At 43.1% G+C, this 112,613-nt stretch overlaps 1 protein-coding gene and 2 long non-coding RNA genes across 5 annotated transcripts; 1 reads left to right on the forward strand and 2 right to left on the reverse strand.

Moving 5' to 3' along the window:
- Nucleotides 1-2,674: 2,674 nt before the first annotated feature.
- Nucleotides 2,675-6,664, reverse strand: LOC141795559 (uncharacterized). The gene is made up of 4 exons (XR_012598616.1): nucleotides 6,602-6,664; nucleotides 3,878-4,020; nucleotides 3,242-3,397; nucleotides 2,675-2,844 (listed from the first exon to the last, which is right to left on the reverse strand). It is a non-coding gene; the product is annotated as an uncharacterized LOC141795559 (long non-coding RNA).
- A 110-nt stretch (nucleotides 6,665-6,774) lies between these two features.
- On the forward strand, nucleotides 6,775-18,067 carry LOC141795516 (uncharacterized). Its single transcript, XR_012598611.1, has 4 exons — nucleotides 6,775-7,092; nucleotides 9,345-9,442; nucleotides 17,066-17,254; nucleotides 17,361-18,067. It is a non-coding gene; the product is annotated as an uncharacterized LOC141795516 (long non-coding RNA).
- A 44,438-nt stretch (nucleotides 18,068-62,505) lies between these two features.
- On the reverse strand, nucleotides 62,506-106,095 carry fgfr2 (fibroblast growth factor receptor 2). Of its 3 annotated transcripts, none has more exons than XM_074675131.1 (18): nucleotides 105,418-106,095; nucleotides 103,201-103,456; nucleotides 94,342-94,599; nucleotides 94,039-94,113; nucleotides 87,690-87,859; nucleotides 85,430-85,553; nucleotides 80,109-80,299; nucleotides 79,781-79,919; nucleotides 77,497-77,690; nucleotides 76,816-76,955; nucleotides 73,315-73,436; nucleotides 72,663-72,773; nucleotides 71,982-72,172; nucleotides 71,451-71,573; nucleotides 70,480-70,550; nucleotides 66,374-66,511; nucleotides 64,893-64,998; nucleotides 62,506-63,892 (listed from the first exon to the last, which is right to left on the reverse strand). In XM_074675131.1, exons 2-18 carry the CDS (start codon nucleotides 103,379-103,381, stop codon nucleotides 63,728-63,730), a joined length of 2,499 nt encoding a protein of 832 aa, XP_074531232.1. In that variant the 5' UTR covers nucleotides 103,382-103,456; nucleotides 105,418-106,095; the 3' UTR covers nucleotides 62,506-63,727. The 3 variants fall into 3 exon arrangements, with proteins under 3 accessions (XP_074531232.1, XP_074531231.1, XP_074531230.1); XM_074675130.1 differs by lacking the exon at nucleotides 79,781-79,919 and adding an exon at nucleotides 79,043-79,187 and having other exon boundaries at nucleotides 62,507-63,892; nucleotides 105,418-106,090; XM_074675129.1 differs by lacking the exon at nucleotides 79,781-79,919 and adding an exon at nucleotides 79,043-79,187 and having other exon boundaries at nucleotides 62,508-63,892; nucleotides 76,816-76,954; nucleotides 77,490-77,690; nucleotides 105,418-106,088.
- Between the last annotated feature and the right edge of the window lie 6,518 nt (nucleotides 106,096-112,613).

Genomic DNA, 112,613 nt, shown 5'->3' on the forward strand with positions numbered 1-112,613 from the left:
TTAAAAGAACCTGGAAAAATATCCGGTACAGATATGTTATGCTGTAAACAAAGCCAAATCTCTTCGACTCTTGTTTAGTACTCTGGTAGACGTATGTTTGCAATACACCGCCCCCTGCAGATTGGGAATGGACACCAAAAGACGTCGCACAGGGTTTTCTCTTGCACAGATCTTGTGCGTCTGGCTTCACATTCACATTGTAAGCATAACACAGCCTTCACAGTCATACGTAAATACAACCTCTTCCTCATCATACTATCATCATCTTCTCAAAGGGATGAGGAGGTGGGTTGGCCGATGACCTCTGGTTTTTAACATGATACTGACAAAAGAGTGATGTGAACATAGGGTCTTGGGACAGAGCAGAGGGGATAAGCTTTGAGGCGGAGGGAGAGCAGTAAGACGGGGTGAGGGCGATAGAGAGTCAGAGTGATGGATGGAGCTGCGAGCTATCTGTCTGGTCATAAGTCTGTTTAACTCTCTCACTCAGACATGTGATATCAGCTCTGCCATGGCGCCATCGTGTTATCAGGCTCCCACTGAGCTGTGGGTTAGTGCATGTTAAGCTTATCATACATGTTCGTTACAACATATCTACTGTAAGACTCCATGGATTAGTTCACACTGTGAATCCATCTCTCTGCTCACTGCTGACGGATAAAAGCAAGACACAAGCTCCAGAATCTCATGACCTTTAGTTCCCTGAGTGTCCACTAGAGTCTGGCTCCAAAATCCCCTCAATCTTCATAAACACCCATACTAAAACAAACTCAAACTTTTAGTTTCATACTTCCATGTTCTTTTTTCCATTCCAACAACAGAAACATTAAAACTTTGGTGTCAAAAACTAATTTTCAGTCAAATCGACTCTTGAAATGTCAACAAGATCCCCGTCTCAACCAGACCGTCTCATTTCTGATCCCTCTAGGTCATCCACGCAACCTGTCCGCTGTAATCCATCCAACTTTACATCTTGTTAACTTTAGCACTCACCACCCTGTCATCAGACTATGGTCACTTCCTGTCCCAGTGAGCCAAATTGGTGAGCTTGAGTCTTAAAGAGGGCGTCAGGGAACCAGTGTGTGATGTCACCGCGTTGGTGTCCACTACTGTTAAGCTGATGGATGATGTACGGCGTAACCGCAGGCGAAGATGTTTGCACATATGAGGAATTTGGGTCAAGTGGTTCTGCACACACATGAATCTGTCCTTAAATATGTGGAGCACTAACAGAGACCTCCTGAGTCCAATGCTGCTCAAATAAACATCGGTCCAGATCCGTAAACGTGGGGAGAAACGCCATCCGTCAGCATCGCCTCCATTAGAGAGGACGGAGACAGAGAGGGGGTGTGTTAATGGATCCCAGGCGGTCACTTGATGGATCACAAATTTCACTACAGGGAGTAATGTGAGGCAGTCTGCAGATACACACACATGCACACACACACACACACACTGTCTCAGACATATACACTCTGCAGGTCTGACGCAGCAGACTCATCTTATGCAACAATTTTGGAGGATTTCTCTCTGTCACCTGGCATGTTGCAGCAGAATCAGCTCTACCTAATAATTAATGTTACTGTACTCTCCCTCCTCTCCTCCCTCGCCTTGGTAACATGATGTGTTGGTGAAATATTTATAGCAACGCTACAGAGCGATAGAAGCAGCTCATTGTTTACCGACATGCTGCTGGAACAGGTGAGGCCGCTCGGCGTGGAGCAACAGCACCGTGTGAACGTTGGTTTACTCCAGGGCTTCTGGACAAGAGAGGCTCTGTTGTGATTTCACACTCTGCTGCACAATGCCAATAAAATGAGCTGTAACAGATGTCTCTCTGGTTTGTTCTTCAGCTTTCAGCAGACACAAAACAGGAAGAAACATCAGACGTACATGTTTAACATCTTTACTGAAGATGTTTTACGCACATTTTCCTGTTAATGCATCATAAACCTGAAGTTCTTCCTGTTGTATGTTGATGCAGTGCTCAGAAATGCATGCTTCATCTGCATGCATGTATGCAGATTTAAAGTTTTAAGGAGTCTTTGGACCTCAACAGCTGCTTGTTGCATGCAGCCTGCAGACCTCGGCCTCCTCTCTTAGAGCTCCTTCTCCTTTTCCACGTCTCAATCAGTGTGTGGCTCTCATTGCAAACACACGGCCGATTAATCACAGCTAGAGTAAATACTTTGTGATGTGGGACTGTGCCGTCTCTGCGCCTGCTGGCAGCAGCTTCTGAGAGCCACATAAACACACACGATAAGACGGAGCAGCAGACAAACACGGCGGCTCCAGACGTGACCACTTCTCTGGATTCAGACCAACAAACATCTCTCCAGCGTGAAGCTGTGTCTGCTCTGAGCCGTTTGAAACCCCCTTTGTGCCAAAGCAGCGCTGACACACAAAGATGGATGTATCCTTACACCCTAAAAATGTTTGGTTGGAGGTAAACTCGTTAGCATGTGTGTTTTTGAAACCCACACCAGTGAGAACAGACTGAGCGTTCTGATGAACCGATGTGTTCCAGCAACTGCATAAATATTTAATCCTGCAAAGCAAGGCCACACCAAACACACGCTGAGAGTGCACAAAGAGCAGAAAGCACACGCAAACTCTGAGGACAGAGGAAATACATCAATGTGTATTATTATGATTCTGTTTCTTTAGATCGGCTTCAGAGATTTGGCTTCGTGTCCGAGCTTTGGAGAACAAAAGAGTTCCTGCATGGAGTCGACTCTGCTCTCGGTGGATCTGAACTCTGCTGCTCTGTCTCCTCTGCTCTCTGCTCCTGTTTGCTTTCTCTTGGCTCGCCTCAGCTCCTCACGTCATGGGCCAGTGATGCTCCTACACGACACACACACACACACACACACACACACACACACACACACACACACACACACACACACACACACACACACACACACACACACACACACACACACACACACACACACTCCTCTCTTGATTCTGAAGTGTGTGCTTGTTGTCTCTCACTGACCCTCCAAACAGGACGTGAACCTCTCACCTACCTGCAGCTCTACCTGAATGGTGCAGCATACTTTGGTTGTCTTTGTCACTTCTAAATATTTTTTACTAGCTGTGTGAGCATTTAAGAGTGTGTGAGTGTGTCTCTGTCTGTCAGAGTACTGAAGGTCTGCTTTTAATCAAGCCGACCTCTGCTCTGCCAGACGGCGCACACTGCTCCCATCTCTTCCTCTCTGCAGAGGAAATGACTCACCAGCTCCCTCCAGTGGTGAAGATAAAGAATGCTCTGTATCTTTATCTTTCTTCTGTTGGTTTGTATTTATCTGTTGTGATGAAGTCTTCTCTCTCCTCCTAGTGGCCAAAGGGAGCAGCACACCTGTGTGACATCATCAGGCTCCTGCTGAGAACACTGGAATAAGAAATGTTGAGATATGAGGAGGAGGTGAAGTATGAAACCTGAATATCTCCCAGAAAAGATCCAGTGAGGAGATGAGAGGGACTATTCTCTTAATGAAAATAAGATATGGATGTATTTATTTAAAGGGGCAGTGCATATTAATGAACAATTCGGTAGCCTGTTTCATACAAGTAAAAAGGCACACATTCAGGGCAGTAACAGAAGTATACACACACACAGAAGTGATTACAGAAGTGTTTTGATTCATTAATATAATCAACAAAAAAAAAAAATTAAACAAGACAAACTCAAGAGACCCTACAAATGTGAGTTATAGGGACTCTGAAGACTTTCTAAGTGATCTTGCAAAAGTTTCCCTTCTAGATATGCCCAGAGAGGTTAAAGTCTCCGATTTAAAAAAAAAAAAAAAAAAAAAAAAAGCAAAAAGACAAAAACAAAGAAAACATAAAGGTTGATTTGAAATGTTCTTACCCAGGACTTTGTTTTTTTTCTTCCTTACAGCTCATCGATTCTCTCCAGACCTCAGCAGCTTTATCTTCTGGTTCTTCTGACACACCTCTTTGGTGTGAGCTGAGTCTCTGGGACTCCCCTTGGCCATGACCAAGAATACAGCTCTGCTTAAACACCGACAGATGCATTTTAATGAATGATTCAATAAAAGTCACAAAGATGCCTTTCATGTTGAAAGGTCAGCTTCTTGTCCTCAAATTCTGTTCGTATCAAGTCTGTCAAGTTCCTGACAGCAGGAGCTCTCTGGGTTCAGGGGCTCACAGTTAACACACCTGCACCACCAGGCAACCTGGGATCTCTCTCCTAGTGGTGCAGAAGTTTCTCCACTTTTCCATTGATGCATTGAGTTTCTTTTTCCCTTGTATACTCTGTAAATCTTCATAAAGGTGTCTACGATGACCTCCCGTCTGGTGCTGCTCAAGTGTCTCTCAGGTGAGATAAGTGACAGGTGGATTGACAGGCTCATTAGGCTTCATTACACGGCTGCTTAGACAGGAGGAGGAGAGAGGCCTGAGAGAGGAGACCTGAAGCAGGAGAATGGACTCCAGGTGACCCCTCAGGGTGAAAAACACACCTGGTCAGTCTGAGTGCATGTTTGGAGGGAATCTGAATAATTTCTAACAGAGCTGAAGTCAGGAGTAGATACTCGTTTGTATAAATACCTGCTGGTAAGGCTTTACACACACACACACACACACACACACACACACACACACAGTCTGCCTAAGGTATCAGAGCAAGTTTAGACTTTTCATCAGACCCACTGAGCTAAAGAAAACAGACCAAAGCGTGAAATGGCTTTTCAGCGTCTGAATAATGAGAATGAAGAGCAGACGCAGGCTGGGACATGAGCTCTGCACCGTCGACGGTTCTGCCACTCCTGCAGGCAACCACGCCCCTCATCCTGTCAGCGCTCAAACCTGAAAAACCAAGCTGATTGTTTTGCAGCTGCTTTTAAAGATCAACGCCTGGCAACTAATGTCACTCACAGGTTTGTTTTCCTCTGGAGATGCTGAGAAACCAATCCGAGCTGCAGCTATTAAAGCATCAGGAGCCATTATGTATTTATGGATGTATTAAGAGGTTCAATAGAGACCAGGCAATCATGTGTTTGTGTAGTATTAGCAGAGATTAAAGGCTTGGATCAACCTGGGGGAGGACCTCCATCATACAGCGCTTACACATGACTCATAACGTTTTTTCCAATCAGAGTTTTAGCTGCATAGTCTGTAAATTTGAGGTGGTTAATTTGTAGATATTAAACCTTTTCTATTGTTATTGATGTGCTGCTGTATTGACGTCAGACATGCTGTGTTCTGTATCTGTCCTCATCATTAATATGTTGAAATGCTGATTGTGTACATTGGGAAATCCGGCTTTATTTCTTCTGTATATTTTTTGGGTTGTTACTTCTCCAGCAAATTTACACTGATTCTCACAGTTGAAATTTTAAAATGTTCAGCATTTTCAGGAGAACTGAGCAAGAAATGTTCACATTTCTAACCCTTGTTATTTGAAATATTCAATATTTTCCTATTTTTTTTGGCCCATTAAAATGAATGAGGATGACCCATCACCATGGAAACCACACAGGTGATGGTGTTGTGATGCACACTGCTGACAATGTCATAAGTGGTTTGACTTAGGGCTCAAAGTAGATGTTATAAACAATATTGGTGCTTAAGTTAAACTCTGTTAACCGTCATTGCACAGCTGATGATGTCACATAGTGGGCTGAGATGAGATAAGACATCTTATGTTGTCTTTTTTCTGTTAATAAAATATTTATATTTTATTTTATCATTAAAATAATTAATAATTATTATTTTAAATAATTATTAATAATTAATAACTATTTTAATTATTATTATTTTTTTTTATTAATATTTATTATTTTATTATATTTTATTATTTTATTTGTTATAATTTAGTGCTGCATAAATAAAGATTGATTGATTATAACTTCCTCTTAGCTTCATTAATACTACATCCTCTGTGCTGAACACTGACAGGACAATGTTTTGTGTCATAATAAAGGAAACTACATTACCAGGTTTCAGCATCTGTTCAGGGGTCTTATTGAAACACACAGAGCTCTGTGCAGGTGAAGTATATCTTAAAGAAGAGAGTGAGGGTCAACAACTGCTGTGAGAGAGCTTAAGTGTGAGTTTTGCATTAAAAACAGGTGTTAACGATATTTCCCTTCATTGTTGTTAATTTTAGAATTACGCAAAGCTAACTTGTGCACACAAAGCTACATGCATGTTAACTGGTGTTAAATGTGATCAAAACTAGTTACAATAGAGTGCTTATCCTGCTTTTTATATGGATTAAAGGTATCTTCAGTTATTCTTCCTGGTCAAAATTTAATTGGTTATCTTGAATTGGAATTAGGATATCTACATTTTTGCTGATATAATATTTTGCCATAATTCATATTTGGTTATTCGAAATTATGTTTTAGATAGGCTTATCTGTAATTAGACCCCCCATACATGCATGGCAAAAGTGACGTAATTTCGTCTTGTCAAATGACGCTGTAGATATCCGAAGTGAAAGTTGTGGATAAGCAGAATGTATTTGCGGCTATCTGTAATGTTCTGGGTAAAATTGAATTACAGATATCCGCAACACATATTCAGTCTAGCTTTTAAATTTTAAAACAGCGAGCCATGAAGTAATTACCCTTTCGCCCTCCTGCTGCCCTCCCTCTGTGATCTCTCGCCTCTCAAACTGCCCTTGCAGGTGTGTGCGCTCCGTAGACTGAGCGCACCGGTCTCCAATCAGATGATTAGGGGGTTACTTCAGGAGCAGTTGGAAATGTGAGTACACAACAACACACTTGATTACTACACAACATGAAATAAGCAGCTAAAAAACCGACCCTGTCACATGAGCACTGTGATAGCCACTGAACATGAAAGATTTTCGAACAGATTGTTTTCTAGCAACTACATGTGATTTTTCAACAAAGCAGATTAAGTTATTTTGTTGATAATTTAATAGTCGCCTGTTTATGGGGTTACCTTGATGACAGGAGTAGATTAGCCCGAAAGCTAGGCTATACTCACACATATGAGGATGCTATCTGCTAACTATAGAAGGAGGTGTAACGTTCACATGGACGAAGATTAGGATGATGAAGACAAACTGGCTTAACCAGCTCAATGCAAACCGTAAGTTAAAACCATCAATTGAAAGTAAGCTGCTTTTATCTTTAACTGTTATGGTCGAAGCTAGTGATCACTCAGCTATCACCGCTGCTACCATGTAAAAACACAATGACAATTGGCCGTTTTTAACATGGTAATTGTCTCAGAGTCTAACTCCGTTTAAGCCCATATAATGCCGTTTTTTTCTGACGTATTAGTCATTTCTTTTCTAAATCTGTAACTCTTTAATGTAGGGAAAATTATTTGGATTGTCTTTTTAGATATTGGAAATCACGATCCCACTCTAAAAACAATCATAACTACAATTCTCATTCCAATATTGTTGCTTAAACTGCACAATATTATAAAACCCAGATACAGTTCTGTAAAAACTGCAGAGATAACTTAGTACTGAAAGAACTGGATCAATAGAAACACTAACACAACAGAAGCAGCACTTTTCGGGCCGTACGCATAGACTGTACAAAAAAAAAACTTTGAGATTAATTACAGATTTTTGCATTGGAAACTCTGATAGAGTTTATAGCTAGCCACAGTGTTCTCTTTACTGTGTTCTCCTATATACTTGCAAGCTCAATTCGGTTTTATTGTGAAAATGCCTCCAACATGGTTGCTCTCAAGTTGATCATGTCGTCATATGACTCTATTAGTAGTAACATACTGGAAAGACACGTGTTAATTTTTCTTTATAATTTTGTAATAAAACAATACGAATATCAGTATTTGCAACAAAGATATAATATGTATCTGAGATTTTTTTTTTTTTTTTTAAGTCATGTTTAAATAATCTAGAGCAGAAAATTCCAATATTGTGTTACATTAGATTGGTTAATGCATTCATTTAAGCCGTAAATTAATCATATATTTCCAGAAGTTACAATTTATTTTTTCTTGCAGTTTGAGATGGAATGTGACATTTTCAATGTACCATTGAGCTCATTATGTATAATGTCAAAGCTATTATATTTTAACTTTTTTTTCCCTTTTTTATTTTTATTTATTTATTTTTTTTTGGTTTTGATGAATTATTTCTAATGTAAATCATCTTGACCTCTCTCTCCTCTGTGTTTCATATTGACTCCAATCTCAGAGAATTCCTACAGTGAACTGAAGGTTGTGAATATATCCTTCTGAAAAGGAGACTTTAGTTCCTCCAAAGAATTTACTGATTCAGATTTCAGCCATAAATCATTGAGGGAGTATGAACACACACAGAGTCTGAACCTCTTCGTACTCTCTCATCCTCTTCCTAACCGCTGCTCGTCTTTCATTTCACTCTGGAGAACAGATCCAGTCTGTGCCGCTCTTTCTTTAAGCCCTTCTTTTGGCCGTGGTTTTTTCCCACTCATGCTCAGATGTGACCTTTAAACCCTGGCAGCTCTCTGACTCTCAGTAGTCGACATGCTGGTGTCTGATGCTCCCCACTCCGTGGTCGCCATCATCTCCGACCGTCACTGTGGCTGAGAAAGAGCGGACGGATAAAGATGGAGGGTGGATGTGAGCTAAATGTGATCTATTGTTGACTTAATTTTTCTGGAGACTCACAGACGCCTCGTCTCTTACCGCTCATCACTCTCCCTCTCTTTATGTTTCTCTCTGTGTGGACGGGCTGTGGTCAAACAAGAGCAGCCAGATGTGTGAGAGGAAAAGGATTAAGTGTTTGACATTTTAAATGCTTTAGTTGATTCTAATTATGTCTTTCTGTTTCTCACTTTAGAGAGTGACTCATGCATCTCTCTCAGAGGATACTCAGGCAACAGTATAAAGATGTATGGAGGCCTATGATGCCAAAAGAGCTGAAACTGACCAACAGATTTTTCTTCAAGAGAAGCAGGAATAATATTAAATAAACAACAGAAATGTGCTGCAAGAGAGCAAGTTGCTGCAGAAAGCTTAAACGAAACTAACTTGAAAAAATACAATATTGTATTCAAAATTGCATTGCATTGTGTTTTTTTCTGTATGCATGGTTTGGCTTTGTGCAGCACATTTTTATTCTTTGCATCTTGTTTCATCTCTCTTTGTCCCAAGGTCTGTGTTTGAGCTTCTAGATTTACAGATTGTTTCTCCCCATGCACATTTTTTGGACACAAAATTCAAAACAGACTGCCAAATACGAAACGATCAAACTGACATTCAAACCAGTGTGAGCACAATCACTGGATACCTTCTCTGTATCTGCTGAAATGATAATTATGATAATAGTTCTGAACTGCTGCAGTGTGGGGTAGTAATCGTCTCTCTGCCCTCAACAGGAACTACTGAGATCTCTGCAGCAGCTTCGCCAAAACCACAGAGCTTACCCAGCCCAGAGGACGACAGGACAGAGAGAGGAGGAGAGGGGAGGAGAGGGGTGAGTGAAAGAGAGAGTGAGGCCTCCTATAGGGTCCCATAAAGACTTTCATATGTAGCATGTTTGATTTTTAAGCTGCGGCATGGCTTGGCTGCCTATCAATGCGATCCAAGAATAATTCCATGAGTGGAGTAGATCCATGACTCCATGACGCTCTGTTCTTCATATGTGTCTCATTGAGTCAGATCTTTTCTCCTGTCAATCCAGAGCTCTCACTGAAGGGGTCAGTGACACGGCAGAGAGTGTCCTGTGTGTGCAAACCCTGTCAGTCAGAAATTTTAATGATTAAAGGTAAAAAGCTGGCGTCATCAAAGTCATTTTCATTCCAAACCAAAGTCTATCTCTTAACGTTTCACTAAACTCCATATGGCTGCTTGTATGAGGCTAAAGCTCTGTACATTCTGCAGAAACTCACTCAACTCAATCTTACAGCTCATGTCTTTGTAAGAGTTCAAAAAGCACATTGGACACAAGATGACATTAAAGTTATGAAATGGAACAGAAAAGACAAAAACGTGTGCATCAGAAAGAAGAAATCAGGGTCTAAATATGTTGTTTGAGATTAAAACAGTCCAAATATGAAAAACAATCCTGATAAAATCCAGAGCCCATGTGCATGTCCAGCCGTTAGTGAAGAAAACAGGCTGTTTGTACTGATTGGGAAAAAATAATCAATTAGTGGTATACATGAGCCAGGTTAACGCCCCAACAGAGCATTAAATGGAGGTAGACACCACCGTCACAGGTGCTAACAGTAGAGTTACTGCACCTGTTTGGCTGTTTAAAGGTGCGGACGTTGTGCTCATGTGTTACCATTTAAGGTGAAATATGCAAAGACAGCAGATATGTAGGGATCAAATGCATCCTTTGGGGAAGTATGATGATATGGAGCTATACAGCAAACTCAGGAGACAACACTTTGCAGTTAACAGATGAGATCTTCCTTGAACAGAAGGGGATTTGCTGATGTCTACACAGCATGTTACACTGCAGAAAACTGACCAGTTTTCATCTAACATCAAGAGACACCTGAGGGACAGGTGAGGTTTGATTTTATCAGTCTGTAATGATGACACAAGGATGTTTGAGCATTAGTGACTGAATTTTAGAAATGGAAACAAATGGACCATTTATGTTACTTTACAGTTAATAAATATGCCAGAAAGAGCCGCTAGGTTATTTTCAATAAATCTAATCTGACTAAAGGTATGCTAAAGTCAGAAAAATATGTTAAAAAAAGACAGTGAAAACTTTTTTTTTCTTTTACATAAATTTTAGTGGGATCTGTGTGTCTGCACAGAGGTCCTCTTCTTCTGCAAACTCCTCATTTTTAAACACTTCATTTCTGCTGATGGGAAGATTCCTCTCCTTCTGGCTCACTCTGCCAAGGACAAAGATGAATCTCTCGCTGGAAAATATCATTTCCTCTCCCCTGGTGAGCTGATATTTACCACAATGATGATTACAGTGTGTCCAGAAGTGGTCCAACGAAGTCATAAGTCTGCATGATTAATGTCCCCTGAGCTGGCACACTCTGAGCTCCTCCTGGGGCTGGAGTTTGGAGCTTTAAACGCACGGTTTGATGACAAGATGAACCACCGGACCACGTTAGAGTCATTAGAAACACACCGTTGATTGAGATTTATATCTTCTAATTTCGCCTACGGGTCGCTATATTAGAAAATAAAGTCAGGGCATGAAACGCTTTCCCATTAAGTTGTTCTTTCTTGAACAAAAACTCCAGTAATGTGACCTTTTCTGCTTGTTTTACATTTTATTTTGTAGGTTTGAATCTTCACAAGTCATTAGTCGAGCAGTTTCTTCTCTTAGACTTACTATGAGGTTTGCATGATATGCTCCAGATAATACAATCTCAGTTTTTGTTGTTTTATTTTGTAGTATTTGTGCTTTAAAACCATCCTTGATGTCTTAAAACAGGAATATCCTGTGCTTTTTCACACACAGTCTGTCATTATCAGGACTGAGATAGACCTCTCTTTAATCCCCTCTTCATGTCCAGTGTCCTCTCTGGTTCTGGCACTTGTCTGGTTTTTCCAGAACTTTCTGTTAGCTCTCTGAGCTGTTAGTGATGAGGCTGCACAGATCCCCTGAGGACAGATCTCTTAAAACATCTCAGTGATGTATAGGTGCAGTTATACAGCAGGAAGCAGTGTCTAAATTTATTTCCTCTGTAGGAGTTTAAGGAGGTAGTTAATGTATTTAAGCATCAGGATTCAGGATCTAATAAAGTCCCAGGAACCTAACATAAGGTGCAGATCAACAGCAGGAACTTTAAAAAAGCTTCAGTTTTCCACATCAGGTGCATAGACTGTATAAAACATGGACGTAGCCTCCGCGACGTCACCTGTTTGTTCCTGAAACCATGAAATGAAGCCAATCCTCAGACGCACACCTTTGCACCTTTGCTATGACGCCAGCTTTGAGCTTTGACTTTTTTCTTCGAGCAACTACAGGCTGTCTGCTGGTCACCTGACCTGGGCTGTGCCTCTGATTGGAAAGTCGAACGAGCCTAATAATTTCTGAACCGCAAAGATAGAAAAAAAATCACTCACCGTACAGTGTGTGCTGATAGTGAAATCAGCGTTTTAGACCCAAGCTGTTTTTGAACCAGGCTGTAAATGTGCTTTTCAATACCGTAAAAATCTGTTTCTATGGCTAGGTGTGTACGTGACTTCCAGTCTTTCTGCAGCCAGCCTCAAGCGGTTTCTCAATGAACGGCAACTTTTAGCACTTCCGTATAGGCTTCATTTTTACTAACCGGATGTTGCCCCTCGTTCAGGAGCCAGGGTCAAATTATAGTTCCTGAGTGGTGGTTCCCCCTCTCTCTTTTTGTCCACAATAAGATGACCCTCAGCCAGGGTTAACTTATTTTAATGACTCTTAAACAATGGTCTTTTTTTAACCTGACAGTGCAAATGTGTCTCTGTCAGCCTCCAGTGTTCCAGTGTAAAGAGAGACACTGTAGACTGGAGACCTTCAGTTGAACGTGTCAGTGGATATCCAGTTTACAACAACTGTTGAAACAGAAGAAGTCCTCAGAAATGAATCCTAGTTTAGTAGTATTAGTGTCATAATCTCCTCATCAGATACATATTTAATGATGATCTAAAGCTTCCTGAGAAGGATGCATCCCTCTTAAAGTTAACGTTCCTTCAATTGTCCCACATAAAGACGATGTCACAACATTCCAGACTCTCTGCCTCTATCTCTCTCTCACTGCCACCTGCTGGTCTGGAGGTGTAGTACAGATGCTTTTATTGCTCCTCCATAAATCACAGGTCTGATTCCCTGTGGTCCCTGGTACTTGTGGTGTAATGTTATGTAAGGTGTGTGTTGAGCATGTCAGCAGAGTACAATGGACTCAGTTAAAGCAGGAATTATTAACCTGACTCCCTGAACTCTGCCCACTTTGCTATTTTCAGACACTCTTTGGATTCACACACTCACACACACACACACACACTGATCGGGGTCCATGCTGGCGTCACACTCTCAGCTCCCAGGCACGAAAAGTTTCTATTTTCTGATCCAGTTGGGATGTGTGTTTTCACCGTGCATGTTTCCAGGTGTGTGTCAGCGTTTCCAGACCTCTCACTGTGTTAATGGCTGAATCGTCTCCATGACGCTGGTCTGACACAGCCAGACTAGTGATGTATGATTAGAGAGACCATCCAAGAGAAACAGAAAATGTGTGTGTGCTTTTTTTTTTATGTGTGTTCCCCTCCACCTCCTCCCTCGTCTCTGCATCCTGATGTCGCTGTCTCGCTGCAGTCCAGCGTGACGGCATCATTTGGTCATTGTATGGCTGTGTTTTGGGGGATCTCAGCTAGAGCATTTGAGGCAGCATGGCCTTCTGGATGACTCTGAGGCTCAGAGGCTGGAAGTTCAGCCTGTAAATGAGCAGGAAGAAGATGGAAAAATATTGTGACCTGTTTAGCTGCAGCTTTACGATAAGGTTTACAGCCTCTCTCTTCTGCAACATCCACATGCGTGATGTGAAGTCTCATGTTTGCTTGAATTTTAGCTCCCCTTAGGCCTGCAGTGGTCTCTGTGTGGTCCAGGATCTGCAGCAGCCGTGCAGCGAGGACGCAGGGCTCCTAATTGTCCTGAATGGCTGCAATCAGAGCCAATAAGAGATAAGCTGTGCATCGCTCTGCAGATCATATGATAGCTTTGTGCCGTGTGACCCAGCTACAACTGACCAAACAGAGAACAGGTGTGCTGCTCTCTGTGGCTCAGGTGAACTTGGCCTCACACACCCTGAGCAAACACCCTGAACTCTTCGTACATTTTCTACTGGAGAACAAATCAGCAGTCTGAAGGAACGCTAAACAAAGACTGTGAGCGACCTCCTTTACGCTTACTCAAGACGTGTTGACTCTAGCAGGAGGAGTTGAACTGAGTACACTTTAATTTATAACGTCTTAATTTCAACAACCACAGACTGGGAGCTGTTTCCTTCTTCCTGTGAGCGCTCTGAATGCTAACTCTAGCCTCTGATTTCACAAACAATATCTCCTGTAAATGTTTGGCTCTCATGGATCATTCTGTGTTTTGATTCGGAGCCATAACTGTATAAATATGTCCATAAGATTCTTGGCAGAGAAACCCCTCTCTGTGTAATGACTTCCAGACGGTAAAAGGACCCAAGAAGGAATGTTAACAAATTCACATTAACTGATGTAAACAGAGGAAGAGATGACGAAAAGAAGCAGACAACAAGTATTCTTTTACTGCAGAATTATTCCAAAGAATGAAGACCGTTTGCTTTTATCTCTCTGGTTTGGAGACAGGTAGAAATACTGGTCACAAATGTTTGAAAGAAGTTAAGCTTCTGGTGTTCATGTTTAAATCTGCAGAGTGAGTTTTCAAAAATCAGTCAGCTTTGATTTTTATAAAACCTTTGGCACAAATAAAAAAAATAACCCTCAAATGCTAAACATGAATCTGATTTTTTCACTCAAATGTGACCCATATCTGCTTTGTTTCTGACAGTCTAAACAGCACATTTACAGATTCAGGCCACTTTCAAATGGACTGAATCAGATACATATCGATACGTTTTTTTGAAGGTGACCGCCAGGTCGAGGTGGTGAGGAGGGTCTCCTGAATGAGGTGTTGCGTCTAAAGTCGAAATTTTGGAAGAACTCCTGGCTCCATCTCTCTAAATATGAACATCATGTAAAAAAAAATTCTTCCTTCTCATCCACTCTTTTAACATAATAGGCTCACAAATTTGCCAGCTGCTGCCATGCACTGTTTTTAACATAAAACCATTAAGGAAACTACAGTCTGCTGCTATATTTGCTTCCATAAACACCATTCTGTGCATAACTGAGCAGGCTAATAATAATTACTATTTACTTGCTGTGTTCTTTGCACTCTTCAGGAATGAAAGTATCTTTTTTTACAAGTTGAAAGCTTACCGAAAGTTCTTATAAACTCTAATTCATTAGTTGAGCTTTGTAGACGTTCTCTGCTAAAAAATGCAATAACAATCCTTTAACTGAACTTTACATTTAAATTGGACATGAGACTGAAAATAAGCAAGTTTATGAATATGTCTATCTAGTGATTCAGTCATCTAACATAATCAATTTAGATTGAAAAATGTTGTTTCTCTTGTCTGTTTAAAATGTGATTAATCATGATAAATTAGATTCATTAATTCATTTAGTCCCAACACTAGTATAATATGTTGAATAAAATGATGGAAATATATGAAAATATTTTTTTCTCTTGCCCACATTGTTGAAGGTTACGAGAACAGCTTGCATCTATTACGGCCTGTGACTGGAGCGTTATTGCACGAGGATTCCTTTGAAGTACCGTAATACCCAGGATTTCACCAAGAAATGGTTTGAGTTTTCTTTCTACCTTAAATTTGGAGGAGTTACGGTAATTTAAAGAGCTCTGATGGGTTTTGAAAAGTTAAGATTTGAGGATAAGACTGGGAATTGTGTTCAGGCTTTTTTAACTAGTAATGAAATTAAACTATATTAAAACTGAGTTATTTTTTGATGTTTTTTAAAATGTTTTCATGTTAAATCTTGAACACTAAGAGGAGTCACAGTTTAATACTGTCTAACCTCAGCAGCGATGAAGCGCTGCGAGAGGTGTTGCATGTGTAGCTCAACAATCCTTCCAGGTTTAGACAGAATGCCTATTCTCTTTCTCCATCAGGAGGTCATGACGAAGTGAACAACTGACAAAACAACATGAAAGACAGATTTTTTAGCAGATTTGTCTCTCGCTCCTCTCCTTTCTGCATACAAACCTTCAGTAGAGAGAAGACTTGATGGTTTTCTAGGAAATAATCCCACAGACTCAAGCAGAAAGCAGCGGTATTAAAGTGATGGTTAGAGAAGAAAAACTTCCCCAGCCTGAATAAATCTAAATTTCCTGCAGAGAGTTAGCTTCCTCTTTGTGGTGCCTGTGATTCATGCACAAACATTCCCCGAATCCACCAGAAAACCTGTTCCAGTTTAGCAGGAACCAGCCCGCTCTGAGAGCAGAGGAGGCCTTCTTCCATGCAGGAGACCACAGAGCGCTCTGCAAACCAGCAGGAATCAAGCGCAGGAATCAGACGCAGAAATAAGATGCAGGAATCAGGCACAGGAATCAGACGCAGGCCGGAGAGCGTCAGACGGAGGGATGGAGCGCTCAGAAAGTCCCCAAAGAGCAGGAATGTTAAGCACATCTTTAAGCAGATTAAGTCTCCTCGGTGCAGCTCACAGTTTTCCCTCCATGTGCCAAAAGAGGCGAGTAGATCAAAGTGTCCTAGGCTTCCTCGCCATTAGCTGCAGCTTATCCCCGAACGCTTTCACCCTCTGATACGGACCCCTCTCATTATCACAGCGCTGTGGAAACAGAGAGCAGTGTCCGGCTCAGGATGTGACCCCTCTTAGAGACTGGCTCCCTCTCTTGATTCTTCAAACCTAAAGACTGATCTGTTCAGTTTTTTAAAACTCTTAACTTAAATGTTCTTTACTTTTCAATGTTTAATAATTAACTAAATTTTATTACGATTATTTTTTTAGTTTTTTTTATTTAATTTACAACTTTTACCCATACCTTTTTATTTCAACTGTAATCTTAATGCTAATTCTAATTACTGCAATTCTCTAGCTATTGAGGCAAGAGAAAAATTCAGATGCTTCCTGATAGAAGAGAAGATGAGCATTCTGGTAATAATCGTTGACTTTTTAAGGACAAAAAAAACAATAAAAAAGTCCAGGTTGCCTTATTGACACTTGGGGGATGAAGGGTTAAGGAACAAAGGATGTTAAATTAATACTGGTATCGATTCAAAACCCAGACTTGGGACTTAAAAAGCTGGAGTAAAGCTTCCGTATTTTAAATTTCTTCAAAGATCCTGATGGTTATGGGGAAAAAAAGTCAAGTTGACTCAAACACATTTCACTCATGCAGAGCAAGGACCCAATTGGCTGTCTGTGAAGACACAGGGTGATCCTTGTCTTAAATCAGGGCTGACTGCAGCCCAATAACTATCAGACGACTTTTGAGAGAGAGGGGCTGAAAAAAACAAAAAACAACTCCAAATGTCACGTCTCCTAACAGGACCCAAACTCTCCTGTTTAGACCAGCAGCACCAAACAGGGGACCTAGAAAGGGAACCTGATGGCCTGACAGTGACATGAAGCTTGACTCACTCAGTGTGTTGAGGAAGGACAGAGCTGGAAATGAAAGCGGCTGTGCCAGGCTGTTGCCCGCCTGAGAAAATCCCAGAAAGCAGAAACAAAGATGGAAAATATGCAGCTTGCCGTCTCTGTGAGTCATCGAACAACTGAGAGGAGTTCAGCTCAGTTTTCTGCAAACATCTCAGATTATTGTTTCTGTTCTCATCATCTGAAAAGTTTTGTTCTCATCATTTCAGACAAAAAGATGAGCAGAGAAGGTGTTAGGTGGTTTAACGTCTGAAGGAAAGTGATGGACTCGTGTTTGAAGCATTAACCAGCTGAGGCCTGCGTGTCTGCAGGGGCTTAGTCCTGCCTTCATCCTGCTCTCTGCAGCCAAGACCCACACCCCTCCAGGGCACGAGGAGTGAGAGACAGAGAGGAAAGAATTCACCCTCCACCCTCCTCTACTCTCTCCTCTCTCCTCTCCTCTCAGGAGGAGCCAGGATGGAGGCCTCTTCATGGAAACCAACCAGGACCAACTTAGGCTCCTGTACCTCCTCACGCTCTGCTCTTTTCCTCGCCTTTGTGCCGTCTGTTTGCGGTGCAGAGGGCCATGTTGAGGCTGACTGGGGCCCCCGATAAGGGCCGAGCCAGGCTGCTGTGAGGGCCATGAGAGCACAAACATTACACCACTGAGTAAACGGAGCTGGGGGCCCGCTGCTGAGCGCCTTTTGTTATTGTGGCTCTCATGCAGCGGGGTCAGGGCAGACAGAGAATGTGGCTCATATGGCCGGCTTATCGCTAAATCCATCCTGGACCCCAGTTCAGACTATTCCTGGAACGGAGACCAGGCTAACGCTCGGCTTGTTTTTGCTCCTTTCTTCACAGATCTGCTTCAAAGCTATTTATAAACCCAGTTCATGTTGGGATAGATAATATCTGAGCTGTTTGTTTGACGTTGCATATCCACATTAGGCTCTGTTCTGCATTATTATGTTTAATAAGAAAGAACGAGCTCCTCCTTCCTCCCTCTGCTCTGGGAACAATCAGCTCTGTGTCTGACTTTTTTTGGATTACTTGATTATTCTTCTTAAAGCAGAGGAAGTGACAGAAACATCATCTGGGTGTTTTTTTTTAATTTATTTACAGAGCGTTCAGAGATATCAGCTCCATCTAGTGACAGATCTCAGCCTCTCTGCCTCCCTCAGCATCCTCTGTCTGAGTCTGAGCTGCAGAGTGGAAGAGGAAGTACAAGGAGGAGGAGGAGGTGAGTTATAGCGGGAAACAGAGACTTATGCAGTTGTCCAAACACTGTCAGCGTGTTCCTGAGAGTCAGAGGAAGAGCTCCTGGTGTCAGCCCGGGCTCTGTCTGCGGTAAGAGTCTGGTTTCTGTCTGAGGGCTTGCCTCTGCTGCTGCACGCTCACAGAGGAAGAGACGCCTACTGAAACCAAAACAGAAATAGCATCATAACGCAGTATTTAGTGTGACAGTGTTGTGCGTGAACCATCAGTATAGAATGTCGCGCATTTTCAGTGAGGGTGTAATGGATGACAAAGTGGTTTCTGGGTTTAAAAGGGTTTAAAGATAATCTAAAAATTTTGAAAATAACAGCAGCAAACAAGAACGTGTATAGTGCAAACAAAATTACAATAGGAAAATATAAAAACAGATAAGTTTAATAAGTGTCACCTGGAAAAAAAATAAATCCAGAAGAAAGCTGTAAAAAAGCAATATACAAGTATGAAACTGACACATAACAGAGGTCGAATCTATATTTGGAACCATATGATGGTGACACAGTAATAACAGTATAAAAATATCTTTTAAAAACCTTGAAATATGTTAAATGTGACTTTATACCACTAAGGTTAAAATTAAAGGTCAGATAGGTAATTTATTGGTTTGGTCTCAGTTATGTGTGTTGTGTACTTCCAGTTCAAGCCAGTAGGGGAGCTTGTTAAATGCAGTGAACTCGTTCCCTTCCTAACCTACTGCTACCCCACAGGTAGGCATAGTGCCTTGAAATATTCATAATTTTAACATGAGTTGTGTAGGTTGAGATGAATTAATTAACTCAGACTTAGAGAAGAAAACTTGTGAAAAATCAAAGCTTTGAGGCTTTCAGATGCCAACCAATGTTACGTGGTTAGGAAGCTTTTTAGATTCAAACAAAAAGGTTTAGTAAAAGCATCAGACTGAAAACACTGTTTCTTTCTGAACAGCAGCCTTCAGATTTTCAAGAAAAGATCACTTCATAATAATTTGAAAGACAGTGTAACAGTAAGACACATGCAGACATGGTAAAAACATGTTGAGACTTAAAGTCTTAATGATTGAAACTCATTTAGCTTATGTTTGTTAACATCCTGCTCAAGCGCCACATCCTATAGATGTCTCTGACTCCATGAAGCGAGCTGTTTTCCTTCCAAACGATGTCTTTTCTGGAATTTGCCTCGAAGGACACCGCTTTCTGCTGCTTTAAAGTTTAACTCAGGTCAGTCTGAGTCTTTGAGACATGGCACTCTAAACCTGCTAAACACAGAGCACTTAATGAAAACTGATGACAGATCAGTCATTAGAGTCACACAGCAGCTATTTATGAGCCGACACACAGGTGACCTTGGCTCCGTGTGTGTTCATGCAGGTGAGCTTACATATGAGGATATGAATATGTGAGTCTGTGGTTGGGTCAAAGACAGAGTATTCAGATCATCTCTGTCTGACTTTGGTTGGCTGGAGCAGCAGCTTCAGCACTGCTCTGTAAACCAAAAACCTCCATAAAGTATAATGCAAAGCAGTCACAGGTCATGCTCTGATTTAAAGCTGACTGTCTCCCCCTGGAACGTCTCGTTCTCGATCTGTTTGCACGATAAGTTGACCTCCTGCAGACTCTGAGTCTAAACTGTTAAAGAATAAAACCAGCAGCAGAGGATCTGTTGGAGAGGACCAACTCTTGAAGCAGATTTCCAAACGTCGCTCACTGAGCAGAGATTGATGACTTTAAACTCAGAGATAGTCTGAAGGTGGAATTTTCCTCTGCGGCCCTGAGCATGTCTCTGTACATTCTCATACATCCTCACAGAGCTGAGAGCCTACCTGCCCCAACAGGTAATGTGAGCAGATGAAAGGTAAATCTTAGTCTTCAGTGAAGTATCTGAGAGGCTTGGGAAACTCGGCTACGCCTTCACTTTTATTTGTCATAAATTACACTTTAACAAGACATTCACATCGGGAAGACGTCCAACATAAACCCACTCCAGTCTTTCGAAACAATGGCCTCCTCAGCGAGTTTAAAGTCAACACGACACAGACTGAGCCGACTCTGTCCACGTGTTATTGTTTCCTGGTAAAAGAGGAGCCAGAGCTCTTTATAACCCACACACTCTGACTCCTCCAGGCTCATTATGGTGATTAATGAGCATCTGAAACGCTAATGGAAACCCGTCAGGTCCAAGCACAGCATAGATTTCCATTGCTGCTTTAATTCCTCATCTCTCATTAAAAGAAAGTCGTTAAGGTATCAGAAAAGGGATCAGATCAGGAGTCAGGGTGTGATTCTCTCAAAGGGAGAGACAACAGCCCAACAAGGTGACTGTTTTTACAGCTTTCAGGAGAGCAGACAAATCTTAGGCCAGACAGTATGAAGTCCATGAATTCAATGAAACCTGATAATGAACATACCTGTGGCTGTTTAACTGTTTACACCTCGAGCTGAGAGGAAAACGTGTCCATCTAATTATTGTTTTCATGCATTTTAGATCAAAAACTACATTTTTTAGCAAGCTGTATGTTGCGTTCATGCTAAAAATGCAAAATAAATCATTGGCATTAATGTATTTATGTAAATTTAAGGGAAAGAGGGAAAGACACCAGGAGACACGAAAACACAAATGACACAGTCTGCAAGAATGAATTGAATTATATAGGCCATTTTGTGACTTGAAAAATCAGATCTTTGGGCTCTCAGGAAAAATCAAAAGTTATGCGTGTGAAACGTGAGTAAATGAATATTATGGAGATTTGATGTAGCGGAAATGTTTTTCTCTACTTCAGTTAAAAAATTATTTAGTCTTTTTTTTTAAAGGAAAAAAATGAAAAGCAAAAGAAAATGCTGAAATGTTGGTCATATCTCTTTTTTTAAAATCTTATCATTTTGATAAAAGTTCAAATGTGAGCTGATATTCAGCCCCATGTTACATATCTAGCTCATTCTAGGATTCTAGCACAAGGGTCTGCAACTTTTACTTTCATAGGAGCCATTTTGCCTCAGCTCACCAGGATTAAAGTCATTCCAGAGCCACAAAATCTACTTTATCATCACAGGTAAGACTATAAAATGATTAAAATTCTGTACGCAGTTAAAATCTAGCGAATGATTATTAAAATAAGACGTTTTTTAAATTTATGAAATTCCACACGTGTGGTCTAAGTTTTTGTATTTTAAATAAGTTTACAAATAATTATTTTTTTTATTTAAAAAATTTAAAAGAAAATTTAAAAAGATTAGCAAATAATTCAAAAGTGTGTGAATGTGATAAATTTGCAAAAGTTTTGTTATTCCCAAAAAATTGCATAAATATTCCCCAAATAAATGTACTTGCAAAAATGTCAAAAAAAAATTACATAAAAAAAAAAAATAATTCAGCAATGTTCTAAAAAAAAAGTTGTTTTGAAAAAGAAAAAAAATCCTGTATTTAAAAAATGCAAAATCTTGAAATTCTTAAAAATTGTGCCTTTTTTTCCCAAATGGAAATGTAATAAATTTGAAAAATTAATAATAATTGAAAATTCAAAATAGTTAACGCATGTCTTTTATTTAGTGTCAGTGGTTTTAATAATTAATACTTTCTGCAAGATATATAAAAATTCTCTTTTTAATTTTATCTTTTTAAATCTCCAAGGAACCATTGCAAAGTACTCAAAGAGCCTCACGAGGCCCCAGGGCCGCAGGTTGCAGATCCCTGTTTTAGCAGGCTGATTGTGCTGAAACGTAGAACAGTGAACAACTCACCTGAAATACCTGAGAGGAGTGTAAGGAGTTATTTGTCACACTGGTGCTCATCAGGTTTTTTAACTATTTTGACCTCACTTGTGGACAAGTTCCAAACTTTGTCTCCCAGCAGCATTTTTTCAGTTTAACTTCTTGGTAAACTTGTTGATCCTTGATGCATCAGCGTCTCTCTGTTTCTGGGAATCAGAGGTCCCTGAGTCTCTGCCCCCCCTCGTCTCATACCACTGAAAGTATTACTAACCTTATCTCCCCCTGTGTTGCTCCTCTAATGGGGAATTTCATTTAGCGGGGAAGTGATCCGTTTTGTCTGAGCAGAAATTGCAGATAATTGTGCCGTTTGGCGTCCGGACAGCAGGGTCGCTCCACCAGCAGTCATGCTGGGTGAAAGTGGATGCCTGGGAGTTCACGGTTGACTGCAGATAAACGCACAGATACGTGTGTGTGTGTGTGTGTGTGTGTGTGTGTGTGTGTGTGTGTGTGTGTGTGTGTGTGTGTGTGTGTGTGTGTGTGTGTGTGTGTGTGTGTGTGTGTGTGTGTGTGTGTGTGTGTGTGTGTGTGTGTGTGTGTGTGTGTTTTCTCTGGGTGTATGTGTGTTCAGTGTGTGTTTTTAAAAACAGGAGTATTCTCTTTAACTGTGTGTAATCGTCCTCTACAAAAACAGCCACCATGTTTGCTCTGGCAGCACACAGCGCGCAGACTCTCTGTTAGAGCCATGTTTTATTTTCTTATGGTATCTCACTCAAACAGAGTCTGCCAAGATCTACGGGGGCACAGAGAGTGCACACAGATATCTGCAAGGCATGCTTTATCACTAAACACTTTCCCACTCTGACATCCAACTTTCTCTGTCAACAAACCTCAACAAAGACCCAAAGCTAACTCACAAAACCTTTGTTTTTTGCTCTCAGAGTTCAGTTCATGAGGAAAGAACCATACAAAACTATCAGCCAAGGCTCAAAGTTAACTGACAGAACACTCTTTCGCACACTCATTCGCTCCCTAAAAGATGCCATGATAAAATGCCACCAAACACAGAACCAAATGGACCCAAAGAAAACCAATCTAAAACAAACTAAACAACAGAAAACAGATGAGACAACAAACCTAACCCAACAAATCAAACAGAAACATTCAGAACCAATCCATGGGGGAAAAAAAAAAAAAAACAAGCCAACCACGCAAACCAAACCATCCCAGCCAGACTCCAAACCAACCAGACCACACCAAACAAAACCAATCCAAACTGACCACTCAAATCGAACCAACCAAACTAACCAAACCACCACAACTGAACCAAACCCAACCACCTAACAAAAGGACACAAACTCAACTAACCAAACCACCAAGACCAAACCAAACCAACTCAACCACACCAAACCAAACCAAACCAACCTCACCAATCCAATCAAACCAAACCAGCCATGAAACCAGCCAAACCAAGCCAAAACAAAAAAAAAAATTAGTCTCAATCATACCAAACCAAACCATTTACAACAGATAAAACCTTTACCCCAACAAACCAAACAGAAACAGTCAAACATAACCAAACCAAGGTTCAGGGTAAGCCGGTGCAGCATGTTTCCCCTGAGGGGTGGTTACGCCCCAACACAAGCTCAGTCGATAGTAGTTGTTAGATACACATGTGTGTATGAGTGAGTGACTGTTAGTGTGTAAGTGTGCGTGTGCGTGTGGTAAGTGGTGCCCGCAGCTAGCACACAGCAGCTTAAGCGTTTGACTGACAGCTCTTAAAGCAGAGGCCCTGGAGCCGGTCCAGGTGTGAGAGAGGCTGAGCTGATGAGGAGTTTCTTCTTCTTCAGGATGATTTATGTTAGACAGCCTGCTGACAGACAGAGTCATCATTCAACCTGCTGTCTGTTCTCTGAGCCACAGATCTACATGGACAGGTCTCTACTGATGAGATAGAGACATCAGACACTCACAAACCTTCATTACCATTAGGTAATCCATATACAGTTAGGCCTGAAACTCTGTGGGTGCGGGAGATCATCAGAGACATAGCATCACAGCTAAGTCAACCCAAGAGCTCAGAGAAACTTTGACTAAGAGATATCCTCTACTAGTCCTACAGAACCAAAACATTTGAGCTACATCTCTCTACATCAGATTTCTCTTGATTCTTCTGTGTCAAGCAACCCTCTTATCAAGACTCAGACCCTCTTTCTTTATGCTCCACAAGATCTGACTTTGAACACTCGCAATCCAAACATGTGAGGCAATATCTTGGTCTAAGGTCAAAAGTCAATTAAGCCTTCAATGAAGCAGTTTAGCTCTTAGCCCTGCAGAGAGACATGCTCAAAGAGTCTGAGGTGTATTCATCCAGAAAAACGACTTATGAAAGAAGAGCTGAGAGCAAGTTTTCACCTGCAGATAGCCCTGGAGTCCACGCCTGCTTCTGTTTGCTGCTTCTACACAAAACTCTATCCTCATCATGATTAAAAACATCAAATTCAAGCTGTTATTAGTGATTATGAATGATGATGGATTGCAGTAGTGTGAGTTTGTGTTGTGACATTTAGTTTCCAGAGCGTTCCTGCCTCTCACTCGCCGTCTGCTTCTCTCATTGTGGGTTTTATTTGGTTTTCCGGATGGAGGTCTTGTCCTTACATGCATGCATTAAATTACTGTAAACATTTATGTCCGCCTCTCCTGAAAGCAGGCTTACTATGTCGGAAGAGCACCCCGTAAACGGAGCAGTGTTTGGCCCGTTGCCGTGTTGGAATAATGCTCCATTAATCTCACCTCTCCTGTGTGTTTCCCATCACAAAGCGTCCCGTGTGGAGAGAGTGAGATAGTTAATCTTTACGGGTTAGCTGAGTTGCATATGGAAACTGCAGACGGCAGATTAAAAACGCTCAGGTTGTGACAAGCACAGCGAGGTTTGTCCTGCAGGATGCTCGTCACAGTCTTTGGATTCTGAGACTCTCTTTGTTGTGGTTTGTGGAAAAGGAACAGCACTAGCATGAGAAAAAACATCTCCAGGGGCCCTGACACTGAAAACAAACACAACAAGTAACTGGCGACAAATGGATCCCTCTTTCTTCCCCGCTTCTCTAAATGTTTGTGCAGAGCTTCAGGTTTTTATTAGCAGCTCTGTGGGGGAATGTGGGGTGCCAACCGGGCTGTCAGATGGTTCGAGCTCTGCAGGAGAGTGAGGGTTCAGTTTCCTCTCTAACCCTCAGACGCGCAAACACACAAACTCATGCCAGAGTCGACAAACGCAGCGTCTCTCTGCCTGCAGGGGGGGTCCATGTCATAACAGCCCGTCCTGCCAAAGGGAATCAGCGCTGTGTTTGTGTATGAGAGCAGCTCTGTTATTACAGGGCTGGTTTTCAGCAGCAGAAAACGGGTTAATGAAGGAGACTCAAACATTCCTTGGATGCAGCGGTTTCCCCGCTCAGCCCTCCCCCTGAAAACAATGAAACTCTGTCGTTAAAAACCTGTCGCAGCATTTTTCTCTTCCTTCACCTCTGTACCTCTTTTTTATTCTCTCCTTATTTGTCTTGGTATTTAAATGAGCTCATAGTGGAAGGGTCCCCCGGGGGAGGCAGTGGTAGCAGGTTTGGGTGTGTGTGTGAGTGTGTGTGACCCTGCAGCCACCCCTGCACAGAGCGCCTTTTGTGCACAGCCTTGCTTTGTAACACCTCCACTTTTCTCCTCTCTGCTCTCTCTATACCTCACTTGCTGCCAATCCTGCCCACTGACACTTTCATCCACACACACTCACACACACTCACACTCCTCCCCGTGTTTAATTGTAGGCAGGGATCACTCATTCTTTCCAGGGAGGAAAGTGTGTCGTGAACTCTGCGGCTCTGGCAGCAGCTCTGTGTGATTCAGGCCCCCCTCATCTGCTGCTGCTGCTGTTTCTCTCACCGAGACAGAATAACACCCAGATGTTTGGATTTAATGCTTTGGTGTACTTGCAGGTCCAAACCTGTATTCACACATGCACAAAACTCCTGATAGCATCCCCAAAGTTGAGCGGCATGTATGAACAAAAACAGCTGAAATCTTCCCCAGGAACCATTCCTGTCAGCCCAGATTTCTGCAAGTAGTCAGAGTGACCTGATGTGAAAAATCGGAAAGGGATACTCTGTAGAAATCCTCCAAGGTGAGGTGATGTTCATATTATGCAGCTGAAGCAAGCTTGGAGTGAGGACAGCCATTGAAGGTTGTAATGTAGTATCATTTTGACACTAAGGAACAAAGTAGACGCACATTTATTTATTTGTTTTTATGTAGCATTGTCATAAATGTTTAAAGTGTATCCACCTCGTCTCTGCTCCCTGTATGCTCGAGTCAAGTTGGGCAACTGTGCATTGAACCCTGCATGGCTTGGTTTGTAATATGCAATGTGTGGATCATTTAAGACGGTGTCACCATTTTCAAGACATGTGACTCATGGGGACTCAGCTGTGGTGATGTAACAGCATTTCACCAATTTTAGTGAAAGGAAAACTTGACTTATGTACAATAACACTTATAACTAATAGCTAACTAATTACTAAGTAATAACACCAATAACCATAACTTCCTGTACAAAGACCAAGTTTAATTATAATACAGGTCTTACTTATTTCAAATAGCTAGGAGAAATAAAAAATGCACACCAAACAAAAGCTTGGGGCTCAGAATGGATTCAGATTGGAGGCAGAGTATGTGTACCTGATGTTTCTGTAGCTGTGCTGAGTTAGCTTAGCATGCCTGTAAGGCTGGGTGTCAGCAGCAGGGTGTCAGATGTTTTATTTAGAACAACACGGTGAAGGACAGAGCAGGAATGTTGAGTAGAGGCTCACAGATTTATGAAGCTCCCCCTAAAGTCAATATGGGGCTCAGGTTTCAGCCCGGGCGCTGCTCAGATTTATGTTTAATAAGCTTCAGGTGTTTGGGCTGAAGGGGGGCTCACACAGACACACACACTCCGCTGTCAGGCTGACAGACACTGAAACACAGAGCTACCTTTGTTACCTTCGATGCTCAGACTGCATCATGTGAGGACGACACGCTGCCGTCAGGCTCCAGCAGAGACAAATGGAGGAGCTAATAAACGACTAATAAGCAAAGAAAGGAGGAATGTGAGGAGGTCAGAGTGTAGGTTTTAACTCCACCTCCACCTTCACCTCTAACTGTGTGTGTAAGTGACAGGTACTTTATTCAGGTATGAGTAGAAACAGAGGTCAGTCTGAAGAGCGAAGGAAGTTTATACACATACACACACAGCTCCTCCGTAAACTTAAGGAGGCAACATGAAGGATTTCAGAGTAAAGGTGTAGACGTGTGGGCGGGGTCAGCAGGACTGTTACCAGTATTTGCATGCTCTATGTCCTGAATTACATCGATGTACGACTGAGTCACAGACCCAGGCAGGTTCTGAAGGGCTTTTAATACCTTTATGTGTACTTTGATAAGAGACATATAGAAAATTTAACATTCGTCATCATCAGCAACAGCAGGTTCACAGGGAGCATTGTTGTTCACAGAGTGTGATTTGTGAAAAAAAACAGAGGGGGGATTTTCCCAGAAAACTGTAATGAATTCTTGTCGTCTTGAGAACAATATCTCATCCTTCTTCAGCGCAGTTGTGCTGAGACAACATGTCAGTTTCATTATTTAGTTTATTTATTTACTGGACAGTAAATATTACATGATAGCCTGACTGTGGGCTACCAGCGGGGTTACTGCACCTCTTTAGCTGTTTTAAAGATGGCTGACATCATCCTTATGTGTTACCATTCAAACTGAACTATGTAAATAGAACAGATATTTAGAGGTTGAATGAATCCTCTGGAAAAGTGTGACAATGTTAAGATATACAGCTAATTTACATGCAGGAGATGCAGAATTCATAAACACAATTTGCATCAGTTCGATTGGAGTGTCCCTGGACACATGACATTCTGCTCTTGCCTTTCTTTCATGATGCAATTAGTTAACTGGCCAATGTTTGGCAGTTATAGTATGCGGCAAAAATTGGGCCACCCCATAACAATAAGTTCTGACCACTGGTTGTGTAATAACTGGATGGGCATACAGGCCCTGATGTTACCAAACTTTTCAGACAGCAACCCTCAAAAATATCAGTCCCAAAGACTGGTGACCCCCTGCTGTGTGAAATAACTAAAAGGCCAACCCAAAAACAGACCAAAAAAAGGGTCTAGGATCCTCAATTTATCTGATGAGTATAAAATCAATCCACCAATGGTCACGTGTTGCCAAAATGAATCTGTCTCAAACCCATCCTGGTGTAGTCTTCAGCAAAAAAAAACAGATCAAGTGTTTACTGTTTGATATCCAATTTTACTTTTATTTCTATATGTTTATTATCTTTTTTTTAAGTGCTAATGTTGATAGTTTTTGATTTGGAAGACCTTTCAAGACCCACCATGGGAGCAGCTTCTAACTGTTGACTCGTGATGCTAGCTGCAGGTTGTCTTTAACGACACAATCTCTTCCAGACTCTGTTGATGAAAAAGCTGCTGAGCTGCTTTAAAATATCTTTCATTGAATCACTTCAGTTTTAGAATCAGGTATTTTAGACAGTGTTCTGGACCTTTGCTTTAAGATATTTCCTCTAGCAGTTAGGGTGAGTATGGTTAAGATTTTATGAATTATGGTGACGCATGGACTTAGTTTGTTTCCATAGATGTTTGTCCCTTTTTAAGATGCTTTAAATGCACCAACAGTGAGCCTACATCTGAAGTTTGATAAACTAGGGGTGTCTTTTTCCTCAGTCAGACAGTCTAAAACCAAAAAATATTTGCATTCGACACCAAAGTAAAGTGGCACCGTTCTGAATCTTTTGTGTTAGTAACTCTTGACATGGAATCCATACTGAGCTGGGGTCTCTGTTTCCCAGGCCACATGTTGTTTTGTGGAGAACAATAGTGTTTGGTGTCCATGTGTTCGCTGGGTGTTGTCTCACAGCGAGCAGAGGAAGGTTAGGAAGTGATAATTGCAGGTTTTGTACACCAGGTCACGGCTCAGGTGGGAAAGAAAAGCCTGTTGACTCGATCGGTTCCTCCTGAGCTGCTGTTTTTGTGTGTGGTGTAAAATGGCACAAGTGGTTCTCATTGAGCGGACACACGCTGCAGGGTTCTGCCTTTCTGCTCCGCACAATAACACACAATTCCCTGGGCAGTTCTCAGGTGGATCAGCTTTCCCAGAATGCCTCAGTGGCTCACCTGAGGAGTGGCCCGGCTGCTTTAACCTGCTCCAGTCACATGGAGGTGGTTACATTTACACACAGGCACAGATTCACAGATACAGGCTCATAAACATCCTCACAGAACACCTGAGAGTGACCCCGGTCTGCAGGTGAATCAGTGTTTATGCTGCAGACACAACTGGAAACCCCCAACAGGTGTGCACATGTTAGCAATTATATGATATTAGAAGTTCTCTCTGCTCAGCTCATGTTAGTAAAGAACAAACTGTGTATTAACTGTGTCAGAGGAGAACTGAACACCGTCACCAAACCTGCTGCTGAAGACTTCTATTATTCTCCAGCCAATCACGGCCTTTCCCTCCCGGCTGAGCGTCCACGTGCTGGCTGAGCCCAATGCTCGGATTCCTGCAGAAGATGGAAACACGACACATTCCCAAGACAACGCAGAAACCCAACACCATACACACACACACACACACACACACACACACACACACACACACACACACACACACACACACACACACACACACACACACACACACCAATATCATGTTACAGCACTGGTTTCTGCTACAACACACCTGCAGGGTATCAGAACACTGAAATATTGTCTCCAATCTGTTGTCCTGTTTTCAGCAGTTTTGACCCCAGTGGCAAGAAGATACGTCAAACTCCAAAACAGATGGAATGTCTCAAGTTTGTTGAGTGTTCTGCCTTCTTAAAGTAAATTTAACATGACAAGCACAATAAAAGTCCAGAGTTACACTTCCAAAAGCTGCAGTTCCCCGAATGTCCACTTGAGTCTGTCTCCAGCAGTGTGACAGTCCCCATTGAACTTCATGCTGGAATAAACTGCAGTTCCATAAGTGTCCACTAGAGTCTGTCTATCTGCTTCTACCTCTTTGAAAATCTTCAAAGCACTCAAGACCTCTGCATTCTGAATGCTAACATTTTGGAACAGAGTAGGGTGTTTCTGATTGGTTGGTTTTAGTTTATGATGCTCTTATAAAGACATTAATTGAGTCACTCTGGCGTGACTATTGAAGAAGTGTCTCATCCCGGGATTACTCTGATAAATGGTGACCTCACATTGTAAAACTCTGCCAACGTTTAGGATCATCATCCAACATCTGAACTTCCTGTTTGTCTCTGAAAGAGTCAGTTATGCTCACAGGTTGTAAAAGTGTGCCTTAGTGATGCCTCTCAGGTAGTCTAGTTTTTGTACTTCCTGCGTGCTCAGGTGATTTCCCCAGTACACTCAATCCTGATACACAAACCTCCTGGAGCTACAACAGCCTCCTTCATCAGCACATTCACACACATGCTAACAATTTAGTGAGTGTGGAGCTGTTAGTGGAAACTGAACACAGTCACCTGAGCTTCTTCTGCTCCAGAGTCTCAGGTTCTCTGGAAACCAGATGATAGTACAGTCTCACTCTGTTTTGATATTTTCCGTCTCATTTTACGTTTAAGAGATGAAAATTTACAGAAATATGATTGTTCTTTAGTTGAAGAAAAATTTGGTACTGTGTGAAAGTGGTGGTGAAAGATGCTGATAAAAGCTGAGGGATTACAGCTTTCTCTTACAGCACAGAGACACCAACATGTGGAGCAGTTTATAGAAGACAAGGGGATTTATTTCACACAGAGCTGATTTACAGTCGGACTGAACAGGCATAAAAATTAACAGACTGTGAGATACATAAAGTTTCTGATATCTGTGAGCATGTCTTCATGTTACTTTCTTTATTGCAAATAGTCTAGTCTACTTAGGATGGAGATGATTTTCTGAAGTGAAGTCATACATGAGTTCATAATTTTATTTACTGCATTGCTACAAAGAAAGCTTATAGAGCTGTCATAGGATTTCATCATGTTTTATTGTTGTTTTTGTTTTTTATTTTGGGGCACTTTTGCCCCATTTTTTGAGGGACAAGACAAAAAGTGGGGGGAGTCATTTAGCAAAGAGTCAAGAACCAACAGCTGCACAGACAAGGACTACAGCAACCGTACATGGGGTGCACCCTGAGCTGTATTGTAAGTGCGTTTTTCCCCCGTAATAATTGGATACCACAGAGCAAATAATTCATGACAGATCAGATTTTGCTGGTCTGGGAAATGTGCGTCTGTTTTGAGTTTAACAGATAAAGTTTAAGAGTTAGACAAAGAAAGATAGCAGGACATCAGAAAGATTTACTGTGTCTGAGCATTTTGGAGCGGTCTGAACGAACAGGGATTTGGGCTGATACCTGATTCTGTTTCTGAGCTCCAACCTACCTCATCACTCTGTCCCACTGCGCCAGACACAGGCTCACTTTTGACCTCGACAGAGCCGTCCTCAGAGACTTCAGAGGCTCACAGACACACGCTCCAAAACCACATCTTGCTGCAGTCAGAAATTCAGTATTGTGACTGTTGACAAACGTTAAGTGTCACCTTAAGTCTATCCAGACACATGGCGGAAGGAGAATGAGAGAGTGAGGAGGAAATAGATGAGAGGAAAGTGAAGGGGACTGTGCATTAGTCACAGAGAAACTTGAGCTCCTCTATGGCTGACCAGAGACAGAGTCCTCATCAGTGATTTGGCTTTAACGGAGACATCAGACGGTTGTCAGACAGTTGTTTATCAAGCTCTCCTCTGTCCCATTACTCTCTTTGTCTCCATGAACCATCTCTACAAGGTTATATTTGTGCCACCAGAAACTGAATTTAAATTAAAATTTAAATAGATGTCACTCCCAGTTCCTTCTTCCAAGTTCAGAGGTTAATGGAACGCATCACCACAGGAGTTCGCGGAGGTATAGAGGGTGTGTGTGAATCTGCTCGATTAGTCTTCCTTACGGGCACAAGATGACGTAATGTTTGTGCCGCTCTGAATTGAAATTGATTTGTCAAACTGAATCTGTCTACTGTGAATTGAAATTGATTTTTTTTTTTAAGTATAAAAAGAGTTCAATTTTCAAAGGTAAAATACAAGTTGAAATTCAATTACAAAGAATTAATTCAATCAATATTTTAATTCATATTCAGTTTCTGGTGGCACAAATATAACCTCATACATCTCCTCAGCAGAGCTCTAAAATACTGTTTCCTTGTAAATGCTAGGCCGAAATGCAACAATGCTTTTCACCCTAAAACCATTTTCGTGTAAACGGCCCCTTAATTCAAAGTGTTAGAAGATATTTTTCTGGTCTTGTCAGGTGAATGTGGCTCACATTAAGCCTAATGAGACAATATTCACCAACGGTAAGACACTTGACAAGACACTTGACAAAACACTTGACGAAACACTTGACAGGATTTCAGTTTTCGTGGTGTGAAATCTTGAAAACCAACTGTGATAGAGATCTAAATAAACATGCTTTTACTTGGAGTTGCGGTCTTCTCTTCAGCGTGTCCTCTGATTTGCTCTAAGATGGAGTAGAAAAGGAAGAAGGGTAGACAGTGTATTTCTTAAAATACAGAGACCATACCCAAAATCGGGCTTGGATTTTTGTTAACAGTTGGTGACTCTGCAAAACCCTCACTCCTTGCAAAATTTAATTGGCTGATCCAGAACTTTGTGACCTATTAACAGTCTCTTCAGGTGTGATATAGGGGTTTTAAAGTCTTCCAGTGTATGGATGGTAACCTCAGAGCTAGGATGTTTCATTCTGCTGAAGGATACCTGAATCTGTTACATCCTCAAGTAACTGATCAAACCTGAGTCCTCCTCAGGTTGTTGGAACATCTGACTCGTCAAAATCCAATGTTATCCCTGAGGACACAGCATGTTGACTGCCAATGAATAAAAAAGGAAATTCAGATAGTTTTGACCTCATATCATTGTCCTCCTGTGTGCGTTGGATATATCTTGTTGATTGACGCTCTCTGCAGACTTCAGTGTTGTCGTAATTCTTTGTTATGATTCAGATTCAGTTACTGTTTTGTCTTCAGTCTGGGTCTGCGGGGGTTTCTCCCTGTTTCTGTTTTCACGGTGAGGCTGCAGTCCACTGAGTGAACAGAGACTGTGTGTGCAGGCTGTTTGGTTCATTGTGTGTGTGTTTTAAGGTGTTTAAATGTGACCTCTTTAAATCAGTGTTTTCATCTCTCTCTGTTTCTCTCTGCGTCCTGGGTCCCCTCGGTCCAGTCTGTCACAATCTCAGGGTGTGAGATTGGTGTGAAATGTGTTTCATTGAGTGGAAGGTTGTTTGTGTGTGTGTGTGTGTGTGTGTGTGTGTGTGTGTGCGCGTGTGTGTGTGTGTGTGTGTGTGTGTGTGTGTGTGTGAGTGTGTGTGTGTCTGTCTGATTTGTGTGTATTTCTGTTGTAATCTTAGTTTTTCCCCCGTGACTCTATGGACCAGAGTAACTGACTGTCATCGCCTGGCTATAAAGTAGACGCCGGCCGGTCCAAACACTCACAGAGGTGATTCACTTGCTCACACACACACTGACACACACAGAAAGTCTCCTCAAGGTTGTCTCCTCCTACATTCAGACCAACATGAAGATGTAAACTTTACACGTTACTTTTTGAAGGAGTGTTAATGTGGTTTCTGCTGTTTTTGCAGCTAGCCTCTAGTGGATGCTTGGGGAACTGCAGTTTTGACTCTTCAGCATCAGCTTCAATTTTTAGAAAAAATTGTGGTTTCTGCTTGTGTAAGACGTTTCAGAATTTAAGCAGCTGAAAATTCTGTGAGCTGATTAGCTGAAACATGCTTAATGTACTAAAGCCAGCCAATGAGGGCTTAAAGAATTTATTTTGGGCTTAAGAGTGGAAAAGATAACTCCTTGAATTTGGTAAAAACAAATAGTTCAGAGTCAGTTGAAGACAAAGAGAAGTCTCCTCCTCCCTCAGCTCTCTTTATTCTTTGGGAAACAGAAAATCGGGCTCCTCTCCAGGTGAGGATACATGTGCCGTCTTGCAGGACTTCATGTCATCACCATGTTCCCATCATGTGGGTGCTGCTGAGCCCGTCGGGCCTCTGCAGACTGTCTCTGCTCGGGGAGTTTTTGGCACACTCCACACACACACAAACACACACACACACACTCATTCACACACGCTGCGGGGCAGAATTAGAGATAATAAATAAACCACTTGGAGCAGCTTCAGTCGGGATGTTCTTTTTTTAGCAGCGTCCTGTCCTGGGGATGTGAGCTGCAGCTATTCAGAGCTTTTCTGTTTGTCCTCAACAAGTCCCAACATTTACATCTGTGTTTGTCTGTAGGAGCTAATGTCAGCTGCTTTACGGAGCTTAGGAACAGAGGTTTTACCTCAACACAGCCCAGTCACTCTGCCTTTTTATCTTTTCTCTCTGTCCTCGGGCTGATGGTGTAAATCCTGACAATCATCTTACAGGTGTGAATATGTCCTGATGTTTATTAGTTTTCCAAGAATTGAATAGAAGATGCTTTCTGTTTAGCAGCTGGTGTTTTTATTACTGAAGGTGAGGTGAGCAGTGTCTTGGAAGAGAACGAAGCAGGGAAAGTTACCAAAAGCTATCAGATCTTGTTGTTTTAATAGAAATTTCCTTAATAAAACAACTTGGGGCTTTTTCAGGCTGATTTCTGATTTTGATTCTATGTTTTTGGAAAGTTAAACATGATAAATAATACAGAAAGAAAGGTTAACCTTCCTTCATGACTCTCAAATGTAAACCAATCCGCCTTGACATGGATTCCAGTGTAGGGGTGGGCAATATGGAAAAAAATTATATCATGATTTTATTTTTGCAAATCATGATCAAGATTTTATCCGGATTTTTTTATTTATATTATTCAGACTATTTTGTGTGTAATTTAACAGTATCAGAAAACAATTTACCTATTTAAAACCAAAGTTCTAAAAGGAAAAAAAATATTAAAGATCATTTAAGATGGTATTGTTCAAACCCTTTTTTTATTCATGTAAAGAATTTAGCAAACTTGTGCCAAGTAAAATTAAAATCAAATAAAAATGTAAAAGTGCAGAACATCAAGTTCTTATTTTTTAGTCAGTCTTAGTTTTAAGTTTAGTCTTTTGTTTTAACTCAAAATGAAAATCAAACTGAACACAACATTAGAGTAAGGTGCACACTTGCAACATGACAGCTAGCTTTTCAAGGCAGCATATCAGTTTAGTGACTTCAACTTGTTTTTTGAGTAGGGATTTAAACTCCAATAAATATTTTAAGTACAAGAAACAGAACCAGACACCAAGAAAATCAATTTTTAAACAACACCCCTATCAAATACAAATGTAACCTCTTGTTATAATGCGCTTCAACTGTGGAAACTCAACTTTACTTCAGCCAATTTTCATTTAAAGTTGTGGAAAAGATTTAAGTTTGACAAGGAAAAAAAAATCAGCCAACTGAAAAGCATGAAATAAAAATGTAAACTAAATTTACTGCTTTAAACACTTAAAGTGCAATGTAATCCAGAAGAAAAACAAAAATCTGGGTAAGACATATTTGGTCACTATAGAGAGCAAAATGAAGCAGTCTTTCTTGTTTAACTCATTTTTAGCCATATGGGGGCCACATCCTTTGCACGGTCAAACGTTACTGCTGCAGTAGCATCTTTACAGAACTTACTTGTTTTGTCATATAAAGTGCCCTTATCAAATACCTGTATCAAAGTTGTTTGTTTTGGCTGTGTGGTTGACAGTGTGGCTGCCAGTCTCCTCACATTTGTGTCGTGTTGCTTTGGGAGAACCCAAACCAGTTCCATATTACAGAGATATAGCTTTTCTTGGGGACAAACTCGTCACTTTCACGTTCGTTCACAGCCATGCCTTTAAAAGGGGAGGGAGATAAACAAACAAAGGCACTACCTACAGCCCACCCTGATTGGTTTATTGGTGTGTCTGTAGTGTTGACACTAAGCAGATTAGCAAATGATGTGATTCTGCAGGGGAAAAAATGCGGATGTATGGCGCAGACAGCATTGCGAGGAATAGAATGTACACTACAGCTGGCTCTATGATCTCTGTGCTTTGGCAGATCGTCATCACATTCTAATCCTTCACAATCTAACATCGTCATATCCCATGTCAATACCTTGAAGATTAAAAATGTATCCGTTTCTGAGCTCTCAATCCAAGTAGTCCAGTTCTCATGTGTCTAAACACATCTGCATATAAATCATTACCAATGAACATAATGCTCTCTCAGTATGTCTACATGCTGCGGACTTGACAGCAAACAAAGCGTGTCATCAGAACATAAGTGAATTTATTTCAGCATCATTTAAAAGTTAATCACAGAGACTTTAATTTGAAAGGTTTATTTGATTTCAAAATAAAGGAACATTAAAATGAACCAGATTTAATAAGAACAAAATCCTGAGTGTTGTCTCTGAGCTGATAGACAGCTGCTAACAGTTGAAGTGATGATCTGCTCTCAAACATCATAAACAGCAGTGTTATTAATTAGCGCAGCTGTTTTAGAGCAGTTTGACACAGACCACTGTAAATCATCTAATTGTGTGTGTGTGTGTGTGTGTGTGTGTGTGTGTGTGTGTGTGTGTGTGTGTGTGTGTGTGTGTGTGTGTGTGTGTGTGTGTGTGTGTGTGTGTGTGTGTGTGGGGGATCAGTAAAAGTGTTTCAGCCTTCATGTGGAAAGCCTCTTCGCTCAGTAAACCCAAGCTGCCGTCTGTCGATGAGAGACTCTCACTGTGGGCTAACTGAAAACATGAGGGCTCGGTCAGGGCAACGCAAGGAGTTGAGTGATGCATGCTGGGAAACAAAACCCAAACGTCCTGAAAGAGAAGCAGCATAAACTTTTGCGAAGGTGTGACTTCAATAAGATATTTGAGTAAACTGAACTGACTGAGCTTTAGCTCAGTTAACTCGCCCATCCTCCTCCTCTAGCCCCTCCCACCCTCAGTGTTTCTGTGAACAAGGTCAAAAACTTCAGGTTCAGCGAAAACACAAGGGGTGTGTGTGTGTATGTTTTTTTGGTGTGTCACTGAGCACTGAGAGGTTCCCCTTAGGCCTGAAGAACATAATGCAAAGGAATGCAGAGGGAGGCCACGCCATGACACACACACACACACACACACACACACACACACACACACACCCCACCCGGGGTGTCTCTCACACACACAGCGTCATAAGACTGACGGAGCTGTTGGCTGATCCAAGCACAACAGGGACCGGGCACGTCTTAAAGTCATGAATTCATCCTGATTATTCATGAGACGCAGACATGCAGAGTTATGTTTGGGAATGTGGGTGGCTGCAGGTGTTAGTGTTTTAGTGGCACACTCTGAACAGTGTTTGTGTGTGTGATGTGTGTGTGAGCTCACAGCATGAGGTCATGGGCACTGAGAGGTCAAAGTCAAATGAGAGCACTCAAAGAAGTGGAGTCAGTGAATAAGTCTGAAAGTATGTGTGCATCACTTTTCCACCGAGTGGTTTAACAAAGCTGGAACACGAACACAAACACAACAGGGACACCCTTTAGAAATACAACATCAAACTGATCTGATCATGTTTTTGACATGTTTTTGACTTGTTTAAAAAAAAAAAAGAAAAAAAAAGAACATTCAGAAATTTTAGACAAAGCAGTTGTTATTGGAAAACTCAACAGTCAGTCTCAATGTGCGTGTGATGTCGTTAAGTTTGTCAGCGATGTGTATCAGAACGATACAGCTTCTGATATCGACTTCGGAGCAACTTCCTAAAATCTTTGAGATTTATTTATTTACTCATCTATATTTATTGATCTATTCATTCATTTATTTTAGTTTCATGTAACCAGGTTTCTCCCTCTGAGATTAAAACCTCATTTTTCAGGGAGACCTGGCCAAGTCGGGCAGCAACAAAAAACACTAAGTCACAGACAGAAGATACTCAATGAGACTCCACACAAAGTGTGTCCCAATCCCTGGTCTGCGGTCTTCAAAGCCTGGAATCACAGAGCAGCAATCTCTGGTCTAAAATTATGAAGCCTATACGGATGTGCTAAAATCAGCAGTTCTTCAAATGTCCACTAGAGTCTGGCTGCAAAAGACTGAGAACCACATACATACCTATCCAAAAAGATTACTTTTATAGCATTAAGAAACATGTTTACAGCATGGTTCAAAAACAGCTAAGCAACTATCAGTGCACACCATACATGGGGCTAATTTTCTTCTAACTCAGTGGTTTGGACAATATTTAGATCACCAATTTGTCCAACCAGCGGTGCAGCGGCTTAGACAGACTGGTCTGGTGCCCTGTAGCTAACTTAAGAGGCTCAAAGCCAATCCCTTCAGTTAGCACTTGAAATATAACTCTGCCAATGATCTGCTTCCATACACTGTTTTTAGAAATAGATGGGTGATGTCATGGAGACTATGCCCATTTACTATAGTTAATTATACCAGCATCTCATAGCGCTGCTCCACTAACCCTTTTCTAAGCAATGACTAACTACCTGGCACTGCTAGTGTAACCCAGGTGAAATATTCTGCGTTGCTGCTCTCTCTCTCCCCCTATTTTGTACCTGAATGCAGTGGTATTGCGATATTCTCGCGGCTTTGCGGGCTACGGGTCACGTGGGCCGGTTGGCAAATGATAGCGTGAAATTCTGTGACGTCAGGGGGGGTTACGTGGGGTTGAGCAGCCTACCGGGTAACATATCAGTCAGTGCAGGAGTTGTAGGGACAGGGGATGTCCCTACACTCACTCTCTCCCATGAGACCAACCTAGATTCTGGTGACTAGCCTACATTATAGTTCATCTAACCAATCTTATTGTACAAGCGTTACACTAGACTCACAAAACTAATACAGCTATCAGCTTCATTTCCAGAATGTTCTCAAGGATCATCGTGTTTGTTTTTCTACAGATGCATTTGGTCTTCAAATGCAGCCTCCCTAAATCTAGACATGGCAGTAGACATATTTTCATCAGCGTTCGTCTTTAATTAGATAAGACAGTACGGTGCAGTCAGTAAATGTCCAGGTGTTCAGGGCGAGCATTTAATCTGCAGCTGATACATGGAGGACTCGGCCATGAATGCGTGACTCCCCTCTATCCCTCTTATTTGTTGTTTTGCCATGTTAACCCTGTGAACCCAAATTGTTGAACTTGTTTTGTCCTAAAATCTGAATTTAACTCATTCACTGTTACAAGTTAAACTGTCAGAGTTACAGAGCCAAGATGATGTCCTTCTTCTCCATCCTTCATTTCTGGCTCTGCCTGTATCAGCATTTGATCCATCAGCAATAACCTCAAACTCGGACTGACTTTCAAACACACACACACACACTCAGAGCCTGGACCTCATCCATCAGCTCGGTTATTTTCATGTTAATCACAGCGTCTTTATTGCCTCGGCTGCCCTCCTCACCTCTGACCGACCCTCCTGCTCACCTGACTGCTGCTCTGAAAAGCTCTGATTGTCTCTGAACCTTCAGGTGAGTCTGGACCGCTCTGTTTACCCTCATCTCCTGAGAGGGAATCCACCTGCCACCCACTCTGCTGCTTATCTGATGCAATGGACCATTGCTCCCCTTTTTACCCCACAAAGGATCCACTCTGTGAGCAGAGGGGAGGGTCGTCCAATCCGTAACTTTACACTGACCTCATATCACTACTGCAGGTTCACCTGACCTCTGACAGCTGGAGCAGACAGAGTTTAATGCACGGAGGACAAAACAGGAAGTTAGATGTTTTTCCCAGATTGATTTGATCCACATATGGAGATAACAATGTGATGCTCTCCAAACAGACCACTTTATTTCTAATTTTAGTTATGAAATCCCAACATCCTCTCTGATCCGGACCGTTGTAAACCTGATGAATGAGTTTTCATCTGAAAACCATAAATATTTATCAGTGCATAAATTCGAACCCTACTAGAGGAGCAAACACCAGCATGGCTCTTTCCTCAGCAGGCCAATATGAATCAAAGCATGAGAAAGCTAAGTGCCAACATATGGTCACCGAGTTTCATTGTTGGCTCTCTAAAATTTGTCCCAATGTGTTGCCGTTTATGTAAAACATCAGTGCGTAGAGATGATGGAGGGGTTGGTTTGTTGTGGGTGTCAGGGAGACAACAGATGGTTCACATGACGTCCGTGTCTTTTGGGCGTTGGGGGGGTCAAGAAATGGACTGAGGGTTCATTTGGCAGACAGATTGTTTCTCTCATTTAATGATGCACAACATCTCATGTTTATAAATCGCAGTTTTGCAACTCTGAGACTAATTTATGTGCCACAGCTGTGGATCAAGCTTTTCATGACACTTTGAAATCATTCATTTCAGTTTCAGGATGTCAGCTTTTTAAACGAAACTGATGTTCCCTGCAGTAATAAAAGAAAAGACTATAAACTAGAAGGCAGAAGACAGGTCCCATTGTTCTACAGTCGTCTTTTGTTGTGGTGCAAATTTGTGCATGTATAATGAAGTAAAGAAAGAGAGTTTAAGTCGTAAACTCTTCAGTGACGATGAAAACATCTTGAAATTACTAACTGGTTTTTCCGCTGATCATGTAGTTTCAGGTTCAGCTTTTTTCAGTCTTTAGGTTATTCATTTTTTTAGCTGTCAGTGACCAAAGTCTTACAAGTGGTTGGAACTGGAAAGGAGCTTAAGGTTGACTAATGTTTAGCAATCAGATTGAAACAGTCTTCTGAGTTCTCAAGTGCTTTGAAGGCTCTTAAAGAGACAGTAGCTGAAAAAAGACAGCCAGCAGCTCCCGGCTGTTAAAGAAAAATGTGAAACCCCTTAAATCTCTCTCTCTGGAGAAAGACTTTAGTGGACACTTAGGCAACTGCAGTTTATTTTTACATGAAGCTCTACGGGGACTGACTCACTGCGGGAACCAGCCTCTTGTGGACACTTAAAGAAGTTCAGGTTTCAGGTCTTGAGATCCTGTTTGTTGTTGGTTCACCTTGCTGAGCTCTGCAGTAGTAGTAAGGGGGATGTGACCTTCACCACAGTCTGTGATTTGTGTGTTTGGGAGCTCATTAGTCTCCACCCGGTCCATTACTGGTTCCGGACCTCGTGGCACCAATCTGTCTGCTTCTTAAGGGGCTGTGGGTGAAACTAGAAGTTGGTCCCCTGAGCTTCCCTGAGCCTGAGCAGATAGTATCAAGCCAGCAGTTAGACCCTGAAACCTAACCACCACCACCCCCCCTCCTCTGCTCCCCGACTTAATTGGGCCATAATTTTACAGTGTACCACAGTATGGAGACATGGGCCGTGTGGGGAAGCAGCAGGGTTTAGCAGTGGTTCCAAAAGTCCCATTAAAGGGTTCGGGTAGCTCTCCTGTGCTCACGCTGTCACTGAATGTCTCTGAACGTGATCAGCCGCTTTAGATCGATAACAGTTACAAAGAATCACTCTGATCTGCTGCTGGGAGGATGGAAATGTGGTTTCTTCATCAGCGTGCCGAAGTGTTTAATGGTTTCCCTCGTTCAGAGTGCTGAGGTAAGCCCCCCTCCCTTAAAGAATGTGAAATTGGGTAAATAGATTACCATCTCGTCCTCCATACTGTTTTCACTGGAGTCCATCCAGGAGGTTTATAACTGAACTAAACAATATGACCAGTGTGTGCGAATTACCTCTGAGTGTGAGCTGCAGGGTGAGACGTGTTTACACACACCCAGAATAAAATAAAACCATTCAATCACTCTCGGAACTTAAAATATACAGCAGTACACACTTCAGCACAGACTTACACTCAATTTTAGCAGCTCGAGTACTAAGCAGAGTGGAGCCAAACTCGTACTCAAACTGGAATCATTAAACCAATCAAATCAGAACAGAATGAAAATAATCAGTGTTCACTCTGTTCAAATCATTTTTCTTTTTAAGAAATGCTAATCTTGGGATTCTTCTTTTGAAGTAGTTTGGGCATGTGCCCCATATACAGAGACTACTATGGGGCTTGTTTTAGGGGTCGCTGGTTTGACTTCTGGCCTTGACCCTCTGTTCCCAGATTTCCTGTCCTTCAATGGTCCTATTAATGAAGACAGAAAAATCTAGAAAAGCACTCAGAGAGCGCTGACCTCTGCCAAGCATATTGTGATTGTCACGCAACACTGAAGTCCTACTTTAATGTTATACTCCCTTTCAGCAGACTGTCTGCTAGAATTTGGTGCTAGTTGCAGGTTTGTACGATAATTTGTTACCTGACAGTGTTGAAAGTTATCATGACTCAGTACATATTTCATATTCTGGATCTTAGTATCCAGAATATTGCCAGGATGTGGATCGTACTTTTACATCTGTCAGAAATTACTGTGACCTTGTCTTGTATTCTTTTGCAAAGCAATCAGACCATTTATGGTGGAGTTGTATACACATATGGTGTAAAATTGAAAATTTCATTAAAAAAAGCATTTGTTACTTCTTGAGGTATTTTGTTCACAGACAAACTGACAAACTCTCCCAAAAAACATAACCTTCTAAGTGGAGGTAAAAACAAAAAACAAAAACAAACCCTAATGAAACAAGTAAAGAAAAAACATCAATATAGGATTGTCCACAGGGGGCACCAAACTCAATTTTTTTTCATAGCTACTGTATAGTTACAAAGCATTTGCACTGCATTAATCCTGAGCTGCAACCTTCTGTCTTCAAGCTGCAGATCTGGGGCACAGATGGCCTAGCAGTCTAGGTCGCCCCCATGAGGCACACTCTTGAGCGGCCTGGGTTCAAATCCAGCGATTAGCCTGTTTTTTGCATGCCATTCCCAGCTCTCACCTTGTTTCCTGCTTTAAGTTCCATCTTAAAAGGGATAGAAGAAGAAGACTCAGTAACTAGGTAGCTAGATAGCATGGCAGTATGTAGACTTTACTCGAGCAGCAAGCTCCAGGTTTTAAGATATGAAGCTGATCTTTGCAGCAGAAATACACGTTTACAGCCTGGTACAAAAAAACATGAGTTTGGTCTGAAAGGATCATTTCTCTGAGAGGAGTTATTGCAACCAGTTATTAAACCGACTGATCTGCATAAGTGGGGGGTGTGACTCTGTAGCCATTAGCAGGAGGCTAAAGGCCTTCCTCTTTACCTCATCCCATCCAGAACAATGATTGGTTGAGTTCAGCTTTTCCAATGCGGCAATCACTGACAATAGTCTTCAAAACTCTGCCTAAACAGATGGGTGACGTCACAGAGACCACTCCTGTGTTTTCTGTAGTCATCACCTATTCCAGCATAAGATGCATGTTGGCAAGATTACACCTATAGTAGACAGTTTCTGAAACTTATATGTGTTATTTGACTGGATATATAAGTAGAGCTAGAAATTAAAGTCTTTGTGAGATGCATCAAGATTTTATTGATCCTATCAAATAAAAATGGAGTTGGTTAAAAGAGGTTCGTAGACACTGAGCTTTTCGAAAAGAGAACATCATTTAGTACTGTCTGAAAATAACTTTAAGTGAAGGAAAAGTGACTAAAAGTTCCACCTTTGTGCGGGAAAAGTGTTGCTGTACGCCTGTAGTCTCCGCACTGTGAGAGTATGATGAGTTTATTTCTTCTGCGTGTGGAAAAAAGCAGAGCCGCCGATGACTTGCAGAACCTAAACCCTCACACCTTCAGCAGGAATGTGTTTCTGAGTCGTGGAAACATTCAGCTTTATAATCCTGCAGACGTTGGTCTAACCTCAGTCAGCCTCCTGATGTTGGTCAGAGCGCTGTTTGTGAACGCAGTCTGATAATTAACAGGGCCGTAAACGATCCAGAGTAAATGAGCTGAGCTGTTGTTGGACTGACTCGGCTCTGGATGGATTCGTACTCTCAGATTCACTCCATTGGAAGGAATGTAACAGAGAGAGGAGGCTGCGCCAGGAATTACACCCAGCCCGAGCTCACCTCTCTGTGCTGCTCAGAATGCTCAATCACCCCATCAGTCATCCAGGTCCATCAGTCTTTGTCCTTTACTTTCAGTGTGTGTGTGTCTGTGTGTATGTGTGTGAAAGTATATGTGCTCCCTAAACACAACATGCTCTCTTTCTCTCTTTATTGCAAACACATATTTCACAACTTTTCCTGCCCTCCAGCCAGAGGAAGACCAAACATCCTCCGTCGTAAATTTTCCTCCAGAGCACAACCTGGAGAGCACGCCACACAGGAAACACACACACACACACACACACACACACACACACACACACACACACACACACACACACACACACACACACACACACACACACACACACACAATCTCACATGAATGGTATTTAATTTCTAACACCTCCTTGAATAGAAATCTTACGATAAACTTCAATGAAGTCTTTGTCTCTTTTATTTTTCTTGTCAGATGAAAAATCTCTTCTTGTCTCTTCTCTCCTGATCAAACATCTGATCCATCACGCTCTAAGTGCGTCTCCTCACTCCAGCGGACTAATGGGAAATCAGATCTGCAGAGCGTCTTTACCTCATTGCTCATCTTCAGGACGCCGCTTCAATTAAATGGCTTCATTCATCAGATATGATTCATCCTAACGTTAACTCATATTTACCTCGACGGTGATGGATGAGCGTCGTTACCATGATTAGATTTGGTCTGATTGAAGACAGAGAAGCTGAGTTATTACCTCTTTTCGTGCGTCCATGAGCGTTTGGACTCCATCGCTGCATTTTTGGTGGTGGTTTTGGTTTTGAGCTGACGGAGGCCCGGTCACTCTGGAGGGTTTGTGGTCGACTCTTTTGTTACACGAGCGCTTTCTCACACTGAGTCAGTGTTTCAGAGCCAGGCTGTGTGTTTGTGTTGTGTAGTGTTTGTTTGCTCTCTGTCAGAGATCTGTGATTATAATGCAGATTTTCCAGCCCAGCACAGTTTGCTTTTGTGTCGACATCGTTTCTCTGCTCTCTGTTTGCTCTCCACTCACTCTCTGCTCATCTTAAAGTGTTTATTTTTTTCTGAGAAAAGACTTGAAACTGGTCCGCCTGACGCCTTAGAGAGGAGACACACAGAGGGGGGACAGACAAAGACAATCTGGGGGTGTAAGTGAGATGTTAAAACACATTCACAAACACAGAACCAAACATTAAGTGTACTTACGACACAGATTGCCTCATTACTGCTGCTACTACTGTGAAACTTTTCTTCACACAGACTCACACAGCTGCCGTGTTCTCAGCTCGCTGCAATTTACAGATTAAGAAAAAGCTTTGTGAGCGACTGCGTAATGTGCTCTTTTAAAAGAACAACGGCTTTAACTGACATAAGATTATATAAACCAGAGACAAAAAGTTTCATCTGACAAAACATGACTAACATTTCAGATGTGGTATGTTTTCAGGCAGGTAAAACACTTAGAAAAAAAACTCCCTTTGATAAAGTTTAAGAACATTTTTGTGTGGTACACATGAAGAAACATTAAAGAACATTCTAGAGCTTCATGAAACATGAACTGAAAGATGATCTGTGACATATGGAGGAGAAATAAAAGTTACTGCACTACACCTCCAGACCAGCAGAGGGTGGTAAGAAAAAGACAAAAGCCATTCAACAAAGAGAATAAGCTCTAGAGACAAAGATGATTTAAAACTCCTGAACTGTTCCACTTTAGGCATGAGAAAGGCAGAGATGGAGCCGTGTTTGAGCTTCAAAAGGAGCCCATTGATTGGGCACTTTGAGCAGGGATGCATCCTTCTCGAAAAGCTTTAGATCATCATCATACTTAACTGATAAGGAGATTATGACATGTATAGAGGGATTATCAGTCTACGTCATCACAAGGTGCACACGCATCTTGACCGCAGAAGCAGTGTTTAGTTTCATTAATTCAGAGGAGTTTGTGTTTTTTAAACACTAAATTCAACCTGTTATTAGCATAGAAATGTACGGTTGTTCTTTGGTCTATTTTTAGAAACGATACTATACAACAGACGCAACGTCTATCAAGTTTTGACCATCACAGAGCAACTGGTGTTTTGGAGTTAATAGCGACCATGCTTACTGGTGCCTCTCAGCTAACAGTATCAGTGATTAGGGCTGCCATGTCTGCGGATGAATAATTAAATGTGCCCTCTGGACGTAGTTTCTAGTTCTTTTAATATGAACCAGGTCTCGGACTTAGCAGTCTGTGTGTGTTTTTTTTTTTTGGTTAGGGAGGGTTTCTGATTTATTGACACAAGTTTAGTTTAAAAATGCAATTTTTGGTGGTTTACTCCTCCACGTCAGTTAACAAACTTTTATACTCCGCACTGCTTCTGCACCCACGTTGCGTGCGCACCCGGCGTAGCTGATAAACAAATAATCCCTCTATACATATATATCTAAAACAAACTAGGATGCATTCCGGAACACTTCTTCTGTGTTTCAACAGCTGTTGTTAACTGCATATCCACTGCTACATTCAGTTGAAGGTCTCCAGTTTACAGGGTCACTCTCTAAACTGGAACACCGGGAGCTGACAGAAAACATTCCCATTATCAGGTTTAAAAAAGACCATTTTTCAGGTGGTATAGAACCAAGTCAATCACAGCTGGGGGTCATCTTATTGTAGACGGAGGAAGAATAAAAACACCAATCAGAAATGTTCTGCAGTCCCCCTGAGATTAACTACCCAGGAACTAAATTTAGACCTTACTTCCAGCTGTGGAAAGGCTCCAGAAGTATTTATAAAAAGGAAAAAGGAAACTCTGGATCAGGATCCTTTTACAGTAAAAGAAGTCAGGTTTCTCTCATTTCTGCAGATGCTTTCCTGTCACTCTCTCTAAGTGCTGGTCCTGGAGGAGTTCTTAAGCTCCCACGATGCACCTCTGCACACTCAGCGCCATGAGGCCAGAGAAGACCATAAAGCCTTTTTTACAAGGTGACATGACATAAAAACTCAGGGAGAGCAGGAGAGACAGGGTAATATCCAGGAAAGGAAGACAGAGCGCTGCCTCACATGTTCTCCTCTCTATTGTTTGGAGGAAGGCTTTCGGTGTGTGTGAGCAAGTTAATGTATGTGTTTCCACGGGTGTGTGTGAGGCTGGTTTGGTGGGCCAGAGAGCCGTTCCCTGTCTGCCATCACCCATGTCCACTTATCCAGAGTGAGGGCCTCTGAGGGACTGAAGAGGGGATTACAGCATCGACTGATCGTGGAGGGGCTCGCACTTAACACGGCTGTAAACAACAGGCCATCTGAGAGCTTCACACCCAGTCCACTGTAGAGGGCAGAGACCAGACTGCTCAGAGACCAACATTAGACTCTCAGGAACCAACTGATTCTAAAAAGTCTCATTTTCAGTTTCACTTCAAGAAATCTGAATGCAGTGACCCTGTCTCTGGGACTTTTATGGAAACACTTGACCATAATTAATCAAATCTACTCATTCAGTTATTTCACTTGATCAGATGTTTTTCAACTGAAGGAACTTTCCCCACACTTCACATCCATCAAACAGGAACAAAACACACAAAATCACAAAAAAATCAAGATCTTAAAATTCAACACAGGAACAGATTCCAGTGCTAACTTCTACACAGCAGCCCATCCTGGCTGACAAACACAATGTTTCTGTCATCTTTATCCGTCTAACTTTTTCCATTGTTTTCTGTTTCTGATCCATCTTTTTTTTTATTTTTTTTTTTAGCTATTTTTTTCTTTGTTTCTTTTTCTTTGTAACATTTTTTTGTATTTTCTTTACATCTTTTATTCATTTCTTTTTATTGTCTTTTTTTCAGTTATTCTTTTCTCTCTCTTCTCTCATGTCTTGTCTTTTCTTTAACCTTTTCTTTCCTTTACATTTTGTTTCATTTTGTCTGTTTTTTTCTGCTTCATTTCATCTTTCATTCCATTTTAATAACTTTTTCTGTCTTTCCTTTTCTTTCAATCTTCATTTCTTTTTTCTTTTTTTTCTGCTTACTATTCATTTAGTTATTATTTTTTCATTCTCTTTTTTTTCAGTGTTTGTCATTGTTCTGTTTTTCCATATTTCATTGTTTTGTCTTTTTTACTTTTTTGTAGTATGTCCTTTCTTGTAATATCTTTGCATGTTTTTTTAAATAATATTTTTTCTGTTTGTCTTTCTTTTTTGTTTCTTTTGTTTTTCCTAATTCTTTAAATTTTAGTTTTCTTTCAGTTTCAGTTTCCTTATTTTTTTCTACCTATTTTCCCTTTTTCATCCTTTTTTCATTCTTTTTTATTTGTATAACCTTTTTCTTATTTATTTATTTATTTATTTATTTATTTATTGTGTTTTGCATTACTCTATTCCTTTTTTTCTTTTTTTTCTTTTTTTTTTCTTTTGGAGTACCTTCGTTTATACACTCTCCTCAATCTCCTGATTTGAAATTTTGGACGACTGAAGAAAACCAGCAGCATTGTTCAAAAACTCCTCATCTGTACTTTATAGTTTTCAACCTTAAAAAGATCATATTCTGTAAATTGATCAGCAAAAACTCTCATCTAAAACATGTCCAGTGATCTTAATGTTGATGATCTTTGTCTGGTCTGACTCCTTATTTTAATGACATTGTCTCGTCAAAGTTCACAACATTAAACTTTGTAATTTGCATGCCAACAGTAACAACAACTTTCACTCAAACTCAGAGTTTTCCCGTTGGAGTGATTTCGGATCTTCCAGCTGGGCTTGGTCACCGAGGAGATGGTTTTCTGATATATTGATATTGTGGTCTCATGGTTCAGGCCTTCTCTGTGAATGTTTGTGTTTTATTTTGCACCAGAGTCTCTGAAGTGGTCTCTGCAGGACTTTTTCTCCTCTCTTTGTTTTCTCCTTGTTTCGATTATGAAAGCCTGGAGGATTCATCACGATGGCTGCGCTCTGAGGGCCGGGATAAAGCCAGGCTCATTCCAGCAGGAGGAGGGCTACAGACGGGGCTTAGCCATGTTTTTGCGTGACAGAGGTTCATATAAAAAGATTTTGCTCCATAATTTGCTTGGTTTGGGTCGGCTCCAGGAGGGGAGAGGAATGTTTTTGGGTTTGGGGGATGGGAGAGCTGCCCCACTAAAACACCCGGCACAATGTGGTTCACATTTCTCCCCCTCAGAGTAAATGTAGCATGAATTATCTCGCTCTCCAGCTGAAAGGGAAAACTTTGATTTCATCTCGTGTGGAGCTGAATGTGGCATTAAAACCTACAGTGTATGTGAAGTCCACAGAGCACATCTCTCTCTGATTCATACACAACAGACCTGTTAGAAACACGTCTGAGTCTTTACCTTAGTGATTGCAGCAGTGTAGGGTGTGTCCATGGTTCTTCTAACCTCTGATAATAACAGCCAGCGTACAAACATCATAACTCTTCTTTCTTTCTATCATACACTCAGCTCCAGCAGCCAAAGGCAACCAGAGCAGGTTTCAGAGTTCAGGCTCATTATGAAGATAATCATCTGGTACAATTATCAACAGGCCGTATCACGTTAACAGATTCAGAGGAGCTTTTTCAGAGCTGTTTGCTGCTCAGTGTGAGGCCGCTCTCTCCTGGGAACCGTCCTCAGAGCTGGAGCTCTGGAGCCAGAGGATTTCAGCACAGCACTGATGGTTTATTTTTGCAGCCCTCTGTGGTGCGTTACAGCTCAGCCTGGCTCTCTGCAGCTCACAGGGCAGCTCAGGAAGGGGCCCGTCAGTCCAGATGGTGGTGCGGTCCCTGCCAGAGAGGGTCTGAAGGCCTGGCTGACAGCCTACAACCACAACCTCTGACAGGCTGAGGCCTCGGGCCCGTCTGAACCAGCACAAAGCACCTTTTCAGGCCTCCCCCCTCTCACAGCTCAGCCAGGGGCTTCACCTCATGGAGGGAGTGTGTTTATGGGCCGAGGTTCAACCTGTGGTTCATACGTTCCCAGAAAATGGCAAAGTCTGAGCTAAGAGACAAAGGCAACCTTTAAGTGACAAAAGCTGCAGTTCCCTGAGTGTCCACTAGCGTCCGTGTCCTACAACTTACAACTTTGACTGAATCTATAAATGACTCACCTGTTCACAGCAGATTAAGGGTCAGAGTAGACTTTCAGAGTTCAATTTTAATATCAGTCTTTGCAATCGTGTTATTCCTCTACAGCTCCACCCTCTCATTTGAACATGGTCTCATTTTTCTCTAGACCTAAAAACCAACTGATCATATTTTGGTTCTTCAGACAGCAAACTGGTGACCTCAGATTGGCTCCACTTATTAATGAACAGTCGATGGTTCCAGCTTGGGATGGATGGAAAAGACCAGGAATCTTAAACTCTGAGACCTCCCAGAAGTCTCTGAGTGCTCCCTGAGTGTTCCCTGAGTGTTCCCTCAGGTTTGTGCAGTGTTCTCTTAGTGTTTCCTGGATGTTCCCTGAGTGCACCCTCAGTGTTCCCTGAGTGTTCCCTTAGTGATTGTGCAGTGCACCCTCAGTGTTCCCTGAGTGTTCCCTTAGTGATTGTGCAGTGTTCCCTCAGTGTTTGCCCAGTGTTTCTTTAATGTTCCCTCAGTGTTCCCTTATTGGTTTTACAGTGTTCCCCAAGTGTTACCCTAGTGTTCCCTCTGTGTCTTGGAGTGAGGACATGTTGAGCCTGCAGAGTGTGGCTTAAGATATATGGCATGTATAATTGATCAGTGTTGTATTGATTGAGGAGTCAGAGTTAGACTCTGCAGCTTGAACTCACCCAGGAACTCCAGGTCTTTGTGGAAAATGAGAGAAATGGATGAATGTGTCAGGCCTGGAGGAGAAGGATTCTAACCCGTAAGTGAACCCAAAACTCACACAAAGTCAGAGTTTAAGCCTGCAGCACATCGTGAACTGTTTGCCCTCCTCTGAGCATGTTTGAACCACCTCAACCACAGCGCTCCCCACACCCAGCATTGTCTCTGAGTGAAAAAAAAGAACTATCCATAATGTTGCAACACTTCTCTGTTGGCAGGTGGCGGCAAACCTGAAAAGAGGAGTGCTGCAGAGAGAAATAGGCTGTAGGAGGAGGCTTTGAGCTAAGTGATTAAGTCGGAGCTCTAATTATCCATCCTGTCTGAACAGGACAGAGCCGCTCTTGTTGTTTCGGAGCAGACAGGCAGGTATAGAAGCACGTCACTCACTACTCACTTTGATTTAATCACTTCCTGACTGTACAGAAAGGAGGAGAGAAGCTGCACATAACTCCAAACTTTCAGCAGCACACAATCACTCCAAGTTTTCAAGTCATAGGAGAGACAGAGAGGGGGAGAGGGGTGGGTGGGGGGTGAAAGAGGCAAACAGGCAGAGAAAGAACCAACCAAACTCTGAAAGCATATTTGAAGCTGACAAATTAAGTGGAGCTGCTGGCACACAGAGGAACAGAGGGGCTGTTGTTAGCTGACTGAGAGACTGATGCAGGTGAAGGAGGGTGGGGGGGGCATCTGAGGTGATTTATTTCCCCTGTGATTTATACCCCCTGTCTGTCACCATGGTCCTGTCAGGGTGATCATTCATCATGAGGTTGTGAAAACAGTTTCACCTGACAAAGGAAGGCGCTAACTTATGAAGCTTAGACGAGGAAACTTTCCTCCTGAACCCCAAAAATCCAGCAGACCTTAATTTGGGCTCAGCTTCATATCTTTGTTATACTTAAAGGCAGGGTCTGCAGGAATTTTCGTTACTTGTTCGTAAACACAACATTCAAACTGGGCTCCTTCTTCTTGGATCAGTGGCAGCGCACACCCACTGCCCCCAACTGTGACTGTATGAACACACTCACAAGCCCATCAACCACTTGGAGCATTGAGTTTCTACGTGGGAGAGACTCGAGAGCCGTGCACCTGATATGGCATGTTAGCACAAGCTAAGCACTGGTATTTGACACATACCTGGTTAGCAGTAAGCCAACTCGTGTCGCTCTTGGTCCCGAGCTGCTCTCAAAGTGTCCGAAAAAGAGTGAAAGTCTAGCCAAACTCAGCCCCCCACTAGCAACCCTCAGCGTAGCTGCTCTGATTAGCTTCCACTCACTATTATCAAAATACAAAGTCACTTGCCCACTGGGTGCTCTGTGATTGGCTGATGTCACTATGCTTACTCTGCCTAGAAATGTCCCAACACAACATCAACATACAGGCAGAGGATAGGATTAAGATAGGCAAACAGTGACATACATGTTCAGACGACTGAGCAAGATTATGCCTGTTAAAGTTGAAATGTTATTTTTTGAGAAAAATCCTGCAGATTCTACCTTAAAAAATATACAGAGGGGACCAAACTTTAAGAAGTGTCAGGTTTCTGTTTGTAGTCTAAGTAGTTTTAACCAATCAGGTGTCAGCTGGAGAAACAACAGGAGTTCAAGAATCTCAGACATTAATGACCTTGTAAAATTCAGAGAGTCAGTCCTAATGCTGCTTCTCTTCTGGAGACCTCAGTTCAACAAACATCTTTAAAAAAGTTTTCCTCCCCTCTTAAGGACAGACAATGTTGCCAGTTTTGCAACATTCTCTCTATATTTATCCACCTTTCAGACCCCTCAAGCGCCTTTTTTCCAAAAAGCGACAAGCAACAAATCTGGCAACTTTTCTGGACTTTGGAAAGTGATGTGACGTGACAGCGTGTATTGATCTCCAGCTCCTGATGCTTCTGAACAAGCAGCAGGTATTGCCATGGGCCACTCCCCTATCCAAAACACTGACAGACGGACAGGTCCTCCTTGTTCAGAGCAGATTGCATGCATGAGCATCACGCATATGCTTGTCTCTTTAGGTCACCTTTGCCAGTCCCAAGCTGGAATAAAGGAGGAGGGTTGATATTTTGATACAAAAAAAAAACAGAATCGACAGAAGTTTATTGATAGTTGTAAACATATTTACATTGCTTTGTATTCTTTACACTTTTTGTCTCTCCCACAGCGTTATTCCTCTCTCCTCCAGTGTCCATGACAATTCAATGCAAATTCATCATAATACAAATTCGGCAGTGACTTCCTTTAGTGACTTTTAGTAACCACAGACAATAGCAACTTTCATCACTGAGGAGTTAGCAACACTGAGGACAGACCTGACAAAGCTTGACTTTTGACTTTTTGACTAATTTTGCTAATCATTCTTTTCTCTTGACGAGAACATACGGTTGCTTCTCAAGTTGTTGAGCACTCAACAAGACTAGTTTTAACTGGAAGTCTTTTTTTTTTTTTTTTAATTATTACTGTTGGCCATTGTTCCCTGCATCTTTGTCACGTTTGATGATGTGTTCAGCCAATTTTAGCAGAGGACTAAAAGATAAAATAAAACCGTTTGGTCTAGATCTGTTTCTGTAAAGTGGTTCCATATATCATTTGTTATGACTTGGAACTACAAGCATAGCTAGACTTATTGAGTGATTACAGGCAAATATTTTTCTGCACTGAAGAGCTGGGTTTAGGTCATTTGAGTCTAAATAGGGAGCTTAGTTCAGTAATAACTTTGCAAAAGTTACCGCTACAGATCCATGACTCAGCATTGGTACATTGGAGAACAGCATCTTACATAGTGTGCCTGTGCTAACTGCTTCCTATGGCATGTCTCATTAAGCATTTAGTAACGTTAAAGCTTTGCAGAGTTGATTGTTGTGAGGGTCATTAAAGCCGGTGGAGCTGAACCCATGTATTTGGCCACGACCGCAATCTTGAAGAGTGTTTGTTGCATTTAAATTACTTTTTTAACCTATTGCCAGCATTTTTTCTGCCAGGTATGATAGGTTTATCTCTACCTGATTTCTGCTTATGTTACTGATACTTTAACCCTTTATCACCCACAAAGCATACAGGGAACTTAGACTTTTTTCACCTTCTCTTTATTCAAGAACTACTTCCAATTTTTCTCCAGCCCAAATTGTTGAAGTTGAGTTGAAGAGTCTGAATGTGTTGATGTGAAAACTTCTTTAGGAAACATCTTTAACTCTGAAGCTGACTATTCTTCTTCTCCTCTCAGTATAACAGCTAAAACAACCAGAGCTTGCCTTTTCAATCCTTACTTACCTCCATTTATACTCCTCCTTTTCCACTTCCATATGCTCGTGTGTGTGCATGCGTGTGTGTGTGTGTGTGTGTGTGTGTGTGTGTGTGTGTGTGTGTGTGTGTGTGTGTGTGTGTGTGTGTGTGTGTGTGTGTGTGTGTGTGTGTGTGTGTGTGTGTGTTTTCTCCAGAGAGCTGTAGCCCTGACTAACTGCCCTCCTGCACAGTTTCAATTAAACATCATTTATGGGCACTCTTTTTTACAAGTGTTTTTTACAGCCAGGGCCTGTGTTTACTCCTGACAGTAACAGTGCTGGAGTGTTTTACAGTCCTGTGTGTACATTTCCATAAATCTCCATCCATCCAGCCTGTGTGCTAACACATTGGACAGAGGAGCCACAGAGCACTCTGCAGACCCAGGAACAAATCCTGAACAGAGGAGGGGCTCCTCTTTGTCTCTAAACCTAACATTGGCTTTGACTTAAGGCTTTTTCAGCTTTATTCAGCTTTATTCAGACAACATAGTTACAGAGCATAGTCAGTGTGTGAAAACTGTATTATCTGGATTTTATTTTGGCTCTTGAAGCCTGGTTCATACCTCTGTGTCTGCATAGTCCTGTTCCTCACAGATGCGTTTGCGTGCAGCTTTACATGCATCCTCCAAAATGTAAGCCCTGTGATTGGTCCACTGGGTTGCATCATATTTATATCCTGCATTTACAACATTATATCTAATCAGTAGGCAGTGAACTGTTGGTTTTCGTTAATCAGCTTCATCCTGCCTCCTCTTCATCTTCAAACCTCTTTAAATCCTCCTCCAGCTCCTTCTTTCTGCTGTGTCTGATTTTATCAGGGTCATATGAATCTACACTGATGCTCGCTGTGTTCTGGACCCAAGGGCTCTTTGCTGATGCCCTCCTTTCTGCAGGTTTTTACTGTATGAAAGAGGAGGGAGGTGTGCTCTACCTGCCTCAGGCTTTGGCATTCCACGGTTCTTTTTGTACTAATACTTAAAATGTTTTGTACCCCGGGGGTTTTTGCTTCTGTTCTACCTGCTGCAGACTTTTCATGTGTGTACATGAAAGAGAGGAGAGGTGTGCTCTACAAGTCCCAGGCTTTGGCATTTCACATATGCATTCAGGAGCTCCCAGAACAGAATCATACTGCCAAATGTAACTTATAACATGCTTTAAAACTTAACAACATTAAAAATAAGACACATTGGCAAACAGGCACTAAGACACAGCAGAAAAAAATCTACACAACCCACCCCATGAGTCTGCCTGTACGAAAAAGCAGTGGGGCATTGTGGGAAATGTTGGCTGCTGTTAACCTTCAGTAGAGACTTAAATCAGGACACCTCCACCTGTCTGCTTTATTTCTGAGGATTTTCAGGACTCTGTGAACTCAGACTGTTCTTGGGTCGGACTCTAATAAACCTGGGCTTCATGAAGCTTTTTGTTTGTGCAGAGATTAAAAATCGTGGCCGTTGGAAAAGCGATGTTTGACACCTTGGCAGGACACCCGCAGCATGCGTCAGGGTTTATGACTTTTGGTGTCAGCGATGAAGTCATCAGTGAAGCTCGGGGGGGGGGGGTTGTGTTGTGTTGTGATTGGCATCAGCGGGCAGGGACCGTTATGAGTCAGCTCCTTTACTGAACACACCCTGAGCTGTAAAACATACACAAAAACACACATACACAAACACACACACACAAACACACATATGCACACATAGTGAGTCAGGGCTGGTTTAAAAAAGAGTGTGTTAACAGATCGGCGGTGGCTGAGTTCCTGTAGGTGTGTGTGTTTGTGTGTGTGATAATTAACCTGCTTAAATCTGACTTAACTCTTTGACAGAGGGTGCTTTATTCATCTGTCTGCAGCTCAGCCCACAAACAAAAGACGTCTCAGCTCAGAAGCTCAGAGAGTTCAGTGACTCTCCCGTTATCGTCCTCAGAACAAATCAGCTCCACTTTTTCACTATAGAGAGAAGAGTGTGTGAGGAACAGACACAACTGAGCCATTAGTGAATGTTTAGAAGTTCTCACCACACACACACACACTCGTGCACTCACCCACACACACATCCACCTTGTTTACCCGTCCATGCAGAACCAGACATGGAGCCCTACAAGCTCCTAATCAAACCCACGGCACCCCCTCCCTCATGAGCACTGACCTGGCGATGAACCATTCATTATCTGCAGCTCAATGCAAACGGTGGGCAGAGGAGACACACACACACACACAAACACACACAAAGATACACACCTAACATGCTCCACAAACACACACTCTGACCTCGTCCAACCATGGTGCTCAGGTTATTCAAATATTTGCCTCATATTAAAAGCAAAACCAGATTCTGGGAGGTTCTGCACGGCTGCACAGCTTCAGTCCATGTTCAGCTTCTGTTTTTTCACCACTTTGTTTGACTTTGGGACTTTGATTCAGTGAAAGACTTTTAAGATCAGAGTTGGTAAAAGTAAGGAGAGTTTGTCAACAAAGGGACCTTCCCAAGAAGTTAAATTCCTTAAAACATAAGATGTTGTCCAAACTGGATGTTAAAGGAGCAGCAGAGCAAGGAACACAAGTGGCTGATGGATGAGATGTCTGAAAGTGACAGGGAGGACTTTGGGCCTTGTGGATGAAAGCAAAGCATCCAAAACATCTCTGAAGACAAGCAGCAGATTCAGAGACGTGTACCATCTCACTGATTTGGACTTTGGAGAAAAATGGACTCTCATTCTTTGATTTGGAGTTAAAATGATTCCAGTTTAGTGGGAGGCTCAGTTATGGTAGCACTCACAGAGTGAGGAGTTTTGAAGGCAGAGTGGGTTGGGGTGAGGGGTGACATTCAAGATTAAGCAGCGGGCAAAGCGGTCACTTGGCAGCTTAGTTAAACTTTAAGTCACCCTCTGACTCCGCCCCCTCCTCCTCTTCTCCTCCGGGTTGGTGGGGTCTTATCTCCAGTGAATGTGGGCTCCCCTGGCTTCACACAAAGCCTGCTGTTGACATTCCAGAGGACCGAGCCTTGTGCAAACACACCAGGCCCCACCAGATGGCTGGGCGAGGGAGGACAGGGTGAGGACGAATGACATGAAGGAAGAGGAGGAAGGACAGGAAGAAAAACCGGATGAAATATGACTTTAAACACTTAAATGTCGAGATACCCCAAAGATCCATCCAACTGTCACCAGCAGACTCTCGTCTTCATACATCTCACTTTGAATTTTAATTCCCTGTGCTCCTTCCTGAAACACGTTGTGGTGTCCTGGAGCTGCATCACGTCCCCTGCAGACATCCAGAGCTAATATTTGAGGGTCAGAGGGTTAATCTTCAGGGCATTAGGAAACCATGGAGGAAAAGCCCTTTAAATGAAAAACTCATTTTAAGCTTTGACCGAGCGTGGTGGGTCGTGTTTATCAGTTTCAGGCTCCATGAGCCCCCAGGCCGTCAGGAAGGAGAGGAACACAGTTTTTAAATCTGGGCTGAGGAAAAACAGCAGACAGGCATGTCTATATATTTTTCCATTTTTTTTAAATATTTTCAAATTTAACTTCATCTTAAAAGGCACATGGGCAATTCTGCATGCCTTCATCTGGTCTCACCTTGATGACTGGTAAACTCTGAACCATTCTCAGTCCTTGTTGACTTATTTTTGTTTGAAGGGCATATTGCAGGTTGAAGATAAAAGTTAAGCAATTGATAGTAAAATAACCTTAAAGTAATATTTTGAAAGAAATTCTGAAATTAATAAGCCACAAGGTCTCCTGGAGACATTTTAATACCTTTGTTTTTACTTTCTCATTAAAAACTGTCACTTGAACATGATGTTAAAGAGGGGAGTCCCTCTGGTTCTGCCTCTGTTTAACATTAATAAACATGGATCCGACTGTCACTCCTATCAACTCAGAGGAAAAAAATCTGTATTCCTATCCATATAATGATCCTTAGGGTTAAAATTATGAACTTGTTAGGCAAGATGGAGACCGGGAACAGGGCAATGTCTGCCTGGAATGAAGAAAAGTCTCCTGTAAACGACACAAAGCCTACTTTCTTACAAAGACTGGTTATTCTTGGTGATATAAACCAGAAGCGACTGAAAGTAGGAACTTTTTCTGTTTGACAGAATCGAGATCTGTAATAAAAACACCAAAGATGGCAGGAGAAGTTTAAATAAATTATAAAGGCTTTATGAATGCGCACATTAAGCCTAGTTCTCATCGTGTCGTAAAACGGAGTGGGGTTGTGGTGTGAGGAGAAACAGAGGAGAAAGGAGCAGGTGTCCTGGTTAGTGAGCACTGTTAGCTAGGGATATGTAGCCTAAAGGTGTGTTCACATCAACGTATTTAAAGTTTGAAAACAGATGCACTGACTTAAAAAATAATTAGTTCATGTAAGTGCTGATCATAAAGCAAAAGCAAATTAGAGTTTTATGACTTGGCAGTTTACAAGATATTAGGATCACTAGTTCGCCCTGTCAGATCTGCAGCTCTGCTCACGTGACTGATGGGTTCCCTATGGCTGTTAGAAAGAGGCTTTAACTCTGCCTCTTGTATCAGCATTTCCAACATGACCCTGACCGATGGTCAACTCCTTTACTGGGCTGAATCATGTAAGAAATGGTGACTTATCCTAACTTCCATCATTTAGTGTTAAAAAGAAAAGCAGAGTTGAGAAACTCTGCCCTTAGGGCAACCCCAATTCTTCTCCTTAGCCCTTGGTTTTGGGCGTGCATGTCTAGGAAGGTGGTGTCCCAATTCTCCGTAAGATCAAGGGAAGGGCTACACAGCCCTTGAAATGAAGACAAACCACTTGAAACCAAGGGGTATGACAAATTTCCAGTGATATCTTTATTCTTATCAGATATTCTGTTGTTTTCTATTCAATATAAGTATTAGCTATGTTTTGAATTGTTGGTTGTCTTTTGAAATCACTCATTGAGGAGTTGCGGTTTATAAGACAATAGCTTCATGCAATTAAGCTGGCGGTTTCTCTTTGAGTCTTCACTTTCACTTACTGTAGGTACTCTGTGCTTGGAGCTCAGTGATCTAGAGAGGAAATAAGGCCCTATGAATTCTATAAGCACCTTTTTCTGCCAGTAACCTGTCTGTTTTTAAATTAACCCACCATTATAATGCTGATTATCATTAGCATTATAGTGCCTAAACAGACCCAATAGTGAAACTTCTGAAAAAGCTCTGCTAAAATCTGTGACAATTACATCATATAAACTTTATTCCACATTGAAAGTTCATGTCACTTTGGGAGAAAAGTCCTCTCTTGAATCTTTGATGTCCCTGATCCTGTTGTCATCTCTGGATTTTTAACTCTTTGAGCTGTAGCTGGCCTAAAACCTCTACAGCTCTCAGTAGTAAAGAGATATGAAGCTTTAGATAGAGAAAAAAAGATTCATCTGATACAAACAGGGCTCAGAGGACATAGTGGAACAAACTAATCCAGTATTTGGTCTCCCTGGAGTCTAACCCTCCTCCTGTGTGTGCCATCAGCCTGAAGCACAATAGACATCAGTCTGATAAAAGTCTGTAGTAGGCAGTGTGGATATCCGGCCTCTTTCTCTCTCCTCCCCCCTTTAATGAGGGTGTTAGTCTCTGTGGTTTATCCTGTCACTCTTTCTTTCCACCCCTCCCCATCCTCTGCCCACTTTCTTCCTCCTCTCGCTCTCATTCTATGGAAAAACAGGAATGTTTTCTGACTTTCCCTCCAATCCTTTACAGGAACCGGAGACGTGAAGAGACACGTCTCTGAAGTGTGTGTGTGGGGGGGGCATTCAGATCAAGTTCAGGCGTGTGATAGGAGGGATCCAGATATGTTAAAGAACATGTTTCTACTCTTTTCATAGACGCTTTCCTTTGAGTCTGAAGACATTTTTGGCCCGATGTGATTATTTGTCTGATATTGACATGAAGAAATCTCAAGAACAGCACAAACTCTCCTCCAAAGGTTAAAGAGGAGCTGTTTACTTTCTGTCTCTTTCACAAACAGGAAGTTCAAATGTTGGATGTTGATCTAAACGTGGGCAGAGTTTCAAACTGTGAGGTAACCATGTGTCAGAGTAAGTCCAGAATGAGACTCTTCTTCAAAAGTCACACCAGAATGGCTCAATCTGTGACATCATTGATTGGTGCATTCTTCATTAGAGCACCATAAGCGAACACCAACCAAAAAGACACATCCTGCTCTTTTCTTTGATGTTTGGAGAAACAATCTGGAATGTTAGCTTCCAGAGCACTGAGTTCCTGAGTGCTTTGAAGGCTCTTAAAGAGACAGTAGCAGTCAAAGAGGCCATGCCCCCTAAACTTCCCTCCCATTTACCCTTAATCTCCTGGACACAATTGAGTTGGTTATAAATTTAGATGGTTATACAGTTGTCATGAATAGAGAAATGCACTACAGAGACAAACTGGCTAACTTTTCATCCTGCTTGTTCACAAGGATCGGTGTCGACTCTGAGTGTACTATGTTAAATCGACCAATGAGAGGGCTAGCATTCTATGCTGTTTCAACATGTAATTTAATTTTTGAGTAGGTTTATGTCAGTTTACGTGTGTAGGCTTAAACATCAATTCGATGCAGAATTATAAACCAGGTGTATGTCAAGTATTGTAATACAGGGATGTTAAATCTGCCAACTGATGGTCCTTTCCTCTTTTGTAGCTTATGTAAAAGCAGTAGTATTAATTTCAGTCTGCTTTGTAGCCAGGTATGGAGATCATGACCTTTGATGACTCCGATTCTTGGTGGTCAAAAATCAACCAGCAGCTCCATGCTTGACCGTCTGTTTCAGTCCCACTGGTTAATAAATCATCTCTGATGAAGTTAGATCAGCTAAATTAACTCACTCAGTTAAATTTAATCTGTTCCGATAAGAGAAAAGGGAAATCAATCAAAGTAATCAGAGGTCTGTTAATCTAACAGACGGTCTGATCAAAGGGTCTGACTGAGACACAGAGACACACAGATAACACACCCCAGCTTTAACTCAATATCTGACTTGATCAAATTCAATCTTGTTCTGCTGAACTCTGCAGTTTTACAAAAGCCCTGCATTAACAGGACAACAGAGGGCAAGAAGGACAGTATACTGTCTACTGATTTTTGTTTTTCCGAGGCACCAATTTCTGATTTTTTTCCACTCAATTTCATTTTAATACATTCATTTTAAGACGTAAGCGATAATGCCAAGAATGCATCAGATGTGTCTCCGATCTGGCTCTTCTCTGTTGTGTGTTGACAGTACATCAACTCACAACAGCTTGTTCAGTCTGGCACGTATCAGTTCCTTCAGACAGGTGGAGTCACAGACCAAGGAGTTCCCAAACTTCCCACTCCATCAATGATCCTCTCCTGGTTCATGTTAGACCGTAAAATTTCAAACCTCCTGACTCCTGGTCCGGCTCCGCTCATTATGTCAGTTTGTCGTTATAGTCAAGATAAGTACTATCTGGTTTGAACACCCTTTGTTTTATTTTGGAAGTCACTGGGTGTTTTTAGGTGATTTCTGTGTGCAACTTCCTGTCCTGCTTGATCTGCTTTATGGTAAACTGGCACATCACAACTCCAGCAAAAATAGGATTCTTGCATATTTGCTGCGACCTGCTGCAGCTGGATCACAACACATCAGATCCAGTGTAAGTTGACACATTGACTTGAATAGTAACCTATCTGAACTGGTGCCATGATGGAGCACAGCTTGATGAGTGACGGCATGTATTTGTAAGAGTAGTTGAGTTTCTGCAGAACGTACAGAGCTTCTGCATCAGTCCAGTAGCCTATGCCTCGTTCAAACGTAGTTTAGTGAAACCTGAGAGATTGGCTTTGACAGAAGACAAAAATGTACTCTTAATTTAGAACATGATTCATTTTAGTGACATACAATTTACATTGTAAGATGAAAGCTGGGGCCGTTTGAAGATGGCCTGTTGGCCGCGATTGACTTTGGTCTGTGGTTGGCAGTCTCTGTGATGTCACCCATCTGTTTCTAAAGCAGACTTTTGTAGCCAAACATCTTCAGACACAATACTGAACTTTACTCAGCCTAAAATCAACTTTTGAAGCAGGGTGTAAACATGTTTATTTCTGCTGTAAGCATCAGCTTTTTGAGGGGGGTGTGAGTGATTTCTACCGTTTCTACAGATAGCCTCTAGTGAACACTCGAGGAACCATAAAGCTCCTGCCGTATTCATTTGTTTGCAGTGTTTGTAGACATGATGGAAAATCCCTTCTCTAAAGCATATAAGCTGATACTCTGACAGTTAAACTGTCTCCACCCATGTAAGATATGAAGAAAAGAAAGTGAGCTCAGATCATAAATATATAATTTGGCCAGTTTCAAGTTAAACCCATTGCCCCAAAAACTCAGAGAAAAGCTCATATTTTTCATCATTTATTTCACAAATGTATCGTGAACATCTGCAAAAAAAAAAAACATCTCAAAGTTGGTCCAGTAGAAAAAGACACAAAAACACTTGAATGATTAATACTTTGTGTTTCAGCTTTCTGTCCTGTCAGAGTCAATTTGGAGTCTAGAGTCTAACCCGGGAGTGGATTCTAGAAGATTCTGTCCTCACATATAAATATCCAGAAGTCTCTGTGCTCCTACAGCACAGGTAGAAAAATGGCATCGACTTCTACATAAGAAAAAAGGGATTAGCCGACTATAAAATGTACACTTTTTAAAATTTAACTTAATATTCACATTTTATATATAAAACTTAGAAAACTTGGATCTTTCAGAAAGCCTCTAAAAATATTTTTTTTTATCTGTTACGGCTGAAAGATGGATTAAATTACCCAACGTGTATTAAATGGATTATTACTGTTGTATCGTTAATGTCTCCTTTTTCCAGATTCATTTATAAAAACATACGTCAATAAATTAACATGCTACCTCAGTCCCTGAAAGCCAATACTCATCTGTGTTACTGAGTAAGACAGGTGTGTGTTTGTGTGTGAGTGTGAGTGTGTGTGCATGTGTGGAAATGTAGGACACAACCTGTTAGCGTACCTGCCTGAAGGGAGGGCGGGGTTATTTCCATACAAAAAATAATTCATGTAAATATATAATATATATTTATACATTTGGAATATATTTACAAATATACGCAGCACTTTACATCAGACTGTGTATTCATTTCCTCCAGAGTAACTTTGATCTTTACGAGAGTGAAAAAGAAATATTACAAAATAAAGAGTTTCTATACGAGCTCTCCTTCCACTCCTCTGTCTGTTAGCCCCCCTCTTCTCATCCCTCCTTTTCTGGAGTTTAAAGGTCCAAACATTCCTCCAGAAACAGTTTGGAATGCAGCCGCTGGAATGATTGCCGAAAGAGTCGACGACTGTAGAACAAAACCTCCGGAAGAGTCTGAGAGACAACACCGAAGAAGAGGAGGAGGAGGAGGAGGAATGTCAAAAAGTACAAACACGCTCTGCTCCTTTAAGACCTCAGGTGAGTGTGTGTGTATATGCATGTTTGTGTGTGTGGCAGTGAAAGTGTGTGACAGCAGCACTCCTCCAGGTCCATTAGTCCATCAGGCTCCAGAGAGGAGGTGTGTGGATGTGTCAGGGGTAAACTGGGACAGGTGAAGGCAGGGTTTAGGGGTGAAAGGGGGTGTGGCCTCATGTTTTGACATTTCCGTTGATGTGCTGGTACTTGGCGAGGCACGGCTCGTCTGGTAATGGGTCATGGGAAAACACGGAGTCGTCTCCTGAAGAGCAGGAGCTGCGGGTATCAGGGAAGCTGGGGGAGTACTGCTCTGTGGGGGCACAAAGGTCCAGGTACTCCTGCAGAAACACAGCAGGGAGAAAAACACTCAGATTACAACATCAGCATACACATCCAGCCGTCAACAAGGCGAGGGACTTTCCAAAGCGGGGCGAGGAGAGTATCACCTTCATGTTTCTCCAAACCTCAGAAAAATGTCTAACACTGGATCCTGAAAATGCAGAGGTTTAATCAAAGGTCATGGAGGGAGGCTAACTGGCTTGGGTTCTGGTTCATCAGTAATGGGTCATGAACACAGCGTTTAAAGTGGAAAGTGTCTCTGAATCTCTCTGATCTCTGCGGACATCAACACGAGACGTCTGGAAGAAATAAAGACGCTGGCACCCCCCATCCAAAAACAAACCCGGGATGAAACCCGCAGAAATCCTGTGGTTAATTTCTGACTCGTCCAGCGTTAGGAAGTTATTTTCCTTCTCATATCGGGCTGTGGGGACGAGGAGCTCTCAGGGTTTGTAGAAAATGAGCGCTGGCTTCCATTTTACAGTTCAGCAGAAGAAGGCTCACGTTACTAAAGACCTCCACATCTGCCAGCGGTTTGGGGCAAAGCAAGGGGAGGAGGGGGAAAACGGCGCTTTATTACATTTCAAAAGTTCAAGCTCAAAGTTTTCTCTCTGGCAAAAATTCACAAAGTTTCAGCTCCGAGCAGACGAGTCCTGACAGCTTTCCATCCTCGGCCTCCTCTCAGGGTGGTGTGCGGATATCTGAATAGACGGGGAGGAGGAGGGGTGGAAAGAGAGGCCGGATGTAATGATTGGTCGGCTGTGCTGGGCCTGGATCGAATCATTCAGACGTTTTCTGAGTCCTGGACTCAGCGACGTGGCTCTAATGCTCGGAAAGCTTTCAGCAGCATTCAGCTGAACCCTGCGTGCTACCGGAGCGTGATTAAGTTTGGACTCAAGAGCATGTTTCTGTGGAGGAATGTTTCCAGAATAAAAGTTTCCGGAATCAAAACTTCCGGAATAAAAGCATGCTTAAAGAAAGCAAGAGAGACGGTCTCACCTCGTTGGTGCTCAGGGTGAGAATCCTATCCAGATCCTCTACGAGCTGCTTGAAGGTCGGTCTCTGTGAGGAGATGGCGTGCCAGCAGTCCTTCATCATCATGTACCTGAGACAGAGAGAGTGAGGGTTACAACCTGTTACAAATGGAGAGTGTTGGTTTTTTGAGTCATTTAATCTTCAATCATCAGTCTCAGAGTCCCAGTAGCTGAAACCTGTTTGCATCTGGACTCAGGTGTCTCTGTATAAGAAGCTTTGGCTAGCTTGTTTTTTATCCTCCATCCTGAATAATTCCACATTGAGCATATCTCCTGGTGTTCTTAGTCACTGTCCAGAGCAGATGTTTGGTCTCCAGTTCATTTGTAAAGATAACTCATTTATTAATTTATTTTGACATGAGGTGGGTTAAAAACAAAAAAAGGTCATTAAGGCCACAGAAAGAAATCTGAATTCTGTGACAAACTGCAGATTTTATTCTAACTTTTGTTTCAAAATCAAGTCAGATATATTTAACTTAATCTCCTTGTTTTTTCAGTAGTCAATATTAAACATCCAGAAGGGTTCCTTTAACTTATAAAGCCTTGCTTAATGTAAGGAAATGATAAAGAGTGACACTAATATTTTTGTTTTTCTGTGTATAAAACATATAATGATCTAACCGTGTCTGTGAAGGATAAAAGTCGTGATAGGAAATCTGTTAATGTCTAATATTTACACTCTCGAGTCTCACAATTGTCTCGATAGGGTGTCATTCAGAGCAGCTTCAGATTTAAGCATTCGTGTTGTTTTTTAGAGTCTTAAAGAGGGGAGTGTTAATTGGGACTCTGTACCAAGCCAAAAATATTGAAGCTGTTTCCTGTAAAGATCCTGCATACGATCATTTTTTCGTAGTCGCATCATTTTGCCTAAACCATGCTTAGTTTTAGCTCAACACTGACACAAACACTGGCACCAGCACACAAACAACACTGTTACTGAATACAACAATTTAGGGCTGCAGTAACCAATTATTAAATTACATACTGATACTTTAACTTGGTTAAACTGTCTGAAGCACATTTACGTTGAAAATAAGCTCAAACTAGTCTAAATGTCTGGACACACCTCAGCGGTACACAGAATACTGACAGATGTATTAGTGGTATGATTTGTTCAATGAAGGCTTTAGAAAATATCCTAATTTAAATTTTTAAAGAATGAGCAGAAAAAAACACAAAGTTCAATATCTGTCACTAAACATAAAGATGTCCTCCAGAGAAGGATTAACTGTGAGTAGGATGCATCTAAAATGACCATCACAGATTTGCTTGTGTTTAGTGTCTGTCTTAAAGTTTACAGTCTGGGTGTTTCTCTACAACCCGATCATCGTCCTCTGACTCTGTGAATGAGGACACTGATAGGAGCCTGTTACAGCTGTGTAGGGGCCCCACAGAGGGGCCGCAGAGCCACAGAACTGATGGGAAGGTTAAAGGAAACTGTCTTACAGCTCGTTGGTGCAGTTTCCAGGCTTGTCCATGCGATGTCCCTCTTTCAGCAGCTTGAAGAGCTCCTCTACGGGGATGCCGGGGTACGGAGAGCCCCCTAGGGTGAAGATCTCCCACATCAGCACCCCAAACGACCAGCTGAAGAGACAGGAACAGAAACAAGTCAGAGACAAGGGAAAGAAAGTAATAAGAAGTCATGTTTAGTTTGAGATGCTTTGATGTAGACTTGTTCCCAGGGTCTAAACTCAGATCCCCAAACTGAGAGGATTCATGTGCGAGGTGTGAAATCTGTCTCATGTCGCTCTTGTTTGAGCACGAGCAGTGTCTCTGTCCTCTAACCTACAGATCGATTACACCGTCTCTCTCTCTGCCAGACTCCCACACAGCTCCCTCAGTGTTCCCGTTGGGGCTCGGGTCGGGTCAGGGTGTCAATGCCTTCTTTCTGCCGTCCGGTGGCTCGTGGTGCGAAGCCGCTCTCTGTGCCACTCGGCCCTGATCTCAATGACGCCTTTTGTGCTGCTGGACACTGACATAGACGCTGACAGTGGCGTCTTTGTCCCATCACACCAAAACAAACAGAGCCCACCCACAGCACACAGAGGAAAGGACGCTCAGAGATGTTCACAGCTATTAAAGATGAACTACTTCCTCCTCAGAGAGTATCAGAGACCTCGCAGATTCATATTAAAGCTGTGAGTCCCTCTGCTTCTGAACAAAGCCTGTATTCTAACAGGTTTGTGTTTGTGGTCGGAGCAGGTCGGAGGTCGTATCAGCTCCTCTGTCTGTTTACTCAGCAGCTCTGAGTTTGTCCTCTCCTCTATCAGGGCCCTGGATCTCTCCTCCTGTTGACTCTCTCGTCTCTTCTTTTGCTTCCACTTTGTAATGCCTGTCAGCGCTCAGAGACACACGGATGCCTGCAACCAACCACGACCCCGCAAATAAACAGGCAGAGCAACATGCTGCGGGTCACTTTACATGACCTGCAACCAGACGCAGCAGAGTTTGACCATCTGGATCCTTTGATTGGAAATTATCCAAAAGATAGAAACGACTTGATGGAGCCACCAAGGAAGCATCTTTTCTGACTTAATGTTCAAACATTTGGATTTGTTGGGAGTTATTCTTCCAGCACTGAAAGACCTAAGTCAAGATATTAAGGACATCTTCAGATGCTGAAGTGAAAAGCGCCTTCTAAAATTTCAAGGAGTTGGCAGGTCTCATCTCTAGTCCATCCTGTGTTAACTTCATGCTCTCACATCCATCAACTTACCCCGGCTGTGTGTTCAGTCCCACTCATATCAGGACCTCCAGACAGCCGGAGTCACAGACTGAGGAGTTCCCTGGATTCCCACCCCAATGATGATCCTCTCCTGGTTCATGTTGGGGTTGAAAATCCTCAGACCCGTTGACTCCTTGTGTCAGTTTGTTGTTGAAGTCCAGATAAATACCATCTGGTTTGGACACGCTTTGTTCTATTTTGAGAGTCACCAAGCTTGACTTGAATGGAAACCTATCAGATCCAGTGCTGTGATATTTGTATTCTGGCTTTTAGACATTGTAACTCAACCAGAACGCCATCATCTCGTCTCTGCGCTGACACATTGAACCCTCAAATCTGTGCAAGATATGAGCCTCAATGTGGGCTCAATCATTGTATTTGGGAGCCGTACATTTCACCAGATCCATGTCAGGTATGTCTCCGTCTCCACTCAGTCTCAGCTCTGTCACAGCTCCAACTATCCAGGGCCTTCCACCGCAGCTACTTGGACTTAATTTTTTGCTGTCTGTCAGAGGGACAATGCAGACAAGAACACATCCTGTTGATTTTCAGAATAAAACAGAATGTCAAAAATCTGTTATATGAAGCGCAGTGAGGCCTGGAGTCATCAGGTCAGAGGTTTTCAGAAGACGATGTGGGAAGTGCAGGAAGTCCTCAGTCACGTAGATGGAGAACATCTCCATCTCCCTCCAACTTCCTGCTTTGGCTTGTGTCTCTTTGTGTAACACCCATAGACTGTTTAAAATATGGACACAGTCTGTTCCTGATACAGGGTAATTAAGCCCATCGTAGGACGGGGCTATGTTGGATACGACACAGGCTTTGGGCTTCCCTTCTAACAGCCATACGGTGCCTATCAGTCACGTGGGCTGAGCTCTGCCTCTGATTGTACAAACTCGCAATCTTAGTATCTTCTAACAGCTGAGTTTGAAAAATATTCTACCCCCATACCATGTGTGCTGATAGTGAAATTAGCGTTTCAGACCCAAGCTGTGTTTTGAACCAGGCTGCAAATAGTGTTGTTTTAATGCTTTACAAACCTTTTTTTTGGCTTGGTCTGGATGTGGTTTCAAATCTTTTAGCAGCCAGCTTCATGCTGATTTTTTTTCAACCAAATGTTGCCCCTTGGGTGACACCGTAAAAACAGTTTGTTGAAAAAAACAACTTCTACTGATGATATCAGAAACTACTGATGTAAAAAAAAAAAAGTGGTGGAGATCAAACTGATGGGACTTGTACTTGTTTAAAGGCCTAAAACAGGACTCTATTGAGCATGAAAATACTGTAATGTGTATGATTATCTGACCGTATGAAATAAGATCACAGTCTAATCTGAACCGGGTCTGGTGACAGACACCAAAACATCGCCATCTTAGAAGATGCTCAGGGGAAGATTTTTTTCCCAAAACCAAGGTTTGGCATAAGTAACCCACCTTGAAATGGTAGCATGTAAGCGCCTAACATCTTTATCCTTGCATTGTTTGATCTATTTATTAATGTTTTTTGCATGAGCATGCTGAATATATCCAACCCAGTCATCAGGATGAGCAGCTGTCTGTTCAGTCCATCTCTGATCACTGCCTGAATATAAATTTCTGGAAACAAGTCGATGTAGAGTGGAAGCTCCTCTGGGGGGTATGAAGCTTCAGGAGAGCTTTAATTTCTGTCTTTCATTCAGTAAATGTGAGGTCGACCCTCATCTTGTCCTCACTGAGTCTCTCTCTCATTCCATCCAGTCGGAGTCCCTCGAGCCCGTCCGTCAAAACAACGAGTGGCGGCAGGGACTTTCATTGGAATTCATGTATTCATTAAATCTGATGTCATGTATGGATCGCCTCCGCTGCTGCTGCTGAGGTTTGAGCCCTCCCCACTTCTCCCTTCCTCTCTCCTCCTAATCTCCCCGTCGGAGAAAAAGCCAATTACTAAAAGTGAGTGATGAAACACAATTAGCAGCGAGCTGACAGAGCGCACGATGGCAGCTACGTCTTTCCCCACTTGGGTTATCGACTGCCACTGCAACAGGAATATGAAGGACGTCCTGCGCACACACACACACATACACACACTCTCACTCTCACACACTGCAGAGAGACTCCTCTCTGGGTCAGCATGCAAGCATTTATCTAATCGCCACACACACTTTCAGTCCACATCCAAACTTCAAACACCGCTGTCAGGACGGATGAGACTCAAACGCAGAAACAGAGACGCTCTGCCTTTGTTCTGTTTTTAGAACAAGAGCTCTGCACGTTCAAAACAAAGAGAGAGACGGAGACGGGTCAGCGGCTCACACACCGGATGAATGAAGGAGGAGGTGGGGGGAGTCGTATTGATCGAAGAACAGCTCCAAAACCAGGAGCCACGTGTTCAAAATGTTTCTAAATCAGGAGGAGGAGGAGGAGAGGCGAGTCCAGGAGGAAGAGGAGCAAGGAAGGAGGAGCTGCTGGGCTCCTTCAGGCCCTTTGAAGCCGCTCAGATTAGTAACACGGCATTGGCTTCAAGTCTAGCGTGAAATCCTCACTTCTGCTGCAGACCGGCCAGAGCTGGACACACACATACACACATAGGCTCAAACACACCTCACACACTCACAAAAAACAAGCCCCTGACCTGACATCTGTCCGTGACAACAAGGCTCAAAAACGAACCATAAAAGTGTTTTAGTGTCCGTTTCTGCTGGACGATGGGAGGATGCTTACATGGAAGTATAACCTCCAGCTTTAAACTATCCCATCATGTACTGAATAGTTTGTAAAAGTCATTTTGTTGAGTGTGTGATGAGGTGGAAAGATGTACAGGTGTGTGTTTGGTGAGATTATGTACTTACACATCACTCTGGTGTGTGTAGACCCGGTCAAACAGAGCCTCTGGAGCCATCCATTTCACCGGGAGTCGACCCTGAGGACACACACACAGACACATACATAAGTGAGAGGTCAGGAACACTTGCACACACCCTCCTCTGGATTTCTCTGCAGGAAGGACTCATTACGCATACAGGCCGACCTGTGAGGATCTCTTGAGAGAAGCTGATACAGACACTGAGTTGATATCAGGGTCACAGACGAAGAGTAAATCTCTGGAAGCTTAAGATGGTCAGTTTCTGAGAGGTAGACCTCAATAAGATCCCTGACAGACTGAATGTGAGACATTTACAGATCCAGTTATACCCTCAAACTCCTGTTCAGAGCAAAGACTCGTCGGACCACATTTAAAGTCTGGATCTTTTGAAAACTCTAATCGGTGAATGCTTGTAAATAAGAAGAAAGGGGAGAGAGGGGCAGAGCTTCTGACCATTTCTGCTCTGAGTAACAAAACATCTTCTTGTTGGTTTGCATGTTTCTCTGCAGTTTTAGATCCTGTTCAGACACTGGTATGATAGATGTTTAACAGGATTCAGTCTTCGCTCTCATTGTCTTAACCATCATCTTCATCATTATCATGTTGTTGCTGTTCTCGGTGTGATGTTGCATGCTATGGAGATCCATCCGTGCATACGAAATGAGAAAGTATTGATGCAGCCCCCCCTGAGCCCCTCCCTCCCCCTTTTCTCGCCCCTCTTTCTCTCTCTGTGGCTGATTGTTAAAGAGTCTTTGGAGCTAAAGCAACAAGAGGCTGAGGGATAAACAAGACTGAGTCTGCAGAGGCACGACATTCAGAGTCCGCCTGGGAACCTGCAGCTTCTGCCAACACAGAGCCCAGAGAGGAGATCTCACCCTGACCCTCAGAGAATCCCCCCACCCTCACCCCTCAGAGAAGGCCTCGCCATACGAGTGGCGAGCAGGTTTCTGGACTCACATTTGTCGTCTTTTTGTAGTAGTCGATGTTGTGGACGTCTCTGGCGAGGCCGAAGTCGGCGATCTTCATGACGTTGCTCTCTGTGACCAGAACGTTCCTGGCTGCCAGGTCTCTGTGTATGCACTGAGATGAGGTAAGGGGGCGGGGTCACAGAGGAGGAGAGGTTAGCTCAGCAGGTGAAACAGGTGTAAGCTTTACAGAGCAGGAACAACATGACGCCACGATGAGCTCCGACATGTCTGCAGACGCTCACATTCCTCACATACTCTAACACACATACGGTCAGAGTGTGTGTGTGTGTGTGTGTGTGTGTGTGTGTGTGTGTGTGTGTGTGTGTGTGTGTGTGTGTGTGAGAGAAGGATCTGTCACATTCCTGCAGTGAGAGGGAGTGTAAGGCTGCCAACATGGCAGGCCTCCCGGCTCTCCCGCACAGAGCAGCTTTGTGGTGTTTCAGTTGACAACATTCCCACAGTGATGGTCACACACACACTTTCAGGAGAATGACGTGAAAACAGGAAGTCGTCTTTGTACCTTTTGCGACGCTAAGTACTCCATCCCTCGAGCCACCTGGTAGGTACAGGACACCAGGTCTTTGAAGGTCAGCTGCTCGTCAGAGACTCGAGCAATGTCGTACGAGTACTCCATGCCAGGCGGCCGGCGAGCGCGCAGGTACTCCCTCAGGTTTCCTTTGGAGGCATACTCCACAATCACGTACAGGGGTCCTACAGCGAGGAAGAGTCAAAGGGTCTGACATTAGAGAGTTTCTCAGAGGGAACAAGAATCAGAAGCTTAAATTGGTCAAAGCCGAGGAAAGAAACTTCTTTAGATCTGAGCTTGGTCTGGAAAATGTTGGCCAGCTTGTTGGGTGCTGCACCAAGGAGACACTCATCTCAACAATTAGACGCAAAAAAGAGCAAACTGCACAGAGCTGCAGGATTTTGTGCTTTAATATCATTAAAACAGTTGAGAATCAGCTTTGGGTCCTGCAGAGCTTTATCTTCTCTTTGAGGGACATCAGACCTTTCCAACTGACCTGAACTTTGCTTACAGTGACGTCTAAAAGGGTCTCTATCTGGGGACAAAAGATTCATTCCTATACTCACACTAAAAGTCTCAAAACGCTCCCCACAAACAAAGTCTTTAAAATAACTTCATTTCTCCCTGAGCCTCCTCTAAAAGTGGTATTTAGAGTGATTTCTTTGTCCTACTCACCATCTTGCGTGCACGCCCCTAAAAGGTTGATGATGTTCTTGTGTTTGCCAATCATCTTCATCATCTCCATCTCTGACACCAGGTCAGACAGGTCCTTCTCCGTGGCGTCATCTGTGGAGACAGGAAGTGAGATTAACAAAAAAAAAAAACACTGAACTTAGGAGTCACAGAAAACAGATGAATGCTTAAACAAACAAGGGTGTTCATAAAAGGATCTCTGAGAGGATGAAAGGTCACAGATGAAGAGCAAATCTCATTTGAGATCCAAAAAGGTGAAGAAAATTGAAAGCCCCTTGTCCTGCTGCTGTGCCTGCTCTACATACCTGCCTTTAAGCCCCGCCCCCTTTCGTTAATCACTCTCCTCATCGTGTTGTGCTGATGGAGCTGCAGCCAGCTGCTGCTCTGAGGTCAGGAATGTTTCTGCCCCTCACCTGCCCTACCTGCCCCATCCCCATCATCACTCAGCAGCCACCAATAAGGACTCCTAAATGACGGCCTCAGGCTCCTCCTCACATCTCCTCTGAACTCTATCTGCAGCTTAAACCTTTCTCAGGTTGCTTATGAAGCAGTCTGTGTGACCCTCAGGAACATTAAGACCTGTGTGAGAGTGTGTGTGTGTGTGTGTGTGTAAGGGAGCCTGATACACACTCACCTTTCAGCATCTTGACGGCGACGGTCACGGCCTCCTTGGGTTTGTCCTTATCGATGCCCAGAGCCTCCGCCATCACCACCTGACCAAAGCAGCCCTCACCAAGCGGTTTCCCCAGAGTCAGCCTGTTGACATGGACAGAAAAAAACATACATTGAGACATAAGAGGACCTTAGAAACACTGACTAAAGGTGCTTTCAACCAGAAGGTCCAGGAACTACTTTTTTGGGAACTAAATGGTTCCTGTGGCTGGTTAATGTCTGTATTCCTAGGCCTTTTGACACATGAAAGTAGTCAAGCTCTGGTGACAAAGCTGGTCGAAGCCCTGAACAGACCTGTGGAAACAGCTTTGACTCCCAAAATACTGGTTGGTCTCTGCAAGTGCTCTGCCAATCAGAAATATTCAGCTTGCAGGCCCCGCCCCCAAAAGTTCCTGGACTTTCCAATGACACTACCCCCAGGGCCATATTTCAAGGAGTAGATTATGTACCCCAAAACTTAATTTAGACCCTGTTTACTGCAGTGTAAAAGCACATAGTTCCTTGAAAAACAGTTCTTAGCAAAAGTAAAGAAAAACACCTTTACTTGCCTGCCCCAAAACTCAGCTTTCTGCACACATGTAAATACTGGGTTAGTTTCAATCAGAGGTACGGTTTACTGTCTTTGTGTTAACATCACATCAACATGTATCTCATCCAGGACCTCAGACTGTAGTTTACCACATTCACCACCTCAACTTGCTGCGATTTACTGACTGGTTTGTCTGTTTGCAGCTCATGTGAAATTATAAAATGTTTAATTTCTACCAGGGGTACATGGGAAGAAAAGTCTTTACACCTCTGGTTAACTCAGCTCTGTGTCCTGGTGATTTCAGGCTGTCTGTAAACGTGTGAACGGTTGAGTCTTTAACCTGGAGTACCTGATGTGACGGTGACAGCAGTTTGATCCTGGAGCAGAAACAAAGACGGACTGTGAGAGTCAGAGAATGAAACCAGGCATGGAGCCAGATTCTCAGCCTCACCCTGAGCTTTCTCTCTACATCACTCTCTGTTTCCTCAGATCGTGTGTGTGTATGTGTGTGTGAAAGACGGCTTTATTGGCGCGGTGACTGTGGCCCTTGCCAGGGCAGTAGGTAGAAGGCTGACACGGCCGTGATAATCACCTGATTAAAGCAAACTGTTTATCTTGAGCTGGCGTACTGTGGTAAACACAGCCTGTAAGTCAGCGCAGAGGGCTCAGGTTAACCCACAAGCATCAGCCTGAGAGCGAGGGACACAGCCCTTTAACAGTTGACCATGCACTTATTTGACCCCTGACTCCTTTGATTGACAGGTGAAGCCCCGCCCCTCAGGCTTAGCGTCCTGACTGTGTAAACACTCATGCTGCATGCCACAAAGCCAAGAGCCTGAGGCCGGCGCCCTGCCGCTGTAACACAATCCCTTCTCTGTCCACACACACACACTGACACTCTTCACACTGAATGGCGTGTATTCTGTCAGTCCAGCCGCTCATAATCAATGTTATTTTTCCCTCTGCACAAACTGCTAACGTAAGCATTCCTCAGAGATTGGCTTCGCCAGCGTGATCCTTGAGGGACTCAGATGACAGTGGAGGAAACAGACACACAGATTCATTCAGAGCAGACCAAACATCTCAAATCAGACTTCAGCACATAGATTTCCTGAGAGGCTCAGCAGATGTGTTTCTTCATCAGAACGTCCGTCCTGTGGCGTTGTCGACCTGGCTTTGGTCTCAGACTCCCCCGACCTCTCTGCTGTGTTAAACCCTCCCTGCAGCTCGTCACTCTGTGACTAACTCAAACCTCAGCCGTGATAATTCCTCTGGTATGAGCTCGGGCCAGCACTGCTAGGCTGAGACATGCAGATAAAAGCTGCAAGCGCTAACTGATAATTAGCACGGCTTCATTCCATCAAACTGAGTGTGTATGTCTGTGTGTGTGTGAGTGTGTGGCGTAGCAGGAATGAATGAATCAGGGGCTTTTATCTCCCACAGTGAGTCTTCTTCAATGGATGATATCAGATCATTTAGCAGCATAGATACAATCACTGCTCTCGAGGTTTGGAGTTCAGAGAAAGTTGTCAGACATGAAGTCAAACAGTCTGTACATGCTGATCTCTGATCCTGAGCGTTTACGGTTTGTTTATTTTTTTCCTGGGTGCAGTTTGAGGCGATAAGGTGTTGTTGTTTTTTATGGATTAGACAGGACATGAAAATGAATTGGATATTGTATATTTATGTTAGATTAAAGCCTAGTTTATACTCCAGAGATGACTCTATCTATGCGATTGTTTATCATGTCAATTAATCCAGCAATTCTCCTTCTGAACACTAGTTGGCAGTGTGATCTCTATGCTAATCAGGTTAGTTGTTTCTTGTACCTTGCGCTAAGATTTCTGCGTTCCTTCTCACAAGGAAGGAGAAACAAGAAGTTGAAATGTTCCCTAAATCCAGAGCGATGCAAATACATGATGCTGTCTAGTGGACCAATCACAGGGCTTCTTAATTGGGTTGATTTAACCCTAGAGCTGCGTTTGGGCCACAGGGTCCAGGAACTATTAGTTCTTTAACTCTTCGTCTTTGTTTCTGCTTCAGAATTAGACCAGTGTAACCAGTTTTTTAAAAGTCGCTTTTACACGTTGCAGTTACCGAATAATGTCAGGACATTGACCTGATGCAATCATTTGACATCCCTTTTCAAGCCACGTCATTGCATAACCATAAAATGTCAGTATGTCACTGTATAGCCGTTCTGCATACAAAAAAAAAAAGACTTTTTTTCCATCTGTGTTTCTTGTGGTGGTTGTGAGGTGTGAGCTGCAGGTTAAACACTTTCTGTTTGCATGCTTTGATATCAAATTTAGATCCTACTTTTGTTTATGACTTTACAATAATGGATAAAATATGCAACTGGGAGTCAGTTATTATATTATATTTCACAGCATTTATGGTCCATAAACTTGTCCATTATGTGCTCAGTTAATCCCCCATTTTTAATAAATTACTTTATTTATTGAATTGCCCAAACTAACCCTGTTTTTAAAAAGGATTAATATCTTATCACTCTTTAAGATGAGCAGCTCTGCAGAGCAGAGTCTTCAAGGCCTAAACTTTATTCTGAGGCAGAGTCTTGCAGCATGTTTATGTATTTATAAAGATGTTAAGTCTTGAAATTAGATTTTGATGATTTGTTACAGGACTTAAAGTGCCCAGAGCTGTAAAGGGATTTAAAGGTTGTTGCTCATGTTTCCACCAACCCATAGAGGATGGTGAGTTTTAGAGTGATTGAGAAATTTTTTGCCTGCTTAAAGTCCTCAAATAAATCTAATGTTCAGCTGCAAGCCCCTTCTGGAAACAACTCTCTTCTTTAAAAGAGCTGAAAAAAAAAGTACTGTAAAGTTCCTGCAGCGGAACTTCTAAAAGTCCCTGTGTCAGAGAGCAGACTGGTGTCTCAGCTAGAGGTAGAAAAACACCCGTAGTCATCACCTGTCTCGGTCAAACTCCCAACGTGGATCCTGCGGCAGATCATACTCAGGGATCGGCTCATCATGTGCTGAGCTTCGTCGCGTCGTGATGCGCACTAGCGGCGTGCTAGAGTTCATGGATGAGCTTGAGTCGGCTGACACCTGCAGGACAAGAGAGATTGGCTGATCACCACAGTCTGGGTTCAAAGGTCAGAGAGAGCCCAACAGCATCACTAGAGGAGTCAGAGGTAACGTCTGAGTTTTATTTCATCATTTGATCGTTTAAAGTCAAAGCATGATTAAAGAGATGAAGAGAGGAGACTGTTCGAAGAAGAATGCGTAATCTTCTCCAACTCTTCTGTCCTCGCTGGCCTTACCTTCACACAGGACTCAGGACATCCACAGGCTGTCATCTCACTCTTTTTGTGTCTTTTATTTGTTTTTTTGTTTCTCTTCAGGGAAAAAAATGGAAAGAAATCCTGCAAAAGCTTTTAACTTTAAATGTGACATTGACGTCTAAATTCGAGCTAAAAGAGAAATTTATCTGTTGTCTCTTTGTGTAAATTCATGCAACTTCTATCCTCCCATTTTACCCAGCTATATGTTTTATTAAATCTGTGACCTCTGTCGTATTCCTGCAGTGTTTTTTCTCTCCTCTAGGGGTGTTAGATGCCATTGGAACTCTTTATCTACTTTCTGTTACCTGGCGACGCAGAGGGATCTGTTTGCTCAGTTTGTGAACAGCTGGTTGGCCCCCGAAGTCAGGCTTCTTGGCCGTGTTCCTCATGCGGCACACCACCACGATGCCCACCATACAGGCGATGAGGAAGACGCCGGCGCAGTAAATGGCAATCTCTACGTAGTCAGGGGAGAGTGGGCCGAGGGGTTTCTCTGGAGCTGGGGGGGGGAGGGAGTGAGGATGAGGACAGGCTTATTGACGGGTCACAGACAGAATGATCATCCAAACCGGCCTGAAAGAGTTTTGAACGTCTCATCAAGCTTTAAATCCTGACTCTTCCATTAACTCAGCATCCTCCAAACCACAAATCAGGCTCTCAGGAGCTGAAGCTCCATGGAGGAACTTTCTCCTGTCTGCCTCGTTTCTGCTGGTCCAGAAACCACATCTCACATGCGGACACACAGAGCCCAGCCTCAAAGGCGCCACTGGTGCACATCAGCAGCAATAAATATCACATATTACTCCCAGAGGAACAGATGGCCTGTGATCATGGAGCTGATATGTTTACAGACGAAACAGAAGCGTCTCTGGATACGTCATGAAGGGAGCGTTAATAACTCTGCAGACAGCCAGAGATCCTCACTCATCTCATGAAATGCTCAGCAGAAACTGGACCCAAACAATCTTTTTTTACTCTGGAAATGATTCATAACTTAACAGGATTCATCAGACATGATTCAGCCTCTGGATCTCTGGGAGCTACATGGATTAGAGATACAAATATTCAAGCAATGACTGTCTTCTCATCGTTATCGGAGCAAAGATATGAGCAGAGTGTGTTTGTTGCTCTTCTGATAATCCTGTGTCTGATCAATCTAATCACTACAAATCAGTCCCTGGGTTTTGTTTTGCACAATGGATTCTGCCTCCGTGATCAGCTTTTCTGCAAAAAAAATAAAGACGAGAAAATGCTGCAAACTTGCTGCCGTAAACCCTACCCTTTTTGAGATACAAGATATAATATGTAAGATACGTGTGCACATCCTGACGCCTTATGGCATCTTTTGGGTAGCATAATTACAGACCAGACAAACATGGATGATAAAAACAGATTAAACGAGTTGATAAATGAAAACATAGACATGCATGAGACATGCATGAGGAAAAGTATGGCCCTGATAATCCAGAAAGTCAAGCCAACTTTTAAAGTTGCTGAGCTTTAACTTTCTCTTTATTTCAAAGTGAAATAAAGATCTCAGGAGACGCCGATTATCAGAGCCAGGAGAGGAAATGTTTAACAAATGTATTCAGCAGAAATTAAAGGTAGGAGAGGAAAGAGGAGAATGAGGAACCCTCCCGTCATCGGCAATATGGAGCCAGAACCAGTGGTCAGAAAACCAGCATGTTATCTGCTCTGAGCTCTCTGATCCAGATTATTTTACAAAATATATGCTCACTGGTGCATCACAGCTGCCAGTGCCTCAAACTCTGAAGGGAGGATTCCTTTTTTAAAACTGCACAGGCTTAAAGACAGACTGAAGAGGACGAGGAGAGATTTGAGTGTGTATACCTGGAAGCACCGTCAACCAAGCAGTGTGAAAGGAGATCCCAATAGAATTACCCGCCAAGCACGTATACTCCCCAGCATCCTCAAATGTTACATTGGGCAAGTAGAGAACTTCAATCTCCTTATCTGTGGTGTTAACACCTGCAGTCTGTGGAGAGGAAGAGGAGGAAGAGGGGGCGAAGATAGGAGGAACGGAAACAGAGAAGGGGAGTCAGAGAGGAAGACGGGGGAGAACAGAGAGAAAGAAAATGAGACCCAAAACACCAAGAGGGGGATTCAGAGAGGCTGGATGACGTCCGTCGATGAGGTTCCTGTGAGGGCAAAGGATGCTGGGAGTTTCCACAGAGGAGGAAGAGACACAGAGAGATCCACCAGAACCAAACACCACCAATAAAAAAGGTCCCGACACCAACAGAACCTCTGTATATCTGAGGGAACACATGCACCAACACAGAGAACATGGAGAGCACCAGCCTGCAGGAACACACACCCTGAGCATGTGTGTGTGTGTTTGTGCAGGATGTGGCGTGCTTCCATGTCAGCAGCCCCTCTCAGCACCGCACGCAGCAGCTGGAACACAAAGGGTTAAATCTCAGGGAGGAGAAGGTGTGTGAACCCCAGGAGCACCAAGAGACCAGCACCAGGACCACCACAACACAGCAGGTCAGGGATGAGCCCAGGAAACCACAGGAGGAGGGGGAAGGGAGTGGAGTGGAGTGGGGTCAGGTGTCTCAGGGTTACCTGGGATAACAGTGAGCCAGCCCGACTGACTGGCCTCGCCTATATAATTGGAGACTTTACAGATATACTCTCCGGCATCATCCTCCGTCACGTTGGTGAGGGTGAGCATCTCCACGTCGGAGCTGTTAATGCCTGAGCGCTGAAACCCACACACACACGTTCAAAAACAGGATCAAACATGTTGATATCATGATGTGAGCTGCTGTTTGCTGAGAGATAGGGGTGGGAATCACTCCATACAACAGGAGAGATGATGGTTATCTCCTTTACCACTCTAAATTACATTCAGAAACAACAACAAGAAGAAGAGTAAAATACCAAACTGTACCTTTAAGACTCTGACGTAGGGATGTCCGTCGGGTCCGTAGCGGCTGCCGTTCTGTGTGATGTGCTTCAGCCACTGGATGTGAGGTTGTGCATCGCTGTAAACCTTGCAGACAAAGCGAGCATCCTCCCCGACATGCACCGAGGTGTTGGCAGGGAGGCCGGCCTGCAGGATGGGCCGATGAGGTGAGCGCTCTGAAGACAGGGAGGAAACCATAGGTCAGGGGATGGACCACAGACACTTTTGTCCATGTTTTTCACAGAATACAGAGAAAAAGTGTTAATGTGATGGATCTGCTTCTCCATGGCTGACAGTGGCCATATAATTGACCTCTTGTGCTGTTTTTATTATTGCTAACATTGAGCTGAGGTGACTCCATTCTGGAGCTTATCCAACACTTTGTATGAGACCAGTATAAACCACTGGATCACAAATTACAGGAATAATTTACAAAAGTGCCCAAACTGACAGAACACCTTTATTTAGATTAAAAAAGAGACAGACCTCAGCGGTTGAAACAGGCTGCATCGTGAGAGTGTGAGAGTTTTACGCTTGAATCTTAAAGTTCAGAGCTTGCATTGGTGTAAGAGTTTATATCTACAAAAGTGGAAGTCAACATACTGTGTGTTTCTCGGCAGCCCCCTGACAGGTAAAAGATCACGTCTGCTCTGCTTCTTTCTTATCTCAAACGCTTCAAACAAAACAAAGAAGGCGAGGAATTCAGCGTTTCCAGATAAAGAGCTGCAGAGGAGGAGGAGGCCTCACTGTGGGCGCTACACTCAAACCGCATGTGAGGAGAGGTGTCAGGATGGGATGGTAGGAATACACACACACACACACACACACACACACACACACACACACACTCACACACACACATACACTCACACACACACACACACACACACACACACACACACACACACACACACACACACACACACACACACACACACACACACACACACACACACACACACACACAAAAACACATCTCCAGCTATCTGCATTCTTCAACACGCAAACATTTGGTCTGAGAATCCAAACAGAGCGAGACCTGCTGAACAATGCCCCCTTTCAAACACCACCCGGCCTCCACGGCAGCTCCGAGGACCCCCAACCCCCATTCTGACACACACACATACACACACACACACACACACACACACACACACACACACTAATGCACACACAATGACATCATCAGCTTGTGGCCTGCAGAGCCTATACAAAACAATGCCACAAGGTAGATGGAGTGAGTGAATTTGGTCTTGCGCAAGTGAGCGTGTGTGTGTGTATGTGTTTTTGCCAGTGTGTGTGTCTATGTGTGTGTAAAGCCAGGGAGGGTCAGAGGGTGAGGCTGTGTGATGAAGGGTGGAGGCTTAAAGAGAACTTAAAGATGGAGGAAGAACTAACTAAGAGTGGACAAACTCTCCATCCGTCCATCTTTCAGATAATTCCTCTCCTCGATCCTCTCACCCTCCCCCCTCCTGCACATTCCTCGAGCTCGCCATGTTTATTGTCTGTCTCTCTCTTTCCCCCATTTTCCCTCCATCCATCCCCAACAGGCCTCCTCACCCTCTCCATCTCTGACAAACACAGAGCTCAGTTTGGTCTAACATGTCTGGGTAAGGACGACAGAGTCCCGTAAAGAGAGATAATTCAGCTCTCATTGCAGCTGATGTGAAAGTGAGCTGGAGCATTCAGAGGAAACAGGCCACATCATGATTATGGAGCGGACCCAAAACAATAAAAGTTTGTGGAGCTGTTCCTGCTTAAATTAGAAAAAGAAGCATCGCCTGAGCATGTGTGGGCTGAGCAGAGGATCAGAGGGAGAGTCAATGAGGAGTGAAGCATGAAATACATGGATAGCAGACGTTTTTAGGTACTTGTGTGGTTCCATTAAATGTCTATTAATGCTGAATACTCCAGGTCAGGGCTGACACTATTATCAAGGCCCAAAATTATACCAATGATAACACAATTGGGATATCTTTGCAAAACCAGTTGGAGCACTGGTACTCCCAATTTCCAAGTGCTCTGTAAATTACCGTAACTTTTCAACCATATGGGCCAGCAAGAAAATTAACACAGTGACAAGCTTTGATGATATCTGGGGTGTTACGGCACTGCATATGACAATCCAATCACAGGAAATAAATGATGGAAGCTGTTTTCATTACCGTAACTCTTCAACTATTTGGGTAAGAAAAAAGATTGTTCCCGAAAGAAAAACAGATGAGCTTTCAAGAAATATAACAAAAGAAAGTCCAGGTGACATGTATGATATTTCAGTCAAACCAAAGACAATATGCTTGCTGACTAACTCCCTTGCTGCTAACATCTCTGATAACTTTTCTTTGATAACGCTTTAACTTTGGTTTATGTCCACTGTTCATGCCTCTCTTTTTTTGTTGTTTTGTTCACTCTTTCTCTCTCCATGTTCCAGATTCTCTGGAATTATTCCACCACCATGTGTTTTTGTATGAAATCCAAAAAACATCAAAACTAACAAGGAAACTATTTTTGGAGTTAAGGTAAAGAACCTCAAATTGTTTTTCTCTACTGTAGAAACCAAACACCAGGGTCAAGGTTAGCTTGCTGGAAACTAAGTTGTCATTTTGTTTCTTCTTTGTCTGTCTTTTATAGTATGGCAAACAGCAGCCAGCGAAACTGCCTCCTACTGCCCCCTCCTGTGGACTAACTTACATGGTGTTACCAGATGATCACTATTAGCCCAATGTCAACATTTTATTTTGGCTATTGCAACAGTCCTTCAGCTTTTCTGGTCACTGAAGTTACCAGTTAACCCTACAAATCAGAGCTTAAAGATAAATCATCTTTAGATTGGTCATTTTATATTAACCAAAGACCAAAGTCTCTTAGTCTGTTGTGCGTGTCACACTCAAACACAAAGAAACACAACCCTAAAAAAGATTTAAACTCTTCAGATGTTTCCAATAAGTTCAGACGTCAGAGTTTGACCCAAAAGCAAACTAAAAACAGATCTGCGTGTCAAACTCTGTTTTCTCTTCCCTCTCTCTCATTCGTCTTCTCACGACCTCTTTAAGATTTATCTGCTGACCCTTTAGGGGGGTCCGACCTCATGTTGGGAATCACCTGATGGAGTGGTTTGGACTGTTTGCACTTCGAGGCGTTTTACTGGTGGAAAGACTGATAAGAACATTTTATAAAAAAAATAAGACGTCCGTCAAAGCGGACACCTGAGCAACATCCTGGAACTCCCTTGTTCCCTGTTCCCTAATCCTGTCATATTTGAGAAGTGTCCCTTGGAAAAGAGATGGCTGATCTCAGGGGGACTAATCTGAGTAAATGAATATTTTCAGGTTTTTGTTTCAAATCTTCTAAGTGAGGAAAAGTTTCTTTCAAACGCCGCCCCTGCATGTTTGCTGTAACCCGTCTCCAAATCATTTATCAGTTAATCCATTAGAGGAAGAATCTGACGGGTCACAGGCAGAGAAGTGTGAGGAGACAGACTGGGAGTATTCGATGGTGTCCCGGACAAAACCAGTGAACTTTGGGTAACCTGCCGGCTTGGCACACAGAGGGCCACCGTTCAGGGAGGGGCAGGGACAGAGGAAGAGCGCAGTGTGTCACAGGATGGCACGGGGCGGCAGCAAAGTGCCGACGTCTGCTGGGTGCCACAGCTCTGATTGAAAGAGCCGACTGTTGTGACTTGTTGTCCCGCTGAGAGCTTTTCTCCTGGGGCCAGTCTGAACCAGAAGAAGCCGGATCCTCTGAGCTGATCCAGTAGGTCATTTAGGCCAGAAAAAAGACTGATAAGAGCCATCTTTTCAGTCTCTGTTTCCCCCCGTCTCCTCCCCCATTTCTCCTCCATAATGGAGGAGAATGGAGCAAGAGGTTTGGGGGGGCAGAGGCTGCAGAGCCAGACGTGAGGGGGTTTACTGCTCAGCAATAAAATGAACAAAAAGCAGAAGTATGTAATCTGAAGGAGAGCAGAGCAAGGGGCCCGGGCTGGGGCCGTGTGCACGTGCCTATACGCTCATTGTGCAAAAACCCCCTCAGGTATTTAATCTCCATCTGATATAATGGAAGTAATACTCCTTATTACCATGGAGACACTCATCAAAACAGAAAGGTGTAATTACAGTAGAAGGATCCTCTGATTCACGGTGACCGGCGGCCCCTGAATGCTCCTCATGGACTTAAAGCTGCAGCGTTCAGGTCAGCGTGGGGTATTGATTCAGAGGGAACATGGTCATGTAAACTTTGATCTGCTGCACAGAGGTTTGAGTGAGGTCAAAGGAGAGTGAGTACGCTGCAAAATAAGGCCAAATCCTCTTTACTCAAACACATCGATCTTTATCACGCTCCCCTAGTTGTCCCTGCTGAGCATTGATCCTGTGAGCAGAAAACCTCTCTGTGCTTCAAAGGTCACAACAGAGGGTGAATGAGTTAGTCTCAACTCACTGCAGCAGTCTGAAAAGAGACACTATACGACTCTGCCACCAAACCTCAGTCGACCTTACAAAGACAAGTTTCTGCTTCCCCCTATCTTAAACAAGGGACAGCTACATATTCACAACCCCGAATCTATCTGATTAAAGCGCCCTGTTCTGAAAATAACATTGACAAAAAAAATAACACCAAACTTTCACTAGACTTGCTGAAATGATGAGGTAATCACATAAGGCTCTCCTAACTGGCCTCAAACACCAAGGTCTTCCCATAGCACCACCCCTTGGCAGGCCCCCGGAGGGCTCGCCTATCAGAGTGATGGGGGTTTGTGGAGTGAGGAGCCTTAAAGAGACAGCAGCTAAAACAAAGTGTTTTAGACAGAGGCTGGAATAAGGATTTTCTGTAACACCAGAAAGAGAAAAATAGGGATGTCAGGATACTACCGGAGTACCAGAGGTATAGAATAAGGACTGAGAAAAGCACAACACCCCCTCTTTAAGGATCCCATCCAGCTAAACGTCAAGCTGAAAGACTTTTAAACTGAGCCACTGGTTAAGCTACAACAAACACCAATCTGCTGCTGTGTCTCTTTAAAACTCACACTCCGTTGCCAAATGACCACATCAACTGATTTACTCATCAAAAACACAACATATAACCAAGATTAGCTGGGATTTAGCTGGATGCATCAGAGTAATAAAACTGAGCAGAAACCACTTTCAAACTTTAGCTTCCACACACTTGGCAGCCCTCAGTCTGCACCTGTATCCAGCAAGCACCTGGGAGATCTCACACATGTCCATACAGTATTCTCACTGTGAGAACTCCGTCCTCTGCAGTCTGAGTGTGAGTGTGTGTGCGTGAGTGTGTTATGTGGTACTGACCTACTACGTCCAGGGTGTAAGTGTGGTTGATGGACCCGAACTCGTTCTCCACCAGACAGGTGTAGTTCCCTTTATCTGATGGCACCACACTCTCCATGATCAGGGTCCAGTGCTGGCTGCGTACCTGAGGAGAAGAGGAGGGAGGTCTTTGTTAAGATTCAGACAGAAACACAGATACACTGTTCAATATATTACAGAAGAAAGAAGGAGAGTTTAGTGGATGTAAAGAGCTAAATACAGCTGTTGATTCCACCAGAATAAATCTATTTGTTATTCTTGCAGAAAACACCACGTTTGATCTGAATGGCCATCCCTCAGTGTTTGAGGCCCACCTCTCTAATGTGTCATGAAGAGATTTTCATAATGTTGATCTGATCATTTCAGCAAGATCTTTTGAAAAGCTTGGAGTGATTTGACTGGTTGTAATTTATTAAAGTTTCTCAGCAGTCAGGGTAAATATTCTCTCATTTTTGCAGCTCTGTTTACTTTATTGAAAATGGAACTGTGTTCTGTTTGGTTCTACTTTTTGTAGAGTCTCCAGTACTCCAATAATTTTTCAGTCAGCCCCTGTTCTCTGGGGTAGTAAACCCCTCTCCTCAGACACAGTTATTCCCAATATTTACAGCAATAGTTGGTGGTGTGGAATCCACAGGTGTGAGCTAACAATGGCGTTTCCGTCCTGGCACTGAACAGAGACTGTAGTTGCTGCTTGTTCAGGCCAACCTCTTCACACAAAGGAGAGATTAGAGCAGAGGGCTGGGCTCAGGTACGGCTCAGGTACGGCTTTGTCCAACAACTGTTGACAGAAAGAGAGCAATGATCTGCCCACAGCGCAGCTGACAGCTCCAGTGTATCATTTCCGCCACGTTCAGGCGGCTTTTTGTCTACGGCATGATGAGCTTGCTGAAAGCTGCTCCTAAACTTAATACAAGGAGCCTCAGCAGCCCTACATCTTCTTAAGTCCTTCTCCAATTCTGTTTTCTTCTGATACACAGAGGAATTTATGAGCCTCAGAACCAAACAGGGGTCCAAACAGACTCCGTCACAGTGAAGGAATTCTCTATAGTACGTCTACATGAAGAAGGAAATAAAACAACCACAGCAGCTTTTCTTTCCCATGACGTACAGAATCAGGTATTTTCTGCACATATAAATCAACTCAGGCTGTTTGTTTCCTGAAGCAGGGCGAGGGTGGGAGGCAGTTTCACAAGTTAGACAAAGCCTTACTGAAGAAACTGTGCTCGGAAAGCAAAGTCCACTGGATTTATCCTTCTCCAGAGGATGCATCAAAGATGACTTTATATTTTCAATTTGCTGAAGGTTTCTCTTCGTGCACAAGGAGTGAAAGCGCTGCAGCCCTCCGAGTCACTCTGGTTTAAACTTTAACCAGCTCAGCTCACAGTTTGTGAATCCCATTTCATAACAACAGAAGCACATCCCAATATCACAAGCCAGTCTCCAAGTGGAGCCAGTGAGACCTGTTCTCCCTGATTGAGTTACCTCTGCATTCTGAACTCATCTCAACCCTGACGCTGCTCTCTCTATACGTTACTGTCCAGGGGCAGTTAACCCTTCACTCCCAGGCTTAAGTTTCTAATTGTTGGGAGCAGAAAAGCATTTCGAGTTGGAGAGAGAGGCTCTGCAAAGAATCCTGGTGAGAGGAGGTGCACGGATGAGCAATTCCAATTTCACAGCAGAAACCCTGCCCTGGTTTGCTCTGCAGTAGAGGGTGGAAACGAGGTGAAAGGACAGCCGGGGAGTGAATGGGAAAAGTCCTGACAATGCTTATAAACATATTCACACATTTGACAGAAGAACTGTCCAAAAAAAGAACAAAAAAAATCTTTTCATTTCATCAATTCTTTTTCAGACCAAATTTTAACCCTTTCATATAAGTCAATAGCCCTGAAAGTGGAGAGATATCTGAGGTGTACCCCAGGGCTCAACTCTGGGCCCCTTGTCTTTCCCCTGCACATGAGCCTTTCACTTTCCATGGACTTCATGTTTCATCTGTTTACAGAGATAATAATACACCTGTATGTACCACAAACTCTCTAAGAAACTGTTTTAAGGAAATCAAATGCTCCTTGAGATCCCTGACTGCGGATTTTTGTATTTAGATGTAATTGTAAGATTTTTATCTTTTGGTAGATTTTTGTTTTATGGAGAGCACTTAGTGAATTCTTTTTCAAGCGTTTTACACAATAATTCCCTTGAAAAGATGATCTTTGTGAGTGTAATTAACACCCCTCTGTCCTACCTTGTACCCTCCCATACGGTCCTCCTGCCGGAACGGCCTGTGGTTTTTCAGCCAGCGGAGTTTGGGTCGGGGGTTTCCTCCAGCGGCACAGCGAAACTTCACCGTGTTGGCGGCCGGCACAGCATGCAGCTTCTTCTCCATCTTGGCTGAGGAGGTCCAATACGGAGCGCCTACAACCACAAAACAGTCAGGGTGAGATTTACTACATACATTTGATAAAGAGGGTTATGTATTTATTTTTAACACTGTTCATTTGTCATTCTAAAGATGAATACAGCTGACATTAGTGCTCCCTGTAGATCTGGAAGCTTTTAGAAACGTTTCAGATTTGTGTCATGGAAACTTAAGGATGTTAAAATCCTTGATGGAAAAATTATAAGTAGGACAGACTGAGCTCTTTTAAGGCATCTCAGTGTAGTTATGTTTCGTATTTTAGGGTTTTGAAAGGAGAACAATATACAGAGTGCATGTTATATGACAGTTGAGTTACGTTTTTAGTTGTACCATCTTAAGCTCCTTCGGTTCTGCAAATGCTTCATTTCATCACATTAGATGGTTTACTGCCAACCTGTGTAGGTGATATCTCATGAGTATGTGTCTGAGATTCCTTCATCAGAACATTTTGAGCATTAAAATCGTAATTTTCTGCATTTTGGTGAAGTCTTTGTAACAGGTTTCTGCATCATTAACTCATGCTGATGTACCCTCTTGTTGTCTGCTCTTGTTCAGGTTTTACATCATCCCCTTGATAGCTCTGTATCAATCAGCTTCACATGATTTATGGCTCAAACACTCTCTACTGATTTACTGACTCAGGCTGCTGTCTTTTAAAACATTTTTTCAGCTACTGTCTCTTTAAGAAACAGCAAGGGAGCTTAGAAATTGTCTCTTTGGGGCACATCAAGGGACAGTAGCACCCGACATTCTGAAACCCTTCATCACTATGGCCTTACTACAGACGTAGTCATATTGAGCTAATGGTGATTTCTCCATTTAAGAGACAGTCTGATGTTTTGGCACTTAAATTTGTTATGTATTCAACAAATTTGTTTATATCTGATAACTGTTTTTGGATCCTCAAGTACATCAATTAAAATGAATACTCCAAATATAAGACTATAAAAATGTATCTATAGCCTAAGTGGGGAGCACAGAAGCATCATAGCTTCACATCTAAAACAAGCCTAAAACACATCCCTGCTTAAAATATAAGCACTGGTATTATTTAGAGCAATAACTCGTGCAAAAATATGCAAATATGAGAAGTACAGTGTGAGACACTCATTCATTTTTCTATCTGATTGGTTTGGTTCAGTGATATCTGCTGTTAAACACGAACAAGTGTGCAGGTTATCCATATTAAAACTTCAGAACATTGTGATATTTCACCGCTGCATCATAAAAGATATTTTTTGTAAATACTGTCACTTTTTTTTAATTTTTTTTTTGCCTGTCATAGCTTCTTTAATGGATTATCCTCCTGAAATTGATTACCAATCCTGCACTTGCTTATTCTAATCAAATTATTCAGACAGAGATGAAGGGTTTGTCTTCAAGGTCTTGGACAGTCTGAGGCAGAAAAACAAAGCATGAATTACAGGAGCCAAACTCCTTCATCGTCCACCCTGACCCCACCCCTTGATCCTCCATCTTCATGCCATCACCCAGAGCCCCTCTCTGCCTAAGGGGGAATTACTAACTCTCTATCCTTGCAGCCTCAATGCTCCGGGGGTGTTACGAGGGGGAGAAGAGGGAAATGTGTTCGGTCGTTGCCAGGAGGGTAACTAGACCATCACATTCAATTTCATCTCATTCCACTTAGCAGCTTTTTTCGCTCTCCACTTCCTGCGATTAGCACAGCTCCTCTGTTTATCTGCTGGACACGGACAGCAGAGCCGGGAGCTTATCACGTCTGGAAAATCATTATGAGCCGTCAGGGGAGAAAATGAATGTCACGTTTATAGAAGGAGCTCTCAGCACGCTTTGGTTCCTCCTCCTAAAATCTGTCACCTTCCGCGTGGTTCGTTCGTTCTCCAGATTCCTCCCTCTCCGTCAGCTGGATCCCCCTCCCTCCACTCTGCACCTGGGAGTGATGGTCTGAGCAGATGGACTCAGAGGGGAAGAGGAACTCAAAGTCAAACAACAGCCCAAACAGTCCTTGCTCAATCTCTGCACTTAGAGCAGGAGAAAAAAACCCGCAGATAAGACTCCAGAATGACCCAAAGTTTAAGTTCATGTCCCAGGGGGCTGCTTGCTCAGAGCGCTCCCTCCAATCTGCATAGCTCTCTCAGGCTCCACCCACTCATTTCTCTGGCATGCTCAGCCGGACGTGTCGTTCATACTTGGATAGTAAAATCAGTAAACAGAGCTCTTCCTTCCTGATCCAAACTTTAAGACTCATTCTCTCTTCCTGTCGTCACCCTGACCGCTCAGACAGAGACAGATGAGCTGCAGACCGGCCCACTGTGAGGCCGTCTCTCCTGGTTGACCTCTGACCCCAAGCTGGCAGCGGGGTCGGAGGATGAGGTTGGGACATGAAAGGTGAGCAGAGCTGTTTCCCATGCTCTCCATCCGGAGGGGTAGCACTTCAAACAAGACGACCCCGAGACCTTGCCAGATGAAGATGGACTCTCACTGCCTCCCCCGTCTCTCCAAAAGACCCAAGCATCCGGATCCACACACGGCTGTTTATCCTGAGCTGACCGAGTCACATGAGGTTATCTAACTCCGGAGTTGGGACTTAAGATTTATTTCTTTTACGCTAAGTTCGTCCATCAGTGTCTGAAAGTTGCCCAAACTAATCTGATGCTGCAAGATCCAATTTTTTCAATACATCCATGACTTAAAAGGCACTTTGTAGTGTGTAATCTAGCTGATTTACAACTTGAAATTAATTCAAGTGTATCCAAATTTTCTTAAAATGCCACAAAACTCAAGAATAATACAAATTTTGTTTTTGACTTTCACGGACAAACAGGACATTGAAATGTCGGATGTTTCCACCAAGTTGTCCGGTTTGGTACAGTTTGGCTTGGCTTAGCTTGGTCCTGTTTGCGTTTCCACAGCAAACCGTGCCCCCTTGTGGTAGGCAGCATGCAAGCTGGATGCCGACAGCCGCATCAGTAACATAATAGTGTGACGCCATAGCCGCGTGACACAGTGTACCCCACTAATAAATCCAACGAAGAAGAAAAACGCAACACAGTTAAGAGCAATGATGAAAGACATCCAGCAATGTGTCTTCTTTGTGACTGACACATGGCTCTTTAATACAAGGTGCGATCCAGCTTTGTTTCAGAGAAGACTGTGTACCGTGTGGAGAAATACAGCTACTGTCACACTGTAAGTGACGATTCTTTCGATCAATCAACAGTCTGCTGTGTTGTAGCTCCACCTTCCAAGGTTGGATCGGTTTAGTCTGGCACCCCTACAGAAGGGTCCCAGAAACTGGGACAGCTCTTCTCAGTTATTTGGGGATATATCCCGGGATTAGTCAGTGGAAAAAAATGCGTAAAATGCATGCAATGCCGAGACGAACCAAACTGAACAGCTGAACGGGGTTCAAGTGTCAAAGAAATCCCAGGATGAGACACTTCTTCAAAAGCACACCAGAATGACTCAATCTGTGATGTCACTGATGGGTGAATGTCTTTATAAGAGCATTGTAATCTAACACCAACCAATCATAAACGTCCAGCTCTGTTCTTTAATTTTTTCAACCAACATTCAGGAATGTTGGCTTCCAGAACACTGTGTTCCTGAGTGCTTTGAAGGCTCTTGAAAGAAGCCACGCCCCCTAATCCTCCCTCACTGGGGACAGACTCTAGTGGACACCCAGGGAACTGCAGTTTATTTTAAGGAGCTCTCCTGTTCTCTAAAGACAGAGGGAGAAGAAGCTTGAAAAATATCTCAAAACTTTTTTCACCAAAACTTCAGCAGCGGTTTTTTGCATGCTTCCTTCTGAAGCTCACCCCCCTCTGCTGACCTGCTGATGACTAACTTTTGACCGACTCTGTCATCAATCTTCACTTAAATGTTCTGTTTTGTCCTGATGCTCCGCCCACTTTAAGAGCTCCAGAAGAAACAAAATCTGCGCCCTCTCTCTGTGTCTCCTCGGCTCACAGCCAAAGCTCCATGCCACGCTCAGAGAAGAGCTGGTCCTGATCCAGCAGACCCCCCTCCCCTCTCTCTCTTTTAATAATAATCTCATTTTTTGAGTTTCAGAAACACACACAGCGAGAAAATGCGACTGTGCTGCCAGAACAGCTCGCTCTTTGTTTTCAGGCAGCTTATTACCACCAGAACGCCTGGACCTGTTCCCTCTCCCCTGTTCTCTCCCCCTCCTCCCTCCTCTCCCGCCATGTTTAATGGATTTCAGGCAATTTAGAGTTTTTTTCTTTAACAGTCTGCCTAAAAGTGGAGGAGGAGCAGATGTAGAGCGAGTGGAGAGTTTTACATTTCTGCCTCTTTGTGAAACTTTCACTGTCTCCCTTCCTCTCGCTTTCTCTTTAACACACATTCACACACTCTCACACACACATCAGGTGGTAACCGGGTCCAGAAGGGTGTCTTCCATAATGGATGAGCCCAGCTGAGTGACTCCATGAGGCTCAACTACCTGAGGGACGCTCGCTACAGGAATGCCAGGAATCTCTGTACTCCCAGAGGACACACACACATGCAGGATACACACTCTACTCTACTCCACACACACTCTCTGTATCTCTCAGTAGAGGTCTGGACAGGAATGCCTGTACCGGGCAGAGCTCACATGGTTTTGCTAACAGCTGTCAGAGCTGCAGAAACGGGACTCAGAGATCCTGCAGCCGGATGTTGATGGTCTCAGTGATTTTCATCTTCAGAAAAGTTTGATCTTTATCCATCAGGAGGTGAGAAACAAACACAAAAAGCTTGTCCTAGTAAAGTTAACAGTAACTAACCGATATCCAACTTCAACTTTTCAAGTATCATGACTGTTTTTGAATTTAACAGTGGCTCACTCTTACCGTGATACACCAAAAACACCTCACAGTTGCTACAGATTTTACGGTAAAATACTGTTAAAATTACAAAAAAATAAATCGGTCACAGTGACGCAATTCCTGAAGTATCTCCTTTCTCTTGAGGCTTCAGGCTTTACTTTTCTTAAATTAATCTAATTTAAGTTGACATAAAGCCCAATAAACTGCTTTGAACTCTGTCTTTGAAGAAAAATATTGACTGAACCGAGAATAATCGCAAACAGAAATCACAGTAAATGTTGCTTACTGACGAAAATCTAACCAAAGATGCACCTGTGTTGATCTGCAGAATTGAAATTGTGGCATAAAGTTGTTTTTTTTAGTGTATAAAACAAATGTATAGGAACAGTAATGTGTTTATTTTGCTGCTTTTCTGTAAAGATAGAGAAATGCATGCCTGAATTAGAGGAAGCATAAAGTCGCTTCTTATTTACGCAACTGCATCTACTACAGAGTCTGAACTGTTCTGGCAATCCCTACAAAGGTAACCAGATTATTTCCGATTAAGTTTTTGGCTTTTATAATCAGCTTTGTGCACTGAAGTTCAGACTTACTCTGATTCTTCAACCAGCTCTCTTTAAGTCGTTGGAGCTTTAGATTATGTAAAATCTGCTGCTTTATAACAATCAGGGTCTCTGTGCCACTTTCACCGCCGTTTCTACAGATTTCTCTGTATTCCCTGAATGCTCCCGTAGGAAGTCTGTGTTTGTTTGCACTGGAATCACTGACTTATGATGTTTTTATTTAGGGATGCTCCAGGAATAGACATCTGCTCAGAGAGGGATAGAGAGAGAAAGGATTCGGCTGCTGATAGACAACATTCAACAGGCTCAGGCAGCGATTCACTGAGAGCAATGCGTCATTCATCCTCTCATGAACCTCACAGAGCTGAGCTGTGAGCTCTCATCCTGAAAGAGGTTAACTCTTCCAGACCGATTATTTAACTAACAGTTATGTTAAAGTCATATAAATAGACTTTTGTGTTGAGAGAGGTGAATTGATGTTATTGATAACTGAAAAATGAATATTTCACAGACTGTTGGTACTAGGAGTGGTCAGTCAGCTCTTATTTGAAGAGAAAAGAGTCTGTTTAATTCAAAATCAATGCGTAGTGAATCATTTTATCTTTGTCAATTAAATACACAGAGAGGCTGTTTCTCTGCAGCTTGTAAATTAGACAATCACTTTTTGGATCATTTGCACATTTAGCAGTTGCAAAAGCTGCACAATCAGACCCTCAGATGGTGATTTCATGTGCCTGACTCAAAGTTGTCTCCTCTGTGCTCATCAACTCTTTTCCTTCCTCCTTTTCTTCCTCCATTACTCACTCATCTGCTCTCCGTCTGCCCCCGAGTCCTCCGATCGCTCTGTATCGTCCTCGTCATCCCCCGACGAGATGGCATCTGCAGAGAGTAACCACGGTTACTGCTGCCCTCTGCACACTCTAACACACTATCACACACAGTGATGCATGCAGAATCTCATGCAGCAGATATTTGGACACAGGTTTTAGAAAGAAGATCCAGGATCAGAGCCCGGATTGGCTGATAAACGTTCAGACTTCCTCCCTGACTTCTCCTCCATGGCATCTAAATAAGCTCCGCCTCCCTGACCTGCCTTCCCTGACTCACCTGTGACATTCACTATGAAGCAGACAGTGTCTTTGCCCACACTGGTGCAGGTGTACAGGCCTGAGTCCTTGGCCGTGGCGTCACGGATCTGCAGCACCTCCTGCTCTATCAACGTGCGGTTGTTGGCGCCCAGAGAGCTGCCGTCTTTGGTCCAGGTGATGGTCCCCGACAGCGGCAGAGGGCAGCTCAGCTTCAGCACCTCGCCCGGGTGCACTGAGCACACCGTGGGCTTAGAAATTTGGTATTTGTTGGATGCGTCTGCAGAGCAGGTGAGGAGGGGGAGTGGGGGTGGGAAAGGAGGGGGAAGGCAAAGGAGGGAAGAAGAGGGTGCACAGGAAGGAGGAAGGAGATGTGGGAGAGGAAGAGACAAGCCAGAGTTTAGGAAACAAAACACCAAAAAACCCCAATTCAGTCCAAAAAGAGGATCAGACCAGCATGTGTCCCCAAAACCCCCAGACCCAGATGAACCAGGAGAAACCACAAATCTTATTTTGTCCTCAGGTGAGCAGCGTGGTCAGAGAGCATGCAGGTGCAGCCGCAGCAGCAGGTGAAGTGAAACAACCTGAGTGTTTGCAAGCAGGAAAGCATAAAACCTGAGTCCATACACCAGGGTATGTGTCTGAGTGTGTGTGTGTGTATGAGGACAGCAGCCAAAGAGGTCGAAGACAGAAGCGTTTGTCAGGCAGGAGGAGGGGAAACAGGAGGGGTGTGGCTCTTTTTCTGGACGCCTTTCCTAAACTTGGAAAACTTGGACCTGGCTGCAGCCTGACTCGTCTGTTTTCTCTCTCTGTCCCTTCCCCTTTCTCTCTTTCCCTCTCTCTTCAGTAACAGCCATGGAGGATCTACGGCTCCAGGATCTGACGCCAAGGCCAACGCAAGAAACTCTGCTGGACTCCAAAGAGCATAAAACCTTCAGTTCTGGGAGAACTTCCAACTGGAGTTGCACAGAGGAGGTGAACGGCGAGCACATGAATCATGAGAGTGCAGCTTCAGGACGGATCTGTTCATGCAAACTTTAAGTCTTTGGGTCCTGCAACTTAATGCATCTTAAGGTTTGTGCAGACTTTCATCACACTCATGCACGGATGGTTAAAACGCTCCGCTCAAACATGCACTTAATTTCATCTCTCTGCATTCGACAGAGGAAGAAGTTCCCGGAATTTTTTGTGTTTCTTCAAACGAAAAGAAAAGTCGTGAGGGGAAAAAACTGCAACAATGGAAAAGTGTTTGAACCGCTGTCAAGTGTTGGATGGTGTGATTAAAGAGGCGGAGCAGGACCCAGCCCTTCCTGCACCTCAATACACCTTTTCAACAACATTCCTCCCACATTATGTTTCCTACACGTGGATGAAACACACACACACTCACAGAAACACACACGCACAGAGCGAACAGGAAGGGAAAGTCATTCCCCCAGGCCTGTAAATGTTCCCCTGGGCAGGTACACACTCAGGTACGCTTCCTGTACTGTCTTCTTTCTCTCTCTGGATCCGGACTTTATTAACCCCTGCAGCGCTGACTGTGTGGTCTGAGAGGAGGCGGAGCTCTTGTACTGCCTGACAGCAGCTGTCTTCACCTATTTTACGACTTCAGCTTCAGTTTTTTTAAATTCTTTTATTCTGATTTCAGAGTCAGCGGAGCTTCCAGAGGAGGATCTGCTGCAGCAAAGACTCCAAATGGTGACGCCAGGCTCATGTTTTTTCATCATGTCTTATCTCTGTTGTCTCCATCTGTCCCCATCCGTTACATCTCTTCCCCCCTGACCCCGCTGACCTCTTTCCGACCTCTCTCAGACCTGTCCACACCTCCCACATGCCTGATTGTTCATGGGAACCTGCAGCACAAGAACACACGGTGACTGGGGAAAGATTAGGAAGCTGCTCAGGATGCATTTTTCACCTCTGACTTTAGTAGACTTCAAGATCTGAGAAATCTGCTCTGTGGAGCTCTGAGTTCACTTTAAAGATGATTCTCCTTCAAAGAAGAAGCTTATTTTTGTCAAATTAACAGTTTTTTTCTGTAAAATATGCAGGAACTGAAAAAAAATAGTGATGCAGCTAAAAGAGTCGAGGGAGGCACGCTGAGTTGAAGAGTTCAAACTCTTCTCTGCAGAGTTTTTCATCCCTGCAAAGTTTCAAACCTCTCTGCAGCTCAGGAGGGGGTGAGAGACTCACACACACACATACAGAATAGCATCCAGACACACACTCTGCTCGATTTCTTTCAAGTAGCTCCATTTTCTCCGCTCCCTCTATCAGCTCCATCATTTTGTCTGCCTCACCCTGAAGTGTGTCTCATTTCTCTGATGGTTATTACTCGTGTCTCTCAGGTGTGATGGATTCAGGCGGTCGTCTCTACGTCCTCGTTCACACTGCCTCGCCTGAAGATAATGAGTCTCCCGCTTTCTGAGTCGTGCAGTTTTCTTTCTTGTCTAAGTGTCAGAGGGAGGAGTTTTTATCTTCTATCTTCCGCAGAGAGGCTCGTGTCTCTGCAGCTTTTTCCCTCCATCTCATTCTGCACGACAGGAGACGACTGAATGTGATGACCATGGTCCCAGAAACACACACCATCCGTGCACACACACACATACACACACACACAGAGCTAAATCACATTATCTTCTCTCCTCTCCTTCATCCTCTGCATCCTCTCTTCTGACGTCAGCCTCCTTTCTCATTCAAATCCCTCCTCAGCTTTATATTTGGACAAAGGAGTTGCTCCATGGAGACGCCCCTCCACCTCCTCACTCCCTCCCGACCCCTTTCACCCCTGACAACCTCTTATCTGCACAAATCTTCACTGACCCTCAGAGCTGATTCCCCCCCACCCGCAAGCTGCTAAAGATTAACCCTGGGAGAGGATCTTTTATCAGGGCTGAAACTTTTTGTTAACCTGCTTTAAACCCGTCGGTTCAGTGAAAATGGAGATCGTGACTTCTGGACAAGTTTGGTTGTTTGGTTTCTGAGGATGCAAACAGAGACCTAGAAGAGATTTGTGCTCACAGGAGTTAAATCTGTTGCAGTGTGAGAGCTTTTTGGATTCAGGTTCATGCAAACAAAGAAGACCTCTCATGCACTTTCTTTCCTATGGCTTTCAAACTTTTTGAATTTCATGCCATGGTCCTCTACTTGTTTCCTGAATCCTGAAATGATCATCAGTTTTAGACTGATCTTCTGAGAACAGCAGCCATAAATATGGCTTTGACTTTTCCAGGAAACTGAGCAGAAATGAAGATCAGTAACTTTCCTAAATGACCTGTCAGGATGTCATGGCGCAGAGCAGAGAGACGATTCCATGACTCTGCAGAAATGTAATCCAAATACTTAATAATGCACTAATGCACAGTTATCTTGGTGGTATTTTAACTTAAAATCTACAGTAAACAGAGAAACAAACACAGTGATTCTGTTGTAAATACTTTGACTAGTGCAGGAAAGAGAGCAGAGCTGCACCACACGGAGCTCTAACTTTCTAAGGAAAACTAAGCCACCACTTTCATTTTAATTTTTTGAACATTTAAGCTTTGTTTATCTGCAGTTTTTTCTTGAAATGCTCTGCAAGATTTTTGTAGAATCAGAGCCTTTATTTTTGCAATGAATATAAAAAATTAACTTGCTTGATTGAGTTTCTCAGCTGCATCGTTTCTGCAAGAGCCAAAAATGTGCAACTCCGAGGACTTTCTGCAGGTTCCACATTTTTAAACGTTTCTAACGAAACTGAATCACATTTTGCATAAAAAAAGAAGTTTATCTTTTACATTTGGCGTTTATCCTGCATCAGATTACTCTCACCAAAAGCCTCACATACACACACACACATACACACACATCCCTCCATTAACACCGGCCAACAGCAGCTAATAAAGTGATTGTGTGGACGTTGTATATCCAGCCCTCTGCCCTGCGGTCACAAACACACACACACACTACACCAGTGTTTGTTTGGAGTTCACTTCCACTGCCACACACACACACACTCCATTAAGCAGCCAGCTGACACTTTTACACTTTTACAGCAGCTCTCCTGCTGTGTAGATAGCAGAGTATAACAGACCATCATAAGGCTGCAACTCCTCCCCATTCCCACCTTCAAACACATAAACACACACACCCACACACACACTGACAGTCCCCTGAGTGTCTCATAAATGAGCCAACGTCACATAGCATGTAAACATGCAGAGGAGGAGAAATGATGCAAACATTTTGTTCCGCGTACTTCCGTCCTTAACGTGTGACAGATTCATCTCTGACGCTCAGTCTAACCTTCCTCTCAACACTCAGCTGTCTCAGCGTTTGCATGCATAAACATCTGAGAGTGTTTTTCTGCAGAGTATCATCAGGAGAGAAACTACTAGCTGCACAGAGCTGAGGATATTTGACACTACTTTTTTAACGTCAGTCTAGGCCTTTTAATCTCCTTACAGACCAGACACTAAAATCCATCTTTCAGAAACATTTCTGCAACTTTTAACCAGAGCTGGGACTGTTCATCATGACTAATTAAAAACAAACAATTTTTTTGTTAAATAATGGGCACAATGTTTCTCAGTGCACGAGTGTTTTTAGTGTTAAAAATAACATCCAGGGAGCTAATGTACAAAAGTGAAGGTAAGGTTCAGTCATCTTCAGCATCACTTAAATTTATAAAAAGTCTTTGACAACCTGAATCTCAAAATGTGGTAATGTTCCTTTAATTACACTTGAAAGTAAACGTGGTCTTGTTGTTTATTCTTTGTCCGTTCATTAATTCAGGCACCTACTAGTTTTACTACAGGTACACACTGTACGAGGGGTGAATTTTTGGGGGGGCAGTTTAGAGTTCGTCCAATCGGAGGTACAGCTCAGCTCACGAGACTGACGGGCGCCCTATAGCTGTTAGTGTGGAAATTCAAAGCCCGCCACTTTTCCAATATGGCTGCACCAGCCAATTTTGGTTCAGACGAATGACATCAGGGAGAATACATCCATTTATTGTAAAGTCTATGGTTCAGCCCAAAGCAAACCACAGACTATAATCTACATTGCTGGCAAACTTTTGCAGAGTTTTCAGGAACATTTCAACACAAATATCTGGACTTCAAACTCTTAAGCTTTCCAAAAAAATGTTGCTGGTTGCAGTTGAAGGAAATGTTCTTTGTTCAAGATGAAATCATTTATGTTACTTTTACAGACATAAAATATCTGGACTCTCCAGCACTTTTCTTTGTTTTTATCACATTTAAGGGCGGTTAGTTTTTATTTGCATGCACTGATCCGACTTCCTTTATCCTGATTCCTGAGCTTCGGTATTAGCCAGTATTCATTTGAATTATTTATCTCCCTAAGTACGAGGAGGAGACTGAGAGTTCTGTTTTAGTAACTTCAGGATTAAACCTGCACAGGTTGAAAGTTGTCATCCCTGCAGCTGTGTCAGCTCTGCAGACATGTCGTACATGCTTTGCCAAGATAGCTGGCTCCTCAGGGGCTGCAGGGTTGCTGACACAGGACTCAGAAACAGACGTGAAGATGTGTCCAAATATGATGTTAGCCTACGTTAGCTTAGCATTAAGATACGTTAGGAGTGTCTCCGCAGAAAACCTGATCTAGCCCTGGAGATCCTCTGAGCCCAGGTCTCAAAGTTAAAGAATGTGTTTCAGGTAAACACTCCCCTGTATCCTCTGCAGCAACAATGCTCTGTTGTCTGTGCGTCTTCTGTTACACCTGCACAGGTAAATACACTCACAGGGACAACACACACACACACACAGAGGAGTGTGTGACCGGAGCTGCAGGGCAGAGAGGGGGTCAGAAACATCTCAGTGGGGGGTGTTATTAGGAGAGAGGGGGCGGGGCCAGCCAATCTGTCTCTCTAACCTCTCCAGGTGAGAGCAGAGCAGCCGTCAGGTGACCACACACACACACACACACACACACACACAGAAGTTTGTCATATCAGGTTCCCTGCTGATCCCTCATCATGTGACCCCTCAGGTCCAGCTGCTTAATCGGAGTCACATGACTTAACTGCTGCAGCCCCGTAATCTGAAGGAGAAGTCAAATAATCCTCTTAGAGCTTCCTGAAAGAACGGGTAACTCTAGAAAACTCTCTGTGCGGCGTGGTGTTCAGGGCAAATGAGGGTCTGAAGGAGCCAAAGAGTCTGAGTCACAAACAGCAGAATCTGGAGGATGCCTGACCTGCAGGGCAAAGGGCAGGGCCAGGTACAGAGTGTGTGTGTGTGTGCATGTGTGAGAGAGATAGGGAGACAGGGAGTGGGGGTTGTCCTCAGAGATGCTCTGTTGTTAGCCAAACGTAGTATTAGCATGCTGATTAGAGCGCGGGAACAAAAGGCAGAGGAATGTGAGTTAGCATCCATCACAGCAGCTCTCATTAGCTCAACTGCAGGCTGAGAGCCAGATGCAGACGGAGCAGAGAACATTTACTAAACCACAACAGCAACAAAACAAGCTTCACTCAAGTTTGAAGAACTGAAACTCTGAGCTGTGGATTTTTCCTCTTCCCTCTCTGAGCCTCTTTCCAGGCGAGCGGGGCATGAGCGAGATGCCAGCATAAACACTGTCCCACCCTTCTTCACAGCTCTCCCTCCTCCCCCTCCTCCTCCCACACGGGGTCACAAACCTGCCTCAAACACTCGAGTACGCCCTGAACCGCCACAGACCTCAGCCAGGAAGGAAAAACAAGGAATCCTGAGCTCAACGAAATGACACAACAGACGCTCTCTACACTTAAGTGTTTGTCTCAGTTTACATTTTTAACCCCCTTAAAAAATCTGAGATCACTCCACTCTCTCTGTGCTCCAGGTTTTATGTTAAACATGATTTCAAAAAACAGTTTCTGTGTGAAAAAAGTTCATTATACTTAAAGAAACCATCTTTGCACGTAGGACAAACTTCAACTTGACATTTTCAGGAGTTCTACAAGCAGAGAAAAAAAACAAAAGTGTGAATCCTGTCTCTCATCATGAGAGGAACAAGAGGTACACCACGCTCTGTTTATGTTATTTTAGTTTTTAGTTTTTTTTCAGTCTGTAAAATATCCAAACTCTTTTCTCTGTCAGAATTGAAGTAGAAGAAGTGTGCAAAAAAAATGTTTTTCTGTCACGAAGCGTTCCTTGTTTGTAATGAAAATCAGTGTTTATTTCAGGTCATGTTTTTAAACCTGCCAAAGAAAAACTCTGAGATTAATTTTCTTCTCTTTATTCTCCAGGTGTACATCCAGAGACGAAGTGAAAATAAGTGCTCAGAAAACATTTCCTTTAGAAGAAATGTTCCTTATGAGCAAGGAGGTCACTTACTATACATGAAGCGGAAACCTCAGCCTGACGTTTGCAGGAGTTAAGCAACCAGAGGAAAAACCTTGGTACTTATCTCTCTTCAGGCTTTTACACCCCTAAAAAGTCAAATCTCTACTGTCCAGGTTTTTAGAAAACACAGAGTAAAAAAAAAAGTTACAAAAACTTAGTACCACTTGCAAGAAGTCGCCCTTATCAGTGAGGAAAATATTCACTGCTTTCTTTGCACTGAAGAGAAACACCAACCTGATATTTGCTGAAGTTTTGCAACGAGTGAGAAAAGGAAACTTTTGCATTTTTCTCTGTACATGTTTTTAAACTCCTTAAAGTCTCCCTATGTGTTTACAGTTGAGGTTTCAAAAAATTAAAGTAAAAGTCGTTTGCAAAAGTAATGCTTTACTTGACAGAAATGCTCCTTGTTTAGGACTGTACTTTTTCACATAAGAGAGGCTCCAACCTGACTTTTGCAGAAGTTTTGCAACCATAGAGAAATAAAACAAAGAGCGTGAATTCTGAGCCTCACTAAGGAGGGAACAATGAGAGGCACAAAGCTCAGTGTTTATTTCAGCTTTTTTGTTTTTAAACTCCCCAAAAAAACTCAGAGATACATTTCCCTCCCTCTTCTCTCCAGGGATAATCAAAGTTGGAGGGAAGAAGTTCCCTTCAGTGTTACTTGCCAGTGAGAAAATATTCGCATTATTGTCTTTGCATGTAAAAAAAAAAACTTCAACCTGACTTTTGCAGGAGTTCTGCAACCAGAGAGAAAATACAATAAGTGCTGATTGTTTGCCTCTGTTTTGGATTTTTGATCCATGAAAATCTTCTCGTCTAAATTTTGAAAATTTTACACAAGAAGTGCTGAAAGAGCTTTAAAGAGTTGTTCCTTCTTTGTGAGGAAATCATTCACCTTACTTTCTTTGCACTTAAGAGGAACTAAAGTCTGACATTCGCAGGAGTTTTGCAACCGGAGAGAAAAACAATGTGAATCCTACGCCACGTACCGTGTTCTGTGTTTATCTGTCAGAAACTCTGCTCACTCTACCCTCTGAGTATTAGCAAATTTAAGTCAAAGAAGTGTGCAAAAAAAACATTTTTTTGCAAAAATGTTGGGAGAAATGTTCCTTGTTAGTGAGGAAAAACATTCAGACTGTCACTTGCAGAAGTTAACAAAAAACAAAGAGTTTGCATCCGATAAGTGGCACATCATGCTCGGTGCTTATCTCAATTAAGGTGTTGGACCCCAAAAAACTCTGAGGTACTTGACACTCTTGGAGTTAACAGAAGAAGTGTGCAAAAACAGTTTTCATGCAGGAAATGTTTTTTTTTTGTTACAGATAAAATCATTCACCTTATTTTGTTTGTACGCAAGAACACCTTCAGCCTGACATTTGCAGAAGTTTTGCAACCAGAGAGAGAACAAGAGCATGGATCCTGTGTCTCAGTCTTTATCTCCTTTAAAGTTTTAGAAAAACTACAAAAATTCAGATATCGCTCCACTCTCTCCAAGCTCCAGGTTTTGGTACTAATGTGCCCCCTCCCTCCTTGAGCTCTTTTCAGTCTTTTCTTACCTTCAGGTTGCAGAGTGGCCTCCTCCTCCTTGGTGGCGGTGAGGGGGGGCCGGGCCACGCTGACGGTCAGCAGGGACAGCAGGACGGCGGCCAGCAGCCAGGCCCACAGGGCCATCCCGCTAGTGGGGGCCAGCGCTCCCCATACCCCCCTTCTCCTCCTCCCCCTGGACACTGATCCCATCTGAGGGGGTCCGCCCAACCATCAACTGCTGCCGGGGCGGCCTGTCACTCAGCAGAATTCACCCAATCACCTGGGCTGAGAGGTGAGCAGAGAGAGAGAATGCGTCAAAAAAGTAGGAGAAAAAGAAGAAAGAGAAAAGGGAAGAGAAGAAGAGAGGAACGAGTTTCTGATTCTTTATTCTGACAGAGCGAACATGAAGAAAGCCAGAAAGCAACAGAGAGCTTCAAAATCCTGTCAAACAAGCCGTGCAGCAGACATACCAAAGCTGTGAGACACACAACCAGCCTGCATCACACACACACACACACACACACACACACACACACACACACACACACACACACACACACACACACACACACACACACACACACACACACACTGCAGATCTGTAATTACATGCATTCAAATATGGTTAAGTGAAACCAATTAAAGGACAGATCCTGTTAGAGAGAGCTGGTCTGATTCTCCAAACAGACACTGAACTGAAAAACAAACTGATCAGACTTTTTAAAGTTTCCAAATCTCATAAAATGATTATTTTAAAGTCTAATATAGTCTGAATGGTGTTTCCATGGTGACCAGGTGAGTCTCTGTAGAGTTTTGATGACTTCTGTCTGCATTAAATCTTCCTCTGAGAATAATCTCAATTGATGATTTATAATCTGTCAGAGATTATCTCTGGCTCGGGTTTTGTGTCAGACTTTCACTCTCGCGTGCATCCGGAGCGCAGACCTGTTGCGCGTGGCTCCAGCTCCGTTAATGTGCCCGTAAAGATCGTTTAATGCGTCTCTGTGACTTGATTATGATGGCAGGAAGGCTCTAATTGAAACGCTATCCCTCCGTATTGGCAGACACACACTCCCTCTCACACACACACAGGAGTGTGTTTTCTGAGACATCTGCGGAGCTGAGAGTCTCCGGAGGTTTGCTGCAGTCACGCTCCTCTGCCTCCTTCTGCTCCAGCTGCACGGATCGATCCGTTTAACCCACGGAGACACATGTAGTTTGACTGTTAGAGGGCCGGCCTGAAAACCTGATTTCGCTTTAATTTGGCCCTTAGGGGCCGTGGTGAGTTACACACTGTGGACGCGTACAATCCGAACCGCGTCCTAACTTTGTTAGAGAAATGCAGCAGGTGGACTAAAGTGACAGAGGGGGATGATTCAACACATTAGAGCCCAGAAGATGAATTATGGATGAGTCCCAAACTTCAGAAAATTTACCCAGAAACCTCAGCTCTGTTTGGGATCATGGTGTCCAAAAATTCCTCCAGCTCTAAAATCTCGCTGTGCGTAAAGAAAACACCTAAACAGTCAGAAAGTAGCGTCTAATCTCTATCTGTGATGAATAAAACGAGTGTTTGGAGTTGTTTTAATTCCAGATAAGTTTCCTTAGCGTGCTGCAGAGCTGACATGTGGACACATGAGCTCCATACATGCGCGCAGCCTCATTGAATCGACTCTGAATGAACCGTCTTGGCTCTGATTGAATTCTATTGAGATTGAAATGACTTGGCTGCTCCTCGGTGGGGGCTCGTTTTTTGGAGCCTCTCGGTGATTTAGGGCTCCGGCACCAAGCAGAGAAAAAACAACTGCGGTCACGGGATAATTGGCCCCATAAAGGCGATGAGGAAAATGAAGCAAAGTAATAAATAACCAGGACACTTGTTAATGGGCCCTAAAGTGATGATGCAAGGTGCTGCGAGCTTCCTCACCTCCAAAACAAACTGGGACGGAGGAGAATCACCCTTACTGGAGCTCATTGGTCAGATCTTGAGAGCCAGACTCTCTAAATTAATACCTTTCAGAGAGATTTAAGAGTTTTTAGAGACTGAAGGGGGATATTTGGCCTATAAACAGTGAACTGGACTCAAACTGGTTATGATTTGGGGCCGTTAGAAGAAAAAAAAAACAGCACAGCCCCAAAGCGCAGAGCCGTCCTCCTCCTCTTCTTTTTCGCCTGTTGGTCGTGACAGCAGAATCCCTGACAGATGAGATTGTGAGGATCTTAAGGCGTAAACAGAAAACACTTACCAGGGAGGACTCGGATCGTGGAGCTCTCTGTTTTGGCATGCACGGATAAGGGAGGAGAGAGCATGAGCTGAATCCACAGGGAGGAATGTCTCCAACTCCACAATGCAGCAAAAAAAAAAAAAATCTGCGAGGCGCTGCCTTCTTTTTTTTCACAAATTATTCCACAGTCACCGGTAAAAATACAGATTGGAGATCATAATCCAGCCCCGACAGGCAGCGTAGTCCCATGCCATGCAGAGAAATCCGAGTTTTGACGCGTTATCCTCCGAAAAGAGCGCAGAAACCCGCAGCGCTGTCCCCCAGAAACTTTCCTCCCCGTCACCAAGTTTGTTCCAGGGCGCAGAGCATACCCAGCTCTGAGCAGCGAGCTGACAGCTTCAGGGGAAGTTTGCAGCCCCTAAAGGATCTGAAAGAGGGTTAGAAGGTAGAAGAGGGGGGTGCTCCGGTGCAAAAAGTGCTAAAATCCATCAGCGTGCGTCCCAGCGCGGAAAAGAGCGTCTTTCTCTTCTCACTCTCTGCTCTCCAGCCTCAGACCTCGCTCCGCTCCTCAGACGCTTTGTCAGGTTTACTAGATTTTTTTCTCCTCCTTACGTCTCCACACTCTGCCCTCCTCCTTCACTCCAGTGGGTGTCATTCCCCCCCAAGCACCCCCAATGTAATTCGAGCCGCTTCCTGGCCGCAGTGCCTTTGGGCCCTGCCTTCCTCCGCCCCTCTCACTGCAGAGCTGCACTTATCTTACTCACAGAGGCAAGCAGAAGCTGCAGACCGCAGGAACAACGCGCCCTAGCGGACGAGCTAGGAAACGCGCTGCAACACACTGAAAACAGAAGTACCCATGGATGAGGAGCTGCAGGTTTTGGTGCTGCATTGTTGAAAGAAAACTCAAAACGATTAAGTTTAGAGTAAAGAAAAAACTTTCTAAAGGGAAAAGACAGAACTTTAAGATTTTGCATTTAAAAATATTAGACTTTCATATTATGCACTCAATATAACAATTACTTGACAAAACGTTTAGAAAATTTAACAGTTTTAAAAGTCCATCAGAACAATTCTTAGTCCTTAAGCTGTTCCCTGAGTGCCCATTAGAGTCTGTCTCCAGAGGATTGGGGGCCTGGCTTCTTTGACTGATTCTTTTGGCTGGGAGCTGCTAGCTGTCTATGGTACCATTTACACAATAATAGTTGGACGAAATGCAAAAGTATTGTTGCGCTTCTGCCTCAGCAGAAACAGCATTTTAACCGACCCGAAACACAAACTTTTGAAATGCCACAGCCACCGTCACCATGTACACAGCGAGCCATAGTTTTCAATGAAAACACTGACGTCCTGCTGGACTTTGCGCGTGCACATACAATGCAATCATGCTGTTGTTTTGATTGTCATAGATTACCTTGTTGTGCCTGTACTGCTGTATCTGCTGAATTTGTTGACTGCCTTTCAACAAAATGTGCATCTGTTGCGCCACTTCTGCACTTAGCATTCGCCAGTTCAAAAGCTGATCGGCCCAACCCTTCTTCCGTGGAGATCTACCAAAAGCGGTCTCTGATTAAGACACTTATAGTGTCAACTGCAGGCCTGGCATGCTAACTACAGTGTTTTCAGTCCCTCAGCATTTACGTGTGAACGCAGGTTTTTTTACTCTACGTCTTTGTGTTTAGGGGTTAAACGTCATGTAAACGGGGCCCAAATTTCAGCTACTGTCTCTTTAAGGGCCTCCATGGCATTCCATTTGTACTTGGAAGTTGGAATTCCCAAGTTCCAAGAGGGAACACCCAACTGCCCCCCAGTGTTTTACGCAATCAATCATCTGCATACATAGTATTGTCCGAAGTCTATATTCAGAAATACTACTGTTATGGCAAGGTTTCTGACTTAGAAACTTAACTTGGAGATTACATCATTCCCACACTTGACTTCCTAGTTCTGGGTACAAATGAAACAGAGAATTAGCATTTTGGAAGCTAACATGGTTGAGTCATTCTGGAGTGATTTTAAAGAAGTGTCATCCTGGGATTACTCCAACACACGGTTGCCTCACAGTTTAAAACTTTGCCCACGTTTAGGATCAACATCCAACACTTGGACTTCCTGTTTGTCACTTTAAAGCTAGAGACAGTGTAGAGTAGCTCTACAGTGAGGTGGGTTGTGCATTTTGGTGCATTGTTGCAGAATTAAAAGTATCCCTCTTCCTAACTTTCCTCCAAACCCACGGATCGTTCCCGGGCTCCCCAGAGAGAGACTGAAGGCTGCCCCCCTGCAGCTTGCCCCCCTGATTCAGGCTGTCTCCTGCATTGGTTCAGCTCTCAGCCGCTCTGAAAGAGACCCAGGGGAGGCTGGAAGCTTCTAATCTGCACAGACTTTTATTTTTGTCTCACTTCCACCGCTGAAGCTTTCTCTTTCTGCACAGGGAGGAAAAACTCTTCATTCATCGAGTCAAAAGAGTTTCTAACAAGCTGTTTTTTTTCTGAGCAGAGGTTTGGCGGGTGAATGGAGAGCTCTGCGTCTGTTTTTCTCGCCTCTCCTGTCTCTGCCTGCACCAGTGAAGCCATCAGATAACAGAGGAGCTGACAGCTCGGTGAGAAGGACGGAGTGAGAGGTGAGGAGGGAGAGTTTGACTCATTTTTCAGGAGTGGCACAGAATCCCCCCTGCAGTTCCTCCCTCTCCTCCCTCTATAAGTCTATTTACCATGGCCCTCAGTATTCTCTCTTCTCTCATCGCCAGGGCCTTTGACTGAATGCTGGATGGACCCGGTGCCCCAGTCTGTGGTCTCTGTCAGCCTGTCTTCTTTCTTCATCTCCATCTCTCTTACTGTCCTTGACCATTCTGAATCTCTCTGTGTTTGCGATATCAGTGTAACATGCTAACAGCTCTGTTAGAGCTGTAGATGAACGCAGTGACTCCGGTCAGAAACCATCAGGAGGTTTGTGTGTGTGTATTTGTGGAGAGATTCCCTCAGAGCAGATTTAAGGGATGTTTGAGGCCCTTTCACTCACCCATCATTACGCTCACCTCCTGCTGATATGCTAATTCAACATGCGGCTGAAGTTAGCTCATCAACAGCTAGCCGTTACCTCCTTTTGTCCTCAGAGGATCTAATTAGTTCATTTAAACTCCCTCTGAACTCTGAAGGGTTTTTCCTCTCACATATTTAACCTTCACTCTGCAGACCCACTGCACCAGCAGAGGTTAGAGACACTCTAAAAGTCAGTTTTTCACACATTTATCTGATGGCAAATGTAATTGTGTACACTTTATTCTATAAAATCAGGTTGAAACAAATTATCCTTCAGGAGACAGGCTGGATGTTTGTGGTACAAGTGTGGAGCAGGAGCTTGAAAAACAAAGCCTGACATCTGTAATAAGAGCTTTTAAGAGGAACAAAGAGATACTGATAAGAAAATATATGATAAGAGTACTGATGATTGGCTCAAAAGACTGTATAAGAATCAGTTGTTTTGAAATACATCATTGAAAATATAGTTTAATATGAATATGTTACCATGCACTCATACCTAATTATTGTTAACAACAGCTCATTAGCGCTGTTCTTGCACTTATTTCTGCGATATTATGTTTTTGTAAGCTTTTGTAAGCACATATTCAGTTACCTCAGAAATTCCAAAAATTTAACTTTAAGCTTGAAAAATTGTTTTAATTGTTGCAAGTCCAAAACGAATTCCCAACAATTTGTTTATTTATGTATTTGTTAATTGATGTTGTGCAAAATGAGCACAACATTTTGTTGTGTAGCTAAACCATGGCCCTAATTCGGACAAAATTGGTCAGTTTGTTTAACTTCTTAAATATCTGGTTATAATAACTACACCCCTGTTAAGTGTGTGTATATATCAGACTATAATCATGTTTTGAAACATGCTTTAAATGTGTTTATTTCTGCTGTTACCAGCTTTTTGAATGGGTGTGTATGTGGTTTCTGCTGTTTCTACAGTCAGCCCCTAGTGGACACACCGCAAACTGCATGTCTTAACACTTAAGTATAAGCTTGATATTTTGAGTCTGGAGGTTGCCTCTTAAACTTCATATGAAACGTATGAGTTTTGCATAATAAGAGGCGTGGCTTATTTTACTGACAGGTGGGCAACCTGTAGCCGTGGGTGTGGAGGCCTAAGTCCTGCCTTAACTCCACCTCTTCACTTCACATCAGATGAACTGCAGTATGATATGTAAAGTATGGAATAAGAGATGGCAACTAATTATGATAGGCATCAAAACTCTGTATTAGGAACAGACTGGTGATGTCACAGAAACTTGGTCCATGTTTTATTTACTCTCTACCTATTGAATGCAACAAAGCTTAAGTAAAGATTTCTGCTTTGATTTGGAAGCTCAGGTATTTGTGTCATAGAGTAGAAGTCTGAAGTAAAGTTAGGGGGTACCTGAGGAGTCTTGGGCACAGTGAGTATTTCCTCTGCACAGCAGCTTCAGTATATGGTTTAGATTAAACCCTGAGGCGTGCGTATAGCTCTTACCCTCTTGCCACCCTCCCTCCCCTCTAACCACACACAGCTCCACGCATTTGTTTCATATTTTGCACAGGATATGAGTCAGGCCCGTTTGTTGTTTTAATCATACAGTGTCGGTGATCTATGTGGAGAAAAGGAGGGCTTTCTGCAGGCTTTGGCAGAGTGAAGCTACAATAACATATCACTGCCATTCATGATTAACAGCAGCACCCTGAAGGCAGACTAAAGAGGGATGTTGTGAGGAGAACAAGTGTGTATTATACTCAGAGAAAGTCTCCTTTAGGCTTCTGTAGTGCTCACACACACAGGGAGGGGTCTTATTGAGGGAGGGGATTGTCTCTGTGCCACTGCAGTAAAATACTGTATAATGGCTGATTGACTCCAATAGAGGCGTTCACCACAGCCAGAGCCTGTTATCTCTGCTGAAGCTCTGCTGGGAGTGCCGAGATGACTTACCAGAGACTTTTTTGAGATTTAACATCTGAAAAGTTTGAAAAATGTTCATGAAACCAGAAAAAGAAACAGGGACACAAGCCTGCAGACATGTTTATAGCCACTACAGTGATTAACCATTTGATGTGTTCTTAGGCCAAAACCTGTGGTGTAAGTGATACCATGAACTTATAAGATGGCAGGTTTTACTTGCATTCTTAAAAATGAGGGGGGAAAAGGATAACAGCATAAATAGTAATATGTCCTCAAAGTAATCAGAAGCTGTATAACACCTGTCTATTAGAAATGGAGCAAATGCTGAGGCATTACAAACTGCAGTCCCTGGAGTGTCCACTAGAGGCTCTATGCAGAAACAGCAGAAACCACACACACATCCATTCAAAAAGATAATCTTTACCATAGAAATAAACATGTTTACAGCCTGTTTCAAAACATGATTTCAGTCTGAACAGATCATTTCTCTATCAGCATTAACTGATAGAGGAGGAGTTATTGTAACCAGTTATTTATGAAGTTATCAAACTGACACATTTGGTCCATAAAAGTTGTGTCTGATTTGACCAACAGGTAGGCACCCTGGTGGGCAGCTGTCAATGAGAAAGCTGAAGGCCCACCTCTTTACTTCACTCATCCGCTGATAGTGTTCAAACCATGGAGCAACATACAGCGGAGAAAAATGAAGCCTATGCAGAAGTGCTAAAAGTTGCTGTCATCTAGAATCTGCTTGAGACTGGCTGCAGAAAGACCAAAAACCAAGTACACACCAAGCCAAAACTAATTACAGCCTGCTTCAAAAAGTTGAGTTAGGATCATCTGATTATCCAATCAGAGACATAGCTCAGCTCAGGTGACTGACGGGCACCCTATGGCTGTTAGAAAGGAAGCTCAAAGCCCACGTCATTAGGAATATGGCTGCTTCCATGAATGGTTTCATTTCAGTGTTTCAGAAACAGATGAGTGACGGCTCGGAGACCACACATTTATACAGACTGAAACAGAGTAATAATGATGTCACAGCATGTGATTACATCACACAATGCTGCTCAAAAACACTCAGGGGAACATACTAGGGCGACTGCTGATGATACTTTTGATTATGTCCATGGTTTGTACAGAACATAGTTTACATGTATTTTTCGTTGGATTATGTACCTCATAGTGAGACTTGTTTATACCTATGAGCTGCTGCTGATTTTTTAAAGGATAAACACTTTCTAACCAGAGTGGCTGACTTTCTGCTTTTAATGTTTTTCTTCAGCCAGCACAGTGACCACATAGACCAAAAACACATGTCACAACCGAAGTGCTCCAGATCTGCAGGAGGCAATGAGAGTTAATGGGTTTGTTATTGGTGAGAAAAGGAAACAAGTGAGGAGAAGAGGTATCTGGTGAACAGAACAGAAGCGGAATTAATTCAGTTTGATAGTCCCCAAATATTGGGTTAGCTTCAGTTAGCTTAGCTTTGATGCCAATGGTGCATTCCAGTTACATAAACACAGGAGAGTGGAGAGTGGTAATGACATCATCTCCCAGTTAAAAGTGTTCTAGTTGCCAAGTGAGGAAAACTTTCCATAACAGCAATATTTCTATACATAAACACTGAATAGTACTATGCATACAGCTGATTTATTGGGACAACACGAAGAACTCGTAAATTCCAACTTCCGAGCAAGAATGGGACGCACCATTAGGCTGATAGGTTTCGGAGTCAGGACACCAAACTGTTTCTGCAGGAAATAAAGGTTCCCAGTCTGATTTTTAACAAGTATTTTTTAAACAAAGAGCTTTTATCACCTTTGATTTTGCCGCAGCTAAAGAAATAGTTACACAAAGGTAAAGTTTGTAAAACTTCCTAATTTGATCATGTGTGCCGCTCTCTCTGTCTTCCTCAGCTCCACTTGAGTCCCCCTGCTTTAAGCTCAGGATCCAGCACACCATAAGTCAGCAGGTCGTCCTCCTCTCTGTCACTGATACGCTGTAATAACCTCATCCAGACAGCCGGGCCTCAGCGCAGCTCTCCTCCCCCTCAGCAGGTAACACCGAGTAGGGATAGAGGGGGAGGATAGAGGGGGAGTGGAGGCTCAATCATTCAGATTCCTCACATGTTTCCAGCTCAGTGCTCCAGAGTGTTTCAAATAACTGGGATGCCTTCAGATCGAGCTGCAGAGGAGCTCAGCTGGAAGGAGAGCAAGAGGAGATGGAAGGAGGGAGGGTCCATGTGTCAAGGTTCAAAACCAGGGTTTGGTCTTCATTCTGCA

The sequence above is a fragment of the Halichoeres trimaculatus genome, unplaced genomic scaffold (assembly GCF_033239565.1).
Source record: "Halichoeres trimaculatus isolate MK-OKI-2021-1 unplaced genomic scaffold, fHalTri1.1 fHalTri1_scaffold_8, whole genome shotgun sequence".
NCBI lineage: Eukaryota > Metazoa > Chordata > Actinopteri > Labriformes > Labridae > Halichoeres > Halichoeres trimaculatus.

Coding starts and splice junctions, on each gene's coding strand:
- fgfr2 (XM_074675129.1), bottom strand. CDS start 103,381: ATGGGATCAGTGTCCAGGGGGAGGAGGAGAAGGGGGGTATGGGGAGCG. Junction 85,554..87,689: donor ACCGTATGGGAGGGTACAAG/GTAGGACAGAGG, acceptor TCTTCTCCTCAG/GTACGCAGCCAGCACTGGAC. Junction 63,893..64,892: donor TCACCCTGAGCACCAACGAG/GTGAGACCGTCT, acceptor GTGTTTCTGCAG/GAGTACCTGGACCTTTGTGC.